Genomic DNA, 138002 nt, shown 5'->3' on the forward strand with positions numbered 1-138002 from the left:
CTGAGGACCCTGTGTTCAAGTCCTTGCCTGGGCTCCCCTGAGCCTAAGTTTCTTGCTTCCAGCGAGGAGCTGACTTGGCATGGCTGCCTGTCCTTGTCCCCTTGGGCTGCTGTGGTATAATCACAGGCCTGGGCTGACCTGGCTCCAGGGGGAGGGGACAGACAGTCATTAGTGCCCCAGACCTTCCCAGCCTGGGGGATGATGTCCTCCCCAGTGCCATTCCTAACCCCTGCCTGGCTGTGTGGGTATGCTGGGCCTGCCTGCCCAGGCCTCAGTTTACCCATTTGTATCTCAATGTACCCGTTTAACCCCTCTTAACCCAATCAGATGGGGCCAACCTTGGTCTCAGAGTCACTTGGGAAAGGGACTAGTTTAAAATCCAGATTCTAGGGCCCCACTTCACAGACATTCACATTTGGGGGACCTAGGATCTGCATTGTTAGCAAGTGTGTGTGAGGGGATTCTGACACTTTGAGAATCCCTGCTTGCCATGGGACGCTTCCCAGCCTATCCCCCAGTCCCCTCTACCAGGTATACTCCCTACCTACTGCAGCCCAGCTTGAACTGTCCTCTCCCCGGAGCCAGGACACCTACCCTGGACCAAATGCCTCTCCTGGGCTCCCGAGCCCCAGTGCACCCCCATCTTAGGATGAGCTATGGGTAGCTGTAGTCTCCACTCAGTTCTGTTCTCCTCCTCCCTCCCCTCCCCCCAAAACTGTAAACTGGGGACAGGGAAGGCATGGCTGCTTACGGCCTGATGATCAAGTCCCATTTCAAAATGGAGACTGAGGGTCTATGGCCATACTGCCCTGAATGTGCCCAATCTCATCTGATGTCAGAAGCTAAGCAGGGTCGGGCCTGGTTAGTACCTGGATGGGAGACCACCTGGGACTACCTGCTGCTGTAGGCTTTTGCAAAAAAAAAAAAAAAAAAAGAAAGAAAAAAAACAAAATGGAGACTGAGGAAGGGCACGGATTTCCCTGGGGTGATGGAGGGGAAGAGATCAAACAGCAATTAACAAGAACCAGTATAATATTAAATAACAGCTAACACTTACATGGTTCTTCCTACTGCCTAGCAAGTTCTAAGGAATTTATAAATGAGGATTAATTTATCTAATCTTCACAACAACCCTTTGAGGTAAGGACTAATGTTATCACCATTTGTACAGCTGAGGAAACTGAGGCACAGAGTATTTAAGGTAACTTGCTCCAGGTCACCCAGCTTCTAAATGGTTAACTGGAGACGTGAATTAACAACTTTTTTTTAGAGACAGGGTCTTACTCTGTCACCCAGGCTAGAGTGCAGTGGCATCATCACACCACACACTGCAGCCTAATTCCTGGCCTCCAGCGATCCTCCTGCCCGGCCTCCTGAGTAGCTGGGACTACAGGCGCATGAGCTCCCGCCTAATACATACATACATACACACACACATATATATATATATATATATTTTTTTTTTTTTTTTGTAGAGACAGTTCTGCTATGTTGCCCAGGCTAATTAACACTTTCTGTGTGAGGCAGGACCAGGATCAGAACCCAGACCTCTTAGCTGCCTGAGCCGCCTATGCTGGGTGTGGGGTGGGCTGCTCCTCCTCAGTCTGGCCAGCTCTGCCCACAGACCCCCGTGCCTTTGCCCAGCTTCCTTTGCCTTTCTCAGCTTCGTCTCCCATGAAACTGGGATAATATGGTTGCCTCCCCCACAGAACTGTTGAGAGCATTAAGTCAGCTGAAATCAGAAAAGGGCTTTGAAGAGTGCCTGCCGCGCAGTAGGCATTCATGGCCTTCGCTGTTCACCGTCTTGTCTTCCTGCCTCTCACCTCTGCACCCCTCCCGCCCCTCTTCCGGATCCAGCCCCAACTCTCCGGAAGGGCCAAGCAGGGCTGGGCGTGGGTGCAGGGGGACAGACAGGCCCCTGTTGCTTGGCAGCTGCCTGGGGGTCAGAGGTCAACCCCTCCTCCCTTCACACAGCTGGTGGGGTTGGGGCCTGGCCCACTGGCCCCACCTAAGCTTCTGGGACCTCACCCAGCCCCAGCTCTGAGCCAGGGCAGCCCATCCTCAGCCTGGAAGGAAAGGTTCAGCCTGGAGGCCATTGTCCAGATGAGAAAAGAAGTCCTGGGAGGTGGGTGGGGACAGTCCCTCCAGGCGTGGAGGCGGGGCACAGCTTTGTTTATAGACTGCTCCCAGTGGAAGGGAGGCCCTGCCCTCATTTCAGAAAAGTCCAAATCCAAGCCACCTCCTGCGGAAGGGCCCTCTCCCTTTGCTGGGTCCCTGTCCTTTCTTTTGCTTATGCCACTCATAAGAATCCCATGTGGCCGGGCGCAGTGGCTCACGCCTGTGATCCTAACACTCTGGGAGGCCAGGCAGGAGGATCCCTTGAGGCCAGGAGTTCGAGACCAGCCTGAGCAAGAGTGAGACCCCTGTCTCTACTAAAAATAGAAAAATTAGCCGAGTGTCGTGGCACAACGCCTACAGGGCCAGCTACTAGGGAGGCTGAGGCAGGAGGATCGCTCAAGCCCAGGAGTTTGAGGTTGCTGTGAGCTAGGCTGACACCACGGCACTGTAGCCCACGTGACAGAGTGAGACTCTGTCTCAAAAAAAAAAAAAAAAAAAACCCAAAAAAGAAGAATCCCATGTGCTGTGACAGAGAGCCTTTTGCTTTGGGTCCTGAAGGATGTGTAGGAGTTCCCTGGGGGCTGAGGAGAAAATTTCTGACTGACCACACAGCCAAGGCAAAAGCACGGCGGTGGGAGGTGCTCTGGGGAACAGATAAAGTGGTGTCTTGGGAAACTGGTAAAATAGAAACTTGGTAATCACCTGACCAATGGCGTAGATGGCAAAACTGAGGCTCAGAGGGGCCAGGGAGTTCTCCAGTTAGAGTTCTCCTGGGACAGGGTCCCCCCATTACAAGAATGTACACGTAGTTCGCTCTTTGAGGGGGCAAAAAGCCTCCTCCAAGTCCAGGAACACGCGCCAGCGGCCCCCCCCAAGCGTGTCCTCAGCCGCCCACGCTGGAACCGTGACTCGCGGACTACAAGTCCCGGCAGGCCCCGCGCCGCGGCGCATGCTCGGCGAGCGTCCCTTGGCGAGCCCGGTCGAGCCCGGGGGCCCAGCCCTCCCCATTGTCTGGCCGGCTGGGACCGGGCGGGCGGCACGGCGGGCGCCCTCATTGGTCGGGCGGCGCGTCCGTCGCGCCCCGCGTCCACCCCCGTGAGGCCCGGCCCCGCGCGCCCGCGCCCGGCCGCCTGGCGCCCCGCCCGCGCCTCAGGACCTGCGGGGCCGCGCGGTGCATCCTGCGGGCGGCGGCGGCGGCGGGCGCGGCGCCGGCAGCCGGGCGCAAGATGATGAAGTTTCGGTTCCGGCGGCAGGGCGCCGACCCGCAGCGCGAGAAGCTCAAGCAGGAGCTCTTCGCCTTCAACAAGGTGCGGCGGCCGCCCGGGCCGGGGCGGGAGGGGGCCCGAGCTGAGGACCTGGGGCCGGAGCCACGTCGGGCCCGGGGGGAGGGGGCGCCCGGCTGGCGCGCGGGGCTCGGGCCGCGCCGGGCTCCCCCTCGGTGGGCCCCGCTGCTCGCGTCCTCCCCTCCTCCGCTTTCGTAATCTGGATGGGTCTGGGTCTCTCGCTGACTTTCCGCGTCTGCTCCCTGGGTCTCTGTGGGCCTCACTGGCCCTGGCTCTGCACGTCTCTGCCTACCTGGGTCTTCGGGTCTCTTGTGTTTCTGTGCGACCTGCCTCTCTGGGTCTCTGCCCCGCTCTCTCCGTCTTTGACCGTCTCTCTCTCCGCAGTCTGTGCTTGTATGTCTGTGTTGGGGGGGTGTCTCTGCCCCTGTCCCTGTGTGTCTCTGCGTATCTCTGCTCTGTGTCTTTTTCTGTTTCCCTTTATCTCTCTGCCTCTCAATTCTCTCTCTTCCTGGGTTTTTCTGTCTCTCACTCACTCTCTGTCTTTATCCTTTTTCTTTGGGCCCTTGGGATAGTCTTGGGCCCCGTTTGTTTTGCATTCACACCCCGGCGTGCCAGAGGGGTGGGGGGTGGGGCTGGGAAATTTCTTCGAGGAGCCTCTCCTCCCTTCCCCCATTGCCCCAGGCTCTGCCGGGGTCTGCAAGTCCCAGGGTCTGCAAGTCCCAGGGTCTGCAAGTCCCAGGGACACGCCTGGCTGTGTACTCAACAGCATTTCAGATCGTGGGGCCTCAGTTTCCCTTGCTGTGAAATGGAGCCACTTTCCTCCCTGCTGTGGGCTCTGGCTCTCTATACTGCCTGGGCCGGCTGTCCTGCCACTTTGCACCAAGGCGGAGTAGGGGTGGAGGGCTGTTCTTTTCTTCCCTGGGTGGGGCAGGAGAAGCCATGGGACGGGGGCTGCCTCCCCTTGCACTAATGTGTGTTAGACTGAGGCCCCGGCCTACCACCTGCTAGTTATTCCCAGGGTGGGGTGGAGGGGTTGATTTTGTGCTCAGTTTTATCTCAAAGACCCCTAATGGCAGAGCCTCTGACTGCTTTTTGAAATTAGAGTTACTATCTCCATCATACAGGTAGGAAAATTGAGGTTCAAGAGGGAATGATGACTTGCCCACAGTCACGGAGCAAGCAGGGCCACTTTGACTTCCTTGAGTTCCTCTGTCAGTGCCTTGAGGGGCTGGGAGTTTTGGAAGGGCTGCTGTGGTCCTGAGCTGGTTTCATGGCCCTTGCCCTGGGCTGCTGTGAGGAGTCTTGTCCTGGAGGGGACTCTGGGACGGCTGGTCCTGGAATGGCCAAGGCACTGGATGTCTCCGGCAGGCTCAGGTTTCTCTGCCGAGGTGGAGGTGGTGGGGGGCGGGGGGGTGCGGCCTGGCCTCTCAGACTTGGTGGCTGAGAACCTACCAGGGACCTGAGAGGGGCCCCGGGGGGAGGCTGGTGCTCAGGATCCCCCCAGTGGTGCCTCTTCCTGTGCTGGGGTGGCTGCGGTGGCCTCTGTGAGGTGAAAAGAGAAGGAAGGCGGGGACAGGCCCAGGGCTAAATGTCACTTTTTCAGCTGGTGAATTGGGGAGTGCAGTGGCTGCTGGAGACAGATGGGTCGTGGAAGGTGAGGGCTGTCCACTGAGGAGGACTTGGCCCTCTTCTGAGTGGGCAGCAATGGTGTCGGAAGGGGGATCGTCTTGGGGAAGGCGTTTGGTCACTAAAGGGGGTGGTAGGTGATCCCTGGGGAATTGGCCCCAAATTCCTGGGTCTGGAGAGAAGGACGCAGGTCAGGAGTGAGCGTGTACTTTGGACTCTTGAGTCTTGGATTCAAATCCCAGCCCAGCTCACAAGTTGTCTTTGGAATGTGCACTGAGACTGAGCCTCAGCTGCGTGTAGGTGCTGGGGACACAGCAGTGACTAATGCCACCCAGAGGGACAAGTATCTCTTCACTCAGGGGGCTGATGTGCTAGTGAGGGAGACAAAGTAGAATATGTAGTAGTGTGGATGGTGGCCAGCGCTGTGGATACAATAAAGCAAGGTGAGGGTGTGGAAGTGCGGCCAGGCAGGGCTGCTGCATACAGCCAGGGCGAGTTAGGGAGGCCTCTCTGAGGAGTGACTCCTGAGCAGGGAAGGAGCCCGCTATGGGAGTGTTGGGTGAAGCCAGTCCAAGCAGAGGGACAGTAGATGCAAAGGCCCTGAGGCAGGAGCTGCCTAGTGAATCGGATGAGAGCAAAAGGCCGTTGGGCCTGAAGTCAAGTAAGCTGGGGGAGGGTGGGAGATGAGGCCAGAGAGGGGCCAGGTGAGAGCGAAAGGCTGTTGGGCCTGAAGTCAAGTAAGCTGGGGGAGGGTGGGAGATGAGGCCAGAGAGGGGCCAGGTGCTGACTCTGGGTGAGCTGGGAGCCCGAGGAGGATCCCGAGTAGAGGAGGGAGGAGAACCTGACCGTGGTTTTCACAGGATCCCGCTGGCCTCTGTGTAGGGACCGGTGGTGGGGCCTGGAGCAGGGCGGGGCCGGTAGGGTGTGAGAAGGTGCCTTCTGAGTGTGTTGAAGCTGAGCTGGCGGGGCCCAGGAATGGGTGGGGCTTGGGGTGTGAGGGAAGCCGATGTTGGACAGAGGACCTAACCTTCTCTCCTTCCTTTTTAAAGTGGGGAGCCTGGTGGGGGCCACTTCAGACCTGTGGGGATTTGCGATGCAGGTGTCATGTGCCCTGTCTCTGGACACTTGGCCGTAGGCAAGGGCTGGATAGAAAAGTCAGGTCCAGCATGGGTGTGGCAGTGTTGGTGGGAAAGGGAAGCTCCCCCATCTCCCCAGCCAAATGGCCAACTCTGTCCTCAGGTGGGATCAATGTCCGCAGTCCCCAGATGGAAAAACTGAGGCCTGAAGAGTATGATGACTAGCCCAGGGCCAAACAGCCGGGCCATGGCCAAGCCAGCTGCCCAGAGGGCTCAGTCTCTGCTCGGTTGGCCTGAGGCACAGAGGGAGGCTGGGGACTGGGTTCTTAAAAATGTGTGACTTTTTGAGGTGGTGGGTTAGGAGTCATCCGTGGCACACATAGGGGCGTCCCTCGCTGGTGTTCAGGATGTGGCTAGGGCCCAGGTGTGCAGGCTCCCCAGGGAGGGCGCTCCTGGCTAGGCCTTGGGGGATGAGTAGGGAGTCCTTGGGTGGGTGAGCCCAGCCAGAGGAAGGAGTGGGCGCAAGCGCATGGTGGGTGGGGAAGGGGCCACAGCGGGCTGGGACTGGCCTCCTAAGGAGCGGAGGAGCAGGTGGGTAGTTGTTCCATCAACACGTAGTGTACAAGCCCCCGTAACACCGTTCCCACTGCACTGCTGATAGGTGTGGCATCGTGTTGCCCAGCTGTTTCCAGGTACGGAGGTGGGTGGCACCTTCAGGGCCAGCAGGAAGCTACCTCTCTCTGGGCCTCAATCTCTCCTTGGCTGGGGGGGAGTCAAGAGCCTCTGCCTAGCTGATCCTGGGCATTGCCCCTTCACCTCAGACCTCAATGTCTGGCCTGTGGGGAGTGCACCGGACTTCACATGGGACCCCAGGTGGCATGGCTTCTCACCAGGCTTCAGTCTGTGCCTCTGTGCCACCTGTGGGGCAGGTGGGGTCCTTGTCAGCACCTGTGCCTCTGTGAGCCTTGTTCTCCCTTTTTGTTGCTAGAGCCTGTGCACGCTGGGGTCGACACAGACGTTGAGGGGACTGGGGACTTGGTGAGGGGAGGGCCTCTCTGGGCCATGCCCACAGTAGAGCCATGGGGATGCCCGGACACTCAGCCACCTCCCCACCTACTGGAGGTGCCTTCACCCATTTCGCTGTTGACACTGAGGCATAAAGAACAGGTGGTCCTGGCTCCTGCTCCAGTGTGTCAGTGGCAGAGCCTGAAGGCTGCCTCAGAGTGGGCCTCCAGGTGGGCCGGGGCAGCTACACCTGGGATGTGCCCGTCACTCCCCTCCCCTCCCCTCCCCTCCCCTCCCCTCCCTGCAGACTGTGGAGCATGGCTTCCCCAACCAGCCCAGCGCCTTGGCCTTCGACCCTGAACTTCGCATCATGGCCATCGGCACCAGGTCTGGGGCTGTCAAGATGTATCCTTTGTGGCCGTGGCGTGCAGGGCCTCTTTGGGACCGCCAGCTGGCAGTGCCGCGGGTGCACAGTGCCGGCCTTGGCGAGGCCGTAGAGGCTGCTTCTGTGGAGGCTGCAGCAGGTGCTGGGACCTTGGTGGAGGTTGGCCCGGCTTTTGCACCTGGGACAACTCCTCACAGAGATGATGGGGTCCTCTCACCGGGAGACAGGGTGAGGAGGTGTTCAGTTTGCAGTGGCCACAGCTGTCCCTTGCTGCATTTCAGCCAGCCAGTTACCTTGGCGACCCTGCCATTGTCCCAGCAACTGTGACTGGGGAGACCAGGCCCTGGTGCCCACTGAGGGTGGCTGGGCTGGGGGCCCTGGTGAGCTGGCGTACACACGTGTACAAATGTGAAGACACATGTGTTCGGCCAGGGGGGCTGAGGCAGTGCCAGGCTCGGCATGGTGAGCGCAGCACGGCCCCCACCTGGATCCTGGCGGCTGCACAATGGGCTGTATGAGCTGCACAAAGCGGGCATTTTCCCTGTAGGCGCGGGGTGGGGGCGGGGGCGGCCAGGCAGTTGAACGCCTCCTCGCCTGCCCTGGAGAATCCCACCCCAACTGCTCCCGGGGAAACCGAGGTTCGGGGTCTGGCTGGCGGCTGCCTGGTGAGGGGTGCCACCCCTCCCCCTCCCGTGTGGCCCTCTGCGTCTCAGTAGCCTGGTCGTGGACGTTGGTTAGCAGAAAATGAGCCAATGCTTGGAAAGGGGTGGGTATAGGCTGGGGGTCTCTTCACCCCAGGGCTGGGGGCACTGGCCAGGCGGGGTGGGCCTCTGGTTTACGTGCTTCTGTCCTGCTCCAGGCAGCGTGGCTGGGCCGGAATGTCCTCTCCTCTTCTGTGGGCCCCTGAGGCACCAGTAGGGGTGGGGAAGGTGTGGGTGGCCGCAGAGCTTCTTGGCCTGCTGTTCCCACCCCTCATGGGTGCTGTGTTGCCTCCACACGCGTCCCTGTGGCCTCTTCCTCACAGGGACGTGCCTCACTGTTACATGCTCCAAGCTGTCCCTCTCGTGTTGGGGTCTCTCGTGTGCTGGCTCCTCAGGCTCACAAAGAACCTGGAGACAGACAAGGAGACTGAGCCTCAGAGAGGAGGCCAGAGCCCAGCGCCCCCTTTCCTTCCCTCCTTCCCCCAAACCACTAGAGCCTGGGGCCCTGGGGTTGGGAAACTGAGGCTGGAGAGGGCCAGCCCTGGTCTCCAGCAGCCACCCCTCCCCTTGCAAGGCCGAGCATCTCCTTGATGACTTGGTTCCCGCCCGCCTGCTCCTGCCGCCTCTTTTGTCCTGTCTTCTGAGTTCCCGGCCAGGCTCCTGCGGGGGATCTGGGCTCAAGCTCCAGGCAACAGCTCCTGTGTTGTCACCGGGGCAACGTGGCTGGCTCCTCCCAAGCCCCCCTCCTGGGGCCCCCTCGGGCTCTGCCGTCCACCATCAACTCTGGAGTTGCTGGGACGCTGCCACTGGCACTGGGCACTTCAAGCAGGTCCCCAGACCTCTCCAGGTCTCTGTGTGCTCATCTGTAAAATGGGCAAGCTGGGGTCACCCCTCCCTCAGAGAGGGGGTTGTTGGCTCCCTGCCTTGGAGGGAGACTGCTTTCCTTGTCCACAGCTGGAGTTTGGCCTGAAGCTGCGGGGAGAGGCAGCCTGGATTCTCCCCTGCCCTCGGGCTTCCTTGTCAGGGCCTGGCCTTGCATCTGGCCTGCCTGACCCCCACCTGCCAGGCCCGGCTCTCAAGCCCACACAGACACACACATGAGGCTGTGGTCGAACGGAGCCCCAGCTGGGCACCAGGCCTGGGCCAGGCATGCTGGGCGTGTATTTATTCTCAGTCTGCAACAGCCCTGTGAGATGGGAGTCACTAGCTCATGTTACAGATAACGAAGTGGAGGTCCCACAGCAGCACCCGGCTTGCAGGAGTGAATGGACCCTGCACTCCGAGCCTGGGGCAGGATGGGAGCTTCTTCAGGGAGGGGCCCTGCTGGGCCTGGAGGATGCCTGGGTGGTTAGGCCTGGGCCAGGGCCCATTGGAATGGTCCTGGGGAGGGAGGAGGCCCGGGCGTCTCCCATGCCATGGTTTCCCAGTCTGTGCCTGCGTGTTTCTGCCCTTGACCTGTCACCTTCAGCTATGGTGCACCCGGGGTGGAGTTCACAGGCCTGCACCGTGACGCAGCCACTGTCACACAGATGCATTTCCTGCCCGGCCAGGTGAGCCTCTGCTCCCCACCAGCCAGGTCCTGCAGCCCCCATGACTCCCCCCCCCACCACCACCACCACAGGCCAGCCCAGTTTTGGTCTCTGCTCACCCACCAGGGCCGCCTCCTGACCCTGCTGGATGACAGCAGCCTGCATCTCTGGGAGATCATCCACCATAACGGCTGCGCCCACCTGGAGGAAGCACTCAGTTTCCAGCTGCCCGGCCGGCCTGGCTTTGACGGTGCCAGGTACTAGAGGTCTTGGGTGGGGCCAGCCGCTGGGTAGGGGCATTCTGTTGGTGGGAGCGCTGCGGGAGCTGGCCATGCAATGGCATGGTGACTACAGGAAGCTGCCAGCGGTGGCCGCAGGTCAGGGTGGGGGTGTGTTGAGCTAGGCCTGCTTTCTAGGCTATAGCAGTTGGACCCCATTTGGACTGAGGTGTGCTTTGTGAACTTCTCGGGTTCCATGGGAGATTTTGGCTGAGTGTGAGGTGAGCAGGTAACTAATGGTTACCTGTGCTATATGCCAAGCGTGCTATATGCCAAGATCTTTGGACCTGAGACCTGGTGCTGCACTCCTTGCAATTACGGGGGTGTCTAGGACCTTGGGGCAGGGTCTAAGCTGAGCTGACATCAATAAGGGTCCCCTGGCCTCTTGAGTTGGGGTGGGAGATGGGCCATTGTGTGCATACATGAAAAGGGAAGTTTAGGGGCATGGGGGGTCCCCCAGGCTATGCTTGTTGAGGTGCTGGCAGCATGCCCCAGTGTGTCACCAGTGGGCCTGATCCCCAGGTGAGAGCATAGGGACCTCTCCCTCCCTACCCCTGGGCTGGAGTTGGGGAGTCCTAACCCAGGGGTGGATTCCCAGGGCTGCCCAGTCTCTGCAGGCAGGGGTGATCTGGAGCCTTCCTGCAAAGTCAGGGGACGTCCAGAGGGCTGGGAGCAGGATTCTTGGGTGGAACTCAGAGGGGCCTTGTCTGTTCTGGAGCTCCTGGTCCTGGACTGGGTCGTGTCCCGGTTCTTGCTTTTCCCTCCTGGTGGGTGGGAGGAGCTGGGAGCCCAAGTCTCGAAGACCTGGGGAACCTAATTTTATCCCTCTCCCTGCTGACATCCTGATGAATAATTGAGCAGGCTAATTATGACACACTCCCCTTCCCGGGCGGCTCCGTAAGTAGGCCCCAGCGAGTGCAGTGGGGCTGGGGACGAGCTACCGGTGGTGGCCCAGCCCCTCCACACCCCTCAGCAGGTGGATGGCGTGGCTCGCACCCTCACCCCCTTCCCTTCCTTCCTTGCAGTGCCCCGCCTAGCCTCACGCGCGTCACTGTGGTCCTGCTGGTGGCTGCTGGTGACATGGCAGCCCTGGGCACTGAGGGAGGCAGTGTCTTCTTCCTGGACGTTACCACCCTGACGCTGCTTGAGGGGCAGACCCTCGGTCCAGACGAGGTTCTGCGCAGGTGAGAGGCAGGCTGGCTTCTTAGCACTGGCTCTGTGCCCGGGAAGTTCTGCCGGCTCACCTGAGCTTCCTCTGCAGCTTGCCAGACGACTACCGGTGTGGAAAGGCGCTGGGCCCCGTGGAGTCACTCCAGGGACACCTGCGGGACCCCACCAAGATTCTCATTGGCTACAGCCGGGGCCTGCTGGTCATCTGGAACCAGGCTGCGCGGTGTGTAGACCATGTCTTCCTAGGGAACCAGGTATGTGGGTTAGGCCCGTGCCCCCTCAGCCTGGACCCCCTGCACACACCCGCTGTAGCTCACATCCTCCTGCCCCTGCCCACCCACAGCAGCTGGAGAGCCTGTGTTGGGGCCGCGATGGCAGTACTGTCACCAGTTCGCACAGTGATGGCAGCTATGCTGTCTGGTCTGCAGACGTTGGCAGCTCCCCGGCACTGCAGCCCACGGTAGCCACCACCCCCTACGGTGAGTGCTGGGGAGGCCTGAGCTGGAAGGTGGGGACGGAAGGGCCGCCTGGCCCTGGTGGGGGGCGCTGCTGCGCTGAGGCAGATCTGCAAAGTGGTGACTCCCCTGGGGGGCATGGTCGGGGGCAGTGGGGCTTCCTCTTGGAGGAGGCAGGAGGCAGCTGGGAGGCAAGAATGGGAGGAACGGTGAGAACTGCCGGCGAGTCCAGTCTGATGCTGTCCCCTCTCCCAGGCCCCTTTCCCTGCAAGGCCATCAACAAGATTCTGTGGCGGAACTGTGAATCCGGGTAGGTTGAGGGGCGGGTGTCTGGCATGGGTCAGGTCTGGCTGGGGGACTGGAAGGGCGAGCTCTTCCTGGGCCGTGGTGTGTGCGCTTCAGACCCAGCTGGCTCCGGGCTCACGTGCCTCCCTTCCGCATACAGGGGCCACTTTATCATCTTCAGTGGTGGCATGCCCCGTGCCAGCTATGGTGACCGCCACTGTGTGAGTGTGCTGCGAGCCGAGGTGCTGGTGACGCTCGATTTCACTTCCCGCATCATCGACTTCTTCACAGTGCACAGCACGCGGCCTGAGGATGGTGTGTGCCTGCCCCCCAGCCCCACCCGGTGCCCTGTGCCACCTGTGGCTGTGCTCACCTGGTCTCGCCCCACAGAATTCGATGATCCCCAGGCCTTGGCTGTGCTGCTTGAAGAGGAACTGGTGGTGCTTGACCTTCAGACGCCCGGCTGGCCGGCTGTGCCTGCCCCGTACCTGGCCCCGCTGCACTCGTCTGCTATCACCTGCTCGGCCCATGTTGCCAACGTCCCTGCCAAGCTGTGGGCCCGCATTGTGAGCGCCGGCGAGCAGCAGAGCCCCCAGCCTGCCTCCAGTGCCTCGGTGTGTGCCGGGTGGGGGGCTGTTCCTGGGGGCGGGCACTGCCCAGGCCTGGGCCTGAAGGTTGGACTGTGCCATGCAGGGGTGAGCGGGAGAGACGTTCCTCCTAACCTTGTGTGCACGTCTCTGCCGCTCTCTCCCAGAGTTGGCCCATCACTGGGGGCCGGAACCTGGCTCAGGAGCCATCACAGCGAGGGCTGCTGCTGACTGGGTAAGGCAGACACGGCTGTGAGGTGCGTGTGTGCATGTGTATGTAGGTGAGTGAGACTCTGCACCTACTAGGCCTGGGGTTCCCTTCACCGCTATGGGAAAGCCCATCCTGGGCCTGGTGAGTGCTGAGCTGCCAGGAGACTCAGGCATGGCCCCTGGCGGGACTGTGTTATCCCCCTCGCCCCGGGGTGGATTGGGATAAAACCTCCCTAGACCCTGGCTTGAGGCCCCGCCCTGCTCTGCCTTTTGGCCTGGAACTGAGCGCCAGCAAGCCCCAGGGCTCCACCCACCCAGCTTGCCTGCCCTGGGACCGGAAAATCTGGGCTGGCCCACGGTGAGCTGCCCGGGGCAGGTGCTGGGGAGCCCGACCTGGGCCTGGCGGGCGCTGACGTGCCCGATGACTCAGGCCCTGATTTCCTGTCCTGTCCCTCCCTCCCTCCTGTGCTGGGACCCTCAGGCCTCTGACTCCAGCGTGCTCAGGACTGCTGGAGGGGGGCCCAACCAGCCCCACAGTCTGACAACCCTCTCGTGCCCTGGCTCTGGGCTCCCACTGGTGCCCGGCAGCCCCTACTTGTGCTCTGGGTCTGTGTCCCGAGGCTGTGCCCTAGATTTGTCTACTCCTCCCCTCCCCCACCCCCTGCTTCCTCCTGGGCTCCGCAGTTGTCCTGCTGCTCTGCCTGTGTGGCCTCCTCCCACCACAGCTGGCTCCTCCTCCTGGGATCCCCTGCGCTCTGCTCTGTGCCTCCCAGTGGGAGGCAGAACCCTCATGGTCCTCTTTTCCCTGCGCATCCCCCCTGCCATCTCCTATTTGTTAGGGTGGTCATTTCCATAGCGTCCCACTGTTGGAAGGGCCGTGGTGCGTGCGGTGCATGTGACCTGGCCTACAGTAGGGTTTGGTGTGTGTTTCTCCTCTACAGTAGCTGCTACTGTTTGTTGCACGCAGTAGGATTTGGTCAGGGTTTGGCATATGCAGTAGGTGCTCAGTGAGTGGTCGCTGGTTGAGTGGATGGAGGGATGTGCAAGCCACCCAGAGACCTAGGGGTGGCCCTGATACCTGCCCTCCCTGCAGCCATGAGGACGGTACTGTGCGGTTCTGGGACGCCTCAGGCGTGGCACTGCGGCCACTCTACAAGCTGAGCACGGCTGGCCTCTTCCAGACTGACTGTGAGCATGCTGACAGCCTGGCCCAGGCTGCCGAGGATGACTGGCCGCCCTTCCGCAAGGTGGACCCCTTTCCCCTGGGCCTGAGGAGCTGGTCCCAGCTCTGCCCAGTGTCATCACCCCATCCCATCCCCCCAGGTGGGTTGTTTTGACCCCTACAGTGATGATCCCCGGCTCGGTGTGCAGAAGGTCTCGCTCTGCAAGTACACGGCCCAGATGGTGGTGGCTGGCACTGCAGGCCAGGTAGGACTGGGCGTCCCCTCGATTGGGGGTGTCAGGGAGGCCTTTCTGGAGGAGGAATAGAGGGACCGGCACAGGCAGAAGCCCAGAGGTGGGAAGGGGGCTCCAGGTGGGGCTGGCTGGGGCAGGGACGGTGGGAAGTGGGCCCATCACTGGGGGCTTTGAGTCAGGCTCTGGCGGGGGGAACCATGGAGGTTGGGGAAGGGGCAGGAACACAGCTCACTGCTGTGCCTCTGGCACTCACGTGGTAAACAGATGGTTCTGAATGTGTGCCTTTTCCTGAATGGGAGGGGTGGGTACTTAGCTCTAGGATGGCAGGGAGTGGTGGATCTTGGTCACCACTGTGTTCCTTGGTGCTCAGCAAGGGCTTTGGTATACAGTAGATATTCACTAGGTGCTTATTCAGTGGATGAACTGAAGACAGTCCTGGGCAGTCAGTGGCTGGTGCTGTGTTTCCGAAGTCGCAGGCTAGGGTGGGCCCAGGGTGGCCCCCTCCTTTGTGCTGACCCCTCCCTCTGCCCCGGCGTGGGCTCAGGTGTTGGTGCTGGAGCTCAGCGATGTGCCCTCGGAGCACGCGGTCAGCGTGGCCAGCGTGGACCTCCTCCAGGACCGCGAGGGCTTCACGTGGAAGGGCCACGAGAGGCTGAGTCCACGCGCGGGACTGCTGCCTTGGGCTGCTGGCTTCCAGCCCCGTGTGCTGGTGCAGTGCCTGCCGCCAGCCGCTGTCACTGCTGTCACGCTTCACACCGAGTGGGGCCTTGTGGCCTTTGGCACCAGTCATGGCTTTGGCCTCTTCGACTACCAGCGCAAGAGCCCTGTGCTGGCCAGGTGTGTGGAGCGGGGGCTGTGGGCAGCTGGAGCCCCCTCCCACGTGCAGTGGGGTCTGGGCCTCCGTTTCCCCTCGTAAGGTTTGGTGTGGCAAAGGTGGGGTGATTTTTAAAGCCCCTGTAACCTCCATCATCTGGTAAGAAATAATCTGGCAGCTCCATAAAGGACGTTCTAAGTGCCACCAGCTGCCGGGTCCGTGGGGCAGTGCCACGGGGGCTTGGGCTTCAGCTGGAGCGGCGGCGGCTCCAGGAGGCTGCTCCGTAGCACGACCGGCCCCTGCCTGCCTTCAGGTGCACTCTTCACCCCAACGACTCCCTGGCCATGGAGGGGCCGCTCTCCCGGGTGAAGTCGCTCAAGAAGTCGCTGCGCCAGTCTTTCCGGCGCATCCGCAAGAGCCGTGTCTCTGGCAAGAAGCGGGCTGCTAACGCCAACAGCAAGGTGAGCTGGGGCAGATTGCCTGGGAGCCGTGCCCTGGCCCTGGCTTGGGACCCTGGAGGCTGCTCACCTCACAGTGCTCCTTCCCCTGCAGCCTCTGGGCCCTCAGGAAGGACAGGGTGAGCTAGGCAGGGTGATGGACGGATAGTGATGGGGTGTGGGGTGTCGGGCAAGGTGAGCAGCTGGGGTGCAGGGGACACGGTGTTCAGGAGCCTCCCGCCCCTCCAGTTGCAGGAGGCCAACGCGCAGCTGGCCGAACAAGCCTGCCCCCATGACGTGGAGATGACACCCGTACAGCGCCGCATCGAGCCCCGCTCTGCCGATGACTCCCTCTCGGGCGTAGTGCGCTGCCTCTACTTTGCTGACACGTTCCTTCGAGATGGTGAGGCCAGGACGAGGAGGGGCTGGGGAGGTCGGCCTCAGTTGGCCATCCAGGAGACGGGTGTTGGTGGGGACAGTGGGGGGACTGCACCTTCAGGAGGTTCGAAATCACTGAGCACTTCCTGTGTGCTGGGCCACCCACAGTCCCTCTGGGGTTGGAGGGGACAGACAGTGAGGGGTTGGTGAGTGAGCCCGGAGGAGGGAGTCCCGAGGCCTGGGGGACAACAGGGAGCCACGCTGGCCTGTGCCCCGCCGTGGGCGTGTGTGTGGGGAGGAGTGGAACCAGTGAGTGCCGAGGAGGCAGCTCGGAGGCTCGGGCTGGTCACCACGCTGAGGACCGGCTTCGACTCTGGGTGGCTTTGGAGCCCCAGGAAAGGCCTGGGTGTGTTGATTAAGTCATTGATTAATTTTTTTGTTTTGTTTTGTTTTTTTAACTTGAGCATTTCAAAGATTCACAAAAATAGAGAGGGGGTCACAGCCCTTGTGTCTTACCTGCTGCCGCCGGTGTGCGCTGCTGCTGAAGCCTGTCCCACTCACACTCGCTGTTTTATCTCATGGGCTCAAGCATGAGTTCTTCAGCGTGTGACTGACAGACGTCACCAGTAAGCCACATCGTGCCCTGTAGAGCTGATGCTAATTCCCGAGTCTCATCTCCTGCTTGGTCCACAGGCCCCCTTGTTGATGCCATTTATTTGCCAAGGGTCTTTGTCCCGTAGATTTTCCCACTGTCTGCATGTGGCTGAAGTGGCCCAAGGTTTCCAGCTTGTTCTGCCATCCCCGTGAGGAGGTTGCTGGGTTCAGGTTCATGGCCGGCCAGGGCTCCTCCTGTCTGGTGTGTCATTTTCTGAGTTGCTCAGTGGTTTTTCACCTCAAAGCTGTGGTGGTTGTGTAGGTCCCTTAGTCGTCAGGGTGCAAAGTGGGGAACATCCAAGTCCACCGCTGCTCCTGTGGAGTTCAGTCCTGATTCGCCACTGAATGTTGCTCCCAGAGGTTTGGCTCACACAGGCAGCGCAGGGCGAGGGGCGTCCTGGGTGGCATCAGCGCATTTTGCCCCAGGCCTGGTGTCTTCGGTGTTGAAAAGGCTTCCTCTGGCTGCCTTTCAGGGAAGACTGAAGAAGAAGGGCGAGGGCCTGGTTGCCGGGCTGAGGCCAGGTCTAGTGCTGGGCCGTGGAGGGTGGAGAGGAGAATTGGGGACTTGCAAGGTTTGGGGCATGAGTGACAAGGACAGAGCTGCATTTACTGAGATGGGGCTCTGGGTGCAGCCTGCAGGGACCGGGGTCTGTTGTGGGTGCCTGCTGACACCCGGGGCAGGTGCCCTAACGGCCGTTCGTGCGTCTGCAGAGGGGCCGCAGCTGGGGCCCCGACCGGAGTCCGCAGCATAGGGCTGGTGTCGAGGGCCACGAGGTTGAAGTCGCTGGGGAGGCAGGCGTGGGACAGGAGGGAACCAGTCCCGAGTCCCGGGGTATCACAGTTAGGAAGTGGAGGTGCAGGAGAGGCAGAGAGGACCTGCAGTGTGTGGGGAGGCTGCAGGGGAAGTGCCCAGCCTGCAGGGAGCACCCTCCTCACAGAGTTGTGCCTTGCAGCTGCCCACCACGGGCCCACCATGTGGGCAGGCACCAACTCAGGCTCCGTGTTTGCCTACGCGCTGGAGGTGCCGGTGGCAGCAGCGGCAGGCAGCGAGAAGCGGCCCGAGGGGGCGGTGGAGGCCGTGCTGGGCAAGGAGGTGCAGCTGATGCACCGGGCGCCTGTGGTGGCCATTGCCGTGCTGGACGGGCGCGGCCGCCCGCTGCCCGAGCCCTATGAAGCCTCGCGGGACTTGGCGCAGGCACCTGACATGCAGGGCGGTCACGCTGTGCTCATCGCATCTGAGGAGCAGTTCAAGGTGAGCTGTGTGGGCTGCGGAATCCTCCACCTCAAGGACACCATTGGACCCTCTAGAACCCCCCACCTTTCCGGTATCCCCCACCTGCTGAGAGCCTCCTTGACCCCCCTGCCCCATAGAAGTACCTCCAGTCGGCAGAGACTCCCTGCCAAGAACCTGGATATCCCCCCAGCCTGCTGAGTTTTCCTAAGATCCTCCTATCTCACTGGACCCCACAAGGCTCCTGTACCCTGCTGGGACCCCCGAGTCCAGTCCCCAGGGGCTCTGTCTTACAGGAACTCATGGTTTGGTGGGGCTACCAGACATAACCTTAGGACCGTGTGTGAGTGATCATGCCACACGTGGAGAGGGGGCCTGGGATGTTTCTGGGGTACAGCCTGAAGCTTAGGTCGAACGCGGAGGATGCAGGAGGGGAAGGCCAGCCCAAGTACGGGGGCGGCAGGGTACACAGGCAGGGGAGGCAGTGTGGCCTAGGGCACAGGTTGGGATTGAGGCCTGCAGGGCAAGCTGGGCTTTTGCGGGGGTGGGCGCTGGCAGGCCAGCCGCTGTGAGGGTGAGGGGCCCTGGGGCCAGAACAGGGCCGGGCTCTGTGCTCACTGGCTGCCTGCCACCAGGTGTTCACACTGCCCAAGGTGAGCGCCAAGACCAAGTTCAAGCTGACAGCCCATGAAGGCTGTCGAGTACGCAAGGTGGCACTGGCCACGTTTGCCAGTGTGGCCTGCGAGGACTATGCTGAGACCTGCCTGGCCTGCCTCACCAACCTGGGTGACGTTCACGTCTTCTCGGTGCCTGGCCTGCGGCCCCAAGTGCACTACTCCTGTATCCGGAAGGAGGACATCAGTGGCATCGCCTCGTGTGTCTTCACGCGCCACGGCCAGGGTGAGGCGGGGCAGGGGTGTCGGGGACGCCTGCCTGAGCCGGGCCCCCCGGGGAGGCCAGGAGAACTGCTTGGGGGCGGCGTCAGAGAAAGCATTCCAGGTGGGGCCTAGCGAGGCCCAGCCAGCACGTGCCAGGGAGGGGACCAGCTGAGGGGCTGCGGTTGGTGTCACGTCTCCTAACTGCACTCCTCACTCCTCTCCTGCATGCCCAGGCTTTTACCTGATTTCCCCGTCAGAATTTGAACGCTTCTCCCTAAGTGCCCGGAACATCACAGAGCCACTCTGTTCTTTGGACATCAGCTGGCCCCGCAATGCCACCCGGGCCAGGTGTGGAGGGGAAGCCCCTAGCCTGGTGGCTGTGGCCAGGGCCAGGTCTCAACCCACCCCTGATCTGCCCTCCCTGCTGTATCTCCTGTCTGTTCCCCGGGCTCTGGCGTGGGAGGGTGGGGACCTAGTGCTACAGCCTCAGAGCACCTGCCTGCGGTCCCCATCACGGCCCTCTCTCTGTAGCTACAGGCTCCGAGAGTCACCCAAGCTGAGCCAGGCTAACGGGACCCCGAGCATCATCCTGGCCCCACAGAGCTGCGACGGGAGCCCAGATCCAGCCCACAGCAAGGGAACCGGTAACGGGGGCGTGAGACACGGGCAAACCTGGCCTGATGGTGTCCTGGGGAGGGAGTCGGGACACACAGCTCGGGTTCAGGGCAGGCCTCTGCAGGGGCAGCAGCTGAGCCAAGGCTTAAGCTGGGCAGGAGAGGGCTGGGTGTGTGCCTGTTGGTGCCACATCCCACTGTGGGCTACCTTTGGGTCTATGTCCCCAGGCCCCCAGGTACAGAGGGTCCTGGGGAGTCCTAGCAGGGGCTCATCACTTCCTCCCTGCAGACACCTCAGAGCCACTGGAGGCCGTGCTTTCACCCATGTCCGTCGACTCGGCCACCAGTGCCGACACCACGCTGGACACAACAGGGGACGTCACGGTGGAGGATGTGAAGGATTTCCTGAGGTGAGGCCAGCGAGTGGGTGAGGGGCTGCCCTGTCTCCCCGGCCTCCCTCCCAGGGCTGCCAGAGGCTCCCAGCCCCTACCTTCTGATCACTGCCCCATTCCAGCAGCTCTTCCGAGGAATCGGAGAAGAATCTGAGGAACCTGGCGGAAGACGAGGCCCGGGCCTGCGCCATCCTGATCAAATGAGGTGCTGCAGGGGTGGGGCCCTGGGTCCACTTGGTCCTCGCTACTTAGTAGCGTCCACTCTTCAGGCCCCGTCTGGACCCCACAGGACCTGCCCCCACCTGGCCTTGCACCTAGAACACTGGCACTCCCTGAAACCCGCTGCCTTCCACGGGATGTCCCAGTGGGGGGCTTCAGGGGCTCACACAGTTGTAATTTTCATGGTTGGGTATTAGAAAAGCAGGGCCAGCCCATCATTCCTTGCATGTCACGGGTGGTAGTTGGAACAAGATCAGGTTAAACCACTTAGAGGTGGCAGCAGTTTGGGGCTTGGGGGGGGGGGTGCTGGTTTGGCCAGCCCATTTCACAGGCGAGATTACTGAGGTACACAAGGTCAGGTCCTGCCACCGAGCCCAGCCGGAGGCTGTCCTGGCTGAGTGTCAATGTGGGCCCACACATCTGCCCACCCCATTTGCTGTCTCCTGCCTCCATCCACCTGACCAGAAGCCACTGCCCCGCCCTGCACTGGGCACAGACAGCCTTGGCTCCCTTTTCATCTGGCACCCTCCCTGGCCTCAGTGGGTTGCGTGTGGGCCTGTGCTTGGATACCCAGCTTAAGAGACTCATGGAGCCCCTCTCGGGCTGTCACAGCAGGGCTGTGCCTGCCCTCTGGGCCTCCCTCACCTCCTGATCCTCTTTTTTCCCTCTCCCAGGAAGGCCAGAACTATCCCAAACTGCCGCTGTCCTGCTCGGAGCTGGGGTCCTGGATCCCTGGCTCCTGCCTGGCCCCTTAACATAGATCCACACCTGCTAACCTGTGGCCTCCAGTGGGACCTGCCATCCTGTCCCTGCTGACCCTGGCCCCAGGGTGTGGGCCCAGGAGTCTGCATCCTCCTACAGGCAGTTGGCTGGTGCGGGGGCTGCTGCCTCAGGGAGCGGACAGGGGGGGCTTGCCACCCTGTGCCACCCCCCCACTCCACACCGTCCTCCCCCTCCCTTTGCAAAGAGTATTTTTCTAACGCCTGGGCGGGACAGTCATTTCTAAAACTATTTTGGTACTTGTTCCTGGACCGCCCCGGGCCATGCGTGAGTGCACATGTGTGCGTGGCTGTGCCTGGGAACCCTGCTGGGCACCCGCAACCGGCCCGGTCAGGGGTGTGTGGGGGGGGGTGTGTGTGTGTGTGTGGAGGGCGTGGCCAGGATGGGTTTCCCTGTAGATTGTACCATGAGGGTTTTTTCTGTCATTTTGTTAAAATTAGCGCCGTTTTAATAGTAAAAATACTGATTTTTAATATTGAAAATAAAACCATTTAATATCTCTTAAAGGGCAACCACATCTGCATTATTCCCTAGCAGGGGCGCAAGGGGCTTCACACGAGTGCTCACACTGGAGGGAGTCCCATTTCCCAGACCCCCCAGGGTACCTGATGGGGTCACCCCGTTGGTGCTGCTTGGGGCTGTGCGCTGTGGGGGACTGTGGCACTGTGGGGGTGGCCAGGGCAGGGGCTGTCATTGCGCGTATTCTCCACTAGCAGGCGTGGACAGAGGGCCCCTTCCTCACCCAGGCTGGGGCTGCATCGGGGGCACTGCCCTAGGCCAGGGCCTTGCGGAAGGTGCTCCAGGCATGGAAGCAGCGAGTGAAGGCGTGCTGCTCGTTGCCCTTGCGGACCAGGCGCAGGCGGCGGGGCCGCTCGTGCTCCTTGGATCGCATGTGCTGGATGTACACCTGGCGGGGAGGACAGTAAGCTCTGAACCTTCCTCCCAGGCCTGCGGCCCCGGCCTCAGCCTTCCCTCCACCCAGCTCACCTGGCAGGCCTTCAGGCTGAGTTTGATCTCCACCTGGCTTGTCTGGGTTCCCACCCACATGTAGACCTGTGGGGACAGCAGGCGAGGTGGTCACGAGTGCCTTAGAATACTCTTCTGGCCACAGAGCTCCGTTTACAAGTGGGTAGGCTCCTCCTTGAATGGGTGGGGCCCATTGGCGGGGGGTCCTTACCTCTTGGCCATTGTCCAGCAACATGATGTCATCGTCTGCCAGGTCATCTTGGCAAAAGTCAGAGCATTTCTCAGTTACTGCAAAGTAGCCCTTTTCATTGGAGCACCTGAGGGTCAACGTGAGGTCAAGGGTCATAAGCAGCAGTGCCAGGACTAAGGGATCCGAGGTAGGGTCAGGGCTGTGGCCTCACCGGAAGAGCCGTGTGTGTTTCATATATTCAGCGTCATCGTCGTAGGGCTTCTGTGCCCCGATGCCCACCCAGAAGAAGTTCTCGGGCTCCTCGCCTTCATTGATGACCTGTGGGGAAAGGGCCAGTCCAGCCCAGGGCCCCTGCCTGCCCCGGCTCAGCTCCCGCCCACCTGCCCACCTGGTTACCTGCTTGCTGTAGGAGGCGTCAAACATGGTGTTCAGGATGTCTTCTGCCAGCTTGGCCTCGTCAGGGTCCGATGCTCGGCCCACCCAGGCATACACGATGCCTTGATTGTCCTCACTCTCGAAGGGAACCTGGAGAGCATGCAGGGGTTTGGGCAGGTCCAAGCTCCTACTCACCCCTGGATCCACCGTCCTGGCTCATACCACAGCCCTACCTTGAGAATGAAGCAGAACTCGGAGTTGAGGAAGCTGGAGTCAGTGTTGATCTGGATGCATCTGGGGAGGGTGGGGGTGTCAGCAGGGAGTCAGGGCTGGGTCCCCAACCCCTGCCTGCTGCTGTGCCCTCCCCCGAGCCAGGCACCGGGTACAGAGGGCGCTGCCGTTGGTACGAATCTGGTACAGGCTCGGTTGCAGAGCGCCCTGGGCCACCTTCCTCTTGCCCCGGTGGATGATGAACTTTCTCTTGAAATGGGACAGGAACTTGGGGTTCTCCTGCTGCTGTGTCATTCGTACCACCTACGGGTGTGGAAGTGTCAGGGGCAGCTCCCTGGACCCCAAACCTCCCCTGGGTCTGGGTCCCACCACACCCCTCCGCTGGCTCTCAGGGCGTGGCAGGCGCACCTCCAGCTTGCCGGGAAAGAGGCTTTCGAACTTCTTCTGCAGGCTGAACGTAAAGGTGAGCCAGCCCATGTTGGAGGCCTCGCGGCCCTGCCAGAAGTACACGATGCACTGGAAGTCCTCCTCGGGCTGCTTCTCCTCCACCTCGGCAGCTGCCGCGTCACCTTTGCCCTCGCCCTTCTCCTCCTCCTCGTCCTTCTCCTCCTCCTCGTACTCTACGGGTACCCAGTACCTGCCGGGTTGCGGGGCAGTGAGCAGGGGCAGTGAGCAGGGGCAGTGAGCAGGGGCAGTGAGCAGGGGCACGAACCCCGAGCCCCGAGCCCCGAGCCCCCAGCCCTAAGGGCGGGGCTCGGGACAGGGAGGCGTGCTGGGGCGGCACCTGCAGAGGAAGACGTAGCAGTCCTGCGTGTAGAAGTGGCCGAACTCCTCCTCGGGCAGCCGCGCGAACTTCTTGCCCTCGAGCACGAAGCCCTCCATGCCGTCCAGGTCCTCATTCCACTCCTCCATCAGCTGCTCCGCCTGCAGGCGACAGGCCCCGCCCCGACGCAAGTCTGAGCGCCGCCCGGGCCCCGCCCCGCCCCGCCCCCGCGCAGCCCCGCCCCCGCCGCCCGGGTCCCGCCCCCGCCCCCGGGCCCCGCCCCGCGCGCAGCCCCGCCCCCGCCGCCCGGGTCCCGCCCCGCGCGCAGCCCCGCCCCCCGCCCCCGGGCCCCGCCCCCACCTCAGCCAGCGCCATCGGCGGCTGCCTCGGCAGGAACAGCGCAGTCAGGTCAGCCTTCATCTGGTCCTTCTTCTCTGTGTCGCGCTTCACCTTCCCGGAAAGACCAGGGCCTTGCAGCACGGCCTCCGCGTTACGCGTGTAGTCCACTGTCAGCACGTCATCCCAGTTCTTGAACTTGGCCTTGAACACCTGCCGGTGGAGGGAGGAAGATCACGAACTGTGAGGGGTCCGGCATGGTTAGGATTAGGGTCGGAGGAAATTGGTAGAGGCTCGCTCCGGAGGCGGGGGCGCAGGTGCGACCGGGGACAGGGCCTGGGAGATTGGGCCCAGGAAAGCAGGAGGGACAGGTGGAGGGGGCGGGGCCTGGGCAGAGGTCTAGCGAAGAGGAGGTGGGTTTGGGCCCAGTTTTTTTTTTTTTTTTTTAATATAAATAGAGAGTATATTTGAGCTGAGTTTAAGGACCATAACCCCAGAACAGAGATTCAAATTTGGGCCCAGTTTTCAAGGGCAGTAATGGAACCAAAGAGGGGTCGGGGCATGACAGGCCCGCAGGATCGTGGGGAGCGGCGAGCACACCTGTGCCTCGGTGCCCTCGAGGCTGCGGCTGACTGCGGCGTGGCGCGGCCGGTGCAGCATCCCGCACAGCTCCTGGCCCAGCTTGAGGGCGGCGGCGCGCACCAGGCGTGGGGACTTACGGCCAAGCCAGATGAACACGTCGGACCAACAGTCCAGGATGTACACGCAGCGCGTGTCCAGCAGGCTCTGCAGCTGCGGGACCGGAGGCTGAAGGTCAAAACCTGGCCATGCGGGTAGAGGATCCCGGTCCCCCCAGCCCTCCTGTGCGTCTCACCAGCCGCATCCCTGGCATCAGCTCCACCTTGGGCCGTTTCTTATGTTCCACAGAGAGCTTGTAGTTGATCTGCGGCAGCTCCAGGTAGCCCAGGCCCAGGCCCACCTGGCAGCAGAAAGAGCAGGGCATGGCAGGGATGGGGGCTGGGGACAGGAGCCTCACCCACACAGCCCCTGCTTGGAGTCTGGCCCCGCCCTGCGGTGTGGCGCACTGCTAGCTCGTCCGGACCTGTTTCCCCCTCTTCCCCAAGGTCGTTTTAAGGATATCCTATCAGTGGAAGGGCTTTTAAACAGCATTTTCCCCGTGCCATTTCTAATTCTCTAACTTGTCCCTTTCCTGCTCACAAAACCCCCATGGCTTCCTGTCACCCACAGAATTAAGGCCAGGTTCTCAGCCGTGGCACCTAGGCGCTTCTGTCTCCGCCTCCAGCCCCACCTTCCTGGAACACACCCCCTCACGCTATTTCGCAAAGCCAGTCTCCAGACCTTTGCTCAGGCTGTTCCTTGTCCAGAAGGTGGCACCCTCTCCCCACCAAAGTCCAGATGGAGCCCAAGGCCACAACAGAGGTGCATGGCCTGCCCCCCCAACCAGCTGGTGAACTCAGGCCAGCCCTGCGCCAGCATCACCGCTCACCTTGTACAGCTTGGGCTGGGGGGGCCAGAAGTCATCAGGCACGTGCTTCTTGATCTCGGAGGGCTCCCCACCCAGCACCTCCCAGAACTCTGGGGGCTCCTGGCCCTGCACCAGCAGCTCGATCTCGGCCTTCCCTTTCCGCTCGTTCTTGTTAATTTTCTCTGCAAAGAGCCTGAGGGCGGATGCAAAGCCCTCAGCAAGGCCCGCACCCCTGCACCCCTTCCCCTTCCAGAACACCCACGCTCTCCTCGTACCTGGCCTTGGTGGTGCTGCTCAGCGTGGCCTGGGCCCCCCGCCACACATAAATGTCCAGCCCTCGGTCCAGCAGGAAGACAAACCTGGACAGGAAGGGGCAGGAGGCTGTTGTGATGGGGCGTGGGGCAATGAACCCTACTAGGAGGCCTAAAGCTGCCCCCACTGGTGGAGAGGAGGATGAGGGTCAAGCACTCCCACCTCACATCTTGGGGGCTCACCTTGGGTCCAAGGAAGCCCCCTTGAGGGGCACAGGCTCCAACTTGATGTTCTTTTTCCCATACACGCGGTACATCCTGGGGACCAGGACAAGAGTGGCTCAGGGCTAAGTTGGGCCCTTGGTGCCCACACTAACATCCTCCCCCCTCGCTCCACCCCCCCCCGCCCTTCCCAGCAGAGTCCAGGTCATGACCACCCACCCCACATACACCCTCACCTGGTGACGTAGTGCGTGTCCTCCACAGTGTAGAAGCCACTGGCTGTGCCACCCTCAATGTAGGAGATGTCATTGTCAAACACCTGTGTGTGAGGGTGTGGATTTTTATCACTCAGCGGCCCCCTCTCCCACCAAATACCACCTGTCAGGCAGGGTAGTTGTATACAGGTGAATTGGATACTATAAACCTATGACAATGTTACCAACAAAAAAGGACCTGTGCTTACAAACTTAAACAAATATTACGGGGTTGGATGTGCAAAAAATATGTGTTCATCCATGTGCATAAAGATGCACTTAGGGCCGGGCGCGGTGGCTCACGCCTGTAATCCTAGCACTCTGGGAGGCCGAGGTGGGCGGATCGTTTGAGCTCAGGAGTTCGAGACTAGCCTGAGCAAGAGCGAGACCCCATCTCTACTAAAAATAGAAATAAATTATATGGACAACTAAAAATATATATAGAAAAAATTAGCCGGGCATGGTGGTGCATGCCTGTAGTCCCAGCTACTCGGGAGGCTGAGGCAGGAGGATTGCTTGAGCCCAGGAGTTTGAGGTTGCTGTGAGCTAGGCTGACGCCACAGCACTCTAGCCCAGGCAACAGAGCGAGACTCTGTCAAAAAAAAAAAAAAAAAAGATGCACACAGCATGTTTAGATATGTGCGTATCAGGGTATGGGAGCAAGGAGGTTTGTGGAAGAGTGCAAATCTGGGTGCAAAACTCAGGATGTGTGTGTGTGTGTGTGTGTGTGTGTGTCTAGGCATAACCGGTGGGGGTGGGCAGCCTGCTATCCCTGACTAGTAATTTATTCAAGACTGGACTCTGGTCCACCCTTGGCCAGCCTCCTTGGCACCCAGGGATGGCCCCGCCCCCTAGCTATTGGCCACACCCCTTCGAGCCTGCACCCAGCTGCCTGTGCCAGCTCATGGGTCTAGCTCCTGGTCTCAGCCTGTCCCCTTATCCTATCCTGGTTGAGTCCAGCCCCTGTTCCAGGACTCTCCTCCACTGCCCAGATTTTAACCACCTTTGGCCTCACCACTCTCCCTGACCTCACCCTGCCTTAGGTCCTGCTCAGCATCCTTGACCCCACCATCGTTGGCCTCATCTCCCGGCTCTGCCCACCCGCCACCCAGCCCTGTGCAGGGAGCTCCCCGGGTGCCCCTTCTCTGCCCGTCCCCCTCACTCTCATGGGCTGGCACCTGCAGGAACTCCTCGCTCTCGTCGCCCATCTCCTCCCGCACTGTGCGGCACTCAGCACCCAAGTAGTTGCGCAGGTTGACAGCGTGGATGGCGGAGCAAGCCTTCTTGTCGAGTGTGGCCTCCCCTCCGATCCAGTAGTAGATCTCCCAGTTCAGGGAGCCGCTGTCATCCAGAAAGGTCTAGGAGCCAAGGCACCACCGTTCAGCCTTCACTGGGGCCCATCCTGGCTTTCCAGCTGCCCCCGAGAGGCCACTCTGTCTGGCACGGGCTTCCAGCCCCAGGATGTACTGCCACCTTTGCCTGCCCACCCCCACCTGGCCTGCCCACCTCCCACGTGGCCTCGCCGAACAGAACCAGGAAGGTGGAACTCAGCCACCTGCGATGAGGGCCCCGGGCCCACAGCGTGCCCAGCCCTCACCTTGAGCACGATGTAGCAGTCGGCCTCGTAGAACTTGCCGTGGAAGGCTTCCTCCACCAGCACAGGCACGAAGTTCTCGATCTGCCAGATGGTCAGGCCGGGCAGCTGGCCCACGTCCTCCGTGAAGAACTCAGAGTAGTCGAGGCGCGGCTTCTCCAGGCCCTGGTCCCAGCGCCGCGCCTTCCCCCCAGGGGCTCGGGTGTCCACAGTCTCCTGGTGGTCACAGTGCATGACTTAACTCTACGAAGCCACTTAGGCTGGTCTCTCTGCTTACTGCCTACCTCAGGGCCTTTGCACGTGCTGTCCCCACTGCCCACGGTCCCCTCTCCCTCTTGGCCTAGGTCACACAGGCTGCCTTGAGCCCAGCCCGGCCATGGCCTGGCTTACCTCCTGCTTTTTGTTCTTCTCCTGGGCCACATCAGACATGCCCTTCAGCACCTGCTTGGCCTGGTCATCCTGGGCTGAGTCCTTGCGCCTCCGCAGCCGCATCTTTCGAGCCAGGGGGTCCTTGGGCCCACTCCCTGCTTAGGAGGTGGGCAAACCCCTGAGCCCCGGCTGGGCCCGCCCCCTTGGGCATCCAGCCAACCAGGGGCCAAGCCCATCACCCAGGTCCGGAGACCTGTATCCCACCCAATTTACAGAGGGATGAGGCCAGATCCAGAGAGGAGCCCCCGTTCCCAGGCCAGACCTTCCCCTCCTCACCAGCTGCTGCTGCGGCCACTGTGGCCGGGGAGGCACCCGCCAGCCGTAGCTGGTTCTGCAGCGAGAAGTCGATGTTGTACCACTCAGCGGCGCGGTCAGCAGGCTTGGGTGGCATGACCAAGTTGGGGTTCTCCCTCACATCCAGGACCTGCCCCATGGGTAAGCAAAGCTGGTGCTGAGCCTGGGTTCCCGTGTCCCTCCCAGCCACACCGTACCCGGTTTCTTGCTCTTGTCTGCAGATGTAAAGTCCGAGAAGCCTGGGGCTGGGGCCAGGGACCTAGGTTCTTGTCCCACCCAGCTCTGCGGCCAGCTGGGGGGCTTCAATGACACAATCAAGAGTGTTCTGGATGCAGGGATGTGGCTCACCTTCTCCCCATAGCCACCCTGGCACTGGCCACCCCACCAGGAGGCCTCTGCTGGGGGACCCACCCCCAGGGCACAGCCCTCTCCCCACCCTCAGCGCGGGCTGGCCCGCCCTGACCTCGATCTCCGTCAGGAAGTGGATGGCCTCTGGGAGGGTCACCAGGCGGTTCTTGTTCAGGACAAGTTTCCTCAGCTTTGGGCACCTGTGAGGACAGGGCCAGCTGGGCCTCAGGGAGGTGACAGGCAAGGGGGGAAGGTGGGGAGACTTTCAGTCCGAGGGGAAGGGAGGCAGGCAGGGCCAGAGGAATGGAGGGGGCCCTCTGACCACGCTAGCAGGCTCTGTGACATCCGGGGCGATGGAAGCAGCTGGGTTCCAAACTCATGTGGCACCGGAGCCCTCAGACCTCATCCCTAACAGAACCCTCCCAAAGGGTACTCTGGGGAACCCAAATTGGGAATTGCTGGCATGAGACTGGTCTTCACCCACAAAGGCACATTAGCCCATCTGTGTGTTGTATGATGCACCCCAGGGTGGCTTCTGGCTGTGACTGTGTGGCTCTCTGTGCTGTGAGCCCCCAGCCAGCCCCGCGCCCAGCACCTGCAGAGACTTTCAGGGATGAGCTCCAGGTTGTTGTTGGCGGCCATGAACTCCTCCAGGCTGGCCAGCTTGCCGATGCCGGAGGGCAGCCCGTCAAAGTCCAGCTTGTTGGAGTTCAGGTACAGCTTCTTCAGCTTGGTCAGCTTGCAAATGGCCGACTAGAGGGGAGCCAGGTGGGGACGGGGTCAGGGCCGGGCCCAGCACCTCCCCCACCTCCCCCGAGGGCCTCGGACGCACAGGTAGCGAGGTGAGCTGGTTGCGGGACAGGTTCAAGGTCTCCACGTGCACCCACTGGTCGATGCACAGGGACAGCTCCGTGATCTGGTTGCTGCTGAGGTTGAGGCGGCGCAGGCTGGGGAGGGTGTACAGGCACTCGGGCACCCGGGTCAAGTCATTGCAGGACAGGTCCACATCTGGGGTCGGGGCGGGGGGGCACATCAGCTGGGGCCCACACAGCAGGAGCCAGGAGCAGCCAGCCCTAGTGTGAACCCCAGCTCTGCCACCTGCAGGCTGTGTGGCCTTAGGCAAGTAACAACCTCTCTGTCCAATCTGTCCATTTGGAGCAACTCCCTCACCCTGGGTGGGTCTAGGCATAAAGTTAGTGCTCACAATTCGACATTATTAGTAGTCAGCGTGATGACAGAAACAGTCATCACATAACCGTATCCCTTTCCCTCTGGGAGGTGGCCCGGGACGCAGGGGCCGGCCCCTTTGTCCATGAGGAAGCAAGAGAGCTCGGAGGAACCTGACCTGCGAGGTTGCTCAGGCCCTCCAGGCTGGTGGGCAGGTTGCTCTGGGTGCGCTGAGTATTCCGCAGGTGCAGGGTCTGCAGGGCTGTCATTGCCGGGAGCTGCCTGCAGGGTGACGAGAGAGTCAGGGCAGGGCAGGGCCCACCTAGGGGGTGTTGAGTGCAGGGCCCGGAGGGGCAGGCCCAGGAGCCTGGGGCCAAGGGCAGGTACGTGGCCATGTCTGCCTGAGGGGACAAGACCAAGGGTGGCTGCAGGGCAGGGTAGATGGGAGGACAGGACTGATTGGGGGGTGTGACACTTAGGGGCCGGGCCTCAGCCCGAGGGGTGACTGCACAGGAGGGATGGTGGTGTGGCTGGGCCTGAGGGGAAGGTCAGGGCCCTCCCTGGGGAGCAAGGGGCAGCTTCCGCTCTGGTGTGACCCGAGGGGCACCCACCGCAGCTGTGCGTGCAGCAGCGGGTTCCCGTTGAGCACGAGCGTCTGCAGGTGCACCAGGCGGCGCATCTGCGGGGGCAAGCTCTCCAGGCGGTTCTCGCTGAGGTCCAGGTACAGCAGGTCGGTGAGGTTGATGAAGAGCTGGTTGGGGATGGCGTCGATGCTGCGGGCGGGCAGGGGCTGCCAGGGTCAGCGCCAGACCCCCTGGGCCCACCCAGCCCCGAGCCCGCCCCGCCGCGCCAGCACCTGTTGTGGCCGAGGTTTAGCACCAGCATGTTCTTGGCGTTCTCCAGCTCCCGCGGGCACTCCGTCAGCTGGTTGTGGCTCAAGTCCTGGGTGGGATGAGCAAGGCCCAGGTCGGGGTGTCTCCACCCTGCCTCTGCCAGGCTCGGAATCAGGCAGGGCATGGGGGAAGGGGAGGTAGATGAGGGAGCTTCAGGGCCGAAGGGAGACAGCTGGGACCTTGGCTGGAAGGGTGCCTGAGTTAGGGATCTAATTCTAGGAGTGACCTCAGGCGAGGCACGCCTCATGCCAAGCCTCAGTTTCCCCATCTGTAAAATGGGATCACAATGGCCCCAGGGACTTTTATGGTACATGGGCACTGACTGGGCTGGCTAGCACAAGGGCCAGGTGGGTGAGTAACACTGACCAGGACTGAGAGGTCATCCAACTTGAAGATGTCATCGGGCACTCCAGAATTCTTCAGGCTATTGGCTCGGGCCACAATGGCCTGGGGATAAACCATAAGGGTCCATGATTCCTGGCTTCCACCCCCAGGAAGAAGCAGAGAGGCCGGGCACAGGCACCTCCTCAGGAGGCCCACCGGAGGCCAAGCCTGAGTGCTGTCCCCTCTCTGGTATGTGTTCAAACGGTCCCTCCACCTCGCAGGTTCTTCTTATCCTTCCAGTGAGCTCCTAGTCATACGTCAAAGTCCAACTCAAATGTTCCCCAGAGCCCAGCACAGGGCCCTCAGGAACATTTTATGCTCAAACAATGTCCCCTTCTTTTTAATTCCAGAAGGCAAGACGGGGGTGTGGGTCTGAGTTGGGTTTTAGAACAAGAGAAGACTGGACCAAAGAAATCAGAATGAGGACTGGGAGAAAGTCTCACTTTGTCTTCCCTGAGGCAGAAACTTCCCCACACTACGTACGCATACGCGCAGCAAGCACAGGGGTGAGAGTGGACAGGGCCAGGGAATGGCGCCATGACTGCAAGCAACAACAGGAGCAACGGCAGCCACCTGACACTCTCCAGCCTAACGTCCGTGTGGCACCATGCTGCTGCCCCATGTGGCCATCGCTGACACTCCCAACGACCATATTTGCAGACGAGGCCCAGAAAGTAGAAGGGACTTGTCCAAGGTCATGCAGCCAGGAAGCGGCAGAGCCCAGCTTTGAACTCGGGGAGCCCACGCCCAGATGCTGTGCCCTTTACATCTCCAGGGCTCTGGCCTTGAATGAGACGACCCTCGCTGAGGCCTGCAGGGTTTGGCCAGGGGCCTGGTGTTCCAGAACGTCAGGGCACCCTCCTGGCCAAACCCCACCCAACCCCAGTTCTACCACTGCCTGGCTGTGTGACCTGGCGCAAGTAACCTGCCTTGGTGGCCATGTTGCCTCCCGTGTGACACTGGTGTTGGTCAGGAGTATGTGAAAAAAATCCACATAGAACAGTTGGAACGCTGCTCAGTCTGTACTGGCTGTTACTATTGTAGCTGTTGTTCAAAATGGCTGGTGGGAATTTGGATTTTTTTTTTTTAACCTTTTTCCCCACTGAATTCTCTGATCCATATGGGTTATTTTACACATGGTATTGTAACTTCTTGCAACAAGAGGGCCCCTCTTGTGACACCTGGGCCCCTGAGCCTGACATGGAGGTGAGCAGAGACGCTGGCCCAGCCTGGGGTTTGGCCCTGCCCTTCCTTCCTGGCCAGACTCCAGCCCCAAGCCCCAGGCCCAGGGGCCTCCTGGCCAGCACTCACCCGCAGCGATGGCAGGCTGGACAGCTCCCCGTGAAGTGTGGTCAGGTTGTTGTGGCTCACAGACAAGTGTTCCTGGGCAGGGACAGGGGAGCAGAGGCTCAGTGGGGTGGGTGGGGTGCCCAGAGTCCCTGTCTGCCACCACCACTTTGTAACATCCCGGAGGGCCCTTGGCCATACAGGCGAACTGCATGTCTGCAGCCTCCCTCCCTCACAGACCCAGCCTCTTCTTGCATACCTCCCAGGACGGGAGCTCACTCCCTCTCTGCCAGCTGTGCGGACAGCTGTTAGTGTTTTTCCTCTCTCTGGAGAAGCTGTCTGCCTTCTCCGCAGGCCCTGCCCACCTGGCTCAGCCATAGGGGCCCTCCCTGCCCGCCCAGGCCCCTTACCAGCTTCTGCAGGGCAGCCAGCTCCTCTGGCAGGTAGCAGAGGCCAGTGCGGTTCAGCTTCAGCCATCGCAAGCTGGTCATGGCCTTGACATTCTCAGGGAAGTAGCCGCCCTAGGGGGTGGGAGGATGTCATGGTGAGGCTTGTCTGGGAGTGTGGAGTCCCTGCTCCACTACCTGCCACGGCCCACTGCCCACAGGAGCCTTTGGGGGGCAAGAGAGCCATTCTCACCAGCTGTGAGAGCGGGGACATGTCACTTCATCACTCTGTGCCTCAATTTCTTCACCATAAAATGGGACTAATAAAAACCCCCACATGGGCCGGGCGCGGTGGCTCACGCCTGTAATCCTAGCACTCTGGGAGGCCGAGGTGGGCGGATCGTTTGAGCTCAGGAGTTCGTGACCAGCCTGAGCAAGAGCGAGACCCCACCTCTACTAAAAATAGAAAGAAATTATATGGACAGCTAAAAATATATATAGAAAAAATTAGCCGGGCATGGTGGCGCATGCCTGTAGTCCCAGCTACTCGGGAGGCTGAGACAGGAGGATTGCTTGAGCTCAGGAGTTTGAGGTTGCTGTGAGCTAGGCTGATGCCACGGCACTCACTCTAGCCTGGGCAACAGAGTGAGACTCTGTCTCAAAAAACAAACAAACAAACAAAAAAAAAAACCCCCCACATGACAAAAGCGTTGGCCTAAGACTTGTCTCTCTCGCTGGATTCAGTCCCAGGAGGCCCAGCACAAAACTGGCCTGTTTCAGGTGATATCCCAGCACCCTGATTCGCGTTAGCTTGGCTCAAATCCCTTCACCTGGCATTCCAGGCCCTGACCGGGCTGCCTGGGGTGGGGGTTCCCCAGAACCTCTGCGAAGGCCCCACCTGTGCCCTCACCTTGCCATCAGCATACAAGTGACTCATGGTGGGACCAAAACCCTGCTGTGCAGAGGCCATGGTTCCCAACCCTGCCCGGGCACAGCCTCGTTCTCATTCCCCACACGAGGATGCCCACCTCAGCACCTCCCGCCCTTGTGACGTGAAGTCTGGGGCAGCATGTGCCATCAGTGCCCTTGGCTGCTGCCCCCTTCCCCCTGTGGCCACATTCTCAGCTGGTGATTTAGCCTCTCTCGCAGTCCAGCGAAGACAAAGGGACACCTCAGGTAAGGATGGTGGGGATGGAGACAGGGAAAAGCGGGCGGCTGCCTGCTGTTAGTGTCAAAGGTGTGTACACATGTGGGTCAATGCAGGAAAAACCTGCCTGCCTTCTCGGCCCCAGCCCCTGGCTGACACCTAAACCCACCCCAGCCAGACTCTGCCCCTCACCCACCTCCCAGGCCAGGCTCACCCCGGCCAGCTCTCCTCTCCCCTCCTTCTCTGCTCCCCACCTTTGGTCCCACACTGCCCACCTGTTCTTGAGTCCCTAGAACCTCCCTTCTCACCAACTGGCTGTGGCAGGCTGGGCTCCAGGCCCTGTCCCCCTGCTTTATCAGTCCGGCAGCTGCGCACACAACTGCCACCCAAAACCTCGCACACCTGCCACCCAAGACCTCGCACACCTGCCACCCAAGACCTCGCACACCTGCCACCCAAGACCTCGCACACCTGCTACCCAAAACCTCGCACACCTGCTACCCAAGACCTCGCACACCTGCTACCCAAGACCTTGCACACCTGCCTGACACACCAACAAATCTCATTACACCCCTTGTGTCCAAGAGAGCTACTTTTAAGCCCCTTCGCTGGATGAGAAAGCCCAGGCTCCGAGAGGGGAAGTGACTTGCTCAAGACCACACAGGATGGGAGTGGTGGTGGCGGGGACAGGGCAGTGATGAGCTGTGTCCAGACCCGCCCCTGGGCAGCCAGGCCACCGGTCCTGAGTCAGGGCCTGGCTTGGGTGTGTGACCTCAGAGGGGCGGGGAGGCGGGAGCACAGGCTCACCCCCCCCCCCATGCCTCTCTCCAGCCCGGGGCGGAGAACAGGGACTCAGGGTGGTGGCTCCCAGCCGGCCCCTCAGCGTGACTCCGAGCCCAGGCGTCTGCCCGGGGGCCGCGGTGTCTCGGTCTTCCCAGGCGGGCACTGGGCGGAGGCCTCGGTGGTCTGTTCGGGCAGCGGGAGGCCGGGGGAGAGCCCCACCCAGCCCTGGTCGAGGTCCCGGGCGGCGCGCAGGACCCGGAGGTGCCGGGACAGGAAGCGGGCACCGGCGCGGGCGGGCGGAAGAGAAGGCCCGCGGGGAGGCTCGGCTTGCCGCCGGCCCGGCTCACCTTGAAGTCGTTGCCGCTGAGGTCCACGCCGCGCACGAACGGCAGCACCCCGGTAGCCTCCATGGCGCCGCTCTCGCTGCCGGGCCGGGCGCGGGGGTGGCCCGGGGAGGCGCGGGCTGGGCCAGCGCCGGCCCCGCCCCTTTAACCCGCCCGCGCCCGCCGCCACGGGAAGCCGGCTCCATGCCCTACACCTGGCGCACCCGGGTCGCTCCGCTGGGAGGCGCCGGCCCGCTGGGCCTCAGCTTCCCCATCTGTGCGGCGACTGGAGAGGCCTGGAGGATGCAGGCCCCCGTGCTCGAGCAGGAGGCTTCCACAACCTCTGCGCTCAAAGCCCAGCGCCCCAGGCCAGGGCTTCACGGCCGCAGGTGCAGACACTTCCCGCCGGGCCGCTGCACGGCTGAAGGCCACTGTGACCCCAGAGAGATCCCAGACCCAGGCCCGGGGGCGCAGGGGCCCAGAAAGTGTCTGCGCGTGGGTCCCCGGGTGCCTAACTCCTGTTTCTGGCTCTCGTTTCCTGAAGAAATGCTTCCTAGGGTTGTCGCCAGAAGCAAATGGACAAATAAATGAATGTGTTGCTGGCAGCACGCAGCAGACGCCCGGCAAGTGGCAGGTTATTCCCGCTTACTGCCAGCACCCCTCGTGTATTGGTTGCTGGTGCCCCCGCTACAAGGGGGCTGCAGAAGAGCCGCGTTCGTCTCGGTCCGGCTGTTCACGCTGCCCCGCCCGGGCGGCATGTGGCAGGCCCCGATACCTGGGCCGCAGCTCATATATACACGACCACCTTTCCCAGGAGTAGAGGGGTCTACCCCTTTTACAGGAGAAAAAACTGAGGCCCGGGTGGAGAGGGCCCACACAAGGTCGCACGGAGCAGATGGCAGGGGCGGGCTCTCTTGCCCAGCTGTGTGCCCCCAGCAGGCCCACAGATAATTATGAGGCCACCAAGGACTTCCTGCAGAGGTGACCTAAGAGGTCGGAGGCGCGGGCCTCTGGCCAGTTTGCCGCCTGACTGCCAGGCCTCAGAAGGAGCGTAGGCCAGACAGCCTTCTCCAAAGCGAAGGCTCACATTACAAACGCACAGGCCACGGGAGGACAGCCACTCACACAGCCCGTCGCGGGCTCGGAATGCAGCCTTGCGCCTTTAATTTGGAGTGCGGCAGCGAGTCCCGCCCCCGAGGGGGCGTGGCCTGCCCGTCACTGGCTGAGCCGAGCAGTATTTTGGAACCTGTTCGCGGGAGTCCAGCGCTCCGATTGGAGCTAGGGCCTGCCTGTCTGCGTGCCTCTGGGGTCAGTGGCTTCCCCCGGGCCCTGGGCGTTCGGTTCCCGGGTGCTTCACGTTCCATTCTCAGGCGTTCCGGGCTTACGGGCCCGGTGGACCCGTTGCGTCCTCCAGTCGCTGCGCAGACGCCAAGACGCAGGTACGGCCGGAGCGCCGAGGGGCAGCCCCGGGGGTCACCCAGCCCCGGGCGTGGCGCGCGTCCCGGATGCAGATCGGAGGCGTGGCCCGCGGTCTCCGCCGGGGAAGGAGGGGAGGGCTCGGGGCCCTAAGGCTCGAGTTCGAATCCCAGCCCTGCCCCTTCCCGTCTCAGGCATTTTATTTGGTTTCCCTGGGCCTTGGTGTCTTCCCCTGTGAACCGGGCTGCTGCAGGCCCACCTAGGGGCTGTTGCGTGGCCTGCTCAACCCTGGCCCAGGGCAGGCGGGTTTGGCGGAGGAGGGGAAGGCCAGGCGGCATCCAGGGCTCGGCTGTGCAGTTGGGTTATTTTTAACCACCCACGCCCTCTCTCCCTTACGGGAGTTGGAAGGCTGCGGGTTGGGGCCTTCGCGACCCCTCCAAGAGCAGCGCTGAATCCCAGTTTCGACAGGTGGAGGGTCTTTAAATAGCTTTACAGTTTGCAAAGTGGATTCCTGGTCCCGCCGGGGGTGGGTGGTAATACTGATCACCGTGTCACAGATGAGGAAGCTGAAACTGGCTCTGGGGCCGTGGTGGGTCACCCGTCTGGGCTAGGACCGCCCCAAAGCGCGTCTTATTTTTAGTCTGGGGCAAATGCGCGGGTGTCCGGGCTCAGTCACATCGTGCTTCAGTCTTCAGCTACTCCAGGCCTCTTGTCACCTGGCAACTGAGCCCCTGGCACCCACAACATAGCAGGGAGGACAGAAGTCCTTGGTGCCCCAGTAGGCTGTGACCTCATGGTCATCTCTGAGGCCTCCCCAGCAAGACCTCTGCCTGGTGTCTGAGGGGTGCCCGAAGCTTGCCTCTTGTTCACACATCCCCCTCAGCTTTCAGTGCCTGAGGACAGTGTCCCCTCTCAGAACCTGAGGCTGGGGCTTGGTGGACTGGACCCTGGGAGATAGCTGCGTCCACTTCCCAAGTGCCCGGCCCCACCCAGCCACACACTGCAGGGTCACTCACTCTCCTTGCCACCGCCTGTGCCCTCGGCCTTTAGGCCCTCATCTTACCTTCTTTGTTGCTTGGCCTCCTGGCAGCTGAGGATAACCCCCGAGCCCCCCAACAGTGTCCCAAGCCCCAGAGGACCAGATAGCCCTCTGTCTGGGGGCACTGGGCAGCCCTCTGGGTCAGTCTCTAGGGCTGCCCCTGACAGTGGGGCTTCGGCCTTGGCTTGCACATGCCCATTGGCCTCCCTGGGCCGCCTGGGCCATCTCACTCTGCTTGTTCTCTCACTTGGTAGCTGTGCCTCTGGGGGCTGCTACCAAGATCTGGGGCTTTGCCCCTGAGCATCACTCAGGTGCCTGCCAAAGGTCCAAGAGGCTCCCCCAGGCAAGCTGTCTGGGACCCCAGATTGCTGGTCTTCTCTGGGCTTTGGGTTCCTCCTGAGAGGATATCAGGGAGGGCTGCTGTGCCCGGCCCTTGTTAGGAACCTGGGAAGAGGCAGCCTCTGAGGACCTGGCCGTGTGGCACAGGGAAGACCTATTGGACTCTGGAGGTGGACGAGAATCTGGAGGCTTTGCATTCGTGGGTTTGAGACCTCACCACTCGCTGTGTGGTTTGGCAGCCTGTAGCTCTGTAAAATAGGGGTGGTCATGATAAGACCCACCTCATGGGTCTTTAGTGATGTCAGGGGTCCTGGAAGGTGGGTGGAGGGTGATGGGCTGCCACAGGGCCTTTGTGAGCTCTTCTTTCCAGGGGTGGATTGCTTGCAGCTTTGGGGGAGAAGGCTTGGCCGCTCCCCATCTCCTTGCAAGAAATGGGGACTTGGAGCCCCAAAGCCCAAGTTCCAACCGCAGCCCTGCCCCTTCCTGTCTTGGGCATTTCACTTGGTTTCCCAGGGCCTTGGTGTCCTCCCCTGTGAATGGGTGGCCCTTTTCTCATGAGACATTCTCAGATAGCCCCCGAGGGCTTGACTGTCACCCCAGCACGATGGCAGCCAGAGCTCCTGCCCACAGTGGCCCCGCAGCCTGAGCTGTTGCTGCACCCCTGGCTCTCTTACAGGCCGACCATGGCAGAGTTCTCCCAGAAACGGGGGAAGCGGCGTGGCGACGAGGGGCTGGGCAGCGTGGTGGACTTCCTCCTGGCCAATGCCCGCCTGGTGCTGGGTGTGGGCGGGGCTGCCGTGCTGGGCATTGCCACCCTGGCTGTGAAGCGGGTAAGACCAGGCTGGGTGGGTCATGCCTGAGGCTCCCAGAGGAGGATGACAGGGTTGGGGCCTGCACAGAGTCCGGGGGAGGTGGGGACTACCCAAGGCTGGTGCTGGAGCCCAGGGCACCTGCTTCTCCCCAGCACCCTGGTTTGCTTTGCCCCTGGGCTTTGCCGTGGCTGCCCAGGCTTTGGATGCTCTGATCTGTGTCCCTCTGCCTGCAGTTCATTGACAGGGCCACTGGCCCACAGGATGAGGATGACACCAAGGGGGACAGCTGGAAGGAACTGAGCCTTCTAAAGGCTACACCAAACCTGCAGCCCCGGCCCCCGCCTGCTGCCCTCAGCCAACCTGTGTTGCCCGTGGCCCCCCTGCCCTCTGCCCCAGGTGAGTGGCACCCCTTCCCTTCCGACGTGCGTGGGTACCTCTTTGGTGGTCACATTCAGGAGCTGCAGCCCAGGCTCTGTCGCTGACAGATGCTGTGACCCTACGCACGTCTCTTCCCCTCTCCGGGCCACGTGCTCCTCAGACACTTAATGGGGATTGTGTTTCTTTGCCCTCCTACCAGAGCGAGGTGACAGCATTGATAGTGGGGAGCCTCAGATGGGGAAACTGAGGCTTGGAGAGGGGCAGGACCTGTCCCACTTTGCACGAAGCTGTCGTAGCTGTAGGGCCAGGGTGATGGACTCTGGGACAATGAGCACTCCTCGTCAAGTGCTCACTGTATGACGGGATGTGAACTAAGTGCTCTCTCAGGCGTCATCACCAATGAGGAAAGTGAGGGGCAGGGACATCACAGAGCTAGTCATCAGGAAGGGTTCTGTTCTGACTGGTTCCCTGTCCTTTCACTCTGCAGAGGGTCCTGCACATACTGATCCTCAGGTGCCACCTCAGCTCAGCTCTCCAGCACCGCTGTGCCTGACATTCCAGGAGAAGCTGCTGGCATTTGAGCGGGACCACGTGACCATCCCAGCAGCCCAGGTGGCTTTGGCCAAACAGCTGGCTGGTGACATTGCCCTGGAGCTGCAGGCTTACTTGCGGAGCAAGTTCTCAGAACTGCCCTTTGGGGCACTTGTGCCCCAGGGGCCGCTCTACGATGGGCTACAGGCGGGGGCCGCCGACCACGTGCGTCTCCTGGTACCGCTGGTGTTGGAGCCGGGCCTGTGGAGCCTGGTGCCGGGTGTGGACACTGTGGCGAGGGACCCTCGTTGCTGGGCTGTGCGCAGGACTCAGCTTGAGTTCCGCCCCCGAGGGAGCAGCCCCTGGGACCGCTTCCTGGTGGGAGGCTACCTCTCCTCCCGCGTCCTGCTGGAGCTGCTCCGCAAGGCACTGGCTGCCTCCGTGAACTGGCCAGCCATCGGCAGCCTTCTCGGGTGCCTGATCCGGCCCAGCCTGGCCTCGGAGGAGCTGCTGCTGGAGGTACAGCACGAGCGCCTGGAGCTCACAGCAGCTGTGCTCGTGGGTGTCCCTGGGGCCGATGCTGACGACCGCCTCCTGTTGGCCTGGCCCCTGGAGGGGCTGGCTGGGAACCTCTGGCTGCAGGATTTGTACCCAGTAGAGGCCGCCAGGCTGCGGGCCCTAGATGACCATGACTCTGGGACCCGCCGACGGCTGCTGCTGCTGCTATGTGGCATCTGTCGAGGCCATTTGACCCTGAGGCGGCTGGGCCTGAGCCACCTGACCCAAGTGGTTCTGCATCTGGGGGAGGAGGATGTGGATTGGGCGGAGGAGGCCTTGGGGGAGCGCTTCCTGCAGGCCCTGGAGCTGCTCATCGGCAGCCTGGAGCGGGCCAGCCTGCCCTGCCACTTCAACCCCTGCGTGAACCTCTTTGACAGCTTGTGCGAGGAGGAGATCGACGACATTGGCTACGCGCTGTACATCGGCCTACAGGCACCCGAGGGGCTGCTCCAGACGGCTGGGGACAGGGGTGGCCGGCAAGTTTTCTGATGCTGGTGAGCTGTGCTCGTCTCCCAGGGATTTGGAGAGTGGGTTTTCTCTTGCTTTTAGCCAGGATGAAAGAGGGTACATTACCCAACCCAGGGCATTGGTGTGTGCTTGGGCTATGATCACCAGGATCCCTGAGCCTGGAGAGCTTGGTCACCGTCACCTGAGTGCAGCTGGGCTGCCTCAGCAGCATGGAGTGCCAGCCACTCACGCAGGAGCCCCAAGTTCCTTTGGGGTCAGCCCCAGGACTTTGGGCTCTGTCCATCATCACCAGCAACGAATGCACTTACAGAACGTGGCTCCTGCCATCGGAGGCAGGGATGAAGGCAGCTCAGTTTTTCTGCTGAGAGTGATTTAATGCTTTCCTTGGGCACCAGCTTCAGGCACCTTGAGGCATCTGGTGCCAGGTGTAAGTATCATGTTTGTTCCATCCCCTGGGGCCAGAGTCACCTGGTGTCCCTGGAGGACAGCTTTTTGATTGTTAGAGGATGGCGTTTTCCCAATGTCTTCTGAGTGGTTAGTTTTCTTGTTCTCTTCGGGCTCCAGAGCAGGAGCTTGGTGTGACTTGCTGTCCACCTGATACCTCCGGGGAAGGCCCTTCCCCACCCGACTAGGTGAGTTTTCAGGCAGCCGAGGGCTCTTACTTGCTGGGGGAGCTGAGGCCCTGTGCTGTCTGCCTTGCCCGCAGCCGGTGTCCCACTGTCGCTCCTCCTGGCCCCACCGGGGAGCAGAGGATGTGCCCCTCCTAGAGAGGCCTGGTGCGCAGACCGGGCCCCTGCAGTGTGCCATGAGAACTGAAGTCTGGCGGAGGTAGCAGGGGCCTAGAGGAGGCAGATTCCACCTCTCCTCCCGGGTGCCCCTCCTGTCTTTGGTATTCTTCCTGCTGAAACGAAGCTATGCCTCGAAGAATGTGAACAATAATTAAAGGAAAAAATTCTAACGTGTGTGTAACTTGTGCTGGGAAAAGGGGTCTTGGTGCTGTCATATGTGGCTGTTTGGGGTTTTCTGAAAGTCCTATGGCTAGGCCTGGCAGCTTGGCAAGAGGCCTTGAGATCAGTTTGGAGGTGGTAGGGTTTATTTTAAAATGTAGTGTCTTTGGGCCGGGCACGGTGGCTCACGCCTGTAATCCTAGCGCTCTGGGAGGCTGAGGCGGGCGGATGGCTCGAGGTCAGGAGTTCGAGACCAGCCTGAGCAAGAGTGAGACCCTGTCTCTACTAAAAATAGAAAGAAATGATCTGGACAGCTAAAAATATATATAGAAAAAAATTAACGGGGCATGGTGGCGCATGCCTGTAGTCCCAGCTATGTGGGAGGCTGAGGCAGGAGGATTGCTTGAGCCCAGGAGTCTGAGGTTGCTGTGAGCTAGGCTGACGCCACGGCACTCTAGCCTGGGCAACAGAGCGAGACTCTGTCTCAAAAAAAATACAAAAAACAAAAACAAAAATAAATAAATAAAATGTAGTGCCTTAGTCTGTCCGGACTGCTGTAACAAAATGCCATCGACTGGGTGGCTTAGAAACAACAGAAATTTATTTCTTACACTTTTGGAGACTGGAAGTCCCAGATCGAGGCACCAACAGATCCTGCATCCTGGTTCATAGGTGTCACCTTCTAGCTGTGTCCTCACCTGGTAGTGGTGGGAAAGGGATTTTCCCCAGGGTCTCCTGGAGGACACTAAGCCCAACCATGCGAAGCCCACACTCATGACTTAATCACCTCCCAAAGGCCCTCCCTTTTAACACTATCAATTTGGGGGTTTCAGTTAGCAGTTAGGATTGCAGCATATCAATTTGTGGGGGACACAAACTTTTCAGTCCATAACAAGTAAGTTATGTGGAGGGAGAAAGTTAACAGTCTTAGTGTGAAGTCTTGCTTTAGCAATGGGAACCAACTAGTTCAGGTTTTGTTTCTAAGGCTGAACTGCCAGGCCCAATGTCATGCCGGCCAGCCCTTTCTGGGCTCCGTGGGGCTGTCCCGCAGCCCTTCAGCCAGGTCCCATCAGTTCAGATACCTCCTTTCTCCACCTCCCTTGCCTCTCTGTGTGGCCCCACAAGTAGGGAGCAAACTCAGCCCCCCTCGTGCAGGTGAGAAGCCAGAGCATCTCAGCGTTCCCTAGGAGCCAAAGTTGGGCTCACTTCCTGTCACCACAGATGACAGATGAGGCCTGGGGAGGGCTCTGGGCCATGGGAACCTGGCCACCCCAGCTGTGCCCTTTTCACTTGCTTCAGCCCTTCCCACACCATTGTATCTCCTCGGAGGACGCCCCTACCCCTTCCAACTGTGGCTGCAGGAGGCAAGGGGAGCAAGACTGTATGGGACAGGGGGTGGGGTGGGGGTGGTACAGAGGCTGCAGCAAGGGTCAAGGGGCAGGGGACTGGCTTAGTCAGGAGCTGCAGCTGCGCCTTGGTCCCTGGTGCTTTGAGCCATTTTACTGGCAGAGGGTCGGCAAGGGAGCAGCCCGGGCAAAGCCTGTGCCTCAGTCCTCCCATCTACAAAATGGGGAATCAGGGACACCTACATCCCGGGTGGCTGTGAGGTTTAACTGGGGTGGCAATGCTGACCCAGCGCCTGGCACACACTGAACTGCCCTGGAATGAGAGACTGCTGGGCCTCACTGCCCCTCGCCGCCCCTGCCCTTTCCACATCTCGACGCCCCAGCACAGCAAGGCCCTCCCAGGTGCCAGGCGAGCCCACCGGTCACAAGGCTGGAGGCCGCTGTCCAGGAAGCGGGCTTGGTTTAGAACCCTTCTTAGGCAACCAGCCCGACCAAGCCTGGTGTGGGCCGCTCTGTGGAGGCCAACTGCTTCCGGCAGCTCTGAATGCTCTTGTCATTCTGTGGTTTTGTAGGGAAAAAACCAAGATGAGTTAAAAGGGAGAGAAATGTTCATGGTTACATCACCTAGTTAATGTCTGGGACTTTATTTCTAGCTGGAGAACTGGACACAAACCACCGTTTTTGCTAGGAGCCTTCTCAGGACCTGCGTCCTGGGCTGGCACCGTCCTGGGCTCCACCAGCTGCACGACACGCTGCTGCGAAATCCCACCCTCTGCCCTTCGACCTGAGGACGATTCCAGCTCTGCCTGCCTGTGTGAGCCACCTGTGGACTCAGCCCAGGCCCCAAATGTCTTTGACCTTAGAACCTTCCACTGTGGCGGCAAAACATGTCACTCCAACTGCTTGTTTTAGCTTCACCAAGTGACCCCAAGCCAGGAGACTGTGGTGAGGCACAGCCTGTGGCCAGCAGGTGGGGTGATTCTACTTGCTCAGAATGCAGGGATCACCAGACCAGCCGGGGGCAGCAAAATGGAGAATAGAAACTTATTAATTTAAAAAGTCACCTATAGCTCGTCTTGGCTAACTGAAGAATAAACCTCACCAAAGAGAAAACGTCTCCTTTTAGTAAACCCACTTCTTTTCGATACTTAGCTACAGGGCAGTCCATCGGGGGAGATCATTATCTCCCCAGAGCTGACCTAACTGGCTTCCATTTTTGCTATTAAAAAAAAAAAAGAAGGAAAAACAACTCTGAACAGTTTCTGTGCACACAGCTTTCTCACTAGGAGATTCCTGCGAGCGGACAGCATTCGAATGTTGCTCAGATCCTGAAGGACTGGGCCAAATTGGGTTCTAGTCAGGTCAGAAAACACACCTCCCCCCAACCCAAGCCCTGAACAGCAGGGAGCAGAGCAGAAAGGTCACAGTGGCTGGGTCTGAGAAATGGAAATAAATGCACCCCTGCCACCCCGTACTGCAACTTCCAAATTGCAGTTGGAATGGAAGAGTGAAAGTGTTGACTCATACTCCCACCAGCAGTGCAGAGGCTGACTTGTCACTTGCACCAAGGAAGAGCAAAGTCACTTCAGCATCAGCCTGAGGAGCCCTCGGCTACAGAGGTCTTGCTGGCCCCAGCCCCCCGGAGCACACCCACCTGGAAGCCAGTGCCAGGCACTCGAGGACGGTGCGGCCTCGCCCTCGCACAGGTCCTTTCCTCAGCCTGCCTCCAAGTGGGGGGATCCTTCAAGTGGGCCTTGAGGTCACACCTAAGAGCCCCCAGGCAGACACCAGAGCCTGGGGAGGCTCCAGGGCAGGGGTGGGTGGGAGTTGCTCCAACCTTTGCCCTCTGGAATGAGAAGCCCTCAAGCTGGCATACCATTTATGCCTGTAACATTCGCATTTTTCTTTTGTAATCAGAAAACGCCTTAAGAAAACCAACCCAATTTATTGAGGAAGCTAAGGTTGTGGTGGACAAAACTCAAGCCTATCAGAAGGCAAGCACCCATGACTGGCCAACGCTCCCGATCATCTCCGCACTGCCCGCCACTTCCCGAGACATCTAGTCCGGGACAACTAGCCCGCTCAGCTAGTTCAGTGGGCTGGGGCCTCTGGCGGGTGGGGAGGCCAGACTCACAGGGTCACTCGCTTGCATGGACTTGTGAAGGAACTTCCCAGGTTCAGACTGCAGGCGGAACCCTGACGCTCCCCCAGCGTGTGGGCTGGCGGTCTAAAGTGGGACGGTAGTAAGACCCAGGTGAGCAAGCTGAACCGGGGCCACCTTGAGTTCTAGTCTGAGACACCTGGACACTGAACAAAATCCAGCTGAATGTGAACTCCCCAAGTTCTTGGCTGCATTCCAGGAAAAGCGGGTGGTGAATTCACCCCAGAGGGCAGTGGGGGGGTCTCTGCCTGGTGTCATGGCAGCTGGCATCCTCAGGTGTGGGCACCAGCGCTGCTGGGCACGTTGGCCCTAGCTCCAGGGGAGTGGCTGGCTGGCACTAGGTTTCAAGGCCAGCTTAGATGCTTGGTAGGGGAGGCACTTAACCCACCAGAGCCTTGGTTTCCTCTGTAAAACGACAGATGCTCTCCTGCAGGCAGCCAGGAGGCTGAAATCATGAGACTCCTTGCCCAGTGCCCAGTCTTGGTCGGGCCCAGCAAGGCCGGGAGCGGGTATCATTTTCTTCTTGGTCTTGCATTGCACAAGCTGCAGGAGATGGGGTTCAACACAAGGGTCAAAAACCTCCAGTCAGTGAGTGGGTGAATGAGTGGGTGAGTAGAAAAAAAAAACCCCAAACTTCCAGTCAATGGGGGGGGGGGGGAGCAATCTCTTGTTGCACCGCGTGCTGCTAACCTGACGGCGCCGGCAGGCTTTATCTGTGAAGTTCTGATTGCAACTGAGCCGACTGTAACCCCCCACCAGAGAGCCTCACAGCTGAGTAAGAACACCCCATTGCAGACACGCCACTGAGGCTCCAGGGACAAAGGCCCATGCCCAGGGTGGCAGACCGGGCCAGGGGAGTCGGGGGCCAAGCCCAGGTCTGTCCAACCTTAGAGGCCCGGCCCTTTCCGTGGTGCAGCCCAATCCTGCAGTCCGTGGTCTCGGCGCACAAAGGAGTTGCCCGTGGAAACACCACAAAGACACCTGGTGTCCAGAGTCTATGAAGAACTCCTACAACTCAACAACAAAAAAACAAAACGACCCAATTTAAAAATGGGTTAAGGATTCAAATAGACATTTCTCCAAAGACTATATACCAATGGCCAGTAGTAAGCCCATGAAGAAATGGTCAATGTCGCTAGATAAATGCAAGTCAAAACCATAATGAGATGCCACTTCTCACCAACCAGGACGCCTATGATACAAAAAAAATAAATAACACTGTTGATGAGGACCTGCGTGCACCGCTGGTGAGTGTAAAACGGCGCAGCCACCGCGCAGCAGTTTGGTGGTGCATCACGATGTTAAAACATGGGGTTACCATATGACCCAGCAAGTCTACTCCCAGGCATATGCCCAAAATAATTGAAAATAATAATCAAACACTCCTACATGAATGTTCACAGAAACACTATTCACAACAGCCAAAAGGCAGACACAACCGAAATGTCCCAACAACTGATAGATGGAAGACAAAAAGTAGACCGGTGGTTGCGGGGGGCTGGGAGGGCAAAACCCCACGAACGCAGGGCCGTGACCCACACCACTGGCTGAGATGCTCCAGGAACAATTCCAAGAATTTGCGCTTGTAAAAATTCCTTCCAGACGCCAGCCAGGACACAGCCGCTGGTCTCACTGGAGGGTATGGGCCAGAGTCCCAAGACCAGAGAACAGTTCCAGTTTCTCACCAGCTCGCACCTCATCTCAGCTCATCTTCTAAACTGTACAGCAGAGCCCACAGGGCTGTACGTTATTCATAATGTTCTTGTGAAGGCGAACAAGGACCGTGACCACCGCTGGAGAGCACGGGCAACGGGAAGTTAGTGTTCCGAGTCTCGAGTTGGGCATTTTCTCTGCACCAAGGGACAACTGTGGGGTGGGAAGAAGGCGGGCTCAGTGCTTGCCGTATGGACAGGTGGGCTGGCAGGGGACCACCAGGAACAGTGGCCTGTGAGAGGCCCCAGGGTGAGTGCTCCCTGTAGCACTGGCTGGCATTCATGTCCATCACTCCTGCAAACGTCCCCTGGATGCTCTGTACTGTCACCAAGCAGAGCGCGGGGCTGAATTCTTACTTGAGGCACACGGACTCTAGAGAGTCCTAGCTTTTAGGTGAAAAGGGAATGAAGCTGCTTCTGCAGGCAGAACGAAGGCTACTTCCCCGCGCCACACCCTCCTCCTCGGGATGTCCAGGCTGCCCAGAGCCTGCCCAGGAGTGCTGGCTGCTCACCCCAGGTTTCTGCAAGGGAAGGAAGCCTCTTTTTGTTTTTTTGAGACAGGGTCTCACTATGTTCCCCTGGCTGGTTCCAAACTCCTGAGCTCAAGAAGCAACCCTCCCACCCCAGCCTCCTAAGTAGCTGGGGCACTTCTTGCTTTGCACCAATGTCGACTGTTAACTGTGACCTGCCTAACTAGTGGCTATCCTTGGGGCGGAGGGTCACAAGAAGCAGATGTGTGACTTCTCAGCAGTGGCTACGGTCATTCTTGAGCCCTGGGCAGAGGGCCCCTGTCCAGCAGCGCTGACCTTCGCAAGACAACGAACGGTCACCTGGTCCTGGTTAACTCATTAGGGGGGCAGGTCCGAGAAAGTGGCCCTCACTACCCTACCCTGCCCTCATCTGTTCTGAGGACAGAAAGGACGAGTGTGTCCAGGCTGGTGGCAAAGGCTGCACTTCCGGGGTTTCTTAGCTGTAGACGCTGGGTCTGAGGAGTTGGCCCGGGGTCTTTTGCTTCTGGCCTCTGGCCCCTCGGTTCTTCCTCTCCCTCCTGGCCAGGGTGGGGCTCCCAAAGTCCCTGTGGGAAGAGTCAGGGGAAGACCAAGTTTAGAACAGACACACTGAAGTGGCAAGAAATACAGGTCACAGTGTTGGGTGAGGCGTGTCCCAGCTTTTACTCAGTCATGTATACCTCGCAGGCCAGGCCCCCCTCACTCACCATAAGCTCAAGATATGATGTGTTTTCCATCTTATACACCTCCTCTAAAGAGGCCTAAGCTCCTGGAGGCATTGTCCCATGCTCACGGCCCTCGTAAGCAGGCACTAGTGTCACTGTGCTGGCCCTTTGTAAGAGGTAGAAACCCAAGCAGGCAGCAAAGACAAGCAGCCTGTGACCTACAGCCTGCTCCCTACCTGCCCTGCAAGGGGACCTGAGCTCTGACCCCTCCAGACCCTAAACAGGCCTCTTGCTGCTGGCTACCCGACGACCAGGGTAATCCATCAGTTGGCCTGGAGATCAGATGCCACTTCCTACGTCCAAGTAGGAAGACGAGTGGCCCTGGTATTCCTGAAGTGTGCAGGCCACACTGCTCTCACACACGGAAAATGTAGGTCTGTCACAGCAACGCTGTCTCTTGTCCCTGCGGCACTGGCAGGCGGCTCTAAGGCTGACGCTTTTTACTGAGTCCCTGGGTTCCTCTTGTACATGCAGAGCTGGTGTTACAGTCACCACCGGAGACTGACTCCTTTAAAAAACGGGAGCCCTATGAAAATAGACAGGTACCATCTTATTGTTGAGGAAACTGAGGCAAGAGTCTAAGTCATTTGTTCAAGGTCACATGGCTACAGAACCAGAGCCACACAACCCCAAAGCTCCCATGAGGCCTTCTGGTCATTGTCAGATGTTTAATTAAGCTCTGCTGTGCACCAGTGTGGCAGCAGCCATTTCAAAGTGCCCTCACAGGCCGGGCATGGTGGCTCACGGCTGTAATCCTAGCACTCTGGGAGGCCAAGGCAGGAGGATCGCTCGAGGTCAGGAGTTCGAGACCAGCCTGAGCAAGAGCGAGACCCCCATCTCTACTAAAAATAGAAATAAATTATATGGACAACTAAAAATATATATAGAAAAAATTAGCCAGGTATGGTGGCGCATGCCTGTAATCCCAGCTACTCGGGAGACTGAGGCAGGAGGATCACTTGAGCCCAGGAGTTTGAGGTTGCTGTGAGCTAGGCTGACGCCACGGCACTCTAGCCCGGGCAACAGAGTAAGACTGTCTCAAAAAAAAAGGGGTCCTCACATACACCATCCATGTTGATCCAGTATCTGGGCACCAGTTCCCACAACACCTATCTTTGGGACACTGGCCTGAGCTGTGCAACCCTGGGCAGGTTCCTAAGTATCACCAGGGTCAGTATGGTCACCTGAAGAAATGAGGCTGATGCTAGTAACCTTTTTTTTTTTTTTTTTAATTTCAACCTGCATCGCTCAGGAAGATGCTAATAACTTTGCCAGGGTTACAGTGGCTGTGAAGAGGGACTGGGCAAACCTACGGTCAAATCGTGGGCTCTGTCGCTGCGTGACCCTGCGCAAAGCCACTTTGTTGGTCAGGGCCTCACCTTCCTCATTTGCAACATTGTGAGCACAATGCTTACCTGATGAGGATGAAAAGAAGACGCATGTGAAGTACATCTGGCATAGTGCCAGCACACAGAAGCTACCCAATTAATGGCGGCTATACTTTCATCTGGAATGAGGACTGTGCAGTTCATCACTTTGCCGAAAGTGAGGAAACGGACGCAAAGGACAGCCCAGGTGCCCTTCCTGATCCCATGACACTGACCTGCCTTCTCTCTGCTCTCTCTGGTCTCTGAAGCGGGGACATTGTGAAAACCCAAGGCAGGGACTCGCACGCCCCTCTCCGCCTCACCTGGCGCCATGTTCTCGTCGACCCACTGGAAGAAGCCGCACTGCTGCTCTCTCGGCTTGGCACACGTATGGAACTGGCGCCCCTTGTTGGGCCCATCCTTCTGCACGGTCCGTGTGACGGTGGGCTGGCTGCACAGGCAGGACGTGCCACCACCACTGCCATCACCAGGGCTGCCAAACCCACCCAGGCGGCTCCCTGAGCCTGGCAGGTGTCCCAGATAGCCACCTGGGGGTCTTGATACTGGGGCAGGAGGCCCTCCTGCTTCCGGATGGCCGCTGTCCGCCCACAGGAAGAAGTTGCAGCTACCCGCATTGCACTTATAGAACTGCCGGCCCTGGTTGGGGCCCTCCTTACGGACAGTGAGCAGCACGGCCTCTTGGCCACAGTTGCAGGTCACGGAGTTGCTTTCACCCGCAGCAGTGGGTGGGGGGAAGAGCTGGGCCAGAGCCTTCGAGGGCCCAGTCTGTCTGTTGCCAGGAGGTTGTGGGTGGCTGTGCTGGCTGCCACCCATCCTGTTCAGGGACTGGCTAGCCTGCAGGTGGCCAGAGGGCTGGCTAGCTCTGGGAGGGCCCCGTGAAAATCTTAGGTTTAGGATCTCCGTCAGGGTTTCATCACATCCGCCGACACAGCCAACAAACTCCAGAGGCATGGTTGGGGGAAGGCTACCACGCTTAAACTTGAACTTCAACCTGGTGAGGCCAGAAGGTGGAAAAAACCATTAACAACCAGGTGCCAGCATTTCCCTGCTCCAGCCCCAGGCCTCTCCACATCCCTCAGGCTTCAGGAAACCCATGTGAGGCCCTCAACCAGCCACCCAGGAGCCCCTGCAGCTGACACAGGAGCACAGTGGGAAGCAGTGCAGACGACACCCAAGACCCTGACTCATCAACCCAACACGGACACCTCCGAAAGGCTCCATTTCTCTATACCAGCGGTTCTCCTCTTTTTTTCTTCTTTTATCCTGATCCTCATTTTATAGATGATACCCCAGCGGGCCCTTTCTGGGCCCTTTCAAGGGCAGGTCAAAACTATTTTATAACAATGCTAAGAAGTTAGGTCTGTTTTGCTCTTGTTCTTCCATGTGTGTGCTCTAGAGCTTTCCAGAGGTTACAGCACACACAGTAACTCACCAGACTACAGGAGCAGATACAGGAAAATAGGAATTTTATTGCAAAAAAACAAGTTATTTGTGTTAGTATGCAATGCATTTGCTGTAAATGAATTAATATTTTAAAAGCTGTCTCCACTTTAATTTTGAATATAACATATATAAATAAACAGCCTACAATAAAAGCTCTGTGGGCTCCTCAACGATTTTTCAGAGTGTTAGGGGTCCTGTGAGTAACAAGTTTGAGAACCACTGTCCTGCACCCGGCTCTCCATTTTTAATGCGTGAGTAACTTCCCGAGCCCAGTGCAGCCATGATCTATCTGAAAAGGGCAGGGAACGGGGCCCTCCTGGCCAGATGCACAGCCCAGAGCCCTCTCCCACACTCTGAGGCGATGACACACACAAGACACAGCAGAGCTGGCCTGGCCCAGCTGACCTGGCTGCCACTAAGTGCCGCACCTGAAACCCTAAAACCCTGCGCGGCCTCGGAGTGAGACTCCAGGCTCTCCCCTCTGGGTCCTGGTGGGAGGCAGGGCAAGGTGGGCGACGTGGCGCACTCACTCAGAGAGGAGGTGCCTGCCTGCGGCGCCCGGCTCACCTGTACACAGGCTGTGGCTGACAGACAGGACACACGCTGCCGTCCCTGCTGGCCTCCAGCACCGAGTCAGGAAACCACATGGCCGTTCGACACTCCGGGAAACCCGTGCAGCTGAGGTAGAACCTAAGGAGCAGGGGCCAGGTGAGACCACTTACCTGAACACAGTCACTGGTATTCAACAACTTCGAAAAATGAGTCTATTTACTCTGTACTTCCCCCAAAACGAAGCAGCTACTGCTGAGCCTGCCTGCTTCGTCCTTAAAGAAACATGAGCCAACAGGCAGCCGTGGAGCAGTGATCTTTGTGGAGCAGTGATCTGGCCGCATCACACATTCTCAAGTTTTTGCCGCCTGCCAGTCTGGGGTGGGGCCAGCACGCCCTCATTTGCACGTGAGTATTTGCATGTGAGTAAACAGAGGCCTGGAGCTCTCTGGAAACCTTGCACAGAGGGAGGGAGCCAGGCCTAGAAAGGCCTTCTTGCCCAGTGCCCACCCCACTTGCTGCTCTTGGCCAGCACATCTCCACGCCTTCCAGTCATGGAACTTCAGGGTCTTACAATTCCTCTGCGTGTGCCTGGGTAGTACTAGACAGGAAAAACCATCCCTAAACCCCAGTTATTTAAACAAGAAATCCACAAACTCAGAAAGGGAACTTATCAGATGAACCCTGGCAAGCTAAAGCCCTCAAGACAATCTCCAGACCCTCCCTGGTGACTCTGAGAAGAATTCTTTTGTTATCAAGTACAGTACCTGCAGAATTCCAAACCAAAACAAACGTAGCCTTTCTCCTTATGTTCCAATGATTACTAATAGAATAACCTACTGGTGGCAAAGAAAACCATCAGTAGCATTTATTATGCACTGAAATATATGCCCAGGCAAGGCTGAGCCTAGAGTGGCGCCGGCTTCCGCCTGTGGGTGGCATGAGCCCTGCCACCTGCTTCTAGGTCTGACCCACAAACCTCTTGTTTTCCAGAGCTGGGGGAGGTGCCCCCCTCCAGGCCAGCCAGGCCACTGAGGGCTGCGGTGAGGAGAGGAGGGGGGAAACAACCTTTCTCAGTGGCAGCAGGGAGGCGGCACGATTCTGCAGTCCAGGCAGAGGCGAAGGGCAGTTAAGTCCTGGGCAGTTAAGCTGAGACTCTCAGCTAATGCCCCTGGCCCATTAAGCCTCAGTTTTCACTTTTTTTTGAGACAGAGTCTTACCCTGTCGCCTGGGCAAGAGTGCCACGGCATCAACTTACCTCACAGCAACCTCAAACTCCTAGGCTCAAGTGATCCTCCTGCCTCAGCCTCCTAAGTAGCTGGGACTACAGGTGCGCACCACCATGCTCGGCTAAGTTTTTCTATTTTTAGTTGCCCAGCTAATTTTTTTTTCTCCCTATTTTAGTAGAGACGGGGTCTCGCTCTTGCTTAGGCTGGTCTCCAACTCCTGACCTCAAGTGATCCTCCTGCCTCAGCCTCCCAGAGTGCTAGGATTACAGGCGTGAGCCACTGTGCCGGCCTGTTTTTACTCTTTAAAAAGTGGAAAAAAAGGCTGGGTGTGGTGGCTCACACCTGTAATCCCAGCACTTCGGGTGGCAGAGGCTGACTGCTTGAGGCTTGAGGCCAGGAGTTTGAGACCAGCCTAAGCAAGAGCAAGACCCCATCTCTATAAAAAATAGAAAAATTAGCTGGGCATGGTGGTGTACACCTGTAGTCCCAGCTACTTGGGAGGCTGAGGCAGGAGGATTGCCCTAGCTCAGGAGTGTGAGGTTGCAGTGAGCTATGATGATGTCACTGCGCTCTACCCTGAGCAACACAGCCAGATCCTGTCTCTTAAAAAAAAAAAAAAAAAGTGGGGGGAAAAAAATCCCTGCCTTGCAGGGTGCAAAGTGGTTATGAAGATGGAACGAGACAATGTTTACAGAGAATCTTGCATCATGCCAGTGAGGGATGGCACCTGATGAAGGACAGCCTCCATCCCTCTCCAGCACTTTTTCCCCCATGAACCTCCTCTAGTGGCCAGCTGCCAGCAAGGACAACTAGGCCAGACTAGGCAACCTGATCGGGGGTAAACTGCCCACTGAGATCTAGTACGTGAACATGAAGAGGGAGTTGAGGTTTCCAGGCCTAATTCAGACCAGTATTTGGTGAGCACCTACAGTGTGTCAGGCAAAGTGCTGTACAGTCTTGATCCTTTGTCCTGAAAGGGGCAGCCTTGCAAAAATAACAGGGAAACACCTAATCCCACAGTTTCCCCAGTAACAGCTAAAGATCAGTCCTATGAGCTCTCTCACTAACAGGCCCCCAGCAGGAGTTCTGCTTTGCACAACTTCTGGAAAGACCTGAATGAACGGAAGAGAGATGTAGATTTCTCTCTTTCAAAATTGTTTTTTGAGAATCTGCTTTTACAGAGTTCCTGAGTAAACAGCAGGAGAGCCAGCTACAGCCTCAACCATATCTCGAGGACAGAGTCACATCTGCTGTGATAATCCCTTCTCCAAGGAAAGGCAGGGAACCAAGCCTTAGACTTTGACATACTTGCAGTTTTGCTATCTACCTCCTGTTGCTTTTGTTATCAACTGATAGCCAGCACTTGTTTTCCCCTCTCTTCATCCCCCTTAAAATCAGTAAACTCAGCACTCGGTCTCCCTGCTGGCACCCCTTCTCTTTCTTTGGGATGCCATGCCGTCTCTCTCTCTCTCTTTCTATCCCCCTTTCTTCTTTCTCCTCTAAGAAGGATAAAATAAACTTTTTCACTTTTATATCTTAACCTCTTTGTGAGAAATCTTTCTCCACCCATGCTATGAGCACCCACTAGCCTTTCCACCCTCACCATCCTCACCCTTAGCACAGCTTTGTGAGGGAGACACTACTGGCTTTATGAAAGACAACCTTGGGGCTCAGAGTCTTAAGTAAGTTGCTTCCAGCCACACAGGTCACCTCAGAGAGAAGTGGGATTTGAACCCAGACCCATCTGGATCTGAAGCTCACGCTCCTCCACCACTCGCCACACATTGCATACATGATGTCTTACCCACGGCAGCCCAAAACACCCCACTATCACTTAGTCCCTCACCTCCTCTGAGTCCCCACAGCACTGCACACCTCAAAGGCCTGTCCCCACCATGCTACCCTTCTAGCCCAACAGCTTGCTGGGGCTGGCAACAGGCCAGCCTTTAACCAATTCCATGGAAATAAAATGGCAGGGCCTTTCAGAGAGCTGCCCGGCCGACACAGCAGGTGCTGGGGCGCAGAGGCAGGGCAGAAGCCCGGGCACTGACCCGCCACTCTTCTTGGTCTTGAGGACCATGTCCTTGTTGCACTGTGGGCACTTCCTGATGGGCTCCAGCATGGTTGGGTAGATCTCTTCCAGCTGGCCCACCTCTGCCCCTTCCCCAAAGTACTGGGCCAAGGCCTCGTCCAATCTGAAGAGAGGGCAAAAACACACATCAGCTGGCAATCGCTGCAAACCACTTACAACATTCTTATATGTACACAACACGTGTGACCTTGGGAACCAGCTGGTAAGTGAGCCACAGGCCTGCTGCAGAGAACAGAGGGCAGAGAGAGGAGACTGAGATTATCAAACAGCCCTGGCTCCTGGTTCCTAGCCAGAGCCTGGTAGGAGTCAAGCTATAGGCAGCTAATTCTGTCTTGTCACCGGCCCCACATTAAACAAATAAAACTGCACAGGGTCTACACACAAACTCTAGAAGTGTCTCCCTTAAGTTTAAACTAGTTCATGCATTTCCTTTCAAAATTAGCATGGGGCAGTCTGAAGGACAAGAAAGAACAAACTATTTCCTACTATGCTTTCACAACACACTTCTGATGCCGGCTGTGTGGGTTTTTTCCACCACATGCCAACCAATTCTTCAGCAGACACTAGCTGGGCATCCTCCCATTCGATTCAGTTCTGGCGCTATATACCTGGAGAGCGTTCTGCAATTAGGGGCTCAGTCCCACGAGACTGCCCCCTCTTTAGATGCCAGTCACAAATCCCATGCTGCACTTCTGACCAACCAGTTATAAACTGGGCTTCCTAGAACCCCTTCCTTGGGTTTGGTTAACTTGCTGGAGTGGCTCACAGAACTCGGAAACACTTTACTTACACTTGCCTATTAAAAAAGGATACCACGGATGAAGCCAGATGGAAGAGACACACAGGGTGAGATGTGTGCGAGGGGGCACCGAGCTTCCAAGCCCTTTCTGGGAACGCCACTATGAACCTCCACACGCTCAGCTACTGGAAGCTCGCCAAACCCAGTCCACGGGTTGTTATGGAGGCTTTAGTACTCAGGCATGACTGATAAATCACTGGCCACTGGTGATAAACCTAACCTCCAGCCCCTCTCCCCTCCCCAGAGGTGGGAGGTGGGATCAAAAATCCCAACCTTCTAATCACAGGGTTGGTTCCCTGGCAACCAGTCCCAATCTGAGGCTGTCGGGGAGCCCTCAGCCATCAAGTCACCTCATTAGCATACGAAAGTCACTTTGGGGATTTTTGAGGGTTTTAGGAGCTGTGTGCCAGGAAACTGAAAACTAAATATACATATCTTACTATAAATCACAGTATCACAGGTATAAAATATGTCATTTCTAACAAAAGGCACACGGCTGCTCGCTAAATGGCCACCTCCGAAGGCCTGAGAACAAATGAATCATACCCCAGCATGTGGGTTTACTGATTTAAAAGACTATGCTGTCTAACTCAAGACAATTAAAATCAATAGAAGGGCATTTCTGAAGCCATTGGCCCAGAGTAACTGGAGCAGATCATGTTGACTATTGTTTCTACACAGACAAAGCTCTCTAGAACCCCCAAGAGGAAAACCCAGAGGGGAGAAGTGGGGTGTGGCAGCCCTAGGGCAGGGGGTGAGGATGAACCTAGTAGGGGAACAGCCCCCAAGAACTCCCTCTGCTCCCTGGGGAAACGGCACTCACTTCTTCGCTTTAGCCACTGCTTCAATGAAAACCTGCTTGTATTTCTGCACCTGCTGCCTCAGAACCACCAATTTGTCCTTCTTGCCCTCACAGATCAGCTTCAGATCAGCTTCCAGCTCAGCCCGGAGGTCAGGCTTAGACATCTCGTAGCCCATGGAATCATACCCTGCAGGGAAAGAGGGTGCTCCGTGAGGGCCCCCAGCACCACTGCCCACATCCATTGCCAGCTGCCCACTCCCTTACCTTCCACAAGTCCCATGCCAAGGTGCCCAGGGAGGAACCGCTTGTCTGGGGTGAGCCCCACGTACATCCGGGCTTTGATGGTCTCAATGTGCTCGGCGTGGGTGGCATCAGTACCTAGAAGCCATTTCCCAGTTACTCTGAGGTAATAATACAGACAGCCGCACCCAGCGGGCTGGGGCACCTCGTTCACACCACGACCCCCTCTGCCTGGAGGGCCTATGTAGTAGACAAGATGCGTCTGTTCCCATCTGGTTTATAAGAGAAATCACACAGGCAACCTCAACCTCATATCTGATTACTCATCAAAGCTGTCAATTCCAGCTTGAAAATTCCTTTAAATCCTCTTTTCTCCGTCCTGTGTCACAGCCACGGCTGGAGTCTACCCCTTCCCATCGGCACCGTTACCACACCCTCATCCGCCCCATTTCTGCTCCCTTCCGCCCACTCTCTAAGATGTGGCCAAAGGGACCTTTTAAAATGGAGCTCTGCCATTAGGGAAATGTAAATCAAAACCACAATAAAATACCATTTCACACCCACTAGCATGGGTATAATCAAAACGATAATAACAAGTGTTGGTGAGGATGTGGAGAAAATGTAAAATGGTGCGGCCACTGTGAAAAACAGATTGGCAGTTGCTCAAAAAGTTAAAAGTACAGTTACCATGTGGAAATAACAGGAAAATATCTAATCCTACAATTTCCTAATAACCTCTAAAGATCAATCACGAGCTCTCCCTACTCTCCGGTCTCTCTGTGCCTAGCTGGCAGGCACAATGCAGGGCTCTGTTTTCCGAATCTGTTTCTACAGCCTGAGGTGTTCCTGAGAAGCTCCTACGGGGAGCAAACTCCAGGCCTCAGTTTCCTGCCCAAAACCTTATCTCAGGGGCAAAATCACACCCTCTGTGATAAGCCTGACTACATTTCAGAGAAAATCAAGTCTCCAGGAACAGAGAAAAAGCAAGAAAGATGAACAATGGGACTGCTCTTGAAGCTGCCTGCTAATTACTCCACAGCAGCTTCGGTTTTAACTGACAATTACTATTTTTTCCTTTCTCTTCGCTGCTGGCACCTCCCTTCTCCCTTCTTTGAACACCAAGTGACCCAGCAATCCTAATCCTAGACATATACCCAATAGAACTGAAAACACATATCCATGTAAAAGCTTGTACTCAACTGTTCATAGCCGCATTAGTCCTAACAGCCAGAGAGAGAAAAACCTAAATGTCCATCAACTGAGCAGCAGATGAACAAAATGTGGTCTATATTGCAATGGAATATTATTTGATAATAAAAAGGAATGAAATGAAAGTCTTTTTCCGTGGCCCAGCTGACACCTTGATTTCGAGGAAGGAAGTCCTGACACATGTTATGACATGGATGAATCTTGAGGTCAGTTATAAAAGGCCACGTATTTATCGTACGATTCCTTTTATAGGGAATGTCTAAAATAAGCAAATCTCTCTGTCAGAAAGATTAATAGTTGCCTAGGGCTGGAGGATTGGAGGAGAGGGGAACGGGAGTTCGTGCTATAGCGTGCACGGTTTCTTTCTGAGGTGATGAAAATGTTCTAAAACAGATCGTGGTGATGACTGCACAACTTTGTAAATGTACTAAAAATGTGAATTATACATTTTAAACAGGTGAATTGTATCGTACGTGAATGATGTCTCAAGTAAACTGTTAATTATCATTTTAAAAATATTACTTAAATAATATTTTAATAATTAGGTGGGCAAGTGGCTCACTATAAACCCAGCACTTTGGGAGACCAATGCAGGAGGATGGCTTGAGGCCAGGAGTTTGAGCAACACTGCAAGAGTTTGTCTCAAAAAAAAAAAAAGAAAAGTTAGCTGCGTGCAGAGGTGGCATGCACTACTCGGGAGGCTGAGGCAGGAGGATTGCTTGAGCCCAGGAGTTAGAGGCTACAGTGAGCTATGATCGTGCCATTGCACTCTGGCCTGGGCAACAGAGCAGAAACTCACTGTCTCTAAAAAAACAATTAAATAAATTAAAAATATTATAATTTGGCTTGGGTTTTTTTTTGTTTTTCTGAGAGTCTGGCTCTGTTGCCCAGGCTAGAGTGCTGTGGCGTCAGCCTCACTCACAGCAACCTCAAACTTCCGGGCTCAAGCGATCCTCCTGCCTCAGCCTCCCGCACAGCTGGGACTACAGGCACGCACTACCATGCCCAGCTGATTTTTTTTATTTTTAGTAGAGAGGAGGTCTCACTCTTGCTTAGGCTGATCTCGAACTCCTAAGCTCAAGTAATCCTCTGCCTCAGCCTCCCAGAATGCCAGGATTATAGGCGTGAGCCACTGCACCTGGCCTGCTTTGGTTTTTTAAAAGTGCACTTCTATGTGGCTCCCTGCCGACTGTGAGGAGGCACCCAGGCCCCACAGCCCTGCAAGCCAGGCTGCAAAGTCAGGCCCGAACCACCTTTCTTTCTCACCTCCTATGTCCACCCCTCACTGCCCCCAGCTGCAGCCAGCCTATGCTTTCCTCCCCGTGCCCTTCTGCAAGCCCTGCCCTGTGCTGGGCTTGCCTTCACTGACCAGGAAGTCTTACTATGAGGTTTTGGTCCAGTTTAAATGCCAGCCACGCCCCACCCATGATGTTTTCTTCCTGCTCCCTGCGGAACCCATCACATTGTATTCAGTGTGTTGGTTTCGTTTGGTTCTTCTGCTAGACTGAGTCCTTGAAGGGAAAGACAAGGTTTCATTCTTCTTTGAGTCCCTGGTGCCTAGTCCAGGGTCTCACTCTAGCAGGCCTCATACTTTTTTTTTGAGACAGAGTCTCACCCTGTTGCCCAGGCTAGAGTGCCATGGCGTCAGCCTAGCTCACAGCAACCTCAAACTCCTGGGCTCAAGCAATCCTTTTGCCTCAGCCTCCCGAGTAGCAAGGACTACAGGCATGTGCCACCATGCCTGGCTAATTTTTTTCTATGTATTTTTAGCTGTTCAGCTAATTTCTTTCTATTTTTGGTAGAGACAGGGTCTCGCTCTTGCTCAGGCTGGTCTTGAACTCCTGAGCTCAAACAATCCACCCGCCTTGGCCTCCCACAGTGCTAGGATTATAGGCATAAGCCACCGCGCCTGGCCTAGGCCTCATACATTTTAATCAAAGAAATCGTGATGGGCAAACCCCCTCTAATTTTACTAAACCTGCAGGCTTTCTGGATATCTCAGTGATGGTCATGGACTCCAGGTTGGAGCACTTTTCCCAAGTCATAGGACTACTAAACTCTCTTTGTAGATGAGGCAGGTATGGCCTGGATGGAGAAAGCAGCTTCCATAACACATGCAGGGGACTCCTCTTCCCTTCCATCACGCAGCTGGCCTTCCTGGACTAGGTTTTGCTAGAGACAGCCCTTGAAAGCTGTGTGCTATGAACGCTATGAAAAACGGATGGAGGGACAGCAGATCACTCACCATGACCCACCTGCAAAGCTTGAGCCACAGGACTTACTGGGAAAAACATAATTCTGGCCCAGTGTTTTTTAAAACCTAATTTCTGATTCCTAAGCAACTATGGGAACAAAAAGCTAACAATCCAGCCACCCATGGCTAACAGTAGGGTCTTGCCAAGTACATGTGGGTGAGTGAGGCCAGTGTGAGTGTGAGTAGTGTGGGTGCACACCTGTGGGGACGGCTGACACTCACATCCACTGTTCCACAAGGGAAGGAGGCCCAGGCTGCCAGATCTGACACTTCAAAAGATAACAATATAGTTTTCTTCTTTTTTTTTATTCTTTCCATGGTGTTACTGACAGCTGAAATGATACAGTTTTAATTGCTGCTACCTTATTTGTTGTTCTATCCCCATGCGCCCAAACGGTGCTCCTAGCTGAGCACTCTGAGTCATGGGAAATGTGTCGCTCTATGTACCGTATGGCACGGGATTTCAGAGCACTGACTGTGGAGATTCAAATCAGGTTTAAATAACACACACTTGGTGACCTTAGGTAAGTACTTAACCTCTCTAAGCCTCACTTCAACTATAAAAATGGGGTAAGAATATAGCACCCGCATTAGAGCGTGCCTGGCCATAGCGAGACGCGAGTCACGCAGAGGAGCTACTGACCAATGCCGTGCTTCTCCATGAGGGCGATGAGGTCGGCCTCGGTGAGCAGCTGGGGCGGGCTGGTCTCCCCATCCACCATCTCCACGGTGCTGGGCTGAAAGCGGGAGCCTTGCTCGTAGACAGGGAGGATCTGCAGGGAGCAGCATGCGTGCAGTCAGATCACTGTCACCACACTCAGGCAAAAAACAACCTCCATTACAAGGAATACAGTCTCATGCCACTAGACGGCTCAGGGCTAGGACATGACTGTCCTCCCTTCTCCCTGGGGTCCACCTCTTTATCACCTTGTCACTCCAGCGATCATATGGATACACGTCCAGATAGTTTCGGGCCAGAATCATGAGGCCGCTGGCCACAAAGCGTTCCTGAGCAATGTCAATCTCTACAGTGGTCTCCTGCCCCTGAGCATCCTGGGAGCAGCAAGCCAGGAAATGGCGAACGATAAACTCATACAGTCGCTGTTCATCTCCCTAGGAAGAGAGGGAGAATTTGAAACTCCCTTGAAAATACCACCTCTTGTTTAAACCCGGTTTATGTCACCTTTCAGCCTAATGTTCTGCCTGGAACATGTGACAGAGCTCCTTAGGTAAGCAAGTGAGCCATCTTCCCCTCCAGACTGGGAAGTGGTTCTTTGATGTAAACCCAATCTAAGCAGAAAACAAGTTGAAAGCATAAAAAGTCAGCAAGACACTACCCAATACAAGAGTCACACGGTCTTGAGAGCCCGAGCCCAACTTCATGCGTACATTCAGGTAGTAATTTGTCAGGGTGATTTTTCATCAACTGGGTAAATCCAGGATTTAGTGAGTCTCACCCCATCAAAAGCCCATGCACATCTAATAATTCCCCATCTGCGAAGTTATTCAAAGGAGTAACTGAAGATCCACACAAATGTTTATGTGTACATCTGTTAACTATAGGGCATGTTGTAAACAACTCACTGTTCCAAAAATCAACTGGACAAAATAAATTATAGTACATCTATGCAATCTTTAAATATCATACTTTTAAATACTGCAGAAAGTGGGGAAATACTCATGATATAAAATGTTAAAGTAGTTTTTTCTGTCACCTAGGCTGGAGTGCAATGGCACAATCACAGCTCACGGCAGCCTTGAACTCTTAGGTTCAAGTGATCCTCCCACCCTGGCCTCCCAAAATACTGGGATTATAGGCATGAACCACCATGCCTGGCCTTAAATAGTTGTTTTGACAAAGCTATCTGAAGTTATAATTTCATTAAGACTATATATACATGCATACAAAAAATGTGGTTATCAGGGCAATTATAGGCAATTTTTTCCTTGTTTATATAATTTTTTATATTTTCTAAATTCTGCAAAATGAAATTGTATTAATTTTATTTTAAAAATTTATTTATTTTTGAAACAGAGTCTCACTCTGTTGCCCCTGCCTAGAGTGCAGTGGCGTCCTATCATAGTTCACTGCAACCTCAAACTCCTGGGCTCAAGCAATTCTCCTGCCTCAGCCTCCTGAGTAGCTGGGATTACAGGTGCATGCCACAACACCTGGCTAATTTTTTTCTGTTTTTAGTATAGACAGGGTCTTGCTCTTGCTCAGGCTGGTCTTGAATTCCTGACCTCAAGCAATCCTCCTGCCATGGCCTCCCAGAGTGCTAGGATTACAGGCATGAGGCACTGCTTGAAAATGTATTAATTTTAAGATCAGAAGGAACGTGTTATTAAAGAAAGAAGAAACAAGATCCAAATTTGTTCAGCTCTGGGACAGCCTGCGAAGTCAGCAAGCCTCAAAGACTCCTGTCCCCACTGAGCCCATCAGGCAGAGCCCAGTGGGAAACTCTACAGCGGCTACAGCATGACAGGAGGGAGGGGGCAAAGTCTTGGGAAGGCAAGGGAACCCCTCAGGAGGACAGACAGGATTCTCTAGTTACAAGGGACTGTAAATGGCTGTGGGGGGCGGACTTAGCAGGGTGTGGGGGCAACCTGGGCTATGTGTCCGGGACGAGGGGAGCAGCAGTGGGAGCCCTGTGCTGACGGGGCTAGAGCAAAGGTGGGGCCCACCATGGGGGGTCTTTCATGAAAGCCAGGCGGAAGATTATGAAATAGGAGAATTCTGACACTGACTTCTCTTTTCTGAAATGAAAGAGATATCTCAAGACCACTCATTTCCTACCATCAGGGCCTGCAGGGTAAACGCGAATCTTACTACTGGCCCTCAGCGCCTCGCTCTGGGTGCTAGTGGGCAGCACGTTCAAAGAAACCAACCTGCAGGCTGCTGGTGTACTTAGTGGGGTGGATGGGAGGGTGAGCTTGGTCAGACTTGCTCCCATTTCGTGGGGTGGGGCCGCCTCGCTCCAGAATGCTCTGGGCAAAGGCTCCCCAGCGTGGGTCTGGGGTCTGCTGTTCCACCAACGCTGTCAGGTTCAAGTCTTTGGGGAAAATGTTTGTTTCTGTCCGGGGATAGCTGATGTACCTAAAACAAAGGCCAACAAACAGAAAAAGAATTCTTTTTAGGCTCTGTAGTTGGTTTATAAGCAACTGACAGCACCTGCTAACACCTGCAATTACCTAGTTCATACAGCCAACTCACCTGAAAGCAACCTAGGTTATCTGCACTGAGAAAGTTCTGAGATGCCCCTCACAGGGTGAAAAGCGGCCACAGGGGAAGGGAAGGGGCCAGCTCTGCACAGGATCAAGACCCAGGACTCTGCCAGCGCCTCATGGCCTGGGGCACGTCACTGGCCTCTCTTGGGGTCAGTCTGACCCTGGTGTAGCACATGAGCCTCGTCAGCCCCAACAGCTCCAGCAGTGTGTGTTTCTCTAACTTTTCCTAGAGTGCATAAAGAACAATGCCGTCCCTAAACTATAATGGAGACTCTATACGTAATTTTAAATCTTCAATTAGCCACTTAAAATTTCAGATAGTTTACATTCTATTTTCATGCAAGTCTTCAAAAATCCAGTATATATCTTACATTTACAGCACATCCCAAGTTGGACAACCCAAACTTCAAGTGCTGAACAGTCGAATGTTGGACAGCACAGTCAGACGACCTCCTTGCTGGGGTGCCCGTGACCCCTGGGTAGGGATGATTTTCACAGGCAAAAACTCCCAGAGGTGCTGCCTGCTCTCTGCCACTTGCCAGGGCACCAGGGAGATTGTTGAGGAGTCAAGAGTAGGATCTGGATTTACTCTATGGGTTCTCACACTGAAGTGCTTTTTTCATATCAGAAAAGAGAAGTCAATGTCAAAATCCTCCGTCAGAACTTGGGTGTTATTTAGATAATTTGTGTTTCCTCATAAAGTCCACTTCTAAAATCTTTCACCCTGATAATGATGCTTCAAATTCTACTCCCAAATCTACTCTCAAGAATACTCACCCTTGAGTGTAGAGCTTTTCAGCAATCCTCATGGTTTCTTTAGCGTTTATTCTCAACTTGCGAGAAGCCAGCTTCTCAAGCTCCTGTGAAATGGGTCGACAGGCACGTTAGGTGTGAGTGAGAGGGCACGACCCGACTGCACGACTCATCTTCAGACAAGTCTGCCCCTGTCAGTCCAGGGTCTTCTGTCACACAGCGGGGGAAAGGCTGTCTGAGAACGATTTCTGGGCCTGCCAGCAGAGCCAGATTCCCCGCCCAGTGGTTCTCAGACTGATGCGTGAGGCTTACCGGTGAAGCCAGCAGATTCACGGCCCTGCCCACTGGGGACTTGACAGAGCACAGCAAGGCCGGGACACAAGCTGAAATCTGCACGTTTTAACAAGCAGCCTAACATACAGTTCTAACACAGGTAGTCTGAGAATCAGATTTTGTGAATCCCACCCAACCCCCAGTAAACTCCCCTGGATGGTGAAAACCACTCTTTGAGGCCTCCTGGGGGATAACCAGTTGTTCTTTTTCCCTGGGCACCACTCCCACAATGCTGCCGACTACATGTCAAAGCACATTTGACCAGAAAAGAATAAAACATGTATGCCTACTATATAAAATCAATCCATGACTTTCCTCTGGGAATCCCTCAACACATACGCACATTTACTGTGGCCTGTCCGAGACAAGCAATGCACTGCCTAGCAGCCCACGCACATTTTTAGCCTGCACATTCGGTATGTACAACTTCAAAGTGGACTGTTCCAGATGAAGGAGCAGCAGGGGAAAGCTTTGCTTCCTTTAGAACCCGCTTGTGGTTGGGCGCGCTGGCTCATGCCTGTAATCCTAGCACACTGTGGGAGGCTGAGGCGGGAAGATCACTTGAGGTCAGGAGATCAAGACCAGCCTGAGCAGGAGCAAGACCTCGTCTCTACTAAACATAGAAAAAATTAGCCAGGTATGGTGGTACATGCTTGTAGTCCCAGCTACTCGGGAGGATGAGGCAGGAGGAGCACTTGAGCCCAGGAGTTGGAGGCTGCAGTGAGCTATGATGACACCACTGCACTCCAGCCTGGGGGACGGAATGAGACTCGGTCTCAAAAATAAAAATAAACAACATGGACCGGGCAGGGTGGCTCACGCCTGTAATCCTAGCACTCTGGGAGGCTGAGGCAGGAGGATTGCTTGAGCTCAGGAGTTCGAGACCAGCCTGAGCAAGAGCGAGACCCCGCCTCTACTATAAATAGAAAGAAATAAGCCAAACAATTAAAAATAGAAAAAATTAGCCGGGCATGGTGGTACGTGCCTGTAGTCCCAGCTACCCAGGAGGCTGAGGCAGGAGGATCCCTTAAGCCCAGGAGTTTGAGGCTGCTGTGAGCTAGGATGACGCCATGGCACTCTAGCCCGGGCAATAGAGTGAGACTCTGTCTCAGAAAACAAGAAAACCCAAACAACACGAAAAAAAAATGCTTGGGTTTAAAAAATAAGCTACTCTAATTATAAATTATAATACTGTAAAAAATATGAATGTGAAAAAAAAACCCAGGAAGACACCAAAATTATACCAACAATTATCTAAGGATGGTCATTTGTCGTCTTCTTTTTGTTTCCCAAACCTCACACAATGCAGTTATATTGCACTTGATAAATTTAAAACAAAAAATAGCATTAAGAGGCCAAGCAGGGCTGTATCTTTCCCAAGTGCTCTGCTGTGTGGTATGGTGATGGGTGACGTTTCCTTCCACTGTACCACAGTCCATGCAGAACTACAGCCCCAACAATGGGAAGTAATTGCTCCTCAGTGCCTGAAACAGTCTGGAACATACCACAGTGTCCAAAGCTTGAGGTCGCCACTTGCTCTTGGGCTTAGATCTGACCTCCACCACAGTTGCCAAAGGATCCTAGGAAGTCAGGAAAGCAAAGACGGCGTGAACTTCCAGCCTTCCCTTGGGCTGCCCCTGCTCACCACTCCAGACCATATTGACCACTGCCTTAGGCCACAGTGACAGCCCCAGAGAGCTACCTACTTAATGGTGCTTATACCTGATGGTGTGGTGGACATCATCATCCCTTTCCCACTCTAACCAAGATTCTGAAGGGCAATTTCACAAGCCTTAAAGAGCCTATGAAATACAACAAACAGCCTATGCATCTCCTGAGTACAGTTTCCTACACGCACATGCACAGTGTTATTGTTTTTTTAATTCAGGATAATACAGAGTTAGAAACAGGAGAAGTTGTACAATACAAGCTGGAGAACTATAATCTTAAAAGCAACTTCATACTTTGAAGAGCATGTAGATGAGCAAAGAACTCAGTTTAAGTGGTTTGCTAATGAGGATATCTGCCTATCAAAATCCAAATTTCTCCCTCCCGAAAGACTGAGAACGAGCTGCTCATAAGCTCTGAGCAGATCACCTGCCACATATTCCTGCACCACATCCTAGCGAAGGAGAAACACTGCAGGTCTTCTTGTTTAACAGATAAACATGCAGTATCACAGAGACACCTGGTGGTCCAGGGTCAAAGGGCGGAGTGGGTGACAGGCAGGGGCAGCAGTGTGCAGAAAGGGCAGGGACGTGCTGGGATCCAGGCTGAGCTCTGCCACATACTCGCTCGTGTGTGTGTGTGTGTGTGTGTGTGTGTGTATGAGTCACTTCACTTTGTCTAGGTCCCTCATCTGTGAAATTGGGATGGCATCATCACCCTCATAGGCATTATTAGAATTAAACAAAATAATGTGAGACAAAATATGCCTGGCACATACCAGGTGCTCTGTAGTTCTCACTCCCCTACGAAATTAGTAACAATCCTGCCAGTGGGCTACAGCCAAGAAGCACCCGTGAATTATCAAACCTAGAGATCCCAGGATTCTCCTTAGGCACCACTGTGTGCAGGCCCTGGGAAAAACCGGGCTACGTGCTGACTGATAGGAAGTGGCATTGCAAAATGGACAACCAGTCCAAGGGTCAGGAATTGTGAAGGCAGGGTCCCCACTGCCAACGACAGGCCTACGGCGTGCCTTTGCACGTGTTGTTCTGAGACACAGCTTCCCCCCAGTCCTCCCCTGGCTGCCTCATTCTAACCGCCGCTTAAATGTCACCCCTCTGCCAGGTCTTTCCTGACCACCACATCCAGAACAGCCCCTTCCCTGCTCCGCAGGCCTCTCTCTATCCCTTTTCCTTCTTAATTTTCTTCTTGGCTTTAATCGCTATATGAAATTATCTCATTCATTTGTGACTTTCATTTCTCTAGACTTCCTTATGTGACCAAGCGGGAGCAGACGCTGTCCAAATTGCTTCACAGAGATTCCCTAGGAATCTATGATCTGGACTGTCTAGCTGATGCCTGTTAATCTCTGGTGACAGTATAAGCCCCGGAGAGGGATTTCAGCTATAAGTTCTCAAAATTTCTGATTTTATCTAAAAGTTCTGTAGATCCTTCCCTTCCATATTTTTAGCGCTGCTTTCTGCAAACTTAAAGCTCAAGTTCAGTGGGAGACTGGGACAGAGAGGGAGTGGCCTGGGAGGTGTGCAGAATGCTTCCTAGATCATTAGGATTTCAGAGCACTTCTTACCTCCATACACAACTGATAGAGGACAAGACAAGCTGTGTGGTTAAAGAGTCGATGCCTTTTCCAGTTGAATTCTACAATGCCATCTTTGTGGTCATGAGTCACTGTATTGGGGAGAGACAAACAGAAAGGCTGTCTCTCAGAGAAGCCACATGATATGACAGATAGAACAAGGTATTTTACAGTGAAAGCCAAAGGAATATGAAACAGGGAACAGTTTCTAAATACTAAAACAAACATTAAGTACATTCTTAATATTGTAATGGGGCAGAGAGAAGGGCAGCAAGATTTTTGTTTAAATTACACCTTTAATTAGCACTACTAATGCCCCCCAGTCCCTTGTTATCCCTGGGCCCCTGTGTACACAACCCTCAGCCTCACCTTTAATCCTGTGGAAGACCTCTGGCACGAAAGCCTGGATGGCTTTGAACCTCTCCACCACAAAGCCCAGCGTGGGGAACTGGCAGCTGCCGTAACTGATGAGCTGCTCTGCCAGCACCTCAGGGAAAATCCTCTGCAGCCGCAGCGTCTGGAACCTGGTGAAGGCAGCTCCTGGAGAGAGGGGAGGGAGCGAGGGAGGAAGGAAGGAAGGAACCAGAGAACAAGGGGCGCCGAGGTCAGAGCTGGGTGCGTACATTTACACAGAACCTCAGTTTTGGTTCCATAACCAAACATCAACATGCCCTGTGGCAGTGGGAGGGTCCGTCCGGCTCCTCACCTATTCTCAGATCCAGCTCCTGCCTCACATCCACAGCGTCGCTCACTCTCTGATCAGGCTCGGCCAGGTTTTCACAGGCCATCCTGATGGCACGGGGCGTGATCTCAGAGAAACGGGCTCGCAACACCTGCAGACTGGGCTTCGCTATGGAACACAAGGTGGTACCAAGGTCAAAGTCAGATCATACTGCCCTCTCCATCACAAGGGGTTCACTTATATTTTTTTATTTTTTTTGAGACAGAGTCTTACTCTGTTGCCCAGGCTAGAGTGCCATGGCATCAGTCTAGCTCACAGCAACCTCAAACTCCTGGGCTCAAGCGATCCTCCTGCCTCAGCCTCTCAAGTAGCTAGGACTACAGGCATACACCACCATGCCCAGGTAATTTTCCTATAAATATATATATATATATACATATATATATATTTTTAGCTGTCTATATAATTTCTTTCTATTTTTAGTAGAGACAGGGTCTTGCTCTTGCTCAGGCTGGTCTCGAACTCCTGAGCTCAAACAATCCACCTGCCTGGGCCTCCCAAAGTGCTAGGATTACAGGTGTGAGCCACCACGCCCGGCCCTGGGGCTCACTTTCAAACTACCTTGAAATAAAGGCAAACCAGTTTAAGCTGTGATGTGCCCGATTTACCTGTATGTTAAATCAATGGTACACAAAGTCTAAGAGGGAAACATCACATAACCTTCAAGCTGATGTCAGAAATAACTGCAGAGTGAATTTTAGCGATTAACTACCATTCACTTGGTGAGCTTTTTGAGACTTCAACTTTAATGCTCTCTCAGGCCTTTAGGCAAAACAAAAACTCTGTCAAGTAAAGAGTCTTGTGGGGAAATTTCATGTCCCTTCAGCAAAGAACACAAGCATACACATCATGTTTGAAAGTTAATGCATTTAAATTTCCAGGAGTCATCAAAGCATTCAACACAAAACCTCTTCGGGAAAATAGGAACCCCACCCTCTGAGCCAGAGAATGGCCTGTTCATCACTTCCTCTAAGTTACATGAAATCGTTACCCTTGTCCGAGCCATTCAAATTCACTTTAACAATGATATATTGGTATTAATAGTTAGGCATTGTACAATGAATATGGGAGATTAAGAAAATAGAACACTTTAGAATTATTCTTTGTACTTATGATATAGCCATTCTTCTGCATATATTCAATATGTAATTCTAAAAAATAGACTATAAAGTGCCTGTTCTTAAGAAGCTGGGGAACTACTTGTACCTAACAAGGAATAAGCTCTGGGCTAAACGGTCTACACTATCAGTAACTCATTTAATTCCCATAGCAGACCTAGGAAACAGTCACATTGCCCCACAAGAGGCAGTCAAGGCTCCCAAGGGTTCAGTGATTTGCTCCAGGATGAAGAGCATCTGCAGAGGAACTCAGCCATGGCCACGTGTACGCAGACACCGGAGAACGCTATTTACAGGGCTCCAAAGTGGAGAGACACAGCAGCAGCACGTACCAGCCTTGCACACGTGGATGATCTCAAATCCAATGTTTTCACCTTCTCTATCACAGTCAGTCCAGATCACCAGAGCCTGGCACTGCCGTGTCTCTCGTTCCAGAGTTTTCTGAAGTTCACAGTGGGGAAAGAGCGGTGAGAACAGAATCACAGAGCAATGACTTTACACCTCAACACCTAAGGGACCTGACTGAAGAGCAATGCTGTTCTTAGAGCACACCATCTTGGTGAAGGAAAGAGATCAAAGAAGTCTACTCTTACGAGCGCTAATGACGTCACTAGTACAACCCTGCAGACCCACAAATGAGCTTTAGAAGATGGAGGGAAGATAGAAGGTTTAATACAATTTCATCTATATGACAAAACTAAAACTCAGCTCTCACACTTATGACTTAGGTGATTCTGATTATGTCCCGGTTAAAAAATAAACACCAACTGAGTTTCATCCCAAGAAGGTTTCCCAGTTAGCAGTGAATTATCATAACTGTAGGTGCCCTGACTGCTTGCGAACTGGCAATTTACTGTCAAACAACCATTTACATTTTGCAGCCTCTTCTGTTCTAACTAGAGGTGGGATGATGGCCAGAATAATTTAACCATACTTATTCCTAGGATATAAACTACTACTGTTCATAAAAAGGGCTTGCTTCAGTCCCTTGGCCACTACGTTTAAACAGCCTTATTTATACAATGGGTAGTTTACTTTTTAAATCATGGTACTAAGCATGGCAGAAAACGTTATCTCCAAATTCCAATGTATTAAAAATACAGAAATCAGTCAGTTTGATTCTCTATGGTTGTTCCAACTTCAGTGCCAAATGTCTTCAAAAGACCTCACCTTGATGTCTACAAAATTCTCTGGGCAGTACTTTTCAATTTCTGCTTCAAAGAGGACAAGGGGGTTGCAGCTCTGCCTACAAAAGAAAGAAACACAGAGTCCTACCTCAGCACGTGATGGAACCCTCCACTCTGATGACAGTGAACTGCTCCAGGGGGCTCATGGGTGGATCCCCAACAGGAGCAGTCCCAGCCAACTGAAAGCAAGGCTACGGCCCTCTGCAGAGCGCACTATCTGCTTCGCCAGGAGGATCAACAGGAGCTGCTAAGACATTCTGGAACCTTTCGTGAGCATCTGCACTTGGATAAATGAAACCTCATGACTGCATGAAAAAGGTCTGGCTATTCTGGGAGAACACTTAAAAGTGGCTGTTTATTCTAAAGGTCTCATAAAAATTCACAATGAATCAGATGAGTCTAGGTTTTCTTAGTATTATAAATTACACAGTAAGATCAACATGCCTCAAAATTCCTGTAATATTTCAAAACTTACTGTAATAATCTGAAAGTCCTTCCCCCAGGAATTGTACTGACCATTTTCGAAACTGCATCTGGAAATCATGAGCCAGCAAATGTCCAGAAACCGAAGTCATTATCATGGTAACATTCTGAATGATGACAAAACTCAAGTTAGTCTTTCTGCAGTTATATTTTGCCAAATCATTCAGACAAAAGGGAGGAATTTCTATTAAAGGGGGAAAAAAAAAAACCTCAGCTGATTGGGAAGAAACAAACATAAATACAGCTCTTTAGGCCAGGTACGGCAGCTCATGACTATAATCCTAGCACTGGGAGGCAGGAGAATCACTTGAGACCAGGAGTTCGAGACCAGCCTGAGCAAGAATGAGACCCCATCTCTACCAAAAAATAGAAAAAATTAGCCAGGTGTAGTGGCACATGCCTATAGTCCCAGCTACTCAGGAGGTTGAGGCAGGAGAACTGCTTGAGCCCAGTAGTTTTAGGTTGCAGTGAGCTGTGATGACACCACTGCACTCTAACTGGGGCAACAAAGTGAGACTCTGTCTCAAAAAAAAAAAAAAAAAAAAACCAAAACCAAACAAACACAAAACCACACCACCAACCAACCAAACAAAAGAAAACCACTAAAAATAAAAACCAAAAAAACTCTTCCAAGCCAAAAGCCACAGAATATAATCACCATTTTTTTTAACATCTATGATGTAAGATTATCACTATTTTAATTCTAGTACCATGCTGTCTTCTGTATCATTTAAAATTTCCTCAAACTATTATATATTAGTTTGTTTACTAGAAAGAGCTGATATGAGACCATATTTAATTAAAAAGAGGAAATTTGATTACATTTTATTAAATTTATTTATAAATCATAGAATGATCATCTGTAACCAAAGACCTTTAGGTCATAGCAATAGTTATTCTTAAGACAGTGACATATTCTACATACAGCCAGGCTACTTCTTGATTAAACAACTCTAAAATACAAGCAATTTAAGGAGGATGTATAGTAAACAGCTGCTCTTTTCAGCCACAGCCGAAACCCCAAGGGATGTACACTAAAAAGGCACACGGATCTGAAAGCACACTTCAGCTTTATGATGGAAATATTTCAACACCTACCTGGCCATATAGGTGATAATCAAATTCGTAGATCTTGTTGAATTTAGAAAGTCCTTCTCTCTATAAAACAAAACAAAAATAAGTAAAAAATACAAATTATGTTAATAAAACAACTCCTCAGCATAAAGATCGAGCAAAACCCTGAAAAGTGAGAATATTAAAAATGCAAAATAGTATTTCCTGTAGATTAAAAACTAGGCTAAATTATTAAGACCACTTAAGTGGCCCCTCAGAAATAGTTACCAAGCATATACTTGATAGAATCTAGAGTTTTTATACTAAAAGGTAACCCTGAGATCAGCTAACATAATATTTTTATATAGGTGAGTATGGACTTTTCCAAGGTCACATGACAACTTAATGGCAGAGAAGCGAGTAAGACTTGATGATTTTCTCCTTCCTTCACATACATCTCTGCTGTTTCCTGGCCATACAATTACACCAATAAACTGGTGGTCACAGGCAAGTCATTCAGCTTTCAAAGCCTCAATTTATTCCGGAATGAAGTTATCTCTGAGGTCCCTTCTGGCTCCAAAATCCAACGACACTATAAAGTCCCGGTCAGAACTGGAATCCAATCCATAAAGCGCTTCTTCAGCTGCAATTATGGACCATCAAGACCTTCTCTGAGTAGATCCCACCTTCTTCCACAAACACATTAAAAGCAGTTAGGCCTATGAAGAGCCTAACACGGAATGGAAAACAGAAAAAGGCTGACTGGGAACTGAGGAAACCTTCAAGGGCCAAGAAAGACCAGTATTAGAAGACTCTCTCTCAGTCTCAAAATGACAATGTTTCTGTGTGTAGCCAGGTGTGATGGCTGATGCCTGTCATTCCAGCTACTCAGGAGGCTGAGGCAGGAGGCTCAAAACTTACTACAAAGCTACAATAATCAAAACAGTGTGGTACTGGTATAAGGATAGACATATATAATAATGGAATAAAACTGAGAGTCCAGAAATAAACCTAAACATCAATGGTCAATTGTTTTTTTTTTCTTTTTTTGAGAGATGAGGTCTCATTATGTTGCCCACGTTTGAGTATTGTGGCTATTCACAGGTGCTATCACAGCACAATACAGCCTCAAACTCCTAGGCTCTAATGATCTTCCTGCCCCAGCCTTCTGAGTAGCTGGGATTAGAGGTGCCAAGTCCATCCAATGGGCATCCAAAGCATAGTCTTTTCAACAAATGGTGCTGGGAAAATTGGATATGCACATGCAAAAGAATGAATTTGGACCCTTACCTCACACTAAATACAAAAATTAATTCAAAATGGATCAAAGACCTAAATATAAGAGCTAAAACTATACAACTCTTAGAAGAAAATATAGAAGGAACTTTCTCTGACCTTGGATTTGGCAATGATTTCTTGGATATGACATCAAAAGTACAAGCAACATTTCTTCAAAGAAAATAAACAAATGGCCAAAAAGCACATGAAAAGATGCTCCATGTCTTCAGTCACCAGGAAAATGTAAATCAAAACCACAATGAGATATCACTGCATACCTACTAGGATGTAATTAAAACAAAAAAAGGAAGATAAGTGTTGTTGAGGATGTGGAAAAATTAGAACATTGTGGAAATGTAAAACGCTTTGGCCACTGTGGAAAACAGTTTGGTGGTTCCCCAAAAAGTTAAACAAAGTTACATGTCCCACCAATTCCACTCCTAAGAATTTACCCAAAAGAATTCAAAACAGTTATTCAAACAAAAACTTAATACATGAGTTGCCTATAGCAGCTCTATTCATAATAGCCAAAAGGTGGAAACACAAACGTTGATCAACTGATTAGTGGTAAAATGAAATCTGATCTACCCATACAATGGAATACTATTCAGGCATAAAAAAGAATGAAGAACCAATATATGCTACAACATCGATGGACTTCAAGAACATTATGGTAAGTTAAAGAAGCCTGGCACAAAAGACCATGTATTGTGTGGTTCCATTTATAGGAAATATCCAGAATAGGCAAATCCATGGGGACAGAAAGTTAGATTATCTGGTTGCCAGGGGCTGGAAGGAGTATGTAAGGGGGAGTGACTGCTTCATGGACATGAGGTTTCCTTTCGGGGTCACAAAAATCTTCTGGAAATAGGAAGAGGTGATGGTTGCACAACAGTGTGAATGTATTAAATGCCACTGAATTATATACTTCAAAGTGATTTAAATGGTAAATTTTATGTGCATTTTATCACACTCAACCACCTACACACAATCTACATGGCTCTTTAATACCCCCATGGTCTGCATTCAACTGCTTCTCTTGCTTAACTCACTGGCTCTTCTTCCAATCACATGCTACCCCTAACGTCTATTTCTGAACATGCCAAGCTGTTTCAAGCCCCTGGGTTGCTCTTTACACTGTATCCACTGCCTAGTAATACTTTTAAAGCTCAGCTCAAACATGCATCAATCATCCAACAAATATTTATTGAAAATCTGTATTTCAGACACTATATTAGTCCCTGTCCTTTGGAGCTTCAAAGTCCATGGAGGGGTGGTGATAAATCAAATAAATAATTGCATATAACATAATTTAACTGTAACAGGTAGATGCACTTCAAGTAGGAGAATGGAGTGCGTTGACAGCATGTCATTAATGGTCCCACAGTGGGCGATGTGGTGAGAGAAAGGTTCCTTGGAGAGACATTCAAGCAACGTCTCTCCTTCAGCTGCTCAAGATGCCAAAAGGAAAGAAGCCCAAGGGGAAGAATGTGGCCTAGGCCCTGCTGTCATGAAGTAGAAGGCCAAGAAGGTGGCAAATTCCATTTGAGAAAAGGCCTAAGAATTTTGGCACTGGACAGGACATCCAGAACAAAAGAGACCTCATCCACTTTGTCAAATGGCCCCATTATAACCAATTGCAGCGGCAAAAAGCTATTGCCTATAAGTGGCTCAAAGTGCCTCCTGTGATTAACCAGTTCACCCAGGACTGCTAAACAGCTACTCAAGTGCTTGAGCTGGATCACAAGTGCACCCAAGAGACAAAGCAAGAGGCACAGACTGTTGGCCTGGGCTGAGAAGCTGCTAGCAAAGAGGATGTCCCCACTAAGAGGCCACCTGTCCTTCAAGCGGGGGTTAATACTATTACCACATTGGCAGAGAACAAGAAGGCTCAGTTGGTGGTGATCGAACATGATATGGATCCCACCACATTGGCTGTCTTCCTGCAAGCCCGGTGTTGCAGGACAGAGGTTCCCTACTGCACTATAGAGAGGAAGGCAAGACTGGGACATCTAGTCCACAGGACGACCTGCACTACTGTAGCCTTCATATAGGTTAACTTGGAAGACAAAGGAGCTCTGAGTAAGCCAGCGGAAGCTATCAGGGCCAATTACAATAACAGATATGATGAGATCTGCCATCACTGGGGAGGCAATGTCTTGGGTCCAAAATCTGTAGGTCACATTACCAAACTGGAAAAGGCAAAGGCTAAGGAACTTGCCACTAAATGGGTTAAAGGTACACTGCTGAGTTTTCTGTATGTAAAAATAATAAAACTTGTTAAATAAAAAAAGCCTTCCCTTTTTGTCAGAATCTTCCAGTAATTTGCCAAATGACAAACACAAAGTGAAAGAGGAGAGGCACCCTTAGGCCTTTTAGAAAACATGGAGTTATTCCTTTGGGCACACACATGAGAATCTACAAGACAGGTGATACTGCAGATATCAATGGGTACTGTTCAAAAAGGAATGCTCCCTGGTGGTGTGCACCTACAGTCCCAGCCACTCTGGAGGCTGAGGCAGGAGGATCCCTAGAAGCCAGGAGTTTGAGGTTGTAGTGAGCTATGATCATGCCACGGCGCTCCAGCTTGGGCTGCAGAGTGAGACCCTGTCAAGGAAAGGAAATGAAAGGAAAAAGGAAAAAGGGAAAAGGGAAAGGAAGTGAAGGAAAGGAATGCCCCACAAATCTTACCATGGCAAAACTGGAAAGGTCTACAATGTTACACAGCATGCTGTTAGCATTGTTGTAAACAAACAAGTTAAAAGCAAGATTCTTGCCAAGAAAATTAATGTGTATGCTAAACACTCTAAGAAAGACCTCTGGACTGGAGAGAGAGAGGGAGGGAGGGAGGGATGGATGGATGGATGGAGACAGAAAGAGAAATGTTGAGATTTCAGCAGAGCCCCGAAGGATAAAGAAGTTAGGTGTAGGTCTTAAGAGGCCCAGGACCCTAGAAGGCGGGCAAACCTTGGGGCTGGTCACCAGGATTTTTCGTCCTGGAAAGAGGTGAAACTCTCAGCCAACATTCACACAACCCTGGCTCCAGCTCCCACTGTCCCTAAACTGGAAAAAGGTCTAAGGATCCTGGAATCTGTAAAGAAAAGGGAGCAGAGATCATCCATCCATGCTCTTAGAAATGTTCTCCTAAAAACCATTTCAGAATCCATTTTGGTTATTTGATTTTCCTGAATAGCTTTTAAGGTCCCCCGTGTCACCTCCGGTTATGAAACTTTTTAAACTTCCTTTTCATTTGTGCCTTCCGTGTGGGTAGAACACATACTTATCCCTTACTTGCGCCTCTCAGAATCAGCTCACAGGGGTGGGAACTGGGCTGATGTCACCTTTAATTCCCAAACCTTGCAGTGTTGCCCTGTCAGTGTTCACTTTGAGACGGTAAAGTCACAGGGGTGCAGAATGCAGGGGCTGCGGCCCAGGATGGGGAGAGCTACAGGTTAGCTAGGGGACGATCGGTCAGAGCTTGAACGCCAAGGGAATCTCGTCAGTAGTTCCCAACTGAACTGAATTTCGGAATCGCGAGGAAAGAATGTTAAAGTACAGACTTTCTCCGTCTCACCCACGACCCAAAGAATAGCCAGTGCGGTTCCGAGGATCAGACAAGTTTGGAAACGCTGCTGTAGGCAGGGAAAACAAAAGGTCTTCAAGCAAATGGGTGAAACGTCTGAACTACATTTTAAAACGCCCGTCAGTCCGAGGACAGCCTGGGGCTTGGGAAGGCAGACAAGAGACCACTGCAGTAGTCCAGGCAAAAGGCGGTGAGGTCTCAGAAATGGGAGAAATCGCTTTCATTTCGATTCCGGGTGCCCACCACGCTGTCCCGCTCGGTGGGCTTCCCTCAATGAGCGCAGCTGATCCGAAACGCGCTTTCTTACCCGCCTCATGCGACCGCTGGACAGCAGGTCGGCGATCCCCTTGGCCGCGTCGTTTTTCTCGGCCACACAGAGGACTTTCCGCACGCCTCGGAAGGCCACCTCCATGACGGCGCGGGACAAGGCACGGCCTCCGGGCGGTCTCTGCCACCGGAGCGCGTAGCGGGCGACCCGGAGGATCATTCCGAGCCCCCACGCCCGCAGCCGCTCCCCGGGTGCCAGTGCATGCCGGGGAAACCAGCGGCGAGGGCCGCCCGGCGTCCACCGTAAGGGAACTAGAGCCTCCGGGAGCTGCCGGCGCTCCAGTTACCTCCGCACCAGCCCGCTGGGCTTTGGAGCTCTAACCACCGCGCCTTTCTCTAGGCCCACACCGCGGGTTCTTCCCCAAACCCGCACCTTAGCAGCCGGCTTCCGCCCGCCTTCTCGGGCCACTTCCGCCGGGCGCACGCTCTACAGCGACGGCGAACTACAACTCCCAGACTGCCCCGCGACCCTGGAAACCTTGTCCACGTTTCCTTCCCGCCCACTTTTCCTTCATTCCCGAAAGTGGTTGGTTAATCGGACTGGTCCCTGGGAGGGGCCGCTGGACAGTCCAGTTCTTGGTGCTCTCTTTTTCACAGTCTTTTTCCCCTCCTGCTCGGAAGTCTGCGCGGACGCTTCCGGGTCATGAGGCAAAGATACCAAGAGTCATGTGATGCCAAGATGGCGGCGCCGCGGTAGCTGGCTCCAGGTTGCGGCGTCCTAGGATCCGCGACGGTTTCTGCCCTTGGGGCCGTGGGGGCGGGAACGCTTAGCTGACCCCTGCGGCGGCCCGTAGCTTTGCTTTAGACATCGGTTCAGGGCGGGGGCTGTTGCTTTCGTCGTGGGTTTGGAGAAGTGCAAGTGACCTCGCTGCAGGTTCCTTGTGCCGCTGCGCTTGCCCGAGGAAGCGGAGGAAGGAGAGCAGCCAGCCACCTGGGTCTTCTGGGCCTCCGGCCTTGGAGTTCATGAGACCTCCGGAGGAGCTACACCTCTGAGGGGGCCGCGGGAGTTCGAGTCCTCGGGTGTGTGAGAAGCAGTCTAGGACCTCAGGGGGCGGAAAGGGGGCCCCTGGGACTTCGCTTCCTTCTCCAGAGGGCTGGCTTCCCCGCGTCTGTTAACCCCGTCTTCTTTCCCACTTCTTCTCAATGTTTTCTCCATATATCTGGAAATATGATCAGCGCCCCTGACGTAGTGGCCTTCACCAAAGAGGACGAGTACGAGGAAGAGCCTTACAATGAGCCGGCCCTGCCCGAGGAGTACTCCGTGCCACTCTTTCCCTTTGCCAGCCAGGGTGCCAACCCATGGTCCAAACTGTCTGGGGCCAAATTCTCCAGGGACTTCATTCTTATTTCCGAATTCTCCGAGCAGGTGGGACCCCAACCCTTACTGACCATCCCCAATGACACCAAAGTTTTTGGCACTTTTGATCTCAATTACTTCTCTCTGCGCATCATGTCTGTGGATTACCAGGCTTCCTTCGTGGGCCATCCTCCTGGTTCTGCATACCCCAAGCTGAACTTTGTCGAGGACTCCAAGGTGGTGCTGGGAGACTCCAAGGAGGGAGCCTTTGCATACGTGCACCACCTTACTCTGTACGACCTGGAGGCCCGTGGCTTCGTGAGGCCCTTTTGCATGGCTTACATCTCCGCGGACCAGCATAAAATCATGCAGCAGTTCCAGGAGCTTTCGGCCGAATTTTCCAAAGCTTCTGAGTGCTTGAAGACTGGCAACAGGAAGGCATTTGCTGGGGAACTTGAAAAAAAGCTGAAAGACCTGGATTACACCAGGACAGTGCTGCACACAGAAACAGAGATTCAGAAGAAAGCCAACGACAAAGGCTTTTACTCATCTCAGGCAATTGAGAAAGCCAATGAACTGGCCAGTGTGGAGAAGTCCATTATTGAACATCAAGACCTGCTTAAGCAGATCCGCTCATACCCTCATCGGAAGTTGAAGGGGTCTGATTTGTGTTCTGGTGAGGTGGTGCACACCCAGGATCAGGCTGACCAGGCATCCACTACCTCTAACCCTGATGAATCTGCTAACACAGACCTTTACACCTGCAGACCAGCCTACACCCCAAAACTCATCAAAGCGAAGTCCACCAAGTGTTTTGACAAGAAGTTGAAGACCTTGGAGGAGCTCTGTGACACTGAGTATTTCACCCAGACCCTGGCTCAGCTCAGTCACATTGAGCACATGTTCAGAGGAGACCTGTGCTACCTCCTGACCAGTCAGATTGACAGAGCACTTCTAAAGCAACAGCACATTACAAACTTCCTCTTTGAAGACTTTGTGGAGGTTGATGACAGGATGGTGGAGAAACGAGAGAGCATACCCTCTAAGCCCAGTCAAGACAGGCCACTTTCCATGTCTCCTGAAGAATGCCCAATTCCTAAAGTGTTAATTAGTGTTGGTTCTTACAAGTCCAGTGTGGAGTCTGTGCTGATTAAGATGGAGCAGGAACTTGGAGATGAGGAGTACAAGGAAGTGGAAGTGACAGAATTGAGCAGTTGTGACCCCCAGGAAAATGTGGACTACCTGGATATGGATATGAAAGGGAGTATCAGCAGTGGTGAAAGCATCGAGGTTCTGGGCACGGAGAAATCCACCTCTGTGCTGTCTAAGTCCGACAGCCAGTCCAGCCTCACAGTACCATTGAGCCCCCAGGTAGTCCGGAGCAAAGCAGTCAGCCACAGGACCATCAGCGAGGACAGTATTGAAGTCCTCAGCACCTGCCCCTCGGAGGCCCTCATCCCTGATGACTTTAAGGCCAGCTACCCAAGTGCCATTAACGAAGAATCATATGCAGATGATAATGAGGGGGTCATCCACTTCCAGGCAAACATCAGTCCTCCAGAGCTGGGTGAGGCAGAGGAAGGCAGCTTAGAAAACACCCCATCACAGATAGACTCCTCCTGCTGTATTGGGAAGGAGAGTGATGGTCAGCTGGTGCCTCTCTCTACTCCAGCCCACGCACTCTCTGATGAGGATGAAGTGGTGAGCATCCCCCCACAGCGCCACAGGCAGAAGGACCAGGGGTTCCGTGTGGACTTTTCAGTGGAAAACACCAGCCCTTCTTCCCGAGACAACAGTTGCGAGGGGTTCCCTGCTTATGAACTGGACCCAAGCCATCTGTTGGCTAGCCGGGATGTCAGCAAGACGAGCCTGGACAACTACTCAGACACCACCAGCTACATGAGCAGTGTAGCCTCCACCAGCTCGGACAGGATCCCCTCCTCTGCCCATGCTGCTGGCCTGTCTTCTGAAAGGCATAAAAAGAGGGCTGGCCAGAACGCCTTAAGATTCATCCGCCAGTACCCCTTTGCCCACCCAGCCATCTACTCCCTGCTCAGTGGGAGGACACTTGTGGTCCTGGGAGAAGACGAGGCCATAGTCAGGAAGCTCGTGACGGCGCTGTCCATCTTTGTCCCTAACTACGGCTGCTATGCCAAGCCCGTGAAGCACTGGGCCTCCCCACCTTTGCACATTATGGATTTTCAGAAGTGGAAGCTTATTGGCCTGCAGAGGTAACTGGTTCCAGGTGGTGGGGAGGGCCCTGGCCAGTTAGAGGTGAGGCAGGTTGGTGTGGTAGAGCCAGAATCATGAGGCCTGGCTTCTAGACAGAGCCCAACCCCAACTCACTGAGTTACTTTTGGCAACTATTTCCCCTCACTGGCTTTGCTTCTTTATCTGTCGTGTGAGGAGGTTGCACGTCCTAAGTGGTTGCCAACCCGGGTCTGTCCTCCTACTGTGTCAGAATTTGGGAGAATTTTTAAAATCACAGATTCTGGCCAGGTGTGGTGGTGGGTGCCTGTGATCCCAGCTCCTCGGGAGGCTGAGGCAGGAGGATCAGCTGAACCCAGGAGTTTGAGGCTGCAGTGAGCTTAATGGTGTCTCGGCACTCTAACTGGGGCAACAGAGCGAGACCCTGTCTCAAAAAAAAACAAAAAATCATGGATTCCTGGGCCTCACTTTCAGAGATTCTGATTCAGTTGGAGTGAGGTAAAGACATGGAATTTACCTGGTGTACACCAAGGTTGGGAACACGTGGACCTCAAGATCTCAGGTCCTTGCTGACTGTCACACTCACACTATGGTGCAAGTGACCGATGAGAGGCCTGCTCCTAAAACAGGCTATGATAGTAATAGGTAGGGTGACCATTGCTGGTGTAAGGGACATCTGGGGGCTCCAGTGGCTTTCATTCCACTGTCCTGTTTGTTTTAAAAGCCTGTCTTAATGAGGAAAGGCCAGTGCAGTCCCTACTCTCCCTTGAATGCTTTGTCTGTCATTTCCCTGGGTTACTTGGGCTTTAGTAGATCTGTCCTTCCAAGTACTGTTTGGCAAGTTATGTCTGGCTCATGGGGCTCTCTCTCAGTACATGCCGTGTTTGGTCTCCTCATTTTGTGACCCTAGGCAAGTCACTTTCCTTTTTTGCACCCCACTTTTCTCATTTGTGTGTTTCTTTTTTGGAGACAGAGTCTCATTCTGTCACACGGGCTAGAGTGCAGTGGCATCATCATAGCTCACTGCATCCTCAAACTCCTGGGCTTGAGCGATCCTCCTGCCTCAGCCTCCTGAGTAGCTGGGACTACCGGCATGAACCACCACACCCAGCTAAGTTTTTTAGTTTTAGTACAGATGGGGTCTCACTCTTGCTCATGCTGGTCTCAAAGTCCTGAGCTCCAGCGACCCTCCCACCTGGGCCTCCCAGAGTGCTGGGATTATAGATAGGCTCATGAGCCACCAGTTAGCTTTGCTCATTTGTAAAACCAAGGTGCCAAGGTAGGCGATCATCAAAGTCCCTCCTGACACAGACAGGCTATACTTCCCACAAAGAAAGGACAAAGGAATTTTTTCTACCCTGCAAGCAGCAACTGTTTGTTTTACTTTTCTGCCTTAATCTTTGCATGAGTCCCTAATATCAATGAGGTCACCATCTCCCTAGTCTCCCTGTGTCTGCCCCTGGCAGTCACGTATGTGGACCTTCATAACCATTCCTGCGTTAGGCTTTACTTGGAGTCATGGTGGTGGGGTTAACAAATGCGGCTTCCACATCCTGACTTGACTCATTTGTTGAGAGTCCACTCCAGACTGTGCTGACAGGGGCTGGGTGCCAGCTGCAGGTACCTGAGCAAGGCCACTGCTCTGGAAGAGTTCATAGTCCAGGAGAGGAGGCAGACAGGTGACCACAGCCTTGCTAATCGGGAGGTGAGCGTTGTGGTAGTGGGATCCTTCCTGTGTTCTAAGAGTACCAAGGGAGCAGTTTAGTGACACACAGGAAGGGAGGGAGACTGTGCCTGGGGGCCTTTGGTCTTCTGCTTGAGTGACCTTGAAGGTGGGTCAGGAAGCACAGTGAGGGCTGGGCGTGGGGGCGTGCTGTGGTGGGGACTTGGGATGGAGTGTTGGGAGACACCTGGAGAGGCGGTCCATGGCATCACGGGACACTGTCCTGTCCTTGCCTCTGCCTCTGAACTCCGAGGCTTGGTGGGTTCAGGGTCCCTCGCAGGACCCTGTCCCTCAGCACCGATGCCACCCACCTCTGTGCTCTCAGGTTTAACCAGTCTGTCCCGACAGGGAAGGCTTTTCCAGATTGTTTTCCCTGCCGTTCTTGTGGAAGGATGGCTCGGTATCCCTTACACATACCCCTTTGTTCTCCAACTCCCCTCACCCCAACCTTGACCTTTGGCTTTGTTTTTTTCCTCTTAAAAAGTAGAGCATCTAAATGATGCAAGTAGGGACAGCTCATCCACATGTCAACATAAAAGATTTATCCAAGACCAAGCTCAGGAGGGGCTTGCCCTTTCCAGGGGTTTTTCCCGAATTTGCATCTCTAGAAGGGGCAGTTGGCTGGAGTGCTTTGCTGAGAAGTGTTCTGAGGGCTGTGCTGGGCGGAGCTGCAAAGACTGGCCACGATCAGGTGATGTCTGGGAGGGTGCAGGGCGGGTAGCTGGCAGGTGGGCAGTGTGTTGGCCCCGTGTCGGGGAGAAGATATCTGAGTTCTGGGGCCGGCCCTACCACTGGCTCGTTCCCAGTGGGCACCTGGACGAGTCACTCCTCCACTCTAAGAAAATGAGAGGGTTGGATCGCCGAGTGATCATTTGCCCCATACTGAGGGTTGGTAAGTGCCAGACACTGCCCAGTGCCAGAATTGTAAGGTGAGCCAGCCACGGGGCAGCCTGTGATGGGTGAGTGTGCTCACTCCCGTCCCGCTCTGTCACCATGGCATCAGCTTGACCTCTCTGAGGCAGTTTTCTTGTCTGCAGAAGGAGCTGACAAGACCTACCTTGTGGCAGCAGATGTCCCAGGGCATCTGATCAGTGCCTGACAAATGTGAGTGCTTCTCTGACAGCCTAGCAGACCATGTGAGGAAGGCAGGCCAGGACAGCAGGGGCTCAGACCAGGACCCATCGGAAGTGACAGCTGAGATCTGTGCACAGACTCCTAAGGCGGGAAAGTGTCCAACTGCTTCTCCCATTAAATTCTCCTTGAACCTTCTGAGCACACGCAGATGTTGGGTATTAGGAGCATCTGCCTCTGGCACCCTGCGCAGGTGTGAGGCACGGCGGGGTTGGGAGACCTGTGTCATTGAGGACAGGTCCCTCGAGGGGCCACTGAGGGGCCAGAAGTGGAGTAGGGATGGATTGGCCATAGGCTCAGCCAAAGAAACCCTGGGAGAGGTGAGCAACGGACACGATGGTAGAGTGTCAGGAGATGAGACTGGCAGGAGCTGTGGCAGTCACCGGGAGCAGTGGGTGGTCTGGGTCGGGTCCTGGTACTGCCGCCACTAGGCATGTGGATTCGGACCCGCCATCTCCCCCGGATGTGTTGAACTTCTGCGAGGCTCCCAGTGCCCACCTTCTGCAGCTGTCGGAAGCCCTGGTGCGCAGTGCCCGCCTGACAAGTGCTTAGAGATGGGCAGATGGCGAGTCCCTCTGGCAGGCAAAGCCAGCGCTGACACGCAGGCAGACTGAGGCCTCCTTTAAAAGTCACGAGGAGTAGGAGAGGTGCCTTTGTGTGGTGTGACCTTCCTGTCCTCGAAGGGATTGAGCCGTAGAGGGCTGGTCTTGTGTGCTGGTTTGATCTGGGCTTCCAGAGCCAGGGCCCAGGAGCGTCTCCCCCCTCTGGTCCTTTGACTCCACCTAAAACCAGCTGAGATGATGGACTGTCTCTAAAGACTGTCACCTCAGACTGGCAGTCTCACTGGCCCTTGATGATGATGATTATTTTATTTATTTTAACTAACTTAGGCCCTCTGCCTGAAAGTGCTTGTCAGTTGGGTCAGCCATTTGTTAGGATAAGAGATGGATAAACAGGCCGGATGCGGTGGCTCAAGCCTCTGATCCTAGCACTCTGGGAGGCCGATGAGGGAAGATCGCTTGAGGCTAGGAGTTTGAGTCCAGAGCAAGTCCTGAGCAAGAGCGAGACCCTATCTCTACTAAAAATAGAAAAAAATTAGCCGGTCAACTAAAAATACAAACAAAAAATTAGCCAGGCATAGTGGTGAGCACCTATAGTCCCAGCTACGTGGGAGGCTGAGGCAGGAGGATCACTTGAGCCCAGGAGTTTGAGGTTGCTGTGAGCTATGATGACGCCAGGGCACTCACTCTAGCCCAGGCAACAAAACGAGACTGTCTCAAAAAAAAAAAAAAAAAAAGAGAGATGGATAAACAATCAAGCTGGTCTCTTGTCATTTTAAATTAACACTGGGGATAATTTTATTGTTTACTAAGCAGCAGTGACAAGCTCCAGACTGAAAAACAGAGCTCAATTCTGGTGGGAGAAAGTGCTAGCCCAGCATGGGTCAGAGGCCCTGGGTTGAGTCCTGGCTTGGCCACTTACTAGCTAGGTGACCTTGGACAAGCCATGGCACCACCTGGGCCTCAGTGTCCTCCTTGCTTTGGGGTGGGCCATAGAGATCCAGGGCAGGCACGGGAGGCGGAGGGTGAGGCACTCAGTCTGGGTGATGTGTAGCTGAGGGACAGAGGCCTGGGGCTTGTCCCTTCCCATGTCATCTGGCTTCCGGAGGAGGAGCTTTTCAGGAAACAAATGCAGGAAGAGTTAGAAGTAGCCAGCATCTTCCAAAAGAAGTGATGCCACCATTGGGGGCATGTCAGAGCTGTGTCACGGGAGGCTGGGCCTAAGAGTGGGTGTCCCAGTTGAGACAGAGACAGGAAGATGGGAAGTAAGACCTCGGTGTATCGCTGTGGCAGAGCCTGGCAGGGCCAGACATGCCGAGCTCAGGGCTGGCCCCGCTTGGGGCAGGTGAGGGCACCTCAGGAGCAGACTGAGTGTGAGGGAGGAGGCCCCAGGAATGTCGGCCTGTTGAGGCCCAGGGGCCTGTCTTGCAGACGGCCCCACGCCCTGGTGAACAGCTGCCTGCAGGCCCTGATCCCTCCTGGTGGTCCACAGCCTACTGCTCTCCTTACAGTCAGGACGCATGACCTGGGTAGGTCTCGGCTGTCGCATCTCTGTGACCTTGCTCTTGCCATGGTCTGCCACACCTTGTGCAGTCCCCAGAGCCCATCCAAGGCCCAGCTTCGAGGCCACTCCTCCATGAGCCCTCGGGTCTCCCCAACTGCATCTGCCCTCACCTTGCCGTGCTTGTGTGCATTTGCATGTCTTGTCTTCCCGGTCAACCCGAGCTTGTGCGGGATGAGAGTTCCTGTTCATTCTTCATTGATCTCAGCTCTCAGGGCAGTGCCTGGCTTGTAGTAGATGCTCAATAAATGATTGTTAACTATACAAGAAGATAAAACCCAGGAAGGAAAAAGTACTGTGAGAGTCCCTTCATCCCAAGTGACTGTCAGGCCTTTTTTCACAATACTCATGTCCGGCATGAGCCCTAAATGTCCGAGGTATGTCAGTCTGTAAAATCTCAGCCAGCCAGTTGCAGACCCTGCTGTCTAATCCCCACTCCTCTGGGGAAGCTGCTTTAAAGGAAGATTTTTAAGGCGCAGCTTCCCTCACTGAGCAAACACTGCCCTCCTGCCTCTGATGTGCCAGGCGGTGGGGCTATGAGACCAAATCAGATACAGTCCTGGGTCTCTAGAACCTCGAAGCTCCTTGTGTGGTGGGAGAGATGAGTGAACAAACAGTAGGACCCACGCTGATCAGTGCTGGGCTGACAGTCATGGTGATGGCGGTGGCAGCACCTACTGAGGGCCGACCCGGCCGAGGCTCACTGTGTCCGTGCAGCAGCCCCGTGAGTAACTGTTATCTCTGCCTCACAGGTGAGGCTCAGAGAGGTTAAGGAACTTAGCCAAGGTCACAACATGAAAGCAGAGGTGCACAGAGACAGATCAGGAAGGCTGAGTAAGGTTTAAACTGGCCCGAGCCAAGCACAAGAGGGAGAGGGCATTCCAGGCAGAACAAAGAGGTTGGTGATTTTGAGGCGCCACTGGAAGCTTGACCTGGCTCCAAAGGAGAGTCCACACAGGGAGGTAATAGATGAGGCTTCAGAGGCCAGCAAGAGTCAGACAGGAGGGGCTTTATGGGCCAAGCCAAGGCATTTCACCTTAGTCATAAGTGGCGAGGAGCCTTTCGAAGACCGTGGTGAGCAGGTGTGCCTTCTGGGAAGAGCCACTGTGTGCTGGCTGGGCGGGTGCCTCTGCCTCTGCCTTCCTGGCCCTTGCCCTTCCTCCTGACCTTGGCCTATCTGTTTCAGAGTGGCCTCCCCAGCTGGTGCTGGCACCCTCCACGCCTTGAGCCGCTACAGCCGCTACACTAGCATCCTGGACCTGGACAACAAGACCCTGCGCTGCCCGCTCTACAGAGGCACCCTGGTGCCCCGCCTGGCTGACCACCGCACCCAGATCAAGCGGGGCAGCACCTACTACCTGCACGTCCAGAGCATGTTCACCCAGCTCTGCTCCAAGGCCTTCCTCTATACCTTCTGCCACCACCTGCACCTGCCCACCCATGACAAGGAGACCGAGCAGCTGCTGGCCAGCCGCCAGGCAAGCTTCCTGAAGCTGAACCTGGGTCTGGTGAACGAGGACGTCAGGGTAGTCCAATACCTGGCTGAGCTGCTGAAGCTGCACTACGTGCAGGAGTCTCCTGGGACCAGGCTCCCCATGCTCAGGTGTGACTACGTCCCCAGCTTTTTGTACAAAATCTGAGGTTGGTCCCAGCCACTGTGACCAAGACCTGTGACTCAGGGTATGGGGAGGGGTGGGGTTGGCATGACCAAACAGTTGCTTGAGCTGGGCTGTTGAGGTTTCTGGAGTCTGGCAGCTGTGGTTCCAGAGTGGCTCCAGGCGGTGGTGGCAGCCTGGCTCCCTGCGAAGGCATCTGGAAAGACAGTGACAGCTGCTCTCAACTCCCTTGTGAAGGTTGGCCCCTGGGTGGGGGGAGGGGGGTTGTCTTGGCTTCCTGAGGACTGGCAGCCAGGGAGGGCAGAAGAGAAGCTACCAGTCCCTCAGTGGGGTGAGGTGGGGTGACGGGTGGGTGGGAAGGCCAAAGCCTGCATGGGAGGAGCACCCTGGCCACATTCAGCATCACCAGACACTTGAGTGGCACAATCAGCAAGGGAGGCAGCCGGTTAACCGTGATGATTCAGTGGAAAAGAGAGGACATGACATCCATCGCTGCATTCACACCCCAGCTGCAGCCCTTTATTGGCCTCCTAGAGCCCATCGTCCCAGGGGAGGCCCCTGCGCAAGCAGATGGAGGGGAGAAAGTCCCGCGCCCGCCGGGTAGTGGAAAATGCAGGATCTGGGCCCCTGGGCCCCAAGGCACGAGAGTGTGAGCAGCACCCTGTCCCGCCCTCACCTCCGCACCTGGGAGAGACATGACTGTGAGTGGGCATGGGGACTTACTCCCCAAGGTCAGCAAGAATGAGAGGTCACTAGTCCCAGTGTGAAGTGGGCACAGATGACCAAAGCCAGTGGTGAGGCCCATCCTAGGGGCGAGAGAGCACAGCAGACAGGGCAGGGTCCCCGTGCCATGAGGCCATCACTGCTGTGCAAGAGAGGAACGGCCACCGGCTCCTGCTGACCAGAACGCATGAGCCCCTCCCTCGTGGGGAAGGTCTGCAGACCCACTGGACTATGGCAGAGGCCACACTCCAGCCCTCACCCATGCAAAGCTTTGCAACCACTTCACTACCTCTCACAGGGTCTCTTGGGCACAATGACAGCGCAGTTCTGTCCAGCCAGCTGGTCTGGGCGGTCAGGCCAGCTGGTGAGAACTCAGATGGCAGGGATTTCCTGGACAAGCTCCTGCTTGGCACTCACCAGGATCTACCTTTGGGAGGCTGTGTGCACCTTGGTCCCCAAGTGAGTCTGCCCTTCGAGAAAGGAGTTTGAGATGAAAGGAGATGCCCCTGGTTCCCCCAGCACCTACCCCACTGACGGTGAGCCCCAAACTCCCTCAGACTCCTTACACGGTTGCTGCCGGTATGTAGATGGAGGGTTTCCTGCAATCTTAACAATTTGACTCCTTTATTTTTAAGCTGTATTTTCCCCCTAAGTGGGGACAGCTCTGGGTATTACTGCTTCTTTTTAATTTGTTCCATGAAAATTGTGCTGGAATAGACCCACATCAGCCACCTGTGCATCTGCTGGGGCCTGCTGCCGAGGCCTGGTCTGCCCGCACGCAGGAAGGTCTGTCGTGGAGGCAGCCAGCTTCTCTTCTTGTCAAGGAGGCAGAAGCCCTTGGTGGAAGCCAAGAGTGACAAAAGAGGGCTTGTGTCACATCACTCCTGTAGTCCCTTCCTTGTCCCTATGCTCGGCACAACGACACAGTCCATTGGCTCTGGCCATCAGCTTCCAGTCAGGGTCCCTGCTCCTGTAAGGGTATGTGATTTTGCTCCTGAGGCTGTGACCCAGAACCTTTGTGGCAAATGGCACTGTCTACATCTCATCCGTTTTTTTTGTGCCTGTTCCCATGGCACGTGTTCACAGGGAGTTGCCAGGAACACCTTGGCAGCTTTTAAATGTGAAACGTCTGCTGTCTGCATGGGAGGCAGGTTGCGCAGGAAGCCTGCCTCTCTTCACAGGCTCCCTCATGTTACCACCCCCTCCCTGCGTGTTCTAGATGCTGCTGTTTCCCCACTGGTTAGCTAACTGCTATCTGCTTACGCCTCCAAGGACATGACCACGGGACATTTTATCTCGAAGGGAAGGAAGGCCAGAAAGAGATCATTGGTGCCAGTGCTGTTGAGTTCCCATGTATCTCTGACTCACAGACTCACAGACTCACAGCTAACACTTCTCACCTTGGAAATTTGCAAAAAGCAGAAGAGGGGTTATGGGCAGATGCTGGACTGCAGCCATACTTGGCCTTCTAGAAGCTAAAGCTGTGCACTCAGTGGTCCTAAGGAGAAGTGCACTTGGGAGTATTTGCTTTGCATTTGGCCTCAAGGATGGTCCTGAGCACCAAGGCAAGAGAGCAGGGGGGAATGAACAGACTATTCTGTGGGGCAGCCACGGAAATGGCAAACTGGGCAGGTCTCCCTCGAGATGGGTCTTCATTAAGTAAAGATGGTTTCACCGACTAGTGTTTGATCTCCAGGATTTAGCCTTTGGCTGAAAGCTAACTTTTCAATGTGGCACTTTAAAAGGATTATTTGATACAAAGTATGTTTCCTTTCAAGGATCTTAAAGTATGAGGACTGAGTCATAACTTGGGCAGAGGCAGTTAACTGTGAAGCTCCCCACCCCCCAGCCCCTGTCCACTCTGGGGAACTTGAACCTACTAGAATTCTCACATCTATAAACCTGAGTGTTGGGGGAACATATGCCATGGGACTAGTCTCTTCAAGAATTTTCACTTGAGGTACTCTTCTAGTAAATGGTTAGTATGTTTTAATGAAAACCTTTAAAAACTATGCTTCCTAGAAAATAGATGACATCAGTACCCCTTGTTGCTGCTTCAGTCCTGCTGCATTGAGGGCCCAGGTACTGAAACTGGTTGTCTGAGGTTTGTGTCAACTTTCCCAACAGCCCACCACCCCTCCCCTTTCTGAAGCTGTCCAGGTGAAGAACCACCTGGGCAGGTGTGCATGGGTGATTTTCAGGTGCTCCACTTTAGAGATCAGGCTGCAGCCCTTTGTAGCATGGGGCACACCAGCCTTAGCTGCTGCCTCACACCTGTTTCCCTAGGAACTTCACTCCTTTGGTGGAACCTTTGGATTTTAGAAATTGACTTTTCCATGATTTATTCCGACAACTGAAGTTACACACATTGCTCCAGAATTTGGAACTAGACCTCAGTAGCTTACCTGTCATACCCTATCTGGCCTTTAAATTCTTTGCTTCAGATCAGTTGCTGTATTCAAAGTATAGTAGATTTCAACTCCACACAAGTAAGTCCCATTTCAAAACCCTAGGAAGGCCAGTTGATGCCACCCCAAGTGCCAGGGCTGCAGTTGAGCCACGTGGTTCTGGAGGCTGAGAGCAGCTGTCTGCTCACCGACCATCTTGCATGCATCCTGCCTGCCCGCTCCGCAGTGCTGAATACGCGCCCCGGGCCCAGCATCGCATGTGGGGTCAGCGTGTCCTGCTGCTCTGTCACATCTGCGCCTACATCGCTGGTAGCACTGTGTGGGGGGAGGGGGGGGCCTTTGGAGGAACTGAGCCCCCAGGGCAGGCAGTCAGATTTTTCCCGGCCTCCTTTACCTCCCACCTCCCTGAAAAGCTCAGAAGAAAGTGCCTTGGTTTGTACTTTGAAGCAAACCAGCCAGCTTCCTGGCTTTGCCCCAATACTGTGATAGAAAGTGATGACGCAATCTTTAAAAGAGAGATAAAAGGAAAAAGCATCAAATTTCTTCTTTTGGCTGGAAAGCAAACCCAATTTCAGCTGATAAGGTTGAGCAAATTGAGTTTTCCTGAGCCCATCCGTTCTCCTCCGGCACTGCTTGATCCAGCCTTAACTGGCTATGGTTTGGCTACAGCTGTGGGAAGGAGGCGGCAGGTGGACGGGTGTGGGGAGGGGACGAGACCGCAGATTGGCCTGCAGTGTCGGCCCCACTTCCTGGCGGCGTCTGCTCAGCCCCAAAGTGGAGGCTGCACACAGTGGGTCCTGGAGATGTCAGTTTGTCTTCTGCTGGGGAGGAGCGAAGCCCCAGAATTTGACTGCTTTGGCAGCCTATCAACTCCCAGTTTGAAGGCAGAGATGCAGAGACTGGTGGGTCACCCAGATTCTGCAGCACCTGTCCCCACTATGGGGTAAACGCCAGCAGGCTGGACCCCAAGTTGCAGGGGCTGCCACTGGAAAGGTGAGACCACAGGGTGCCCCACCCAGGCTGTCCAACACTGGATGGTTGGAGTCACAGATTGGATTGAGATAAATGCCACCCTCAAGGTTGCAGTGAAAAGCATAGTCTGTGGTGAATTCGTATTTGTCATTTTTAAAAGAGCTATTTTATTACTGCATGTTCCTGTTCCTGTCTGTGGATGTGAGTCCGAGCCGCCGTGTGAGCTGCAGTCGCAGTGCTGGTGCAGGAGTGCGACTGACACACATGTGATAGCATCTCGTAGGTGTTGCTGCACAAGTTTAACCAGAGTCAATGCCAAACAGATAATAGTATGAGATGTGTACTTTTTAAGAAATTAATTTATTTGAGTTCAGATATTTTTGGAATATAAAAATTGGTTGTATTTTTTAAAGCTATAATTCTTGTAGACATTCTGTGGTTAAAAATTTAATTGTGCTTATTAAAAATGGTCACCTATGTTTTGCACTTCAGCTATGTGAAAAATAAAGTTTCTTTGGGAAGGCGACATTTGGTTTCCTGAGCACAGCAGGGCGTTGGTTATCTCAGGCGGCAGGGAAGCCCCTGGTTGATTTTCACACCAGATGGGACTGGGGACTCCCCCGCCCCGTGGTGGGTAGAGATCATTTCTGCAACGTACTTGGAGCTTCTGAGAGCAAAATCCTCCTGCCGCACCGGGCACACATAGCGTAGCCTTCTCTAACTTACAGTTCTGATTGACAGCACATAGCAGTGGCTTCAGAAGTTGTTCCCTCTTCAGTTGTAATGGTTCTAATTCAGTTCTCCTTCGGCATCCACTGGGTGGTGAGCTAGAGTGGGCAGCGTTCACAAGCTGTGAACTTGCTGCTCTCTATCGCAGCAGGCAGCGGAGAGCCCAGTAACTCAGAGAAGGGCAGCACAATCCTGGAATCCTTCTAATAGCTTTGCCCCGTACCACTGTCTAAATGATTAAGGCTAACTGGCTACACAGCATTTTATTTTTCTAGAATAATTACATACAGCAGTGAGAAAATGAGGCAAAAATTTGAATTTTTAAATAACCTATACCAGAATTACTAACAATGGAACTTAAATTTTGATTTGTGAAGAAACATGAAAAAAGTCCAAAATAAACTCCCTCAAAGGGCACACAAAGTAACTACACAGGTCCCCTACAGGGCAGCTCTTCTGTCTCTCAGGAATCTGGGTCCTCCGGCAGGTGGCTTCCTCAACAGTGCCAAGCAGGTGCAGAGCGGGTGGCTCTGTTAAAAGTCGGGCAGGCCAGGTAGAGGGAAGGCAGAAGCAAAGCTCTCGACCTCCTCCCGGAGAGCCCGCACGGCGCTCTGGTACTTATCCCCTGCCAGTTTCTCCTTAAACTCCTTCAGGCTGGCCCTCGCACCGATGTCATCCTGGATATGCAGAGTCAGCTCTATCCCTGTGCCAGCAAGACACAAATGAGTCCCCTCTGGGCCCATCCCAAGCCACATGCCTGGAGTGGGCAAGGGTGGCTGAGAGCCGAGGCACGGTTACAGCTGGGGAGCATGAGAGCACTCGGCCCCAGCGTTCGCCTTAGAAATGGGTCTTGCATACACCCTTCCCGGGCAGACAAAACCTCAGGCGAGCGATGTGCTTAAGTGGTTTTTGCTGTCTCCCGCCCCAGCACTCAGCCTTGCCACAGAAATGTCCTTCAGTGGTCTCAACTACTGTCACAATCAAACTTCCACACACAAGAAAGATGTGGCAAACTTCCAAAATTTTATCCTCACCTCTGTGAATAAAGTGGGCTACTTTTTGAAAGTCTTTTTCCGTAAGTCCTCGGGATGTCAGTGCTGGGGTCCCTAGTCGCAGTCCGCTGGGCCGCAGGGCGCTTCTGTCACCTTCAAGATAAATAGGGCTCTGTCCCTAAGCTGCACTCAACTCACCACTGTGACCGCTGTGCATTTAAAAAAGGACGTGAGCAAAAAAGAATGGGCCTGAGTATACTGGCTTGATCCAGCAAGAAGAGTACGACTGATTGAAAAACTAGAGATCAAACCCAAGGCAGGAGGAGGCAGAATCCTGTTTTGGCCATTCTGTTTCAGTAGTCCACTAAGTGGTCTTCTGTGATGTGTCCCTCACTCCTAAAAATGAGGTGAATATCTGTCTGGGTTTGAGATGTGTCACCTACATTTTATTAACAATCAACTGAGAAACGCATCCTCTGGTTTCAAGGGGCCCCCGCCTTCCCCATCCAATGACTGTACCACCTCCCAGGGCTCCATGTCAGTCTTTCCATTTCTACCTGCGGGCAGGGCCAGGACAGAGCCGAACACCTTCATCAGCTACAACCCTGGCCAGAAGCAATGCAGACGGGAGAGGTTGTGGAAGAGAAGACCAAGGAAGATTCTCACCTGGGCAGGTGTTCTTGTTGCAGGCAATAGAACAGGCTTCTAGCACCTTCTCAGCCCTTCCGCCATCTGTACCTTTGGAACGGAGATCCACGAGGATCAAATGGTTGTCAGAACCACCTGGAAACGAAGTTGAACACACAGAAATGCAGAAAGCTGACTCTATCTGGGTGAAGGAATCTTTCCCTAGGAAACGAGGGCAGGGGTGCAGGAGGCCGGAGAAGAAAGGTGAGCACACCATGTGGCCTAGAATTGTGGTCACCCATCAAAGAGAAGGTGCCCCAGCCTAAGAATGTGAAATAAGGGACACAGAACTTTCAAAAGCAGTAACTGAGGCGGGATGTGAGACTGACGGGTAACGTCCAGCAGCTGTTGTGGCACAGGCTGCCCCCTTCCATGATAGCATGACAGGTGCCAACACGGGCCTGAACCTCCTCTGGGGAAGGGACAGCTTGTTTGGACCACTCATGGCGTCTGTTTTCTCTGAAAAGTTCCTTAGGAATTTCCCAAGTGTCTCTGACATCGATCTGAAAGGTTCCTTCTACGGCAGCATCAGAGTAGTGGGCAGTGTTCAACCTGCCGTATCAGTGGGCACCAACCACATTCACTGGGCACGTGTTAGGTGCCAGACACTGTGCTGGCCTGTCGTGTATTTTATCCCAAGTCCCATGAGGCTGAGCACAGTATCAAAGTGCGAAGATGAGGTAGGGAGGCCAAGAGAGCTTTCTAGACCTGGCCCAAGGTCCCACAGGAGTCTTTACAGCCCCTGGATCCTCCACTCTGAAACTTCATTAAATCAGGGTACTGATGGGGGTAACAACAGTGTCCTCACCTCTGCCACGGGGTTGTTGCAGAGATGAGTTGAAAGACATGGATGAACTAAGTCAGTATCTTGGCTTTGGAGTCCCATGGCTAAGTCCACTTAATTTGCTGTGTGGCTTTAGTCAGGGAGCTCAACATTTTGGAACCTCAGATGCCCATTTGTTAAAGAACGACCAATAATTCCAAGGCTGTCAGGAGATTTAAATGAGATATTGGACATGGTACTCGCCACAGCGCCAGGCACAAAGCAGGTATTCACAACCGTTACGTATGCAATGGTCGGCAGCAGGAGCTCAGGAGCAACGGACACGGGGCGAGGGCAGACCTGGGGTGTGGGAAGGCGGAGGAGACGTGTTCTCCCTAGACTCACTGGGAGTCCTAGTGCTGGGGCTGCCAGGAGACGACTGTGGCCTAAGCCCTTGCAATGCCAAGGGTGGTTCCCAAACTACATCACCTGGGAGCTGCTTAGCAGCACAGCTCCCACCCCAGACCTGCTGCGTCAGAATCTGCATTGCAACAGGACCCCAGGGGGTCACATGCACATCCAAGTTTGAGAAACAGTGACCTAAGGGGCCCTGAAGGTCACAGTCCACACTGGGACTTCCGGGGCTTCATTATGTGAAGATGTGGAAGATGGAGAAGAAAGAATAGACAGGAAGTGAAGTAGAATATAAAAGAGGGTATAGCCAGGACTACTGAGAAGAGGGCACTTGCCCAGCTAGCCTTGGCCAGCTCTGCCACTCATGGACACAAGGGTTGGTGGGAGCCCCACTCCACAGACCGGGGGGCCTGTGATCCACACAAAGGGTCAAGGGCAGGGTGCAGGGAGTGGGCACCCAGGTCTGCAGATACCAGGACCTGTCTTCCTGGACCACACCTCTGCTGGCACGTACAGCAGCCTCGTGAGCCTAGGAACGCAGCCACCCTTCCTCAGGATAATCGAGAACATTGCCTGCCAGGAAGACGTGTCACCCCCGTGGAAACCTGCAGTGACTGGGAGGTGGACAGCACTGCCGAGCAGCCTCCCCTGGAAAGTGCACCTCACCTGCGGTCAGTCAGCCCAGGACTGGCTGCGTTTGAGCAAACATGGCCACAGCAAGCCAGCTCTCCGGGAACATGCAGCAAACCAAGAGGCTTCCCGGCCAGTGGGGAGGGCCTGCTGCACCCCACCTCAGCAGGGCAAGAGGCACTTCGAAGCACAGCACAAGGAAGGTGCTGGTCCTGCCAGGATCAAGTCTGGGCTCTGCCACCTACCAGGGCTGTGACCTGCAGCCCAACCTCTCTTAGGTGAGCCTCGAGTATCCTGCTGCAGAACCGTTCTGAGGACGTGCAGTCCTCACGCTGGTGACACATGGCAGCTTCTATTCTGATCATCTGTGGCCCACCTGACGGGGCAGCTGGCATGGCATGCTCTGAGGGGATGCCGACCTCCTCCCAAGGTGGTCCTGGGTCATCACTGTCAAGGCAGCAGTGCCCGGGGCCACTGCCCTATGGGGCCAACATCCCGATCATCAAACCAAGGAGCAAGGCTTAATTCGACCAAGAGGAGAGCAGCTGCCGAGCACCAGTTGTGCCTGTACCTGTGACAATTTTGTAGCCCAGCTCCTTCAGGGCCTCAGACAGAGCCCTGCAGTTGGCCACCACCTGGTGCTGATAGACTTTAAATTCTGGAGTCATGGTTTGCTTCAAGGCCACAGCAACACCTAGACAGGGAGAGACACTGCGTCAGAAAAGCAGGATAGAAGCAAAGATGAGTCAAAAAAAATTACTCCTTTCCAAACTTCTATGCTTTTCAATGTCACCAAAAGGACATTATTATATTCTTCTCCAAAAAACCCCTACAAGTACTGGGCTAACCTTCCAGACCTTTATTGAAGAAGCCTCTTCTCTCTCAGGAACTGCTTTTGAGGTAACCTTTCTCATGGAAGTTTAGAGTTCATAACATTACCATCGCAACGCTTTTCCTACGCAAGATGGATTTGACAGTCCTTTTTAATCTTCATGTGTGAAAATGATTACTTAGCTGCCCTAACAGCTGATGTTTTGATCCCAAGTTAGGAAGATCTCTCGGATCAGAGCCCAGATGGGAGGCGTGGCCCTGTTCTACCCTGTACCTGCGTTCAGTCCTGAGGGCTGCTTAAAGGCAAAATGATACAGGCGATACACTATGACTCCCCCAGTGTACACAGGGTAGTTTAAGACCTTGGTACGTTTTGGGGACACTCAAACCTACACTGTGAAACATTCTTCCAGAGCTGCTGAGCTCCTTAAGGTCAATGAACTCGTTATCTGAAGGAGAATGGAGGAGGATGCAAAGTCTACACGCCCGAGTCTGGCACAGAGCCTCCAGTCAGTGCTGTGGAAACAACCAGAAAGGGCCCAGAGTGGCTGGGGACCAGGTGGTCCCAGCATCCCAGAGTTGAAACCGTGGATGCTGAGTGTGTAGGCGTAAGGAGAGAACACAAGAACGAGGACCCCCGACACCGCCCTCCTTGTTTCCTCTTTGGAACTGCTAGTGCATCTCCTGACCCAGAAGTCACAGCTTCATTCCGAGCACCGTGGTAGACAGTGGGATGACCCTGAGATCGGCACAAATATCCTAAGAGAGCCTGCAGGGCAGTCATGGAACTCGACCCTGGAGTCACCAGTGTGGCACCATGTTAAGAGGGAGGGTCACCCCCACAGGCCAGGGCCCATCATGGGAGAGGGGCTCGTCCTGTGGGGTCTAGACACGAATCTCCCTCACCCTTGCTGTGCCCTCGTCTGTCAGGTTCCTTCCCTGCTGTTTCTCAAAGAGGGCTCCACACACTTTACAAACTGGCCTGACCCAGCTTTGCCTCCAGGTGGCCGTACATGTGGAGTGGCCACCACTTCCCTCCTGTCCCCACCTGACACCAATCTCAACTGTCTCCCTTTTCTTCTGTTAGCATCTCCTGGACAAAACGGTCCTCTAGTTCAGGGGTCTCCAACCTACGGTGAATCGTATAATTATTTCATTATCCATTATATTGTAATGATAATAGAAATAAAGTACACAATAAATGTAATGCGCCTGAATCATCCCAGAACCATCACCTCCCCTCCCACCTCCACTCCTGGTCTGTGGAAAAAATGTCTTCCATAATAACAGTCCCTGGTGCCAAACAGGTTGGAGAGTGCTCCTCTAGTTGACTCCCCAGCATGGAAGTCCTGGAACCTGCTTTTTGGAGATGGGAATTAGGGCCCCGGGATGAGCACGGCAGGAGATGATGGTTTACCAGCAATGGCGTGGTTGTGGGGCCCTCCCTGCAGGCCTGGGAACACAGCAGAGTTGATGAGCGACTCCAGGTTGTATAGAATCTCCTTGCCAGTCTTGGGATCCACACTGTGCACTCCTGGACAAAGAAAAGCATCAGAATGGGCCCCTGCAGGCTGTCCCGTTTTCTCCCTTTTGGGGCTTGAACCCAGACTGGCTACGGGAGCGTCAAGGGCCTGCCCGGCCTGTACTCCTGGCTGTGCGGAGAACTGGCCTGTGCTGCAACCGGACACAGGGGCTCTTGCTTCCCGAGGGCGGACCAGCGTTCTTGTTCTTGGGAACAGGGAGACCGTGTATGGCTCTGGCTGAAATGCTGTCCCAGCACCTCAACTGAACACCTGCCTCCTCTGATGGCATCTCTGCTTAACAACATGACTATAACAAGGCCTTAAAAATGAAAGGACAGAAATTTCTCCACTGAGACTAACAAAGAATATGCCTTGGGCCATATTTCCTTGAAGTGTCTGAGATGACCTCTTTGAAGGAGACAGTACTCATTTGGCTATATATGGGGAATGAAGTTCCTTTCTGAGAAAAAGTTAATAATCAGTAATAATAACTACTATTCAGTAATAATCAGCAACAACTAGTATTTATATAGAGCTTCTTGTGAACCAAAAACTACTCTAAGCACATTACATAAATTAATGTATGTTTACATTACATACATACATGTATGTATGTATGTATGTTTACATTACATACATACATGTATGTATGTATGTATGTTTACATTACATACATTTGGAGTGCTCAAAATAGCACTCCAAAGGGACAGGTAATGTATTATCACCCTGGAGGTGAGGAAATGAGGCGCAAAGAGGTTGCGGCCAGGCCAGGACCACACAGTGGGTAGCGGGTGTGCGACAGAGCCAGGATTTGCTGACCCTCTGGCTCCAGAATCCATCAGCACTGGGTCAACACCCAGCAGAGAAACACAAACGTCTCCTGGGCAGGTGGGAATGGCCACCTGCCTCATAAACATCAACACAGCTAAAAGAGGTCCCCAGAAGAACACAGAAGCAACAGGGTCTGAGAAACTGCGTGAGCACATGGCTGCGTCCAGCCCCAGCCGGGGCCTGGACAGGGACCCCCTGCATCAGGGGTGAGAGCACTGCAGCCCCCTGAGCAGCCTGCTTCTCTGCTGACCCAAGGGTGGTGCATCAGGTCTTGCCATGGGCCGACTGCAGATCGCACCACTAATGGGCTTTCCTAGGTGTGGGAATCCCAAACAAGGGGAGTGCCTAGAGGTGGGCTGTAAGTACTGAAAAGAGAAATTTCTCACAAAAACATCTAAATTTGTATTCAGGTTTCTGTATCAGTGTCTTGTAGTTTGATTACTGTTAGTCTTTCTCTTTTAGAAATATGGAAGTTCACCTGAACAATGCTGCATTGTGAGGCCTCCCGGTAACCCCCAGCCAGCCATGCACACCTTCCTTTCTCTCAGACACCTGCTCTTCAGGAGAGGGTAAGTTGTGCAAAAGGCCACTGGCAACCATCACCATTCCAACACCAAGCAGCTGCTAATCCCCTTGCTGCCTTCCTAGGACCTGGACATACAGGAATGAAGCAAGAGCTGTGGCTCAGGGCTTCCTTCTAGATCCTTTCTGTAAAGCCTGCCACTGCTCCTTCCTAAGCAGCTCTCTAAAGCACTGGCGTCAGGCTCCCAGGTCAGAGCTGTTCCCAGCTCCCTCAACTGAATCTGAACCTCTGCAGGAGAAATGTAAACCATGGTTCCCGTCTGTACCCAACACTCAGGGGCAAACCTCTCCTGTAGTAGATCATGCCAGCTCGGCAGCCTCTCAAGGTCTTGTGGGTTGTGGTGGTCACCACGTGGCAGTGTTCAAAAGGGGAGGGCACCACACCAGCCGCCACCAGCCCACTGATGTGTGCCATGTCCGCCATGAGATACGCCCCATTCTCATCTGCAATCCTCCGCAAACGTGCGTAGTCCAGGTTTCGGGAGTAGCAGCTGGTTCCTGAGATAGGAAAGGTGACACAGTTGAGTCAGAGATGTACACAGACCAGCTGAGTTGGCTTCAGTGCAAATCTGCCAAGTGGCCTCTGGCTATGCATATGTGAAAGCCTAGAGATTTGCCTCCCTAAAATCTCTGAGAACAGAAATGGAGAATGTCCTAGAAAAACATCTTTGTGCTAAAGGCAGCCTCTCTGGATCTGCCTCTTCAGTATCATGGTGGTTGGGATGGCCCCCACTATCGTTACCAGCCCAATCAATCAGGGATTGACATTTCCATGCTTCCCTGAGAACAGTCTCAGATCTTATTCCACATAACACTAATGGTGGCAAACCTCTACCCTGAAAGAAAAGAATCCACTCTGACCCAAGAAACTCAGCTCTCCAAGGCAGAAACTAGCAGTCAGCTATGTCAGGGCGAGAATATCTTTACACGTCATTCTGTAAGAGGCAAGGGCACTGCTGCTGAACAAGGTCACTTTCCACCCGCCCATCACCTGCGATGATCAGCTTTGGGTGGAAGAGGCGGGCGTTCTCCTCCAGCTGGTCATAGTTGATGTAGCCAGTGTCTGGGTTCACCTGCGGGATGTCAGGGAGTCACAGCTCAGGCTACTTCCTCTAGCAAACTGTGCCTCCTGCCCTCCCACTTGAGCTCGCTCCACCCGCCATGACAAGAGGAAAGATGTCCTAGATAAGGACTTGAGGGTGAGAAAGGCTACCGGTGTACTCAGCTTACACAAGTGGTATAGATGACCAAGTATTGCTCAAGGCCCATGAGACCCTGAGGAGTCCCAGGGGGAAGAGTGAACCCTGTCTCTGGGGTAATACCCTTTCATGAGAAGGAACCAGAATCCCCTGCAGAATGAAATAGATGCAACAAATAGACACCACACAAAGCAGACTAAAACACGTTACCTTCAGAAACAAGACAAAAATGCCTGCTAATACCACTTCTATTCCGAGTATAATGAGGCAAGAAAAAGAAATAAAAGGCTAAGGATAAAAAAAGAAGAAATTTTAAAAACTGACATTACTCACAGACAACATGATTATATAGCTAGAAAAGCTACAAGACTCTAGAGGCAAACTGTTAGAACTAGGTGAATTCAGCAAGGTCATTGGATACAGCATTGAAAAACAAAAATCGATTATGTATGTGTATATAAGCAAAAAGAAAATAGAAAATGAAATTTTAATAATATCATACCAAAAACCATAAAATATCCAATGAAAGATGTATAAGACCTCTACCAAAACATTATTAAGAGAATTTTTGTTTTTTTTTTGAGATAGAGACTTACTCTGTTGCCCGGGGTTAGAGTGCCTTGGCGTCAGCCTAGCTCACAGCAACTTCAAGCTCCTGGTCTCAAGCGATCCTCCTGCTTCAGCCTCCCGAGCAGCTGGGACTACAGGCATGCACCACCATGCCCGGCTAATTTTTTCTATATATATTTTTAGTTGGCCAGATAATTTCTTTCTATTTTTAGTAGAGACGGGGTCTCGCTCTTGCTCAGGCTGGTCTCGAACTCCTGACCTTGAGCGATCCACCCACCTCGGCCTCCCAGAGTGCTAGGATTACAGGCGTGAGCCACCACGCCCAGCCTATTAAGAGAAATTTTAAAAAACTTGAAAAGTTATGGTAATTAAGGCAGCAAGCCTTTGTGAAAAGGCAAACAATCTAACTGATGGAACAGAGAGAGCCTATAAACAGAACCCTCATGATACAGGTCATCACATGGATGATAATGGTGACACCGCAGTGCTATGGGGAGAGGATGGCCTTTCCAATAAATGGCACCAAGTCACTGGATATCCATATGGACAAAAATGTGATCTGGACGCCTTACACCACACACAGAGATCAACTCCAGACCCAGCAATCCCACTTCTGGGCACACAGCCTAGGAACTTGCAGTCTGTTGAAGACACAGCTGCACTACGATGTTCACTGTAGCATTATTCACAATAGCCAAGGTATGGAAACAACCTGAGTGTCCATCAATGGATAAATGGATAAAGAAAATGTGGTATATAGACACAATGGAATACTATTCAGCCTAAAAAAAGAAGAGATTCTGTCATTTGCAACAACATGGGTGAACATGGAGGGCATTATGTTAAGTAAAATATGTCACACACAGAAAGACAAGTACTGCATGATCTCACTTATAACTAGAATCTAAAACAATCAAACTCACAGAAGATGAAAATAGCATGGTGGCCGGGGGTGGGAGGTAGGAATGGAGAGATACTGAGCAAAGGGCAAAGTTACAGTTAGAAGGAATAAATGATAAGTATTTAAGGAAAAAGGATATGTTAATTAGCTTGATTCAATCATTCCACACAGTATACATATGTCATAACATTACTGTGCATGCCACAATTATATATAATTTATCAAAAAATAAAATTAGCCTGGGCGTGGTGGCTCACACATGTAATCCTAGCACTTTGGGAGGCTGAGGTGGGAAGATCGCTTGAGGTCAAGAGTTCCAGACCATCCTGAGCAAGAGTGAGACCCCGTCTCTACTAAAAATAGAACAATTAGCCTGGTGTGGTGGCATCCACCTGTGGTCCCAGTTACTCGGGAGGCTGAGGCAGGAGCATTGCCTGAGCCCAGGAGTTTGAGGTTACAGTGAGCTATGATGACGCCACTGCACTCTAACCTGTGCAATGGAGGGAGACCCTGTCTCAAAAAACAAACAAAAAAAATAAATTAATTAAAAAAAAGAAAGACATCAATTCCAGATGGACAGCAGATCTAAATATTAAATGTAAAACAATTTTTTTTTAGCAACACATTTCCTAGAAAGTTCAGTTTATTAAAGCTCTGAAACAGGTCAAGCTGAAGCAAACATGACCAAAGTGGAGCATGGCAGGGAAAACTTTGGGGTCTGGGATGTGGGAGGCCTCTGGGGAGCAGGTAGGGAGAGAAACTTCCTGTCCCAAAACCACTACCCGCAATCTTCCTCCCTCATCCGCTTGGCTCCACCAGCAACTACCAGCACACCTGCAGTGAAAGGTTTCGGGTCTGGTAGTCTTTCCAAATAAAAAAGGCACTTACAATCCAACACAATTATAGAAGCATGTGTGCAAGGTTACAGGAACTGAGGCCTCAGCTAGAGAGTCAGGTTGAAAGATGATCTGTGGTTGTTTTGTATGTTTTGCTTCAAGGGTGTGCACTTGGCAAAGAAACTGCTATCCCGATAAAATATCAACAACTGACTCCCAGTAAAAAAATGGATGTAATTCTAAACATTTTTTTTAAAAGCCGTAATTACAAAAAAAAAAAAAAATCTGTGTTGCTCTCTTCCACATTTTGCTTTTTAAACTTGTAGGGGTTTTAAAAGTTTTTCTTGTTTTTTTAAATCTTGAAAATGAGACAATAGAATAATTCCTGGAAGAATTCACAGGCATTTATAACAAACTGCGGCGAAGGGGTCAGAGCAGTGCAGAGGCCTGCAGAGAGGAAGGGAGTCCCCCTCAGTGACTTAGGACCAGGGAGGGGGAGAAATTCTCTAGTCACAGAGGACAAGCTGGGAGCAGGGACGCAGGGAGGACTGGATACAAAATAGAAGGGCGGTGTCACTGCTGCTCCACAGAGAAAAATGAATGTCTGGCTCTGTGTGGGTGTGGTAGGGGCTGAAGGCAGAGATGGATGGGTGGCCCTGGGAGGCCCCCTGACCAACCCCACAGCCTGGATAATATGAAACTAATCAGGAATGGCTCATCCAGCCAATCAGGTCTGTCTCCTCCTCCTGCCCACAGAGGGTGGTGCCCACTGCACCCCTGCAGTGGGTGAGCTGTGCCTCCTGCTGTATAAACTGCCCAGGGTCCCAGCCCCCACCCCCCACTGCGCCCAAGGGGCTGCAGCCTGCACAGTGCACATCAAAGATGGGGCTGGCCAGAGGGAAATGGGCACAGGACTGAGCTTCCAAATGCCTGGAACAGGCTCCTCAGGAATAAAGGACACTGGCCTGAAAAGCATGAGTAAGGCTGCCCAAGGCCTCAGCTAAGGCTCTAAATAGCTAGTCAGAAAACACTCTCTGTCACAAGTCTGTGATGAAAAAAGTGTGGAAACTGGCTTTTATGTTCTAAGTCCAAATACAAAGTATCTTGTTACTACTGTCCCAAGTTTCAAAATCCATCTTCGGCCAAGTGCGGTGGCTCACGCCTGTAATCCTAGCACTCTGGGAGGCCGAGGTGGGAGGATTGCTTGAGCTCAGGAGTTCGAGACCAGCCTGAGCAAGAGTGAGACCCTGTCTCTACTAAAAAAAATAGAAAGAAAGCAGCTGGACAACTAAAAATATATAGAAAAAATTTGCTGGGCACGGTGGCGCATGCCTGTAGTCTCAGCTACTCGGAAGGCGAGGCAGGAGGATTGCTTGAGCCCAGGAGTTTGAGGTTGCTGTGAGCTAGGCTGACGCCACAGCATTCTAGCCCAGACAACAGAGTGAGACTCTGTCTCACAAAAAAAAAAAAAAAAAAAAAAAAAAAAAATCCATCTTCAAGGCCAGCCTTGGCCAATGAGGAGATCTGTGACTACAAACACCTAGGCTGTCCATGAGAAGAAATGAAAGTCCACTTGCACAAAAGAACACATGGGAAATCACTATAATTGAGACAAAGGCTGAGTAAACACAAAATCAACAACAAGCAACAAAGACCACGGAATGCCAAAAAGGATGCTGGCTTGATTTCCTTAAGAGAATAAAATGTGTCTGATGTTTAGCCAAACATAAAAATGCATGACTACGTTTTTATCAAGGTAACAAATACGAAGCTAACCAGGAATGGCACATATGACAACAAAGAACATGAAAAGGTGGTTTCTGGACATTCAGAAGAATCACCAACACTGGACAATAAAAGAATAAGCAAGTTACCTCTTTCCTGCCTATCATCCTTCACCTCTATAAATAAATCACCATGCCTCACACGAGCCTACACATCTTCTGTGCATTTTTTGACCCAATCGTTTATATACATAGGGTCTCCCACAAAACAAATATTTGCTTGGGGCCCTGCACACCCTACTGTTATCCCTGGGCACTGGTTCTGATGGTGCTGGTTCCACTCCTGGGCACACTGCTATACTGGCTTCAGCTGGCTGAGGACAAGTCTGGGAAGTGGGGTGGTGATCGGGTGTAGGGGTTGAGCCATACAGATGCTTCTTGATCTATGTGGGACTACATCCCAACAAACCCATCGCAAGCTGAAAATATCATTAAGTCGAAAACATCGTAAGTTGAAAATGCATTTAATATACCTAATCTACTGAGCATCACAGGTTAGCCTGGCCTGTCTTAAACATGTTTGAAATACTTACATTAGCCTGCAGTTGGGCAAATCTATCTAACACAAAAGCCCATTTTATGATAAAGTGTTGAATATCTCATGTAACTTATTGAATACTGTACTGGAAGTGAAAAAAAGAATGGTTGCATGGGGACTCAAGGTACGGTTTCTACTGAATGTGTATCGCTTTTGCACCATCATAAAGTGGAAGATTAGTAAGTCCAACCACTGTAAGTCGAGGACTGTCGGCACCCATTATAGCCACCATCTACAGGCAGGAGCTGGCTCTAACCCGACTGTGGAGGTCTGTGGCTATTCATGGTGGCACTGCAAGTATAGGTGCTGGGGCCAGGGATGTTGCTGTCCCCTGTAGCTACTGCGTCCTTGCAGCTGCTGGTCCACAAGGGTTCCCAGCAGTGATGTCACAAGGTGAGGGCAGAGCTGCTGAATTGGCAGCTGCTGCTGGGGGTCCAGCTGTGGCTGACCTGCTGCTGGGAGTTGTTATTCCCCAGGGGTTGCTGCCCCCGTGGATCTGGGGTGGCCACCACCCTTGCTGCATCTGAGCCCTCCCCAGTAGTTGCCTCCTCTCCCTGCAGCCTCAGCTCAGACACTCATCTCTAGCCCAGATGCCCCCAGCAGGCCCTGAGAGCCCGAGGAGTCCCCAGAGCAGGGAAATGAAAAATGGTACAAAGCAGGGACTTCCTGTAGTGCCACATGAACAAAATCACTATACTTATCCTTACAGGTGTGGCCAAACATTGGAGGTCTTCTGTGGAAATGACGGCTATATAGAGAGAGACATTCTCTTACCTTATAGGGCATCGATTCAAAGAAGATGGATGTGGCAGAGATTTTCTTCTTGTCTGTCATGAACCCATGGGTCAGGTGGCCCCCATCAGGCAGGTCCAGGCCCATGATGCGCCCATGGGGTTCCACCAGGGCAGTGTACACTGCAAAATTTGCAGGGGAGCCTGAAATAGGTAGACCAGAAGAGATACGATGATTTCTACCTGAGGTACCAAGCAGCATCCGAGAACTTAGCCACTAGGTGTCCACCCAGGAGTGGAGAGAGCAGGCCTGGCCATCCTCGTGCCTTCTCTGAGCCCCAGGAGGTGCCCTTGCACTAGTCCACTCAAGAGTAGGTGTAGGGGAAGTTCAGAGACAATTGGGCACTGCCCAGGAGGGTGCAGAGCTGGGAGCCCCAGGGAAATGGAGAAGGACGCATGTGCCCAGGAGGGTATGGCTTATCTTGACCTTTATTTACAGGCAGTCCTTCTTAAAACTCTTCTTGGTGCACATCAGCCTAGGGAGACAGGCATGCAGGGGTCTGGACTTGGCAATCACCTGAGTAGGGCTGGACATTGACTCCCCAGCGCTGTGGGTCCAGATTATAGGCCTGCAGCGCTCGCTTCTGACAGAGTGTCTCCAGCTCATCGATAAACTCAGTCCCACCGTAGTATCTGTGGAAGGAGAGCAGGAGACTTAAATTCACTCTGGCCTCTGAAACTCTGTGCTTCATAGAGGCCAAAGAAGCTAAGGGATGAGACGGTGGAACACAAGTGGAGGGAAATAATGAAAAGAACTTGTTAGAGTGTGGAGGCTGAACTCAACATGATCAGTTTTTCCATCAACACCTCTGGAATCAAGTCAGGAGACCAAACCAGCTGTGGGACTTTGAACAACTATCTCATCTATGCAAAGAGAGGTTTCTAGCCTTGAAACGGAATGAAATCCTGTGACGTGCTACAACAGGGATGAACCCTGAAACCATTATGCTAGGTGAAATCAACCAGTTACAAAAACACAAAGCCTGCATAATTCCACTTAAATGAGGGATGTAGAGTAATCAAATTCACAGGGGCAAAAAGTATAGGTTGTTGCCAGGGCCAGGGAAGGACTGGAGAGTTGTTTTTTGATCTTTTTGCATTTCTAATAAAATTTTGTTTTCATTTAATTACATATCAAAATTTATCATATATTTATGTTTTTGATTATCTGTATACTAATAATAACTCAAGCTAGTAATTTTTAACTCTTAAATCTTATGGTCACAAAAAGCTTTAAAAATTAAAATATAAATATATATTTTTTTATTGTGGTAAAAAAACATAAAATTTACCACCTTAACCATTTTTTGGTGCACCGTCCAATAGTGTTAAGTACAGATGCTCCTCAATTTATGATGGGGTTATGTTCCAATAAGCCCATCATAAATTGAAAATGTCCTAACTTGGGCTAGGCAAGGTACCTTATGTCTATAATCCCAGCAATTTGGAGGCCAAGACGGGAGGATAGCTTGAGGCCAGGAGTTCAGGAGCAGCCTGGGCAACATAGTGAGATACCCGTCTCTATGAAAAATTTAAAAATTAGCAGGGTGTGGTGGCACACACTTGTCTGAGACGGGAGGATCACTTGAGCTTAGGAGTTCAAGGCTGTAGTGAACTAAGATTGAGCCACTGCATCCAGTCTGGGCAGAGCAAGGCCCTGTTTCTAAAAAAAAAAAAAAATCTTAAATCAAAAATACATTTAATACACCTGGCCTAACAAACATCATAATTTAGCCTGGCCTACCTTAAACATTCTCAGAACGATAAACATTAGCCTATAGTAAGGTAAATCCATCTAACACAAAGCCTATTTTATAATAAAGTATTGAATATCTCAAGTAATTAATCCTGTACTGAAAAACAGAATGGTTGTATGAATACTTGAAATATGGTTTATGCTGAATGCATGTCATTTTTGCACCATCGAACAGTTGAAAAACTGTAAATCGGATCATCATAAGTCGGAGACCACCTCAACATACACATTGTTACACAACAGATCTCCAGCACTTTTCATCTTTCAGAACTGAAACTCTATACCCATTAAACAACTCCCATTTCTCCCTTCCCCCAGCTATTTCTAAAAGTCTGACTACTTTAAATATCTTATATAAGTGGAATCATGTAGCATTTGGCTTTTTGTGACACGCTTATTGCACTTAGCATAATGTCCTTAAGGTTCATTCACAGTTGTAGCATGTGACAGGATTTTTTTTAAGGCTGAGTAATATTCCGTTATATGTTATGTGGTTATATGTATATACCACATTTTGTTTATCTATTATCTGTCAATGGATATTGGGGTTGCTTCTATCTCTTGGCTATTGGTGAATAACGCTGCAACAAACATGGGTGTGCAAATCTCTTTTCAAGACTCCATTTTTAATTCTTTTGGATATACGCCCAGAAGTGGAATTGCTGTGTCATATGGTAATTCTATTTTTAACTTTTGAGGAACCATGATATTATTTTCCATAGTGGCTGCAACATTTTACTTTCCTACCAACAGTGCACAAGGGTTCCAATTTTTCCACATCCTTGCAAACACATTTTATCTTTTGAGGTATTATCTCATTGTGGTTTTTTTTTTCATTGTGGTTTTAATTTGCATTTCCCTGATGATTACTGATGTTGAATTATTTTTCATATACCTATTGGCTATGTGAATGTCTTCTTTTGAGAAGTGTCTATTCCTCTGCCCATTCTTTAATCTAGCTGTTTTCTTGCTATAGTTTTTTGAGTTACTTATATACTTTGGACATTAACCCCATATCAGATGTTTGATTTGCAAATATTTTCTGTCATTCTGTAGGTTGTTTCTTCACTTTTGTTTCCTTTGCTGTACAGAAGCTTTTTAGCTTGATGCAATCTCATTTGTTTATATTTGTTTTTGGGGTCATATCCAAAAAATCACTGCCCAGAATTTTCTATTTTTTATTAGGTCATTAAATATGAAATGTCTAATTTTAAATCAAAAGTTTAGTTTATTGTATCTCAAATAAGAAGCAGTATAATTAATCAAAGTATGTGCCTAAACTATCGACACAGTTTTGCCATCTTAATGGTAGCTTATTTATGCCAGCAGCAAAGAAACCTGGAGAGCGAGTAGCAATGAAATCAAGAAAGGCACTTTCCACAGCTTGTTGAGAATTGAATATTTTTCCTTGCAAGAAGTGATCCAAAGCCTGGAAGCATTAGTAGTCAGTTGGTGCAAGGTCTGGTGAATACGGTGGATGATGGAGACTTTCCAAGTCTAGCTTCTGTTTGAGCAGCATTGTTTGTTGTGACATGTGGTCTTGCAAGATGATTGGCCTGATTCTATTGACCAATCTGCTACTTAATCTCAAGCATCCTTATCATTTCATCCAATTGGTTGCAGTAGTCATCCACTGTAATGGACTGACCAGGTTTCATGAAGCAGTAGCGGATAATACCAGCGCTGGACCACCAAACACATACCATTTGCTTTTTTTGATGAATATTTGGTTTTGGACTGTGTTTCAGCATTTCGTCTTTATCCAACCATTGTGCCAAACACTTGGGATTCTCAAGAATAATCCATTTTTCATCACATGTAACAATAATATGTAGAAATGGTTCGTCTTTATGTCATGACAGCAAAGAAAAACAAGCTTCGAGACAATTTCTCTACTGATGCTTGTTTAATTCACGTGAAACCCATCTATCCAGCTTATTTACTTTGCCAATTTGTTTCAAATGGTCCAATATTGTTGGAATAGTAATGTCAAACCTTGCTAATTCATGCGTAACTTGAGATGGATTTGCTTCCACTACAGCTTTCAGTTCATTATCCACCTTGGTCTCAGGTCACCCACGTGGCTCATTTTGAAGATTAAAATCACCAGAAGGGAATTTCTCAAACCATCAATGTACTGTGCGTTCATTAGCCACATCCTTCCCAAAGACTTTATTGATATTTCCAGCTGTCTATGTTACATTGGTTCCATGACGGAATTCACATTAAAAAATAACACGAATTTTTGACTTCTCCATGGTTTCGCAAAAAACTGCTCTAAAAAACCCAAATGATAATCACAAGCCAAAACATGCATTTGAAAAAACGAGGATGTACCTTCACAATTAAAATAAAACAAGAAGTGTCAAAGTGAAATACCAGAGATATCAACTGTCAAACTTAGTACTTAAGGAAATCGAACAGTCCATACTTAATAACCTTAATAATAGTGGCCATCCTAATGGGTGTGAGGTGATATCTCACTGTGGTTTTGATTTGCAGTTCTCTAATGATTAGTGATGTTAAGCATCTTTTCATATGCTTATCGGCAGGGAGTTAAGTGTGTACAGTTTCATTTCTGCAAGATGAAAAGTTCTAGAGATAGATGATTGCACAACAGCGTGAACACATGTAATGCCACTGAGCTGTACACTGAAAAATGGTTATAATAGCAAATTTTATGTTATGTATATTTTTATTTTATTAATACCACAGTAAGAGGGAGTTTGCATTGAACTGTACATTTTATATGGGTTAATTATACAGTACATGACTTATGTCCCAAAACTATTATTATTATTATTATTTTTTTTTTGAGACAGAGTCTCACCCTGTTGCCCGGGCTAGAGTGCCATGGTGTCAGCCTAGCTCACAGCAACCTCAAACTCCTGGGCTCAAGCAATCCTCCTGCCTTAGCCTCCCGAGTAGCTGGGACTACGGCATGCGCCACCATGCCCGGCTAATTTTTTCTATATATATTTTTATTTTTTTTTTTTTTTATTTTTTTTTTTTTTTTGAGACAGAGTCTCACTCTGTTGCCCAGGCTAGAGTGAGTGCCGTGGCGTCAGCCTAGCTCACAGCAACCTCAAACTCCTGAGCTCAAGTGATCCTTCTGCCTCAGCCTCCCGAGTAGCTGGGACTACAGGCATGTGCCACCATGCCCGGCTCATTTTTTCTATATATATTTTTAGCTGTCCATATAATTTCTTTCTATTTTTAGTAGAGGTGGGGTCTCGCTCTTGCTCAGGCTGGTCTCGAACTCCTGAGCTCAAACGATCCGCCCACCTCGGCCTCCCAGAGTGCTAGGATTACAGGCGTGAGCCACCGCGCCCGGCCTATATATATTTTTAGATGTCCATATAATTTCTTTCTATTTTTAGTAGAGATGGGGTCTCGCTCTTGCTCAGGCTGGTCTTGAACTCCTGAGCTCAAACAATCCACCCGCCTCGGCCTCCCAGAGTGCTAGGATTACAGGCGTGAGCCACTGCTCCCGGCCTCAAAACTATTATTTAAAAAATAAAGAAAAACACCAGGCATGGCAGCACATGCCTGTAGTCCCAGCTACTCTGGGAGGCTGAGGCAGGAGGACTGCTTAAACCCAGCCATTGGAGGTGGCAGTGAGCTATGATGACACCATTGTATTTTAGCTCAGGCAACAGAGCAAGACCCTGTCTCAAAAATAATAATAATTTAAAAGTTATAAAAATTAAAGAACAACAGGCCAGGTGCAGTGACTCATACCTGTAATCCTACCACTCTGGAAGGCTGAGGTGGGAGGATCCCTTGAGGAGTTCAAGACCAGCCTGAGCAAGAGCAAGACCCTGTCTCTACTAAAAACAGAAAACTTAGCTGGGTGTGGTAGCCTGTGCCTGTAGTCCCAGCTACTGGGGAGGCTGAGGCAGGCGGATCACTTGAGCCCAGCAGTTTGAGGTTGCAGTGAGCTATGATGATGCCACTGCACTCTAGCCAGAGTAACAGAGCAAGACTCTATCTAAAAAGAAACAAAAAAAACAAAAACACAGAACTTTGTTTCTAGGTTCATATCAGGCAAAGTCATTACTCTTAAATCAATATTGTTTGCAAATATTAACTTTGGCCATCAATAATGTTCCAAAAGATAAAGTCACATTATTAATATGATAATGAAAATCGGTAATAACTTTTAAGAGTCCTTTAACTTGAATAAATGACTTAATCACCTACATCTCTATTTAAGTTTTTAGTGCCAGTCTTATTTGGTTCAGCTAAATAATTAAAAAAATCACAGAATGAGTCTTAAAATCAAAAAGGGGTTTCACTAAATTAACTTGAAGGTCCCTTCCAGCCTTAAATTTCCAACTCTGTGACCAAAGAGGGTGTGGTCTCCACCAGGTTGAAGGAGAGCCCATGCCTAGGGATGACAGAATTATGGGCTATCAGGGCTACAAGGGGTCTTAGCAATGAACCATCTTCCAGGGCAGCAAACACTGGTGCTTCATGGTCACAGTGAGGCTCTAGTGCCCTGCTTGCCTCAAACTGACCCAGATGTTTGGACACTGGAAAGACCTTGTGTGTGCAGCCAGACACTGCCCGGCTAGACCCAGCCGTGTAACCTGGGGCTGACTCTTTCACCTACCTAAGTCCTTATCTTTGAAAGGGGGGTGATAATGGTGACTGCACAGTAATGCTGTAGAAGAAATAAAAACAGGGGATGTATGTGATCATATTCAGCCCAGTGCCTAGAACCCAGCACTTTATCACTTTAAGATGGTCTCCATTATGCAATCACTATTACTCTATTAATTGCTGAGAAATAAAAAAGCATTTTCAATCAAATTATGACTCTCCACCAATCGGATTTATCTTAGTTTCAGAAATGTTAAAATGTGAAAAAAATGCATACTTAGCATTGATAATATTCAGTAAGTGCATAGGGAAAGTGTCCCAGCTGCTGCACCTCTGACTGTGGATGGAAACTCAGTTCTGGACAACAGATTCAGAAGCCTGATTTTGGTCTGGAGTCCAACCCATGTTCTTCAAATCAACTTCCCCTACAAGCGATGAATACCCCTCATCCATGTCTATTCTCATCTGGACAGAACTCACAGAGAAGAAATGCTACTAGTGATTAATGGGTACCCTGCAGACAAAAATACACTGACATTTTGAACACCTCATGGGGGCCAGAAATCACCTACCTCACCGCTTTGCAGATATAGGAAACCTTATATTCACTGGGTGGGGAAAAAAGCCCAGAAGCCATCAGAGTACCTTCAATAAGATCAACTAGAGATGTTGGAATCTTTGAGACAGATTGGGCATGTGGTTGTTTTCCAACATCCAAAACCAATTCTCAGACACCAGCTGGGTGTCCAGCAATTGAATTCAATTCTGACACTAATTACTGAGTTAGTGCAAGCTCCACAGGTTACAGGTTCAGTCCCCCAGACTGCCCCCAGTTACCCCCTCAGGTTACCTGCACTTGTGTCCAACTTGGCTAGAAATTCAGCAGTTCCCACAACTCTCACTCAGGTTCAATAATTCATTATAACAACCCACAGAACTCAGGAAAATACTCTCCTTATGATCACCAGTTTATCATAACGGATACAACTCAGGAACACCCAAATGGAACAGATGCCCACGGCAAAGTACTAGTGCGGAATGCAGAGCCCAGGGTGCTCACCGTCACAGCATACCAATGTGTTTGCCACACAGTGACCTCTACAAAGCTCTCTAAATCTCATTCAAGTCCCCCTCTCCTCCCCAGTCAGGGTGAGTGGCTGAAAGTTCTAACCCTCTAATCATGTGTTTGGTTATTCTGGTGACCAGACTCTATGCTGAAGCTATCCAGGGGCCACACCCTGAGTCACCTGGTTAGCATAATCTCAGGTGTGGCTGAAATGGGCTTGTGATGAACAAAAAAAGACATACCAATTGCTCTGTAGATTCCAAGGGTTTTAGGGCTCTGTGGCAAGAACCAGGGACAAAGACCAAATAGTTATTTCTTATTATACCACAGTGTGAGAACATGTGGATTCCAGCCCCAGCTCTGGTACCTGTGTGCAACCCTGAGAAGTCTGAACTTGAGCGAGTCTCAGCTTCCCCAACTTTAAAATATGGGAATCTGGCTGTTTTCTGAAATTTTGAGATTGTTTGGAGTCTACACTGATTCAGTACTCCACATCACTGAGTCAGGAGAAGGCCTTTGAAGACATTTACATACCTCTGGCCTGGGTACCCCTCAGAATATTTGTTATTTAAGCAAGAGCCCAGGGCCTCCAAAACTGCTCGGCTGGTGAAATTCTCCGAGGCGATCAGCTCCAATCCGACCCTCTGCCGGTTACTTTCCTTCTTAATGATGTTGTAAACCTTATGAGAAGAAAACAGATGCTAGACATTTGGACATTTTAGTTTAAAATTTTGCTCTGATAAAAGCCATAACCTCCTAAAGAGAAAAGACACTATCACAGAATCATAGTGTGCCCTCAGAAGCAGACCATAACTCAAATAACCAAATTAACAAGACTCTTCTAACGCTTAAAGAATAGAACAAATCCTCTTCAAAGGTTTTAGCATCTGGGAAAAAAACTAATAGAAGTCAATGAATTAAGGAAAACAAAATGATTTAAGAGAAAATTATCTTTAAGTATCCCATGTAATTTTTATTTTACACCATTCTGTTATTTTTATCCCTATATTTCACGTTTATCCCTCCATAAACCTTATCGCTTGCTCCTCCTTCCTTAAAAAAAAATATACTTTGGCAAAAAGTAGAGACAGAGTAGATTAGTGATTGCCCAGGGTTGGGGAGTTTGGGGTGACTGCTAGTGGGGTCCAGGTTTTTTTTGGGGGGGATAAAAATGTTCTAAAATTGATTATGAACATACTAAAAACCACTGAATTGTATGGTAAGTAGAGGATAATTCAATACAGCTGTTATAAAAATAAACAAATAAATAAAGGTGCTTCCAGGTGTCTAGATAGACATACAGTCCCTGTGAACTATAAGGAAAAGGTCAAATCTCAGTGACCTTTCCCCTTCTCCACTTCCTCTAGAGCACACAGCACAGTGCTCTGCCCTTTGCAGAAACTCAGAAATTCTTTAAATTTACCCTCAAAGGACTTTTACCCACTGCCTCTAAATCCAGTATGCTTATATTAATTGCAAGGTTATCCCTAATAAAGTTAATTTATGATTAGAACAAGAGGTTTAAACAAAGGCCACCAGTATAAAATATTTGTGAAGACTCCACAAACCTCACCTCAATGTCGCTGTCCTTGAGAGGCTGTGCCAACATCTTATCATGTGAGGACCACAGGTCAGCATCCTTGTGGGCCCCGTTGACTGGAGTTGCCATTGCACTGGTTCAAAGGTGCCTAAAAAATGGGAAAACCACGTGTAGCTTCCAATATTAAATTTGGTCAATGCTCATCACAACCTGTTAGTTCTCCTGAATTGTTAAACTACCAACACATTTTTTTAGCCTTTCCCTCAGAATTGCTTGGTAAACACAAGCATATTCTATTTCTGTTCCACTATGTGGAACCTCTGATTCCTTTCTGAACTTCGATGTCAGCTCATCTTCCTCAGTAAAGAAAACTGACCCTGCTCTCTCCAACCCTGCCTACCCCCAGGCCCTTCCCTCTGAGGGCCTCCTTTCAACTAAACTTTTCATGGGTACAGCTCATCCTCCCAACTAAACTAAGTTCCTTGAAGGCACGAACTGTTGCTTTCTTTAAATCTCTCACAGTACCCGAGCACAGCCATACATGAAGAAGTAATATCTGCCCAATGACTGAACAGATGAATTGCTGACTTGAAACAATTCCACCAGCAGGAAACTGGTAGGTTCTCATAAAATGGTAAGAATTCCCTATTTTGTAACTTTTCAAAAGATTTTTCTGGACTGATACATAAGGTAATGATGAACAGGATACAGGCAGTTGGGATAATCTTTCCAGGATGACCACTAGTAGTATTTTATAAATAGCAACTTAACGCTACTGTACTTGACTAGTCAAAAAAAAAAAAAAAAAAAAAAAAAAAGGCCACTTAAGTACAGCAATATAGCACCTATTCCTTCAGTCTACACACATTTCTTCAGGCTCCAGGAAAGGGCAAATGGGAGTTTTGCTGTATGAAAGGCCCCTACTAGGCACTGAATTTAAGTTATTTCATTTTAATCCTAGCAACACTTTTTTTTTTTTTTTGAGATAGAGTCTCACTCTGTCACCCCAGCTGTAGTGCAGTGGTGTCTCATAGCTCATTCCATCCTCCAACTCCTGGGCTCAAGTGATCCTCCTTCCTCAGCCTCCCGAGTAGCTGGGACAACAGGCTAGCTGGGACTACAGGAGAGCATCTCTTTAAAAAAAAGTAGGAAATGCTCTGGGGAGGAGGGGGTAAGACAGGCAACAAACAAAAACGTGCACTAAATGGACAATGACAAACGGAGGTAAAAAATGGGGGTTGGGGGCCAGCAGGGCAAGCAGGGGCTCCTTTTAGGTAGCAGGGACAAGAGGCCTATTTGAGGAGAGGGTGTGTAGAGTGAAAAAGGGCCAATCATGAGGAGAGAGCCCATTTCCCAAGAGTGCACAGACCGTATAATTTGCCAAATTATAGCACATAACCATTAAAACAAACAGCCTAGTAGTCCTAAATCACAGCAATCCTTCTTTATCACTGGCAGAGCTAGTATAAAGAAACTATCAATAATCTTTAACCAGGAAATTCCTAATGGAGCTTTCAAAGCAGCCATTATTGGAACATAAGCCAGGGACACTTCTGCGGCCACAGTAGCACCACCTTGCTCAGACCCCGGGCAGCAAGGCTGGCCACAGCGAGTCCTTCAGCAGCCTTGAGAGTGAGAGCAGAGTGTAAAAGCCAACATCCACCCACTCGGCAGGGGCAGGTGGGAAAGCCATAAAAACATGCCATGGCCAAAACAGGCCCTCTGGTCCTACAACCCCACAGAGAAAAACTTCTCTTAAACATTACTCAAAGTTAAAAGGATTCAAAGGTGGCCAACAACACACACGGGATATTTCTTAACCACCAAATAACTGAAGTCCATTCAGAAAACTTCTCTAAGGGGGGGACACCTACAATTATTCTGGGAAAGGCATTCAGTTCAGCTCTAAGTCTCTACCTTCCTCCAGGACTGATTTCACTTCAGCGTAACAACTTGCAGGCCTCTTGCCCTCACTGCAAACCCTTTTTTGATCCTAGATGCCGATTCTGAGCCACAGTTACTTCCTAACCCTTGGTGAGAGCTGCCAGTGTGGCTGTCCCTGTCCTCTCGGTCCAGCAGCACCATCCCTGCTCTCATTACCCACCCACGCAGGGTCTTCTTCCTTGCATCCTGTTACTATTTAGGATCCAGTAAGCCCCCCAATCTGAATACACACTTAGCATCTTTTCTTGAGGTTGGCTGGAAAACATGCACAGTAACTTGAACTTCTCTCTCTCTTTTTTTTTTTTTTATTTTAGATTGTGATAAAATACACATAACCGAAAATTTACCATTTTAACCATTTTAAAATAAACAATCCAGTGGCATTAAGTACATTCTCATTGTCTAATCATCACATCATCTATCTCCAGAACTTTTTCGACACCTCAAATTGAAATTCTGTACCCAATAAACAAATTCCCCATTCCTCCCGCTGCCCAGCCCCTGGCAACCACTATTCTTTCTGTATGGATTTCATTATTCAAGTACTTGAGTGATTCCACACTCATGTAAGTGGAATCATACAATATTTGTCCTTTCCTGTCTGGCTTATTTCATTTAGCATCATGTTTTCAAAGGTCTTCCATGTGACAGAATTTCATTCCTTTTCAAGGCTGAATGATATTCTATTGTATGTATATGTCACGTTTTATTTATACATTCATTTATTGATGAACATTTGGATTGTTTTCACCTTTTGGCTACTGTGAATAATGCTGTTATGAACATTCTCATACAAATATCTGTTGCAGTCCTGGCTTTTAGTGCTTTGGGATATATACCCAGAAGTGGAATTGCTGGGTTATATGGTAATTCCATGTTTAATTAAAAATAAGTATTTTTGCCTTGGCCTTATTATTATTATTTTATTTTTGAGACAGAGTCTTGCTCTGTTGCCCGGGCTAGAGTGCCGTGGCGTCAGCCTAGCTCACAGCAACCTCAAGCTCCTTGGCTCAAGCAATCCTCCTGCCTCAGCCTCCCGAGTACCTGGGACTATAGGCAAGCACCACCATACCTGGCTAATTTTTTTCTACATATATATTTTTAGTCATCCAGATAATTTCTTTCTATTTTTAGTAGAGACAGGGTCTCGCCGTTGCTCAGGCTGGCCTCGAACTCCTGAGCTCAAGGGATCCTCCCACCTCGGCCTCCCAGAGTGCTAGGATTACAGGCGTGAGCCACCGCGCCGGCTGCCTTGGCCTTACTAGAGGTGGAAAAAAGAAAAAGAACAAAGAGAAGTTTCTGATATCTACGAGCTCTACTCCATTGCTATTAGCCTACAATGAATTCATTCATTCATTCATTCATTCAACAAACATTTACTGAGCAACTCCTATGTCCAGGCAGAGAGCTAGGCACTAAGAATAAAGGAGTTGATAAGACAGAGGCCCTGCTCTTAAACAAGTAAACAAGAAGTATACGGGATAATTTCAGGCAGTGATAATTGCTAGGAGGACAACAAGTGGGCGGGAGCTACTTTAGAAGGGGCCGTGGAAAGCCCCTGAGCTGAAATCTGAACAGTGGATAGAAGCCAAGCACAGGAGATCTGGGGTAGGAGCAATCTGGGCAGCGCAAACACCAAGCGCAAAGCCCAAGATAAGAAGCAGCATGACTTCCTTCAGATTTCAGTCGGAAATCAGGCTCAAGTCACTGAAGTCTGGGGAACAAAGCAAAGTCACAGGAGATGGGATTCAAAGGCCCAAGAAAAAGAGCAAGCACAGAACAGCTTTTTACCATGACAGTATACATTTTACGAGTTTCAAACTGTTTTCTAGAAACCTCTGCCTTATCCTGTTTCTCAACCTATCTGTGAAATCTGAAACTAACAACTAGAAAAGCCCAATTGGAGGTCATCGTTCCTCATGGAAACGAGCAGGGTATCTGACAAGCTGGACTCCTACAATTCTCCCACCGCCGCACCGGAGAAGTGCATGCTGAAGCTCACCACGGCAAGGCTGGTGGGGACAGCACAGACTCTGGGTTCAAATCCCACTCCGCCACTTAGGAATGTACCACCCCAATTACGGACAGCTCTATGTCTCAGTCTCCCAACATACAACACAGGGATGATGGGAGTTCTGAAGCTCCATGTGAGCGTTAAAACGAGACATCAGGCAGAAAGCACTCAGAATAGTGCCAAAGGATTCAAAAAAATTAGCAATTATTGTTATCAGAGAAACCTGGGAATTGCTTGACTCCAGGAGTTCCAGACCAGCCTGGCCAATAGAGTGAGATCCTGTCTCTACAAAAAAAAAAAATAAAAATAATGATAAAAAAAATTAGCCGGGCACGGTGGTGGACATCTGCAGTCCTGGGTACTTGGGAGGCTGAAGTGGGAGGCCGGTCTGAGGCCAGGAGTTCGAGGCTGCAGTGAGCTACGATCAGGCCGCCGCACTCCAGCCTGGGCGACAGAGCGAGAACCTTACAGAGGAGGAAACTGAGGCCGAGAGAGCTAATTCGTCTAAGGTCATATAATAATTAGGTGCCAGAATCTGCGCTCTGGTTTACCCTTAGTCGCCAAGCCTCTTCCCAGGACACTGCACTAAATAAAAACACAATTACCCACCTCCGTTGCATGTCCCCTCCAGTAAGGAATTTAAAACATGATTCTGTAAGAACCTAAACTGGTGTTTCCAGTCCAGCAACCGGCCGAGTGAGAGCACGGCATCTGTGCTGGCCTCAGCTGACCAGGGGACACGAAACTTCCAGAACCTTGAAGCACAGGCACTGGGCCAGGAACTTTGCGACGCAACGTTTGTCCCCTAGAACAGGGGGTGACAGACTGCGAGCAACCGGAAGAGCCCATCCCCCACAGGAACACACGCCAAAAGCAGAGCCCCCACACGTGTGGCGGTTAGGAGCGCGGGCTTTGAGAAGCAGGGCTTTGCCCCTTAAGGGGGCTCCTCTCTCCGGGCCTCGCCTTCTCCTTCTGCCAAACGGGAACGCTAGCACTGGGCTTGCGGCTGCGCTGGAGCGCGCCGAGTGGCCGTGCTTGAAACGAAAATGCTCGACGAGAAGGGTGCTCCGTGGAGAGCGGTGAGTTATGCCCAGTCAGCCTTCGCGTCCGGGCCGAGGCCACCACTCCTACCACTCCGACCGTGCCTGGGAACGGGCCGCAGCCCGGCGCCTCTCCCGTCACTCCGGCTCCACAGAGCGCGGGGAAAGCGAGCGAAGGCGGGAGACGCCGAGGCCTCGGGACCGAAGCCGGCCACCTACCGGAAAGGGCCCCGTGCACGCACCTAGCGACGCCTCAGTCCCATCAGACTCCCGGACACTGGGAACAACCGACACGCGCCAGCCGCGTGACCCACCGCTGCAGCCGCGCACCCCAAACTTGGCGCGCGCCAGCTCGCGCCCACTCTCTGCACTCCGCGCTCACCGCCCCCGGCCTGGCCCCGCCCCCGAAGGCGTCCAATCACAGCGCACAATCAGGCGGGCCCCGCCCCCAAACGCACCGGCGCTATTGGCTGCGCGGGGCGGGGGGCGGGGCTGGCTCCTCCCTCGCTTGGGAGAGTCCGCGTGGTGCAGCTGCTCACCTGGGGACAAGGACAGTTAGGACTGATCGGCTTTGGCTGCAGGCCAGGTTGGTGGGGAGACAGCGGGGATTTCCGGGACCACGCTGAGGGACTGCCCCATTTGACTCGGGTAAGCCGCTTGGGCAGTGGGATTATGGGTGAATGGTGTTGCTTACGTTTAACTTTAACGTGGTCCTACTTCCAGTTAGCGGTAGAACAAAAGAGGGTTCAAACCGCAGCAGGTATGGAATAGTAGACCAGTCACTTCACTTTTTGACTTTCACGTTTCTCATCACTGAATTGGAGACAATTATATCTGCCTGGCATGGCTGTTAGGATTAATAATAGACATATTTAAAACACTGAGCTTTGTGTTTGGCACGTAATAAGGACTCAATAAATATTAGCTATAAATAGTGGCTGGCCTGGTGGCTCCCGCCTGTAATCTAAGCATTTTGAGAAGCTGAGGCGGGAGGATCACTTGATGCCAGGAGTTCGAGACTAGCCTGGGCAACATAGCAGGACCCCACCCATCTTTAAAAAATTAAAAAAAAAAATACTAGCCAGGCGTGGTAGCGCATGCCTGTAGTTCCAGCTACTAGAGAGGCTGAGGCAGGAGGATCCCTTGAGTCTAGGAGTTCCAGGCTACAGTGAGTTATCATTGCACCACTCCACTCCAGACTGGGCAACTGACAGAGAGCCCGTCTAAAACAATAAAATAAAATAAATAAGTAAATACATACATACAAACATAAAATACAGAAATAAATTAATTAATTAATTTAAAAAAAAAAAACAAAATAAAAACCAAGGGCTGAATGATACAGGGGAAAGAGCCCAGGCACATGCCCCTGCTCTACCAAGTAGTGTGATCTTCAGTAGATGATCACCTTCTCAGAGTCTCACCTTCCCCATCTAGAAGATGGGCCTCTAATCTGTCAGTCCCCAGCACTTTGTACCCCTCTCACAATATTCAGCCGATTTTCAAAATGTTGAAACAAAATGCGGCTAGTATGACAGTTAATGCATGGATTCAAAGCAGATTCAGACAAGTTCAGGGGAAGACAACGAGAGAGTCAGGATCCATAAGAAGTTGGACAAATCCTGCAGTGGTGGCGGTGGTGGTGGGGGGGGTGGCGAGGGAGCAGGGAGAGCGTGGGCTGCAGTCATGCAAGCATGACTGGCCCATTCTGTCCTTTGTTTCATCCCTTACACAAGGCTGCCTCTTTGTTTTCTTTTCACTATTCAGCAAAAACTTAAAAAAGAAAAAAAAAACTGAAAAGTCCACAGCCATCACTTCTCCATGTTACCGTGTGAAAGTATTATTCACAGAATGTTAAAAATTTGAAACAGACCTCTGCTTTCAATCCAGATATAGTAGAAAGGACTGGATTTAACCTGACTTGATAAGCAACTAGAAAACTAGACAAGACATATAAAATCACTGTTTGCAGACATTAGACAAGAAGCAGCATAGGACTGGGACGTAGGAGGAAAGCAAACAAACCAGCTCAGTCCTATAACATCCCTGGCTAGATGCTTCCAGGCTATTGATGGATGGTGGGTGCAGGAACAGGGGCTCACACCGAGGATGGTGGTCTCAGGGAGATGAGGGAGTGGACATGAGAGCTGGGAAGTCTGTGACAGCCGGAAGCTGTGGGACATTATTCCAGAAAGGAGGAAGTTGTGCAGAAAATGAGCTCTGGAAATCTGCACAGAGTCCCTTTGAGTGTTTGCTGAATACATAGCTGTGCACATGTAGGATGAAACTCCACAGAGTTGGGCATGGAACAACCAAGGAATTGTAAGCTGAAAAATTCCCAGAGTTTACACAGGGCAGGAAGATGTTTAATCTCTGACCAGCCAGGGTAGGTTCCTCAGTGATAACCGGGGACTTACAGTGGAAACCTGAGGGAGCATGCCTTAGTAATAAGTCTAAACTACCCCTGGAGTGAAGGCTACTCTACATCTGCCCTAGCGAAACTTTAAAACAAGCCTCAGACAGAAATCAGCAAGGATTAAGGACTTAAACCCACCATCACCCGACAGGATCTAATCAACATTTATGGGACACTCCACCTACCAACAGAACACACCTACTTATCAAGTGACCAAAGAACATATACCAAGAAAGACCATATCCTGGGCCATAAGACTAACTTCAACAAATTTCAAAGAAATGAAGTCATACAGAATGTGTTCTCTGACCACAATGGAATCAAACTAGAAATCAATAACATGAAAATAAAAAGAAAATCTCCAAACACTTAGAAACTAAATAACACACATTTAAAAAGAAATCTCAGGAAAAAATTTAAAGGTACAGTAAAATGAATGAAAATGAAAACACAGCATTTAGATACAAATGAAGACACAAATCACCAACATCAGGAATGAAATAGGGAATATCACTACAGACCCTACAAACATGAAAAGGATACTAAAGGAATATGATGAACAACTCTACACACATAACTTTGGCAGTGCAGACGAAATGGGCCAATTCCTCAAAAAGCACACAAGTTACCACACCTCATCCAATATTAAACAAGTAATTTTACTAAGCATATGATTATTTTAAAAATAATAATTTGAAAACTCTAGAAAAAGAAACCCCAGGCCCAAATGGTTTCAACAGAGATTTCTAACAAACATTTAAAGAAGAATTAACACCAATTCTATATCAATTATACACAACCTGTTTGAGAAAAATTGGAATTTTTTTCAAAGTCATTTTATGAGCCCAGTATTACCCTGCTAACAAAGATAGAGAAAGATCGTACCAAAAAAGAAAACTACAAAGATCCTTAACAAAATATTAGCATATAGAATACATCAATATATAAAAAGAATTATACACCATGACCACTTGGTGTTAATTCTAGGAATGCAAGATTCATTCAATATTTGAAAACCAATCAATGTAATCTGCCATATTAGGCTAAAGAAGAAAATTACAGATAATGCCAATCAATGCAGCCGAAAACTATAAAACATTGGTGAAAGCAAAGAAGATCTAAATAAATGGAGAGTCATACCATACTCATGGATTGGAAGATGATATAATAAAGATGTGAATTCTCCCCAAACTGATACACAGATTTAACACAATTTCTATCAAAATTCCTAGCAATATTTTTTGTAGATATAGACAAAATTATTCTAAAATTTAAGTGGAAAGGCAGAGGAATTAGGATAGCCAAAAGAATTTTGAAAAAGAAGCATAAGATGGGAAGAACCATTCTACCAGTTTTAAGACCTATAATACGGCTATAGTACCTAGACCATGTAGTATAGGGGATGTAGTATATGGACACTTAGATTAATGGGACTAAATAGAGAACCCAGAAATAAACACACAAATATGACCAAATGATTTTTGACAAAGATGCAAAAGCATTTCAATGGAGGAAGGATGGTCTTTTCAACAAATGGTAATGGAGCAATTGGATAGCCATAGGCAAAAAATGAACCTTTACTCAAATCTCATAGCTGACATGAAAATTAACTCAAAATGAGTTATAGACTTAACAGTAAACATAAAAGTATGACATTTTTAGAAGAAAACATAGGAAAAAATTTCTGGGGCCTAAGGTTTGGTATTTTTATACATAACACCAAAAGTATAATATTAAAAAGAAAATAAATTGATAAATAGCATTTTTTCAAAATTAAAACTTTTCTCTATGAGAGATCCTATTAAGAGGATGAAAAAATAAGCTGCAGACTGGGAGAAAATATTTGTGAGCCACATATCTAACAAAGGACTCATATCCAGGATGCATAAAGCTCTCTCAAAATTAAACAGTAAAAAAAAATCCAATTAGAAACTTGGCAAAAGACATTTTTAATGAAGAGGACATGTCAAATAAGCACATGAAAAGATGTTCAACATCGCTAGCCATTAGGGGAATGAAAAATCATTATGAGATATTACACACCTATTAGAATGGCTTAAAAAATAGTGTCAATACCAAATGCTGGCAAAGATGTGACAAACCTGAATGTAACATACATTGCTGATAGGAATGTGAAATGGCACAGCCACGCTGGAAAATAGTTGATCAGTGACTTAACAAACTAAACATACACTTTCCATATGGCTCAGCAGTTGTACTCCTGGGCACTTATCCCAGAGAAATGAAAACTTATGTCCACACAATCTATACATGAATGCTTTATTTGTAATAGCCAAAAACTAGAAACAACCCAAATGTCCTTCAACAGATGAATGGTTAAACAAATTTGTACATTCACATATGGAATACTGGTCAGCAAGATAAAGAAATGAGTTATTGAGACATACAACTTGGATGCATCTTAAGGTAATTATGCTGCATGAGAAAAAGCCCACCTCAAAAGGTTACATATGTATGATTCCATTGATATGACATTCTTGAAATGACATAATTATAGAAATGGAGAAGAAATTACTCATTGTCATGAGTTAGGGATGGTATGGAGTAGGGTTACAACTATAAAGGGGAGAGAGATATATAAAGGGAGAGTGATCTTTGTGGAATCATTTTGTATCTTGATTGCGATGGTGGGTACATGAATCTACATATGATAAAATGGCATAGAACTATACACCCTTATTTTATCAATGTAAATTTGATGGCTTGATATTATACTATAGTTATGGAAGAGATAGCCACGGAAGGAACTGGGAGAAGGATACATAGGCCTTTTCTATACTGTCTTCTCAATTTCCTGTGAATCTAAAATTATTTTCAAATTAAAACAAATTTAAGTCTCAAAGGGATCAAACAGATCCAAAAATAACTTAACTATCTGCCTTCCAGAACAAATTCCAACACACTTTAAAGGAAAACAACAATGTCCAGGTACTCAACAAGTAGTATTCACAATACTACTTTCCTCCATTGAATCAAAAATGAGTAGACATACCAAGAAGCAGGAAAATGTGACCTGTAACTGGGAAAAAAGTCATCAGTGAATAGAAACAGAAGTCTGTCTTTTATTCAACATAGTTATTTTGAGATTTATCTATATTGTAGCACATAGCAATCGTTCATTACTTTCATTGCTAAAGAATATTCCATTGTATGGCTATATCCCAGTTTGTTTATCCACCTTGCCTGTTGATGGACATTTATATTGTTTCTGGGTTTTGGTCATTACAAATAAAGCTACTATGAAAATTTATGTACACATCTTTGGCTTTGGATATAAGTTTTCTTTACTCTTGGATAAATACTAGGAGTGGAGTGGTGGATCATATGTATGCTTAGATTTTTAAGGAACTGCCAAACCATTTTCAAAAGAGGTGGTACTGTGTATGTTCCCATCAATATTGTAGGAGTGTTCTAGTTCTTCCTTATTCTTGCCAACACTTGATGTGATTAGTCATTTTAATTTTATCTATTTATTCTAGTTGATGTAGTATATAGTGGTATCTCATTGTGGTTTCACATTTTTTTTTCTTTTTTTATAGCCATGAGCAGTTTCAAAATCATTGTGGTTTTAATTTGCATTTTCCTAATGACCAATAAGATTGAGAATCTTTTCATGAGCCTATTTGCCATCTGTGTATCTTGTTTGGTGAAGGGTCTGTTGAAATATTTTGTCCATTGTGTTCATTGCCTATTGCTGCTATAACAAGTTACCACAAATTTAGTGGCTTGTTAAAATGGCACAAATTTTGTGATAATCAAACATGTTAGTCAATTCCCTTAATGAAAATGCATAATTTTAGTAACAGAAATTAGCAAAGTGAAATAGAATGGTGAAAGCATCATAGGATTTCACCTCCCAATTCATTTGAGACCCAACACAGTCCCTTATAAGTCTCTTGTTTGCAAGTGCAGAGAGATGGGAAGACAGAGGGATAGGCCGGGCGCAGTGGCTCACACCTGTAATCCTAATACTCTGGGAGGCCGAGGCGGGTGGATCATCTGAGCTCAGGAGTTCAAGACCAGCCTGAGCAAGGGTGAGCCCCAGTCTCTACTAACAATAGAAAGAAATTAGGTGGACAACTAAAAATATATAGAAAAAATTAGCTGGGCATGGTGGTGCATGCCTGTAGTCCCAGCTACTCGGGAGGCTGAGGCAGTAGGATTTCTTGAGCCCAGGAGTTTAAGGTTGCAGTGAGCTAGGCTGACGCCATGGCACTCTAGCCCAGGCAACAGAGTGAGACTCTGTCTCAAAAAAAAAACAAAAACAAAAACAAAAAAAAAACAGAGGGGTAGTTAGGAAAAGGGAATACTGACCGCAATTAATGAGAAAAAAACTATCTTCACAATGACATTCAATCCAACAAACACTTATTAAGGGTTTTCTTTGTACCTACCACTGTGCTGAAAAATCCACACGCTGGAAATTCCAGGCATTAAGTTTGGTTAGGCAAAGTATATATCAACCATATAAAAGCACTCACAGAATACAATCAAACTTTTCTTTTTCCTTCCTTTCTCCTCCTCTTGGCATTGTGATAATCATCAAAAGCCCAGTTGACAGGCTGCTCAGTTGCTTTGCATGACTACCGCCAACACCCATGGAGTCCCAGAAGCGGGTGAATGAGCTCGATAAACCTGTGTCATTGACTTCAGAGTGGGATGCAGTCCTCAGCAGCTCAGGAAAGTGATGCTGAAAAGCCAGGTGGACCTCCAGCAGGACTGCCCAGATTCTTAGTTTCCGAAACATTGAGACTGAGACTGAGACACATCATCAACAAGGAGATACAGTAAACGTTAAAAACTGACCTCCCGATTGCTTGAACCAGGAGTTGAGGTTGCAGTGAGCTATGGCCCCACCACTGCACTCTAGCCTGGGCAACAGAGCGAGATCCTGTCTCATGAATGAATGTATTTTGGCCTCCCAAAATACAAAACAAGGACCTGCCACACAAACACTTTTTTTTTTTTTTTTTTTTTTTTTTTTTTTGAGACAGGGTCTCTTTCTGTTGCTCAGGCTGGAGAGGCACAATCATAGCTTATTGCAACCTCCAACTCCCAGGCTCAAGCGATCCTCCCACCTCAGCATCCTGAGTAGCTAGGACTACAGGCATGTGCCACCACACCTGGATAATTTTTCAATTTTTTGTGCAGATGGAGTCTCGCGGTGTTGCCCAGGCTGGTCTCGAACTCCTGGCCTGCAGTGATCCTCCTTGCCTCGGCCTCCCATACTGCTGGAATACAGGTGTGAGCCACCATTCTTAACCACAAACACATGAATCGACTCTCCCATACTGAAACGAATGGAAATGACACGTGCATTTTAGGATCCACTGAAACAGATGCTCCAGATTTTCTTCTTTTTTGCCTATTCTAATTTATTCCATCAAAATGGCACCTGGTGAAATCTGTTTTGGAAACTACGTACAATTGAAATCTTTGAGTTTTTATATTCTATGGAATTTCTCTAGTCTGGATGGATTAAAATGTTTGACAGGAATCAAGATAGACAAATGGAGGAAGGTTCTGAAGTATTATTTAAGCATTTAATTATCAAAATAAGTTGAAATCTAACTTTGGAGTTGGAATCTTCTGCTACATGGTGAACCCCTTTCCTCTGCCATCCCCACGGCTCACTTGTTTGTGTTGGTTTTTTTTTTTTTTTTTTTTTTTTTTTTTTTTTTGCTAATCTGCACTTTGTTAAAAAGAAAAATGAGCAATGTCCAGAAGGACAAATATATTCAATGCCCAGAATATGCAAAATTTCTCTCCTTCATCTGAATCACATGACTCCAGAAAAATCAGTGTATGTGGGTGAAGTAAGCAGAAAAATGGGCCCCAGTGTTGTCTGAATCCCTGGAAACTGTGAATATGTTATTTCACATGCAAAGGGAAATTAAAGTTGCAAATGGAATTAAGTTTGCTAATCAACTGACCTTTAAGTGGGGGGATTATAATGGGTGGGCCCAACGTAATCATAAGGGTTCTCGTAAGTGGGAGGGGAGGCAGAAGAGGTCAGCGTGAAGCAGCATGAGGGGGACAGGACCCACCTTTGCTGGCTCTGAGGAGGAAGGGCCCGCAAGTCAGGGAGTGCAGGCCTCCTCTAGAAGCTGTTAGAGGCAGGAAAACGGATTCTAGAACCTCTAGAATGAAGCTGCCTTGTCCACACCTTGATTTTAATCTAGTGAGACTCATTTCAAATTTCTGCCCTTGAGAAACGTAAGATAAATTTGCATTGCTTTAAGCCACTGAGTTCATGGTGATTTGTTACAGCAGTAATAGGAAATTTGTACAATAGCTCCTGGAGCCTGGAGGATAAAGGGGAGAAGAGGGGAGTGGGATGGTCTGGCAAGGGTTCACATTTATGAAAGAGGTTATAGAAATCATTCAGATTTAAACCAGTGTTCTATCACTGGAGCACTGCACCTGTAGGGCATTGTAAACTGGAATGTCATTCTAACAATTATACTGATTTTATAAAACACTCCAATATATTGTGTTGTATATTTTGTGTTAAGTGTAGTAAGTGTAAAAAATTAAAATAATTTTTATAATGTTAAAAAAAAACATAAATTTATCATTTTATAGTTCTGGCAACCAGAAGTCCAAAATGGATTTCACTGGACTAAAATTAAGGTGTCAGTAGTATTGCGTTCCATCTGGAAGCTCTAGGGGAGAATCCATTTCCTTGCCCTTTCCAGCTTTTAGAGGCCACCTGCACTCCTTGGCTTGTGGCCACATCCTCATCCTTCAAGGCCAGCTATCCTGTCACCCTGACCTCTGCTTCCATCATCACATCTTCTCTGACCCCCCTTCTTCCCTCTTCCATCTTTTCAGGAACCTCATCCTTAAATTGGGGCCACCTGGATAGTCCAGGATACTCTTATTTTAAGATCCTTAATTTAATCACATCTTCAAAACCCCTTCTGCTATATAAGGTAACATATTTACAGGCTCCTGGGATTAGCATGTGGACATCTTTGGGAGGCCATTATTCATCTACCATGTACCATGACTTTTTGTGTGTGTGTGTGACAGGATCTTGCTTTGTCACCCAGGCTGGTGTCCTGGGCTCAGTCGGTCCTCCTGCCTCAGCCTCCTGGGATGACAGGCATGCATCACCACACCTGCTACTTTTTAAAAATTTTTTTCTAGAGATGGGGTCTCTCTGTGTTGTCCAGGCTGGTCTCAAACTCCTCTGCTCAAGTGATCCTCCTGCTTTAGCCTCCTGAGTGACTAGGATTACAGGTGTGAGCCACCGGGCTTGACTCCACACCTATTTTTTTAAAGTAGTTTTTCGTTATCTCATTATTGAACTTTTGCAAATTCTTTATGTATTCTGGATACAAGTCCTTTATCATCACTTACACATATTTTCGCCCAATCTGTAACTTGTCTTTTCATTCTCTTAACAGTGTCTTTAACAGAGAAAAAAAGCTTTTAATTTAGATATAATACAATGTTTTATTTTTTTCTTTCACAGATTGTGCTTTTGGTGTTATATCTAAAATCTCTTTGCCCAACATACAGTAATGTAGTTTTCCCTCCTGTTTTCTTCTAGAAATCATCTATATTGAGTTTAAATTTTGAATAAGATGTGCTCTATGTATCAAAGTTCATTTAAAAATTTTTTTGCATATGAATGTCCATATGTACCATTTGTTGAAAGACTATCCTTTTTCCATTGAATTGCTTTTGCATTTTTATCAAATATCAATTGTGGCTGGCAAGGTGGCTCACGCTTGTGATTCTAGCACTCTGAGAGGCTGAGGCGGGAGGATCGCATCACCTCCAGAGTTCAAGATTAGCCTGAGCAAGAATGAGACCCCGTCTCTACTAAAAATAGAAAAAATTAGGCAGACATGGTGGCATGCACCAATAGTCCCAGCTACCCGGGAGGCTGAGGCAGGAGGATCACTTGAGCCCAGGAATTTGATGTTGCAGTGAGCTATGATGATACCACTGCACTCTAGCCCAGGAACAGAGTGAGACCCTGTCTAAAAAAAAGAAAAAAGAAATGGCTAGATGTCCTTTAGTAAGTGAATGCATGGATAAATGTGCTATATTTTGGTTTTTAAAAATTCAGTGGTATTTAATATATACACATATATGTGCAACCATCACCACTGCCAATTTTAGAACATTTCATCATCTCAAAAAGGAACCTTGTACTCTGTAATCACCTCATCTCCCCATCCTCACTCAGCCCTAAGCAGCCCCTAATCTACCTTTTGTCTCTATAGATATGTTTATTCTGAATATTTCCTAAAAATTAAGTGATATGATATGTGGTCTTTTTTGACTTCCTTCTTTCACTAAGCATAATACCTAATTTGTTGAGAGATTTTATAATGAAGGGGTGTTGAATTTTTTCTAATTTTTTTTTTGCATCTATTGAGATGATCATATGGTTTTTATTCTTCATTCTGTTAATAGTATGTATCACATTGATTGATTTTTGTATGTTGAACCATCCTTACATCCCAGGGATAAATCTCCTCAGTCATGATGAATGATTCTTTCAATGTGTTATGGAATTCAGTTTGCCAATTTTTCTGGAGGATTTTTACATCTATGTTCATAAGGGATATGAACATATCTCTGTAATTTTCTTTTCTTATACTGTCCTTGCTTGGCTTTTGTATCAGGGTAATGCTGATTTTGTAAAATGGGTTTATAAGTATCCCTTCTTCAATTTTTTGGAAGAGTTTGAGAAGGACTGGGATTAGTTCTACTTTAAATGTTTGATCGAATTCAGTAGTGAAGCCATCTGTTCCTGGTCTTTTCTTTGGCTGGAGACATTTTATTACTGATTCAATCTCCTTGTTTATTATTGATTGGTCTATTCAGATTTTCTGTTTCTTATGATTCAGTGTTGGTAGGTTGTATGTGTGTAGAAATTTATCCATTTCTTCTAAGTTATCCAATTTGTTGGCATATAATTGTTCATATGCTAACAAATAATAGTTTCTTATTTTCTTTGTTTTTCTGTGGTATTAGTTGTAATGTGTTCTCTTTCATTTGTGATCTTATTTATTTGATTCTCCTCTCTTTTTTTTCATGATTAGTCTAGCCAAAGATGTGTTGATTTGGTTTATCTTTTCAAAAAACAACTCTTAATTTTGTTAATTTTTAAAATTATTTTTCTAGTCTCTATTTCCTTTATTTCTGCTCTGCTCTTTGTTATTTTCTTTCTTCTGCTAACTTTGGGTTTAGTTTGTTCTTCTTTTTCTAGTTCCCTGAGGTGTAATGTTAGAATGCTTATTTGAGATCTTCTTTTTTGATATAGGCATTTATTGCTGTAAATTTCCCCCTAGAACTGCTTTTGCTGCATCCTATACGTTTTGGCACATTGTGTTTCCATTTTCATTTGTCTCTAGGTATTTTTTTTATTTTCTCTTTGATTTCTTCTTTGACCCATTAGTTGTTCAGGATGATTTTTAAATTTATACAAAAATGCAAAAGCCAAAATAATTTTGAAAAATAACAAATTTGAAGTATTTACATTACCTAATTTCAAGACTTGGAATAGAGGTACAGAGATGAAGTTGATGTGGTGTTGGTGTAGGGATAGATAATTAATGGAAAGCAAGAGACAGTATATAAATAGAGCCAGACAGACACGGTTAATTGATTTCTGATACAGGAGCCAAAGTAATTCAATGAGGAAAAGATACTCTTGTCAAGAAATGGTGCTGAGGCTGGGCATGGTGGCGCACGCCTGTAATCCTAGCACTCTGGGAGGCCGAGGTGGGAGGATCGCTCGAGGTCAGGAGTCCGAGACCAGCCTGAGCAAGAGCAAGACCCTGTCTTTACTAAAAAATAGAAAGAAATTATCTGGATTTAAAATTAATTTTAATATAAAAAAGTAATTAAAAAAAGAATTGATGCTGAAATAACTGGATATGTAAATGGAAAAAATGAACTTTGACTCTGACCTCACACCATGCATAAACATTTATGTTAAATGCATTAGAAGCCAGGCGTTATCATAAATGGATTAGAGGTGGCTCACACCTATAATCCCAGCACTTTGGGAGGCCAAGGCCGGAGGATTGCTTGAGCTCAGGAGTTTGTGACCAACCCAGAAACATAATGAAACCCCATTTCTACAAAAAATTTAGAAAATTAGCCAGAAGTGTTGGTGCACACTTGTAGTCTCAGCAACTCAGGAGGCTGAGGCTGGAGGATCGCTTGAGCCCAGGAGCTGGAGGTTGCAGTGAGCTATGATGACGGCACTGCACTCTAGCCTGGGCAACACAGTGAGAACCTGTCTCAAAAATAAATATAAGGCCGGGCGCGGTGGCTCACGCCTGTAATCCTAGCACTCTGGGAGGCCGAGGCGGGTGGATTGCTCAAGGTCAGGAGTTCGAGACCAGCCTGAGCGAGACCCCGTCTCTACTAAAAATAGAAAGACATTATATGGACAACTAAAAATCTATATAGAAAAAATTAGCCGGGCATAGTGGCGCATGCCTGTAGTCCCAGCTACTCGGGAGGCTGAGGCAGTAGGATCGCTTAAGCCGAGGAGTCTGAGGTTGCTGTGAGCTAAGCTGACGCCACGGCACTCACTCTAGCCTGGGCAACAAAGTGAGACTCTGTCTCAACAACAAAAAAAAAATAAATAAATAAATAAAAATAAATATAAAGAAATAAATAGATTAGAGACCTAAATGTAAAAGCTAAAACTACACACAATTCTAGGAGAAAGGCTGAGAAGAAAGCCTTCACAATCTGGATAGGCAAAGATTTCTTAAACGGTACACAAACAGCATGAACCATAAAAGAAAAAAAAATAACTTAGACTTTATCAAAATTAAAAATCTTTGCACTTTGAAAGACCCCTTTCAAAAGAAAGACAAACTATAAAATGGCAGAAAATATTTGCAATACCTATATTTCACAAAAGACTTATATCCAGAAGATATAAAGATCTTGTACAACTCGACAACAAGAAAATCAAACGACCCAGTTAGAAAATGGGCAAAGGACTTGTTTCTCCAAAGAAGATATACAAATGGCCAATAAGCACATTAAAAAATGCTCAACATCATTGTTTATCAGAGAAATGCAAATTAAAAACACAATAAGAAATGGCCAAACTGTTTTCTAAGGTGTTTGCACCACTTCACATTCCCATAAACAATTTACAAGAATTCCACTTTCTCTGCATCCTCATTAACACTTGGTGTGACTTGGTATGGCCAGTCTTTTTTTTTTTTTTTAACCACAAAGAATATAAAAAAACAGATTTTTATTATTGATGGGAGGAAAAAAAGCACTGTCTATGGCTCAAGCCTACGATCCCAGCTACTCAGGAGGCTGAGGCAGGAGGATCACATAAGCCCAGGAGTTCCAGCCTTCAGTGAGCTATGATGACACCACTGCACTCCAGCCTGGGCAACAGAGCAAGACCCCAAAATTACTTACTGTTTTACAGGACAATAAAACCTCATGAAACTTGAGGTTATCTTCTCTACTGGACAGAGAATAAAAGCTCCTCAATCTTCTTAGTTTTGCAGAATTGCAAAATATCTGGGCTCTGATCCATTGGCAAGCTAAGTTACCTTTCCCCCAGAAAGTCATCTTTTTTCAGTCAGGCTGGCTTTAAAAAGCTCTGCATGACATTGAAAGTTCAGAGTCATTTTTCAAGTTTTGGGGAATTTTTCTCTTTTTTTTTTTCTTTCTTTCTTTCTTTCTTTCTTTTTTTTTTTTTGAGAGAGAGTCTCGCTCTGTTGCCCGGGCTAGAGTACCGTGGCGTCAGCCTAGCTCACAGCAACCTCAAACTCCTGGCCTCAAGCAATCCTCTTGCCTCCACCTCCCGAGTAGCTGGGACTACAGGCATGCACCACCATGCCTGGCTATTTTTTTTCTATATATATTTTTAGTTGTCCAGCTAATTTCTTTCTATTTTTAGTAGAGACGGGGTCTCGCTCTTGCTCAGGCTGGTCTCGAACTCCTGACCTCGAGCAATCCTCCTGCCTCGGCCTCCCAGAGTGCTAGGATTACAGGCGTAGTTTTGGGGAATTTTTCTTAATAACAACCACCACTCCAAGGGCCATTCAGACTATAACGTAAGTTAGCTAAAGGGAAGCCATTGTGCATCCAGTATGCTTTTGGTTTATTGTGTCTTAAAAGTTTAGAATTAACCTGCTATTTGCTTACTCAGCTGCTGGGCACAGATTAGAAAACCACCTTGAGGAAAAACAGATCAAAAGTCCAGAAATGGCTAACCACAGACTGCTGAGGACAAGATCCACCAGATTTTTGTTTGCTGATAACCATGGAGGAAGTCACGATGACTTGCACAAAGGTGCTTTCTACCGTGACTCCCTTCCCTCTTCCCTTTATAGGTTGCCTGGTAAGCAGAGGAGGTGAGATTATCTTTGAGACAACATCTCCTTAGGCTACCAGCACTTGAATAAATCACCCTTCCTTCACCAACACTGGCCTCTAGTGTCTGACTCTCAGTGGCAGGCGGCCACACCCTCATTCAGCAACACTCCTGATTGGCTTTTCTTGACACTCTGGTCCCTCTCCCATCCGTTCGACACAAGAGTGGTTTTTGTTTTCCAAAATGCTAGCCAGCAGAACTTTGCTGAAAGTTCTTGCATAGCCCCCTTGCTCGGACAAGTCCAACATTCGGTGTGTCCCCTCCCCATTGTGTAGCAGGAAGTGGTTTGCAGAAGACTGACCCTGCCCCAGACTCATGGGATGAGCTCTGATTGGTCTAGGCCAAGCCCTGTCCACCTGACTGATGGGCACATGAGCTAAGTTGGTTCCATCAGAATGAAACTCAGGAGTTTTGACAGAATGTTGGCAGAATTGAAACTCTCTTTCTTTTTATGATGTAGTACTTGGATGTGGGTCCTAGAACTTCTACTTCTACTTTCCTGGTTTTCTTACCAGGAAAGAACCCGGCCCAAAGATGAAGCCAACGCATGGAGCGGGGGCAGAGTTGAAAGAATTGTGCCAAAATGGGGTCAAAGCCCTGATCAATCCATTTCTGAATCCTGTTATCATTGGAATTTTTCCAGCTACCTGAGGCAATAAATTCTCGTAATTATTTAAAATCAATTTTTTGTTCCTTTAAAGAATATATTTATTCTGCTTACTATTAATATATATCTGACACTGTTTCAAACACTTTACATATTTAACTCATTTAAACTTATAACAACCTTGTGCAATAGGTCCCTTTTTTATCCATATTTTGCACACGAGGAAACTGAAATAGAGGGACATTAAGCAACTTACCCACAGGCAACAGCTAGTATATGTTAGAGCTGAGTTCCTGCTCTTAACTATTACACTGCCCTAAATGGGTTCTCCAGAGGCAGACCCTGAGTCTGGGACTTGATACAAGTAATTTATTTGGGAATGATCTTAAGAAACGGTGGTAAGGGAGTATGTAGGGAAAGTAGCTAACAAAGGGCATGATAGCAAGTAAATACGGCTGCTGGTGACTGGTCTTAATCCTGTTGAGGAACTCTAGGAGACGGCGTATGTTGTGGGTGTCTGCTGGCATTAACAAACCACCCAGATGTCCAGTGTCGTTAACTGTTTTCATATTTCATGGTTCCAGTGACTGCCTCGGCTCAGCTGGGTGGCCTTGCCTTGGGGTCTTTCATGTGGTTACAGTCGGATGGAGGCTGCGGCTGGGGACCAGAAGGCTCCTGCACTCGCATGTTTGATGGTCGATGCTGCCTGTCTGTCCACTGAGACCCAATGGGGGCTTTCAGGTGGCCTCCGTGTGTGGCCTGGCCTTCCTCACAGATGGCAGCAGCGTTCTAAGAGTGAGCTTTCCAGAGAAAGGCCTGGGCATATTTACAACCTAGCCTTGAAGTTCATGCAGCATCACTTCTGTTGCGTTCTCGTCATTAGAAGCATGTCACTAAGGCCAACCCATACTCAGAGTGTGGAATCGATTCTACCTTTTGGTGGGAAGAGACAGACTTTGTAATGGGAGAGAGAAATAACCTCTTCTATTGTGTAAGTTACCAGCATTTTGAGTTTTTTTCTAACAAGTGGAGAGTCTGATCCCGATACGCCATCCTCTCTCCCTTGTGACTTCTGTCCGTCTTGAGAAAGCCTTGGCTTCTCCCCCTGCTCTTATCATCATCAACCTCATCACCTTGAGTGGTTTACATTAGAATTTTGATAAGGGCAGGGAGATTTCCTTTCAAGTGCCACCTTCTTTCAGCCCAACAGCCCAACGCCTGGCCTGCGAGCAGCAGGGGATAAACAGAGAGACTCTTACTGTGAGAGGCTGGGGTGGGAGAAATACAGTGAGAAGAAAAACCAAACCAAGCTCTATCTGCATACGGTAACAATGAAATACTTAGGTGTGTAATGTGTTGTTCAACATCTGCTAGGATGTGACAGTCGGTGACGGCACAACCCGGGTCTGTCCAGTGGAACCCTCGCACCTGACACGGTGCCTGGCACATGGTGTCCCACGTACTGACAGGAGTGGATGAACCACAAATGACTAAAACTTCATCAGTGGAGACAGATACTTCAAAAATATTTTATTTATAAATAATTTCGATTTGCAGAAAAGTTGCAAGAATAAGAATTGTACGAAGAACATTTGTATACCCTACTCTACCCTCCCCTCCCCTCCCCTCCCCTCCTCTCCTCTCCTCTCCTCTCCCTCTTCTTTTCTTTTCTTTGAGGCAGAGTCTTGCTCTGTCACCCTGGCCAGAATGTAGTGGCATCCTCGCAGCTCACTGCAGCCTCAAACTCCTGAGCTCAAGTGATCCTCCTGACTCAGCCTCCTGAGTAGCTGGGACTACAGGCGTGTGCTGCCACACCAGGTTAATTTTTCTATTTTTAGTAGAGACAGGGTCTCGCTCTTGCTCAGGCTGGTCTCAAACTCCTGAGTTCAAGCAGTCCTCCCACCTTGGCCTCCCAGAGTACTAGGAATACAGGCATGAGCCACTGCGCCTGGTGCCTATGTTTAACTTTTTAAGAAACCAACACACTATTTCCCACAGTGGCTGCACTATTTTACATTCCCGTCAGCAGTGTTCACGGGTCCAAATTTCTCCACATCCTTACCAACACATGTTATTTTCAGATTTTTTTTTTTTACTGTTATTATGACCAACCTAGTGGGTATGAATTGAACCTTACTATTGATTTTTAAGAATTCTTTAGGTATTCTGGCTGAATATCTTCTGTCAGATATATATATATATATATATATATATGTGAATATTTTCTCCCAGTCTGTATCTTTTGACTGATTCTGTTCTGACAGACTTACAGTGATGTGTAACAGAATCACATCACTTTAGGTAAGAGGTAAGTATATTCCTGATAAAAGTGGCATATAAACTAAATCTGGGTGATTAGCTCTCTGAGGTTGGCCATTTGCACAACATGTAAGCAGGTGAGATTTGAGCATGTGTGAGACATCTGTGTGAATACTGAGTCATGTCTGTGTAAGTAAGAGACAGTGGGGTGGGTGTGCCATGTATGAGCATGTGGGTAATTCATAAGTGTGTGTGCCATCCACATGGGGGACATTTGAGTGTGTGACATCGTATGTGTGGGACCTGAGAGGGTGTGTGTGACACCTGTGTGTATGTGTGACATCACAGCCCTTCATCAAAGATTGAAAAAGAGCCTGGATGAGGCAGGACTTCTTTCTTACTAAAATCACAAGCACGAGGTACTGTATGGGCCTCCAAGTGACAGTAGCCCTGTTGCCATTACTGGGCAGAGCTTGCCTGAGAATAAAACCACCAAAGAAGAAGAAAGCTGAGAGAATGTCGAGATAGAAGAAGATAAAACGTTAGGGATAGTTGGGCATTGGATCCAGCCATGCTCTACCTTGGGATTTTTAGCTATAGAAATCAATCAGGTTGGG

The 138002-nt window shown here is 51.4% G+C and overlaps 6 protein-coding genes and 2 pseudogenes across 17 annotated transcripts; 5 read left to right on the plus strand and 3 right to left on the minus strand.

The window, feature by feature from the left end:
- The first annotated feature begins 791 nt into the window (after positions 1–791).
- LOC138392641 (5S ribosomal RNA) lies at positions 792–910 on the plus strand (annotated as a pseudogene).
- Positions 911–3292: 2382 nt separating this feature from the next.
- On the plus strand, positions 3293–20476 carry LLGL1 (LLGL scribble cell polarity complex component 1). Of its 4 annotated transcripts, none has more exons than XM_069481937.1 (23): positions 3293–3425; positions 7416–7513; positions 9663–9744; positions 9850–9980; positions 11027–11185; positions 11263–11425; positions 11515–11650; positions 11882–11936; positions 12072–12226; positions 12302–12525; positions 12666–12733; positions 13802–13955; positions 14032–14136; positions 14669–14961; positions 15252–15399; positions 15625–15778; positions 17346–17659; positions 18274–18538; positions 18750–18864; positions 19048–19160; positions 19420–19540; positions 19645–19727; positions 20416–20476. In XM_069481937.1, the coding sequence occupies exons 1-22, from the start codon at positions 3345–3347 to the stop codon at positions 19724–19726; spliced, it is 3216 nt and encodes a 1071-aa protein (XP_069338038.1). In that variant the 5' UTR covers positions 3293–3344; the 3' UTR covers position 19727; positions 20416–20476. The 4 variants fall into 4 exon arrangements, with proteins under 4 accessions (XP_069338038.1, XP_069338039.1, XP_069338040.1 ...); XM_069481938.1 differs by having other exon boundaries at positions 19648–19727; XM_069481939.1 differs by having other exon boundaries at positions 17361–17659.
- A 489-nt stretch (positions 20477–20965) lies between these two features.
- On the minus strand, positions 20966–34817 carry FLII (FLII actin remodeling protein). Of its 4 annotated transcripts, none has more exons than XM_069481935.1 (30): positions 34465–34817; positions 32402–32512; positions 32016–32087; positions 30687–30767; positions 30284–30369; positions 30039–30200; positions 29606–29709; positions 29093–29268; positions 28856–29013; positions 28376–28460; positions 27895–28042; positions 27580–27716; positions 27193–27405; positions 26774–26953; positions 25578–25660; positions 25363–25437; positions 25144–25227; positions 24890–25061; positions 24257–24361; positions 23983–24174; positions 23407–23595; positions 23068–23207; positions 22692–22920; positions 22432–22586; positions 22286–22346; positions 22074–22202; positions 21889–21995; positions 21699–21804; positions 21509–21574; positions 20966–21428 (listed from the first exon to the last, which is right to left on the minus strand). In XM_069481935.1, exons 2-30 carry the CDS (start codon positions 32480–32482, stop codon positions 21294–21296), a joined length of 3711 nt encoding a protein of 1236 aa, XP_069338036.1. In that variant the 5' UTR covers positions 32483–32512; positions 34465–34817; the 3' UTR covers positions 20966–21293. The 4 variants fall into 4 exon arrangements, with proteins under 4 accessions (XP_069338036.1, XP_069338033.1, XP_069338037.1 ...); XM_069481932.1 differs by having other exon boundaries at positions 34655–34744; XM_069481934.1 differs by having other exon boundaries at positions 21009–21428; positions 27580–27713; positions 34655–34736.
- Positions 34818–35971: 1154 nt separating this feature from the next.
- Positions 35972–41109, plus strand: MIEF2 (mitochondrial elongation factor 2). The gene is made up of 4 exons (XM_069483223.1): positions 35972–36069; positions 38101–38254; positions 38470–38632; positions 39102–41109. Exons 2-4 carry the CDS (start codon positions 38108–38110, stop codon positions 40190–40192), a joined length of 1401 nt encoding a protein of 466 aa, XP_069339324.1. The 5' UTR covers positions 35972–36069; positions 38101–38107; the 3' UTR covers positions 40193–41109.
- A 3483-nt stretch (positions 41110–44592) lies between these two features.
- TOP3A (DNA topoisomerase III alpha) lies at positions 44593–77304 on the minus strand. Of its 4 annotated transcripts, XR_011234880.1 has the most exons (20): positions 76907–77304; positions 71784–71843; positions 70719–70792; positions 70186–70261; positions 69348–69456; positions 67862–68005; positions 67525–67695; positions 67147–67247; positions 65396–65470; positions 63582–63664; positions 62466–62673; positions 60504–60689; positions 60220–60349; positions 56138–56251; positions 55895–56060; positions 54232–54375; positions 50970–51092; positions 49262–49950; positions 45512–47412; positions 44593–45168 (listed from the first exon to the last, which is right to left on the minus strand). XR_011234880.1 is itself a non-coding variant. In XM_069481941.1 (19 exons), exons 1-19 carry the CDS (start codon positions 77084–77086, stop codon positions 47234–47236), a joined length of 3012 nt encoding a protein of 1003 aa, XP_069338042.1. In that variant the 5' UTR covers positions 77087–77304; the 3' UTR covers positions 44593–47233. The 4 variants fall into 4 exon arrangements, 3 of the variants coding, with proteins under 3 accessions (XP_069338042.1, XP_069338043.1, XP_069338045.1); XM_069481941.1 differs by having other exon boundaries at positions 44593–47412; XM_069481944.1 differs by lacking the exons at positions 44593–45168; positions 45512–47412 and adding an exon at positions 47433–48097.
- On the plus strand, positions 74474–75386 carry LOC138391937 (large ribosomal subunit protein eL8 pseudogene; annotated as a pseudogene).
- A 314-nt stretch (positions 77305–77618) lies between the features above and the next one.
- SMCR8 (SMCR8-C9orf72 complex subunit) lies at positions 77619–87911 on the plus strand. The gene is made up of 2 exons (XM_069481945.1): positions 77619–80454; positions 86593–87911. The coding sequence occupies exons 1-2, from the start codon at positions 78095–78097 to the stop codon at positions 87044–87046; spliced, it is 2814 nt and encodes a 937-aa protein (XP_069338046.1). The 5' UTR covers positions 77619–78094; the 3' UTR covers positions 87047–87911.
- Positions 87912–120063, minus strand: SHMT1 (serine hydroxymethyltransferase 1). Of its 3 annotated transcripts, none has more exons than XM_069481946.1 (12): positions 119934–120063; positions 114727–114841; positions 113688–113833; positions 106244–106359; positions 105710–105870; positions 100099–100180; positions 99393–99605; positions 97589–97705; positions 95912–96034; positions 93513–93629; positions 92889–92999; positions 87912–92557 (listed from the first exon to the last, which is right to left on the minus strand). In XM_069481946.1, exons 2-12 carry the CDS (start codon positions 114820–114822, stop codon positions 92388–92390), a joined length of 1452 nt encoding a protein of 483 aa, XP_069338047.1. In that variant the 5' UTR covers positions 114823–114841; positions 119934–120063; the 3' UTR covers positions 87912–92387. The 3 variants fall into 3 exon arrangements, with proteins under 3 accessions (XP_069338047.1, XP_069338048.1, XP_069338049.1); XM_069481947.1 differs by having other exon boundaries at positions 119911–120063; XM_069481948.1 differs by lacking the exon at positions 119934–120063 and adding an exon at positions 119261–119313.
- Positions 120064–138002: the final 17939 nt, after the last annotated feature.

Source organism: Eulemur rufifrons, chromosome 9, assembly GCF_041146395.1.
Source record: "Eulemur rufifrons isolate Redbay chromosome 9, OSU_ERuf_1, whole genome shotgun sequence".
Lineage (NCBI taxonomy): Eukaryota > Metazoa > Chordata > Mammalia > Primates > Lemuridae > Eulemur > Eulemur rufifrons.

Excerpts from the sequence above, each read along its gene's own strand:
- LLGL1 (XM_069481937.1), top strand. The coding sequence starts at position 3,345 with ATGATGAAGTTTCGGTTCCGGCGGCAGGGCGCCGACCCGCAGCGCGAG. Across the intron at positions 9,745-9,849 it reads TGCATTTCCTGCCCGGCCAG|GGCCGCCTCCTGACCCTGCT; the intron begins GTGAGCCTCTGC and ends CTCACCCACCAG. Across the intron at positions 9,981-11,026 it reads CCTGGCTTTGACGGTGCCAG|TGCCCCGCCTAGCCTCACGC; the intron begins GTACTAGAGGTC and ends CCTTCCTTGCAG.
- FLII (XM_069481932.1), bottom strand. The coding sequence starts at position 34,717 with ATGGAGGCTACCGGGGTGCTGCCGTTCGTGCGCGGCGTGGACCTCAGC. Across the intron at positions 29,710-30,038 it reads CTGCTGCACGCACAGCTGCG|GCAGCTCCCGGCAATGACAG; the intron begins GTGGGTGCCCCT and ends GTCACCCTGCAG. Across the intron at positions 22,587-22,691 it reads TCTTTCCCGGCAAGCTGGAG|GTGGTACGAATGACACAGCA; the intron begins GTGCGCCTGCCA and ends CCACACCCGTAG.
- MIEF2 (XM_069483223.1), top strand. The coding sequence starts at position 38,108 with ATGGCAGAGTTCTCCCAGAAACGGGGGAAGCGGCGTGGCGACGAGGGG. Across the intron at positions 38,255-38,469 it reads CCACCCTGGCTGTGAAGCGG|TTCATTGACAGGGCCACTGG; the intron begins GTAAGACCAGGC and ends CTCTGCCTGCAG. Across the intron at positions 38,633-39,101 it reads CCCCCTGCCCTCTGCCCCAG|AGGGTCCTGCACATACTGAT; the intron begins GTGAGTGGCACC and ends TTCACTCTGCAG.
- TOP3A (XM_069481941.1), bottom strand. The coding sequence starts at position 77,086 with ATGATCCTCCGGGTCGCCCGCTACGCGCTCCGGTGGCAGAGACCGCCC. Across the intron at positions 67,248-67,524 it reads GGTCTTCCACAGGATTAAAG|TGACTCATGACCACAAAGAT; the intron begins GTGAGGCTGAGG and ends TCCCCAATACAG. Across the intron at positions 62,674-63,581 it reads GAAAAGCTCTACACTCAAGG|GTACATCAGCTATCCCCGGA; the intron begins GTGAGTATTCTT and ends CCTTTGTTTTAG.
- SMCR8 (XM_069481945.1), top strand. The coding sequence starts at position 78,095 with ATGATCAGCGCCCCTGACGTAGTGGCCTTCACCAAAGAGGACGAGTAC. Across the intron at positions 80,455-86,592 it reads AAGCTTATTGGCCTGCAGAG|AGTGGCCTCCCCAGCTGGTG; the intron begins GTAACTGGTTCC and ends TATCTGTTTCAG.
- SHMT1 (XM_069481946.1), bottom strand. The coding sequence starts at position 114,822 with ATGGCAACTCCAGTCAACGGGGCCCACAAGGATGCTGACCTGTGGTCC. Across the intron at positions 96,035-97,588 it reads CCACAACCACGCCATTGCTG|GTGTTGCTGTGGCCTTGAAG; the intron begins GTAAACCATCAT and ends CTCCCTGTCTAG. Across the intron at positions 93,630-95,911 it reads GGGCTACAAAATTGTCACAG|GTGGTTCTGACAACCATTTG; the intron begins GTACAGGCACAA and ends CTTCGTTTCCAG.